This window comes from Leptopilina heterotoma, unplaced genomic scaffold (genome assembly GCF_015476425.1).
Source record: "Leptopilina heterotoma isolate Lh14 unplaced genomic scaffold, ASM1547642v1 Lhet_405, whole genome shotgun sequence".
Taxonomy (NCBI): Eukaryota; Metazoa; Arthropoda; class Insecta; order Hymenoptera; family Figitidae; genus Leptopilina; species Leptopilina heterotoma.
The window spans coordinates 120985-265163 of record NW_025111068.1 but is presented as its reverse complement, the minus strand read 5'-3'; the positions used below and the strand labels follow the sequence as shown (position 1 = coordinate 265163).

At 27.9% G+C, this 144179-nt stretch overlaps 4 protein-coding genes across 7 annotated transcripts; 1 reads left to right on the top strand and 3 right to left on the bottom strand.

Annotated features, from left to right (window-relative positions):
- Window positions 1-31812: 31812 nt before the first annotated feature.
- Window positions 31813-35246, bottom strand: LOC122506296. Its single transcript, XM_043618394.1, has 2 exons — window positions 35027-35246; window positions 31813-32281 (listed from the first exon to the last, which is right to left on the bottom strand). Exons 1-2 carry the CDS (start codon window positions 35141-35143, stop codon window positions 31859-31861), a joined length of 540 nt encoding a protein of 179 aa, XP_043474329.1. The 5' UTR covers window positions 35144-35246; the 3' UTR covers window positions 31813-31858.
- A 5769-nt stretch (window positions 35247-41015) lies between these two features.
- LOC122506297 (SLIT-ROBO Rho GTPase-activating protein 1-like) lies at window positions 41016-107383 on the bottom strand. Of its 2 annotated transcripts, none has more exons than XM_043618395.1 (13): window positions 106843-107383; window positions 69334-69517; window positions 64687-64852; window positions 64282-64506; window positions 60899-61027; window positions 52244-52465; window positions 51489-51764; window positions 50819-51414; window positions 50529-50750; window positions 50384-50454; window positions 50092-50272; window positions 47475-47748; window positions 41016-42707 (listed from the first exon to the last, which is right to left on the bottom strand). In XM_043618395.1, exons 1-13 carry the CDS (start codon window positions 106919-106921, stop codon window positions 41691-41693), a joined length of 3642 nt encoding a protein of 1213 aa, XP_043474330.1. In that variant the 5' UTR covers window positions 106922-107383; the 3' UTR covers window positions 41016-41690. The 2 variants fall into 2 exon arrangements, with proteins under 2 accessions (XP_043474330.1, XP_043474331.1); XM_043618396.1 differs by lacking the exon at window positions 106843-107383 and adding an exon at window positions 85671-86562.
- A 14592-nt stretch (window positions 107384-121975) lies between these two features.
- LOC122506300 lies at window positions 121976-124741 on the top strand. Of its 3 annotated transcripts, none has more exons than XM_043618401.1 (3): window positions 121976-122433; window positions 123606-123817; window positions 124119-124741. In XM_043618401.1, exons 2-3 carry the CDS (start codon window positions 123758-123760, stop codon window positions 124719-124721), a joined length of 663 nt encoding a protein of 220 aa, XP_043474336.1. In that variant the 5' UTR covers window positions 121976-122433; window positions 123606-123757; the 3' UTR covers window positions 124722-124741. The 3 variants fall into 3 exon arrangements, with proteins under 3 accessions (XP_043474336.1, XP_043474335.1, XP_043474337.1); XM_043618400.1 differs by having other exon boundaries at window positions 121976-122451; XM_043618402.1 differs by having other exon boundaries at window positions 121976-122485.
- An 851-nt stretch (window positions 124742-125592) lies between these two features.
- On the bottom strand, window positions 125593-126828 carry LOC122506305. The gene is made up of 2 exons (XM_043618418.1): window positions 126200-126828; window positions 125593-126118 (listed from the first exon to the last, which is right to left on the bottom strand). The coding sequence occupies exons 1-2, from the start codon at window positions 126826-126828 to the stop codon at window positions 125593-125595; spliced, it is 1155 nt and encodes a 384-aa protein (XP_043474353.1).
- Between the last annotated feature and the right edge of the window lie 17351 nt (window positions 126829-144179).

Here is a 144179-nt window from a genome sequence, read left to right as displayed (position 1 = left end):
TTTAATACAAAATTGGAAATTCAGAAAATGTTCAATACATATTTTTGATACTTGAGATATCGATATTGAATAGTCTAAATCCAATAAAATAAATAAAACGAAAATTTACTGATTTTCTATGACATTTTTAGCATTCGAATTCTTTTAACTAATCTTGCCCCGGTGCTGGGGCAAGGATAGTTAAAAATGTTTGTTTACTTTTTCATTCGTATCTCTTAGGGATTTGAGTCTACAGTAAAATAATGTATAGGAAAATTATAGCCAAATAACCAGGCTTTCTAAAAATACTTTTCGTTTGCAGATACATATTCAAGTTTGGTCGCTAGATCCGAAAAGGTCTTACCTAACTATCCTTGCCCCATCCTCCCCTAGATATTGAAAATCATTGAATTAAAGAAATTTTTTGAAAATAATTGTAATTTTGCCAAGAATCTTGTAAAAAATTTGGAAAATAATTGAATTTCAGAGAACGATTTTATTATTTATAAAAATAATTGAAATTTTGATGGGAATTTAAAAAATTTTTTGAACATAATTGAATTTACGTAGATCGATAACGAAACTAGACAAAGAATTAATAAAGAAATCCAGCTGATCCGCATGGTAGTTAGTAGAGGTGTGCAAAAAGCTCGAATAGCATGGTCGAGCTCGAGCCGGGCTCGATACTCGAGCATTATAAATTTTTTAGTTACTCAAAAATATTTGAGTGCTCCAAAAATTCAAGTGCTCAAAATTATTTTAGCTTTTGTACTGCACGTGTCGGATGGAATTTGGTTCAAGTTCGGATTGATTCTGCTCAGCTCTGCTAGAAAAACGAAAAACTCGAAAATACTCGATCGAGCTTTTTGCACACCTCTAGTAGTTAGCTAATTTACATATTCGTATCGTAGATGAGTTATCTCGATAACATGTTCTCGAATAAGGTATCGCAAACGGCCGAACATGCCGTGATGGTCTTACAGGAGCAGAAAAGTTGACTGATGCTAAGATCTGGGAGCAATCGATTATATTATTTATAATTTTAAATAAGAAAAGCAAGTCATTATATAGAAATCTGGATGATATTAAAGAAATTTTGAAATGAAATCGAAGGTTGTCATAATCATGTGAATAAGGATCATATCTAACACCCATCTGTTTTGCTGCGAATCTCAAAAATCTATTTTGTACTCTCTCGAGCTTGATCAAATATACCTGGTTATACGGTGACCAAACAATTGATAAGAATTCAATAGTAGATCTTACCAAGCAAAAGTATAATGTTTTTAGGGCTGTTATGTTATGAAAACAAGACGCGTTTCTTGTTAGGTCATTTCCAGAATGGATAGACGCAAAGCTAATGCAGACGCGTCGCATTCCCATTTGGTTAGCATTGAGAAGCGTCGCGTCTGCGTTTGCGTCAGCTTTGCGTCTATCTATTCTGGAAACAGCCTTATAAAACCAAGCATACGCAATGCTTTGTTTACCGTCTCAATCACATTCCGTGAAAAAGAAAAAGACTAGCATAATAGGATTCCAAGGTCTCGAATCTTAGATACTAGCAATTTCATTATCATCAATCGCGTAACAATGTCTCAAGATGATAGTACGTTTACTGAAAGAGATAACATAACATTTATTTAAATTTAATAAAAAATTGTTATTGGTAGGCCAATCGTGTAGATTTATTAAGTCAGATTGGAGACAAAGAAAATCATCAGGTGAGGTAATTGATTTATACATCTTGAGATCATCGGCAAACAAAAGAAAGCAAGAAAATTTAAATGGGTGATTAAAATTAAAATGTCATTTTTGATCCTACTAACTTTGATTTTTCGATGTTGGATTTTGAACTTAACGATACTCTATTTTGGTTGACTAGAATGTATGATGAACAAAAATAATAGTGGTCGAGCAGGTGGAAGCAAATTTTAATTTTACCAGGTGAAAAACGATAGGCAGAAGTGATAAGAAATTTTCTGTTTTCGTTTATTCTTTTCTCAAATAAATTCTTACAACTTTAAAAAGTGAAAATATTCTAAATTACAATAATGAATGTTTCAACATGACTTAAAAAATATTTGTAATGAGTTCTGCAATAAATTATATACTTTTGAAGATTAAAAAAACATATGAACATTGAGGGACACCACTGACATTTTTAAAAGATTTCACTGATAATTTTTTTTGAATAGTGAGAATAAAATCAGCTTATAAATTACAATCCAGTATCAAATCTTCATTAACTGCATATAAGGAGTAAATTTAACACAAATTTATTAAAAGTAAAATAACAAGCTGCAAGAAACAGAATTTTGAGGGGACACCACTGACAAGGGACACCACTGACATTTTGCTTCATTTCTCAATTTCGAAAAAAAACACTATTTTTAAGTTAAAGTCGTTGCGATTTTTAAAGTACGTGTAATAACTGAAAATGAGATACAATAATATTTAAAAAATATTAATATTATGAACAATTTTTTGATGGGGACACCACTGACATGGTGTGCTCGACAAAGTGATACTTGCTTTCTGCCACCAACCGTACAAGTTATAGATGTGATAGAATGTTGTAATGTTTTTTCTTTAAGAAGCTATACTATTAACGCTTAATAAGGCAATTGTCTGCACTAGGTTATTTAAATATCAGGTATGATATTCAAAATTTGCGATAATTACTTAAAAATATGAAACTTACGGAGAGGCGATTTTAATTTTTTTTCTAGCACTGGATCAAAATTATTCTGTTAGCACAATTACTATATAAAAATATAGACTCTTATCTGTGCAACATAATTTTTCTGGTACTAAAAATATGAGAATCAACAATTTTTATTATTAGGTAAATTTCTGATTTCTTACGTGCGGACAACGGACACCACTGATATTTTGCTTCTAATTCTTCTGCAAAATTTTTTCAGAGAATTTCTAGCGACTAAGAATTATTAATTTAAGTAGATGGAGTGATTAAGAAAATTAATTGACTTACAAAACTTTTATATATGAACTAGTATTCCAAATTTTCGGGCAGGACATGGAAATGACATTTTAATTTTAATCACCCAAATACTGTATTAATGTCATTCATAAATAAAAGAAACAAGAGAGGACCAAGATTCGAGCCCTGAGGAACACCAGATATTGCTAGAAACGTGTTAGAATAATCATAATGGACCCTGACAGACTGGTATCTATCAGCAAGGTAACTCCCCATCCACGAAAGAAACTGATTCGAAAATCCCATTGCACGCAACTTGTCAAGTTGAATATCGTGATCAATCCTGTCGAATGCTTTGAAAAAGTCAGCGTAAACGACGTCAACCTGAGTTTTACTTTCAAGATAGTTAAGAATGTTATTAATAATTAATCAAATACAATATGTTAAAAAATTTATCTAATTTCAGGAGAATTTGAATTATTAGACCTTTTTCAAAAATCTAAGTTCTTTAAAAATGATCCGCGTTAATCTAACATCAATCCGAGTGAAAGTGTGAATCTTAGATCAGTCTGGAGTAATCTCAAATGTCTATGAATTAAGTCCCTAATTATTTAGCAAAAATCCGAAATTATGTCCATTAAAAACTCATCTAAAATAAATACGGAATAATCCAAAATCTATATCCCAAGCAAAAATTGACAACTGGCGCAGTACTGCTCTAGTACTGGCGGAGTACTGGCCGCCATGGTTGAACCAGTACTGGCATTTGACCAAAATGATAACGCTTTTCAGTACTGGTTTGATGTTACTGGCGCAGTACTGGCTCAGTACTGGTTTAGTACCCGTGTAGAAAAATCTTCTGGCGCTGGCCTGAATCAGACCAGACCGTCTATTTTCCAAACTTTTAACTTTTAATCAAGTTAATGTTTACAACACAGAATAAACGCACACCTATAACGAAATAAAATTTGACACTGCGAGGAATCGAACCCACGACCTACGGACTTCTAGCCTAACACTCTAAAACCACTACCCTATCGAAGCTACAGGAGAATAAATTTTAATTTTCGACACCTTTTACACTTACAATTAATAAAGAGCGTTTAACTGTGTAATTTAGTTAAATTATTATTTAATTGAACTAAATTCAAAAAAATCAAATTAGTAAATTACCTAATAAATTTCCATAAATTACCTCTAAAATATCCATAAATTACCATAAATTACCGATGGTAATTTTTTTAGTTCTCGTTTGTGTTTTACATAGTTTTATAAACAATCGTCAAAATGTTTATAGATTACAGCATAAATTTCCAGAAATGACACAAATCCAAAATTTTAATGATAATTTTTGCTTTATATATATTTAAGAATTATTGGGAAAATTTCTATAAATTTCCATAAATTACAGCAAAAATTTTTAATTGTAACTTATGTGGGACATATTTTTATGAATTATTGCAAAAATTTCTATAAATTACTGCATAAATTTCCATTAATTAGTTCCTAACTGACTATTGTCAGTTTACCGTGTTAGCAATACTGGCACAGTACTGGCATAGTACTGGCCTACCAGTCTTAAAGGGCAGTACTGGCGTAGTACAGAAATTTTATTGAAGCCAGTACTGGTGCAATACTGCGCCTGTTGTGAATACTGGCATTTGACAGAAATTTTTGCTTGGGATGTAAAGAATATGAAATCAGACCGCAATAATCCGAATTTAATCCAGTTAAAAGATTTAATCCGAAACAAGTATGGAACAATCCAAAATCTGTATGCAAAGAATCCGGCAATAGTCAGCGGCAATCCGAATAATATCCGATCAAAACACCCCAGTCCGAAAATAAGTCTTATAATAATATGGAATTTGTAAATATATAAAATCCACAGATAGCCCAAAACAATCCACATTCAATCCAATTCAATGACTTAATTCGGAATGATTTTAGTTTAATATTGAATTTGTATATTAAAAACAATTTGTATTAAATGCAGATAAATTCAAACTATAATTGTTATTTCGTATGACAAAAACCTGTCCAAAACCAGATTAATTCCGTATTTAATCGGAATAATTTCACATTAGCAAGTTGCGTATTATCAGACTAACTTCGGACTAGATCGGACTAATTCCGGATTCACTGGTTATACACAAACCGCATTGAGTTTGGATTTATCCGGACTAATTTCTAGTGACAAAAACTTGACCATAAGCAGACTGTTTCGGATTTGCTGCGGATTCACTGGTTAAACCAACCGGATTACTTCTGCATTTACTAGTTGCATATAACCGACAGATTAGCTCAGTCGGATAGATGCCTCCCTTGGCGGTCGTTTAAAGACCAAGGGTATAAGTACCGTTGGTTCGCGCCCATTTGGCTTGGTATTTTTCCGGCACGTGAGATAATCTGAGCGGGAGGTTTGACCGTTTGACGTCGAGGTATAATGATGTGCACTGTCGATTATTGTCCGGTACACACCATTAGAACTCGACTGTCGATAAACCGGTTGTACTCAGGAGAGATTTTCTACAGTTTCCCTCTTCACTGGCGAGAAAACCCATCAGACGGGTGGTCCAGGCAAATGCGAGTACTCCTAATTTTCAAGTCGTTCTGTAGGCGCAAAAATTTAGAATATGTTTATAGTATGTAAGAAAAAATTTCCTTGGGGACACTTGTAAACGCTAGTATTAAGGCAAAAAGACGAGTGTATAAATAAAATAAATAAAATGCTAGTTGCATATGATCTGACTAACTTCGGACTAAACCGGACTAGTTACGGATTCAATAGTTATAAAAAACGGTATTGATTTCAAATTTAATTCAGGGTGAAAAAACTCCACAATAAACCGTACTGTTTCGGACAAATTCCGGATTAGTCCGAAATCGGTCCGACTTTTTATTCAGGGTATTTACTTATGGTAAATAAAATATTTAATTCTGCAGTCAATTTGTTTTTACAAATTTAATATTATTATTAGTTATCTTGTTTCAATATTATAATTAACACTAATGCGTTAGTTTTTTATAATTTCTTTTAGTGGCACTTCATAAATAAATTCTATTATGAATTTGAACTCCCATGCGAGCGTGGTATAGTGGTTAGTGTATTCGATTTCGGTGCGTTATAATGTTAGATAGGTGTAGGTTCGAATCCCCAAGCGTTAGAAATTTTAAGTTAATGTAAATAAAATTTCGATAAGTAAATCAAAAAATATGTTGAATGTACCATAAAGTAATAATAATTAATATGTGTAACTTTTATAATTTTTTTCTATTAAAATTCACTAAATTCTCCGGACTAATTTTTGACTATTTCGGACTAATTCCGGATTCACTAGTTGTATACAAACCGTATTGATTTAAGATTTATTCGGACTAATTTCGGATGACAAGAACCTGACCGCATTGTTTCTGACAAATTTCGGATTAGTCCGAAATCTGTTCGGTTTTTTAACCAGGGTGCTAAATACAATGTTTTATTAAAATCCATTAAAGTTTTTATTCCGATATCTGCCATATTAGAGCCGCCATTTTGAATTCTTTAGGTCTGACTTCTGATTCGTAATCAGCGACCCCGAAAACCCCCGAGTAACAAGCTTTATTAAAACTTATCGAAGCAATTTTCAGAAAATAGTTTTGTCCACCTAGAATCGGGTTTCAGACCACTGTGTACCTCCTGAGAGATTACAAATGGTTCTACCTATTTTGAATTCGGGGTAAAGATAATACGCTAAATCATTATTTATTTTAAATTATAATATGATTTATTCTATGCCTTCGCTCGTAGACTAAGAAAAAAATGCTGTTGAATCAATGACATATGGGTTTGATTCTATTCCCAAGCGTTTACTCATCCAAGTAGTAACCGCGACCAACAGTGCTTAACTTCCGTGATAAACGAGAACCTCCGCGGTGCAATGTAATAGATTCGCTTCTTAACATTGAGCGCTTACTCTGTAGTTAAATACCGTACTCGAGATTTTTCTCTTATATTAAATATATATATCTATCCCTATTAATATAAAATCATATCGCCGCCGCCGCTGTTTCAGAAAGTTTTAAGGGACCCTTATAGTAGGGGGAACATAGTCAAGGTTGGCCCACTGTCAAGGTAGGTCCATCGTCAGAAACAAGTTATATTTGACCTAAATTCAGGTCAATTTAAGGGCAGTTTTAACCTACAGGCCAAAATTACTCAAAATTTAGGTCAATTTTAAGGGCAGATTCAACCTACAGGTAAAAAACTAACAAACTAACCCCTCTGCCCTCAAAATTTAAGTCAATTTTAAGAGTAGTTATGACTTAAAGTTAAAAATTGACAAACTTATCGCTCTGCTTTCAAAATTTAGTTCAATTTTAAGGGCAGTTTTGACCTAAGCGTTAAAAATTGCGTTTTACTCTACCCGTAAAATTTATGTCAATTTTAAGGGCAGATTTAACCTACAGGTAAAAAATTCACAAATAATTCCCTCTGACCTCAAAAAGTAGGTCAATTTTAAGGGCAGTTTTGACCTTAACGGAAAAAATTGACGAACAATTCCCTTTGCCCTCAAAAATTAGGTCAATTTTAAGGTCAGTTTTCATCTACACCGCAAAAATTGTCGAAAAAACTTCCTCTGACCTGACCTTTCCTTAAAATTTAGGTCAAATTTGACATATTTTTTAGCCTATACATGAAAAAAGCAAATTAATTAGGATTTTTTAAAAAGTTGTACCCTTATATTAAAGTTTGACGGAATTTTCGACCTATTGGTTAAAAGAAGTTTGACCTAAATTTCAATATTAAGTTTCAATCAATAAAAGATGTTATAAATTGACATATTTTTTTTAAAATTCTATTAAAATTATTTTTCTGTCCTCAAAATGTACTTTAATTTTAATGGCAGTTTTTTCCTACAAGTTAAAATTTGACCAGAAATCTCCCTCTGATCTGATATTTTCTTAAAATTTAGGTCAATTTTAAGGTCAGTTTTGACCTACACGTCAAAAATTGACAAGAAAATTCCTTCTGACCTACTGTTTCCTCAAAATTTAGGTCAATTTTAAGGTCAGTTTTGACCTACGGGTAAAAATGAAGCCCACAAACGTCTATTATTTTACGTCGAAATCTTTAGTCCGTCCATAAATTACATAAGACATTTAGGGGGGAAGGGGGTCAACAAGATCTTGCGAACAATAGGAAAAATGGCGCTAATGTATGTAAAATATCTTACGAGGGAGGAAGGGGGTCAAATTTACCCAAAAAATGACTTACGTAATTTATGGACAGCCCCTAATGGCCCTTACATTACGTCAACATTTATGTCAACTGCAGGTAAAAAGGGGCCAATAATACTTTTGACACTGAGAAAAAAGAATTATCAAATTTACTATGAGGAGTGTCAAACTTGAAAAAGTTGACACTATAATCACTTCCGTAAAGTAGAATTCTCTATTAGTTATCTTTTTTAATATCTCCTGTTATAATTTACTCTAACTCATTACTATGCCATCATATTAAGATAACATGATTTTAAAAATTAAAATAAATATTAAAAATAGTTAGGGGGTTGGCGCGCGAAGCGCGCAGGGGGGCGAAGCCCCCCTAGTATATATATATATATATATATATATATATATATATATAAAAGAATTTATATTTCAGGGAATTCTTATTTAGTTAGTAATCAATAAATTAATAGTACATTGTACAACTAGTGGCGAAAGTGTGATTTTTCAAGAGTGAAGTTTGCGGCTCGAGCGTAGCGAGAGCAGCAATCACTCGAGAAAAATCATTCTTTCACCACGAGTTGTGCACTACGTTTTCTCCAACGCCTTGCGAGAAAAGGTTTCTTCGTGAGTTTTGTATAATTTTAATTTAAAATGTTCTTATGTTTAATATAATAAAAGACGAATGTTTTGAGTGGGGAAGAAGTTAGATACAAAATAAATCTCGGTCAAAGAACAAGAAAAAAGAATAAATTCATGATTTACTTTTGCCACGCCAAATTTACTTTCGCCACGCTAAAAATTACTTTCGCCACGCCAAATTTTACTTTCGCCACGCTCTTCAGAGCAGTTGAGAAAAGTTCTACTTTCGCCACACTTTTCTACCAAGAAAAGTACTCCTTTCAGAGCAAGTGTTGGAGAAAATAATTTAAATACATACTTTTTATATTGACATCTCAAAAGCGTCAGGTTTAATAAACATATAAATTATATGTATGGGTAAGTATTTCAATAAGTTTAGTACCTGTCAATGTCTCAAATACATAGTGTTTTTATTTTATAGCATCTTCTATAAAATAGTATGGAGCTATTTGATTCAACAGCACTTTTTTTCAGTGTATTACTAATTAAGAAAATGTTGAATTAAACGATCACTCCGAGACAATGTACTTAAGGACTTGAGTTTGCCTACACTGAAAGAAATAATTCGCTGGTACAGCTAGAATTATGTCTATTTTTCTTACAAGGAATTGGTAATAAGCTGATACTGACTACTGCCATAAATTATAGGTAGTTCAGCTATTCTGATCCGACAAGTAACAGAATTCTCACCTGACAGAACTGCAATGCGAAAGAATTGATAAACATCAGAATTGTTTTGCGTCAGAACCGAAATGTAACAGAACTGTTATATTTGAACAAATTGACACATAAAACAATTGTCTTTTGACAGACCTGTCATGTAACATAATAGTTACTTGACAGAACCGACATTTACCCGAACTGTTCGAATTTTTTCGCCTAGTTCGAATGTCGAATTTTCGACATTCGAGTTAGCTTAGTTTGAATGTCGAAAAACCGACATTCGAGTTAGCCTAGTTCGAATGTAGAATATTCGACATTCGAACTAGCCCAGTTCGGATGTCGAATATTCGACATTCGACATTTCGTCGCCCCAAAACAGAACAAAACTCGGTTCGGTTCGAATTTTGCACAGCTCTACCGATATGTCATGTAACAGACCCGTCATTCAACCGAGCATTCAACAGAATTGTCTTTTGACAAAACAGACATGTAACAGAATTGTCATTTGACAGACTCGATATATAACAGAATGAATGAATGAATGAATGCAATGAAAAGAGTCGTTACAAAACAATTCTGTCACATGACGGGTCGGTCAAATGACAATTCTATTGCATATCAAATCTGTTACATGCATTTTGGTTAAATGACAGTTCGGTTACTTGTCATTTGGGAAATATTCATGCGTCTCATTTCCATTTTTTATATCTGGAAAAAGTAGGGGAGATTGGGGTATTGTGGGCCATACTTTTTCTTAGCTCAATATCTTACACAAAATTTGTTCAATTTTTTGTGTCAGTAGGAGATATAACCTAACATATGTCATAGTCAGTTTCTTAAAATTATTATTTACCTAAAAGAAATTTGAGTTTTATCAAAGAGTGCACTTTTATGATTTTTAAAAATGTTGGGGAATTGTGGGCCACTTTCTGAATTAAGTTCTGAATCAAAAATAGCAATGAAATATATTTATTAAATAGTTAGAAACATTAAAAATGTTATAAATGTTTAATTATTAGTTTAAAATTAGAAAAGAAAATTAATCAGAATCACAATTTGGACAAGTAAAATAGGCCCACAATTCCCCAAATTATGCTTTATTTTACAAAAAGCTTTGTATTATTTATTCATTTAAATTTGATGCAAAATTTCTTTTTGAAGTCGAAGTACCAATGCCGCACAATAAGAATATCCTTGAAGAAACAATAAAAACATGAACGCCCATAATAAATATTTGAATTCATTTCTTCAAGTGGTTGTTGTTTATGGTTTATAGGTAATATTGTAAAGCGTTGTAAAATCATGATATGCTTATGAAAAATTTACTTTGGACGAACAAAAGAAAGTTTTTAAAAAATGGATAATCGAACTTTTAAATATTGTTGAATAATAGAGGTGGCCCACAATTCCCTAATATCCCCTACTGTTTAATAGGTGAACCGATGATATAGCTCAGGCAATAAGGGCATTGGCATCGTTTAGTGCAGTGTGTATACTTACATGGGTGACCCAGTTTTCCTCGCCCCTGGTCAAATGTCCAGGTAAATGCGAGTAATCCAAATTAAAAAATAAGTACAAATTGAGGTTGCCGTTTCACGATGAATTCCCTTATACAAGTAATGAAGATTCAATCTAGAGTACAAAACTAACATTTATTGAATAATAAGATATAGTAAACAATGTAGTGCAGAATGTCGTAAACTGCATTAAACAACAGTTAAGTTTTTCGAATTTCGCGAAAATTAATAATTAAAGCTTTTTATGCCTTCCAACTTTTTATATTACAGGCATTCTATTTGAAAACCCCCCTTGTTATAGATTCCCTTTGTAAACAATTTACATTGTAAATTACTTTTCAAATCATTATTTTATCTTATTTAATAAAATCAAACTACATATATTATTTTCAGTTTTGGTAGATAAATTGGTGGTTTCGTAGAATAATTCTCATTTAAAAAGAATATTCTGGGTTAGGATTTTGTGGAAACAATAAAGGGAAGTACATTGTCTTGGTCTCTTCTGAATATGTTGCACAATTTTTTCAATAATATTATTGAAAAAATTTTTTAAACATGCCTTTTTTACCGAAAAACCCCCTTTTCAGTATCGGTAACCTTTTTGTATATATTTTTCTCATATAATCTGATTAAAATAATGCTGTAAATATCTCGAAAACTAGGATGACTTGCTATTCTTCTAAGATTTTAACATCGTGTTTAAAGCAGTTTACGATATCCAATATTACGTTTACAGTCTCAAATTTTTCTTTATAGAAATGTAAATATTTCATGGAAAGACTTTTGTTTTTTAAAATTGTATATTAATATATAAATTATTAATATACAGGAAATAAAGTCTTAAGTTCTTTTTACTAAATTTAAATTCGCTATGAAATGTCAGAGCACGAGACTTTCAGTTTTTGATGAATGAGAAGCTTTTAAGGGGTAAACTACTCTAGAGGCAGAAAAAGGGACCTATTTTTTATGATTTGTTTTGAGAAAATCAAAAATCCCTTACGTATACTTCCAAAGTTTATATTATATAGATCAGGAAATACTGTTGTTTTTTGTTCCAGGACTTAAACTTTTCAAAAAACTTGTCGGGCCGTTTTGGTCACAAAAAATAATAGTCAATTTTTACTATAAAATTTGTCGCCGCCATTTTATTATAAAATTTTAAATAAAAAAAAGAAATCCTATTCCTTCTTTCATCTTCCCAAAACAAATTATCAACAATAGAGGTCTCTTTTCTGCCTCTAGAGTGGTGTTACCCCTTAAAAAAGACGAATATAAAAAAAATGTTTAGTCTCCTTCTACCTGTCCTGTCTATTATAAAAATAATAGAAAGTTAGAGACTAACAAAAGATCTGAATAAAGCAGTTTTGATAGTTAATTATGCAGTATTATAAATGGTTCAAATGATTCGGTTGTATTGTTAATAGAAGAACATTTACTTAAATTTCTTTATAGAAAATAGACAAATTATTGATGAACTGTGTCTCTGTTGCTTTATACATACACATGCGAGATATTAACGCTTAATATCCAGATATTTACTTTTAATATCTAGATAGCTATTTATAAAGAATGAAAATATTAAACTTTAACATCTAGATACTTACCTTAAATATCCATTTTTCTCCGTGCACTAAAAAAATTCTTGCTATCCTCAATGTGATAAGGCAGCACGCTCTGTCATAAGGGTTAGCAGTTAACCTTCGTCATTTTTCTTTTAAAAAGGATAGCAGCAACTCCTTAAAAGAGCAACAATTCGCTCTTATCTATGTACCAGCGTTCATTCTTACAGAGTGCTTACTTTTTTATATTTTTCTTTGTTGTTATTCTTGAGACCTTTTTACCTGTTGTTTGTGAGGAAGATAGAATGGTTTCTTCCTTCTTTTGTATCTTTGATATGACAAAACTGCTTTATTAAGATCTTAAAATTTTATCTACTTTAGAGAAATAAAAATCATCTTTTATTTTTCATATATGAAATTAAGATTTTTCTACTCTTATAAAAAGAGATAGGTTTCAATCGTTACATTAGTGTATACTATTAAATTAAAATAATTTTTAGTGTGGATTTACTTTGAATTACTTCAATGGTCTGCAGAAGAAGAAGCAACTTTTATCATGGAAATCAGCCAAGTTTAATATTCAATAAAAACTGTATTTGAAAAAAAGAGTGTATATATTTTAGAAATGGATACTATAACTATTTTTGCATTCGTTGGACTTGCTCACTGTCTCCTATATTTTATCCATACGATTCTAATGTTATATTCCATATTCTATGTTAATAAGTTGAAACATCTTCAACTGGAAATTGAATTTTTGCGTGTGAAATGGTTCACATCTTTACTTAACGAGCCTATAAAAATTTGTGCGAAAGTGAAGAAACAGTTTTGGCGCACCTGGTTTAATGTAGGAGTTTGGGTAACCATTCTGTTTCTTCCAGTTTCAGTTTATATTTTAATGCAAATGACACTAAACATTTTTAAAAACCAACAAACAGCAAATGTTGAAAGTGAATCTCTCTCATTGCAACTTATGGTTCCTGGCTTTAATATTCCCATTAGCGACTTGGGATATTACATTTTAACATTACTTCTATGCAGTACATTTCATGAACTAGGCCATGCGGTTGCCGCAGCCTGTGAAGATGTGAGACTCTATGGAGTTGGATTTTTTTTAGCCTTTGTGGTGCCTATCGCATATGTTGAATTATGTAATGATAAATTGTTATTGTCATCAAAGCGCACTCAATTACGAGTCATGTGTGCTGGAATTTGGCATAATTGTGTTCTATCCCTAGTGGCTCTGATTCTACTCAGCTGTGGAACATTTTTGTATGAACCTTTTTATTCTACGCAAACAGGTGTTTCAGTGCGATTTATAACGATTAATTCGCCGTTGATTGGTCCAACGGGTTTAACAGTTCCTGATGCAATTTACAAAATTAATGATTGTTCTGTAAGAAATGAGGATGAATGGCGAAATTGTTTGTTGCATTCAATTCGAAATCCCAATCCTCAGTTTTGTGCTTCCGAAAATATTATTCAAAAATATAAGAATCCTAAGGAATCATCAGATTGCTGTGATGACCAATCGAAGCAACTTAATCATCTATGTTTCAATTTTTTAAAACACCTAAAAAATGGCAATGTAACTGTATTTGCATGCCTTCCTGCGCGTACTGTTATCACTAAATCAAGTAATTTTTGCTTATCAAACGAAGACTGTGCGAGTAATGAAAATTGTCTCCAGCCGTTTGTAGAGAATAATACAAAAATTGTACAAATAAAACGACGGAGCAAGCTAGATGTTCTATTTATCGGTCATCCAATTGATATTTCTCAAACAGTACTGGTGTCCAATTGGATATCGAAATTTACACTACTATCGTCAGAAATTCCAGAATCATTAACTCTAATTTATAAATATATTGTAATGTTTTCTTCAGGATTAGTTGTTATTAATGTGATTCCGTGTTTTTACTTTGATGGTCAGTTTATTATAGATGTTCTTGTTTTCTTTATTTTTAAATATACTGCAGGAAACCAAAAATATTATAAAACTACATGTTTAACGATAAAATTTTTTGGAACTTTCTTACTATTAATTAATATTTTTCATATGCTGTTCAAAAATTATTTACTATGAATAAATATTTTTACAGGATCCTACTTTTTTTCATTATCTACACGGAAAAGTATAAATTGTACCCAATTATTTTTTTACCGGGTGTGCTTAAAAACAGACAAATTTAATTATTTTCTTTAAAAATAACATCTATGAATGATTCTCAGCTTAGCGCACAATTTGGATTTTACCATTATTGAAAAACTTTTTTCAAATTAAGTAAAAGTCGATATAGAATTTTAAAGTTTAACATTCAAGAACGAAATATTGGTGGTGGTCCAGACAATAAAATTATAATTTTCCTTTTTACAATAAACAAACATGTGAAATTAATTACACCATAACGCTCTGATTTGACTATAAGGCGCAAAGAAAATTAATTTTTTAAATAAATTATTAGCAATATTTTAGTTTTTTTATTTTTTCACGTCATTTGTTTTTACTAATCTTATACTACGAAACTTTTTTGACGTAAAATATAAATAATTGAGGGACTGGATTCTATAAGTTGTTACGTGTGTTACGTGTTTACTTTAAGTAAGTGGCGCGTAACACCTTATACACTGTAAAAAAATGGAGTTAAATCTTAGCTCCCCAGGGGATTCTATAAAAGTTGCACCCATTTGGGAGTTAAAGCGAAGGGTGTTAAAATCTACACAGTAAAAATAAGAATCAACTCCAAAAGGGAGTTAATTTAATAATTAACTCCCTTTTGGAGTTAATTTTTAACTCGAAAAATGTCAATCCCAACTCCAGTGACCGTTAACTCCCTAAATTTTTTACAGTGTAACATCCAGGCCCTCAATTATTCATTTTATTAAAAATATATGAGAAATCCCTGCCTCAGACAACAAAATCGGGATCGGAACCGTTCTCAGCAGTCCAAGGGCAGCTCTGTAAGCTGAAAAAGTGCACTATCTATGCCTTTTAAATGAGTATCACTAACCTTCCACACAAACAATGATCCCCACTTAGAAATAGCCTCCATAAGACCTTTACAAACATGTAATAATGATGAAGGTGAAGGTCCCCAATTTACCCGAGAAATTGTACGAATTACATTGTTGGCCCTTGCCACTTTCTGTATTAAATAATCTATATGAGGATGCCAGGATAACTTCTGATCAAGAATAACCCCCAAATATTTGACCGACTTTGAATTATTTAAAATCTGAGGCAGAGCTTGATTCGGCCCAATTAGACTGATAGAGTGATTTGAATTTATTATATTTCTTTCTTTAGAAAGTACCATGAATTGGGTTTTAGGAATTGAAATGAATGATATCGGATCTCTCTGTAGCTCAATTGGTTAGAGCATCCTACCGGCAATAGGAAGGTTCTGGGATCATACCCCAGCGGTGAGAGACGATTCATTTTTTTCAGGAACCATGCACAAAAATAAAAATAAATTATTAATTTCTGCTTTATCGATATGATAAGTAAAATAAATGTCCGTTAGATGACACTTGATTACCATCTTACAAGAAATAATAATATTATTATAACCTTAATACTGCACGGGAAAAATTTTTGTGTATTAGCTGCCCACTAGTGGCCACGCGCTGCTGTCTATGCATTGTGTGTAGCTGGTATCCAACTTCAGAACAGAAGATGCTGTCTGTAACATATGGGTAGCTGATGCCCATAATCTGAGCCGCTGCCATACGTAGTCTGTAGAAACGCCGCTGCACAATATAAATACAATATAAATACAGCGCTTACCCAAAATAAAGTATAAAGAGACTTCAATAGAAAATAAAGTAGAAAAAATGAATCTAACTTTCATGAATATTGGATATTGAAATATTTCGTTTTTTTAGTAATTTTTTTACTGACACTAAATATTTAAGTTTATCGGACTTTAGTTTCGAGTTGACATGAAACTAAATTAAAATGAACGTTTCAGAATCGGTCCCTGATAATAATAAAAAAAAATTAACTTGGAGCAACTACAATTTTCATTATATTAGTGAATTTTTTACTCATTTCAGTTAAAACTTTCGCTATTCTAGAGAAATTAATCGCTGTTCCAAATAAAATTTTCTTAACTAAGAATGTAACAATTTTCCAAATTCCAAAATCACTAATTTCTAAAAAAATTAACTTTTATCATTAAATATTTTTTATTAATCAATTTAGATGTGTATAAACACAGCAACTTGCGTTTATTATCTAAGATAGTCAAATTTTAAACTCTTTGGAAGCAATGGTTATGATTCTGGCAGGATTATCCACTTAAAATACAGATAAAGTAAAATACTAATTTAGTAAACATAAAATATTATACTTTTCATTACTAACCCTGTAAAAAAAAGTATTGGGAGGTACGGGATTCCGTATTGCAAGTATGCCAACCTGCCAATGCGGTATTCGCGAATTACCGCATTGGGTGTCCTGGTGAATACGGAAATCAAGGGGTCCCAATGCGGTGCAAGTTTTAAGCTTTAAAAAAAACGAAAATACGTGACAGGAGGAAATAATTAGTGTCAGTGGAGAAATATGCGAGTTAGAGGAATGAGAAAATAATAATAGTGAGTGAAGAAATGAAACTTTAAGAAAAAAAGGTAAGTTGAACTGTCAAATATGAGTCCAATGCGGCGTAGGCTGCTTTCAATGCGGTACACAATCGGTACATAGTGCAAGTCGCCAGTAGAGGGCAGAAGCAAGCAGAGCGAATCGAGCGAACACAGTGGCCCAGCTGACATATGATTTGCATTACATTACTTTCCAATTTTTTATTTTATAACCATGTTTCTGCATGAATCTAAACAATATTTTCTATTATTGTAATTTAGAAGATGCTTACCAATTGTACGTTGGCAGATTTAGTGAAAAGTGTCTGTGTACGGAGACAAATGTGTTAGAAAATGTTTGTTCACCTATTTTACGCCATTCAAACCAGTCAAAGATGCTTTTGCTGTAGCGCATTTAAATCAGCCTATGTCGCATTGGGCCCATATTTGACAGTTCAACTTACCTTTTTTTCTTAAAATTTCATTTTCACACTCACTATTATTATTTTCTCATTCCTTTAACTCGCATATTTCTCCACTGACACCCAATGCGGTAATTCGCGAATACCGCATTGGCAGGTTGGCACTTGCAATACGGAATCCCGTACCTCCCAATACTTTTTTTTACAGGGTTAGTAATGAAAAGTATAATATTTTATGTTTACTAAATTAGTATTTTACTTTATCTGTATTTTAAGTGGATAATCCTGCCAGAATCATAACCATTGCTTCCAAAGAGTTTAAAATTTTGGATGAGAAGTAATATATAAAAAGGAAAAAAATTTAAATTAAAATATAATTTGGCTGCTTCTCTAAGATCGATCGTAATTTTATTCTCATTAAAGTAATAGTTAAAGGTAAATTTACTCCTACCCATATTTAGAACTAATATAAGACTGGCTGCTCCACTTAGATCGACCATTAAATTTGTCTTTATTTAGTGAGAAATTCAAAGAAACTAGTATGTAAAATTAAATGAAGGAGGTTTTACGATAGCTCACTAGGCAATCCAATAAATCCTTCCTTCTTATAATATTTTAATTGGCTGCTTCCCTATGATCGACCATGTTTGATTCCTTTAAATTTTAGAAAAATATTGACGCAATTTTTAATGTTTTCTATATACACGGAAAAAATTTTGGGTGACGAGCCGTTCCAAGTAGACCGAAAATTTACGAATGCGATACGACTTTAGTTTGGAGGAGCTGCATTTCCAACTCGGGCGTGCTGAGCGCCCAAGATGCATCTGTTGCAGTCTCAAGGTTTTGAGTCTCAAATCTTGGGTGTTCAGCGCCACCGACATGGGAACGTAGATTTCCCGAATTGAGAACGCAGCACATCCAAACTATAGTTCCTCCACTTTCCGACGATTGGGATTGCACGGTACTCAACATTTTTTCAGTGTATAAGTTAAATTCAAATAAAATAAAATCTAAATTCCGTTCTTCGATTCTGAAATTGGCTCCACACACAAGAGCCAACCCAGAGATAGAGGGAATTAATCAATATATATACATTTTTTCAGGGTCTGAAACCACCCTGCTCATATGGCGAATCATATGAGGGGGTGGAGCGACCCTGAAGAATAGAGAATTTAAATGCAATTTAATCAAACTCAAACTATTCTTATTATAAATTATAAAAGTATAAATAAAAAAAGAAGGAAGACCTTTTAAGAAATACTTCCTTGAATTTAAATTTATATGCTAGGTGACTTAGTTTTAAATCTCTTTATTGCGTTTTTGACCTCTTCCGGAGAGCTCGAGGCAGAACACTGCAAAAATAGGTGGCTTTTTTGATATCTTAAAATAAGATGTAAGATGGAAAAATGGTATCTTACATCTAAAAATAAGATGTTTTCTAAATCATCTTACTGATATTTAAGATGCTTTATACGTTTTAGCAGTGATGAAGATATTTCTTCCATCTTAGAAAAGTAAGATACTTTTGTAAGTTCTTGAAAGTATCTTAAATTAAGATGTTTCTGTTGCAATAAGATGTTTAGCGATAAGTTACTTGCGAATCGTAAGATGCGCCATAAGTGTAAGTTACTAAAAACTAAGATACATAAAGTGTTTTCCATAAGAGCCCATAATTAACCTTAAAACTTTTTGCCCCAAAAATACCACAGAAAATGTGTACGAAGATACTTTTAACATCTTAAATTAAGATGTTTCAAGTAACTAAAAAGTGTCTACCAAAACATCTTAGAAATGACTACCAAAACGTCTTAAAATAAGATACTTCTTTTTGCAGTGAAGGCACTCTGTAGAAAACAGTTTCTTTTGTAGCTTTGAAATTCATGGGCAAAAGAGAAAGAGTTGAAAGAATTATTTTCTGATTTTTATTCGAGGACTCCAGATTTGAAGCATAGTCTGATAACGCTGATGATGGAGCTTGTGTTCCTTTCTGTGATTCGTTTTCAGGACTCATACTAAAGTTTTGTGAAGTGTCCATTGGGAAACTTGTTTCTGTTGTTTGTGTGTTTTGATTATTTCGTGGGTTAAAAATAATAGTTAGATCATCTAGTGTTTCCGATTCACTGTTAAGTAAACTAAGTTTAGAGTTGTGATCTGAGGTGCTTTGATTATTTTCGGTAGGATAATTTTTAGGTTTATTTTTTTCAATGGATTGTCAGATCTCTTCAGCTTCTTGATAACCTGTACCATAATCTGCCCTGATTTTCTGAATTTCGAATTCCCTAATATATGTAGGGCAAGTAGAAGATGAAGCGGGGGGTCTACCTTGACAGTTGCAGAAAACTGCTTTCCTCAAGCCGTTCCACAGTGGTGCAAACCTGCAAATTGAGTTTCAAAAAGGTCTACAGGCCTTATTTTTTAACCGATTTTATTAATTTTTTTTTTAAATGAAAGCTTACAAAATTGCAAAGAGCTTTGTCGAGCCTGATTTTGAAATTTTTATTTGTTTATATTAATATGTTTATTGCAAAGTTAACCAAAAGGAAGAATTTTTCAAATAATTTGTTCTCCCATTTATAAAATCAAATATTTATTATTCAAAACTAGTAAAAATTAATGTTAGTGTACTCCTTGAATAAAACAAAAATTAAACAGGTGAAATTTTTAAAATTTTATAAACAAAATAAGTTAACAAACATTGACAGCTATAACAAATTGTAAAAAAGACAAAATCTTTAATGGATTTTGATAAAATTCGTTACTCGGGGGTTTTTGGGGTCGCTGATTACGAATCCGATGTTAGTTTTTTAAAATTCAAAATGGCGGATCCAATATGGCGGACGTCAAAGTTAAAAATTCTTCTGATTTACTTGAAATTCGTTACTCGGGGGTTTTAGGGGTCGCTGATTACGAATCAGATGTTAGTTTTTAAAAATTCAAAATGGCGGATCCAATATGGCGGACGTCAAAGTTAAAAATTCATTTGATTTACTTGAAATTCGTTACTCGGGGGTTTTTGGGGTCGCTGATTACGAATGTGAAGTCAGATTTTCAAAATTCAAAATGGTGGATCCAATATCGCGGACGTCAAAGTTAAAAATTCATCTGATTTACTTGAAATTCGTTACTCGGGGGCTTTTGGGATAACTGATTACGAATTAGATGTTAGTTTTCAAAATTCAAAATGTCGGATCCAATATGCAAAAACATTTCATCTACAATTTCTGAGAAATTATTTTTTCATGAATTGATTGTGTAGAAGTACAAACTCCCTTAATGTTGAAAATATGTAATTCGAAGTTTTTATAAACTGTGTTTATTAAACAAAGAAAAACAAATTTAATTGGTTTTAAATTTTTCATTTCTTTTTTCTGTCTTCACAGTGTGATTGTGTGTATTACTACGAGTTCTCTATTTAATATGAATTTAATCTAAAATATTTGGATAAAACTTTAGTAGGCAAATAATGCATTATAAAATATCTATAATAAAACTTTAATATATTCTAATTTATAATTTATTTTAGTGAAAGATTCAGAAAATGTGCATTTTAATATACCTAAATTAATTTTGAAAATCCCTAATTTAGATGAGAGCACAAAAATTTGTATTAGTGAGCTATAATTAGAAATTATATAATAATTATAATTATATGAATAATATTTATGTGTTTTGTGAACGAATATTTATTATAAAGTTGTTTGAAATGAAGCAATAACAATAGGTTTTACTTTAAATAAAATTTTATGTTTCATATGTAAGGTGTATATATGATATACATATATGTAAATATGATATATTCAGCCACAAGTCGAAACTAAAAACTACATCTAATTAAAATTTTATGTTTTTATTATTTAATTTCAAGCGTAGAATTGGACACAGGAATTTTCGCATATGCGTGTATCACTACGCTATGCTATACCATGAAAACAAAAGAACATAACCCGAAATAGTATTTGACAGATCGTGTTAGTGTTATAAAGTAATAAGTAGTAGTACTTTAGTACTTTAACTTAATTTCCTTCCTTCAGCGCATGTGACAATTATTTACGTTGACTCTATTTGCATAAGAATTTAAGTTTCCCAATTTTTCTTTTTCTTTAGCACTTGTGTTTTTTGCTATAATTATTTGTTACTGTAGCATGTAGTGTGTTTTTCGTTTTAATTGTTTTCATGAGAATTACAGTTCTATAAAATTTGATTATTTTATACTTTACCATGTAATGTGTTTTTTGTTTAAGTCGTTTGCGTAAAACTTTATTTCCAATGTGAGTATTTGCTTTAAATTTTTTTATCGTATAATGTGTTTTGTGTTTGTATTATATGCATGAAAAGTTACTTTTAATAACATTTTTGTATTTATAAGGAGTGTGCTTTGGGACTGAACTGTTTATGTGAAAGTTAATTTATTTTAAAAAAATTCTACAAATTTATGTTTTTTGTTTACTTAATTGACAAATTTGGTACAAAATAAGAATTTGAAAATGGATAGTTTTAAAGTAACAAAAAGGTTCTTGTCCGATTTTCTTACAGTAGAAAAGAATAAATCAGTTGACGACTTATTAAACTATATAAAATGTCAACATAGTTTACATCCCGAACAATGTGATAAAATTAAAACAAATTTATCTTCTTACTTTATTCCGCACTTTGAAACGAAATGGAAAAATGCAATTTATAATAAATCTGTTTTTGATAAAAAATTTGATAAATGGCTAAACACTGAATTCATTGTTGAATTTCAGGCAGAAACAATTAAAAAATTAGGAAGACCTAATTCAAGTGATTTCGAATTAAGTTCTTATGCGACAAAAAGGCGAAAATTGATTGACATTAAAGAAAATTATTCTTTGGAAGAAATTCAAGAGGCATTTTTGTACACCCTGCGAACTTGCGGAAAAATAAAATTAGCAAATCAGATTAATGACCTTCTGTCTAGTGTCGAAGAGTTAAGTAAAAATAATGATATCGATGATTTAAACACTACTGGTGTATTACCATACACACCAAATGAAGCTTTAGCGTTAATGGAGGAATCTAAACTTTCAAAATTCCAATATGAGTGCATTCAAAGTCAAGCCAAGTTGAGAAATGCTAATATTTATCCAGCCTACAGAAGGATTATAGAGGCGAAAGAAAAATGCTATCCTAATGTAATTTGCGTAACAGAAAAAGGAGCTCGAATTAATCTTCAATCATTATTTGATAAAACTGTATCACGATTAATCGAGTCATGCTCTGAATCTCTCCCAGTACCTGATGTACGGCGTATTCATCAATTGGAATTATTAGTAAAATGGGGTTGCGATGGAACATCTGCAGAAGGCCAGTATAAGCAAAAATTTGAAGATCCGGATATATCTGATGCAAGTATTTTTACTGCGTCAATGGTACCATTGCGTCTTCGGGATATTACGAATAATTCTGATGTCTGGGTTAATTCTCATCCTTCATCTCCAACCAGCTGTATACCTATTCTCTTTGAATTTTCCAAGGAAACAAAAGAAAAAACTATAAGTATAGTACAATCTGTTAAAGACGAAATAAAAAATTTAAAAAGGATTGAAATTACAACAGATTCAGGTATTTATAGTGTAAGAGTAGATTTGAAAATGACTATGGTAGATGGTAAAGTTTGTCAAGCTTTGTCGCAGACACCATCTTCACAAACGTGTTATTTATGCGGGGCTAAGCCTTCAGAAATGAACCATCTAGAAAAAGTAAGACTCAAGGAAGTAATCAGTGACCATTATGAATATGGTCTATCTACTCTTCACGCTAAACTAAACTTGATGGTGAATATTTTGAACATAAGTTATCGTCTTAATATCAAAAAATGGGCAGTTTCTAAGGCAGAAGATAAAATAAAACTGCAAGATGCAAAGGAACGAATTTACAATGATTTTAAAAGAGAAACAGGGTTAATAATCGATCGTCCAAAACAAGGCACAGGGAATACTAATGATGGTAACACAGCCAGAAGATTCTTTGAGGACCCTGAATTAACATCTAGAATTACCCGTGTCGATAAACGATTAATCGAAAGCTACAGTAAAATCTTGCAAGTTTTGTCAAGTTATAGAGAAATAAATGTGGATGTATTCGAGGACTTTTTAGATTCTACTGCTGATTTGTACGTTTCTTTATATCCGTGGTATCCTATGTCAGTTACTTTGCATAAAGTACTTGTTCATGGAGCAAAAGTCGTCAAATTTTTTCATTTACCTATAGGACAATTTTCTGAAGAGGCGGCAGAAGCACGAAACAAAGATTTAAAAAGATTCCGTCAGTTTAACACTCGTAAAATTTCGCGAGAAGAAACGAACAGAGATTTGATTCACAAATTAATAGTATCATCTGATCCTTATATTGGAAGCTTTCGAAAAAGATTGACCAAAATCAAGTCAACTATCGATCCTGAATGTGAAGTATTTTTTTTAAACTAAGATCACTGCAGTAGAAAAGTCTGTATTCTGAACATTTCTAGTAAATGAAACCAATTTGTAACTTTGACGCACGCCATATTAATAGATGATCTGTCTATAATTTAATATTAAATTCTCAAAATCATTTAAATATAATCATTTTCAATCGGCCCTTTTCAGGGCCAATACATGACTTCAAACTCTAAAAAAGCAATCAGCATTCAATCTGCCCTTTTTCAGAGCTAATACATTGTTTCAAACACCAAAAAATTAATCATCATCAGCCTTGGCAAGTAGGAACTCCGCAGTAATGATTTTAAAATTAATCAGATAAATTTGTATTTTTCACGTCCTCTATTTAAAATGTTAAAAAACTAACATCTAATTCGTAATCAGCGCCCCCAAAAACCCACGAGTAACGAATTTCCAGTAAATCAGATGAATTTTTAGCTTTGACGTCCGCCATATTGGATCCGCCATTTTGAATTTTTAAAAACTAACATCTGATTCGTAATCAGCGACCCCTAAAACCCCCGAGTAACGAATTTCAAGTAAATCAGAAGAATTTTTAACTTTGACGTCCGCCATATTGGATCCGCCATTTTTAATTTTGAAAATCTGACTTCACATTCGTAATCAGCGACCCCAAAAACCCCCGAGTAACGAATTTCAAGTAAATCAAATGAATTTTTAACTTTGACGTCCGCCATATTGGATCCGCCATTTTGAATTTTTAAAAACTAACATCTGATTCGTAATCAGCGACCCCTAAAACCCCCGAGTAACGAATTTCAAGTAAATCAGAAGAATTTTTAACTTTGACGTCCGCCATATTGGATCCGCCATTTTGAATTTTAAAAAACTAACATCGGATTCGTAATCAGCGACCCCAAAAACCCCCGAGTAACGAATTTTATCAAAATCCATTAAAGATTTTGTCTTTTTTACAATTTGTTATAGCTGTCAATGTTTGTTAACTTATTTTGTTTATAAAATTTTAAAAATTTCACCTGTTTAATTTTTGTTTTATTCAAGGAGTACACTAACATTAATTTTTACTAGTTTTGAATAATAAATATTTGATTTTATAAATGGGAGAACAAATTATTTGAAAAATTCTTCCTTTTGGTTAACTTTGCAATAAACAAATTAATATAAACAAATAAAAATTTCAAAATCAGGCTCGACAAAGCTCTTTGCAATTTTGTAAGCTTTCATTTAAAAAAAAAATTAATAAAATCGGTTAAAAAATAAGGCCTGTAGACCTTTTTGAAACTCAATTTGCAGGTTTGCACCACTGTGCGTTCTCACACTTGGTAGGATCATCATGAGAGTTCAGAATATAGACATCTCGGATACCCAGATCTACATTGGGACTCGACGTGGCGGAATCACTGATAAAAAAACACCTAATAGGTTTGTTAGTAATAAGGGTTAATGGAAACTCAAAGGTTGGTTCCAGAATGGATTCGACGCAAATGCAGACGCGACGCGTCCCCATTTGATTAGCATTGGGACGCGTCGCGTCTTCGTTGCGTTTTGGCTCATTGTGGAACGATCCAAAGGATGAGACTAAAATACTAGATGGTGAGTCTAATCTAATCTCTAGTGATTCGAGCATATGTTTGTTAAAGGTAATCCTACGTCTAACTGATTCGATTTCCTGGACTACATTTGGAGACAATCTAGTGATAAATTCCGCGACAGATAGAGAACAGTCCAGATCCTTGATGACACACTTTGAATATAGAAGAGTATTTGGTATATATACCTTGGAGGCAAGTTTGGTTGAATTAATCAAACAGTTCGCGTCCTAACGAGATTCACAAGTAATTTTGACCCTATTTATACCGCTGTGTTGGATTTTTCTTTTACCCTTGATGATGGTCTCTATCAGATTCGCGATTGCTATTGGGTTAAATTTCCCGATTAGAGATTAAAGAAAGAGAATCAATGTTAGATTCTAGAGATGATGACGTAGAACCGATTGAATGTTTGGAAGTTTTATGATCGTGTATTTTAATGACATATGGGACAGAAGACTGTTATCTTAAATTTGGATTTTATAGTAATGAATGGGAGAAATTGAGTTGACCATCGATAATCCCCTTTTAAAAAAAAATCTTTTTTAATTTTTAATTACACCGGCACACAAAAAAAATTTGGATTGCCAGGACTGCCATGTGGTAGGTTTTCTTCCTTAAGGTGTATCTAAAGAGAAAAACATTGTCCGACCTAAAAGTTAGTTCCTGTTCTCTTTTTACAGGCTTGGTGGGGGGGTGAAGTTTGAGTAACTTTAAACTTGTTACTCGGGGGTTTTTGAGGTCGCTGATTACGAATCTGACATCAGATCTGACACAGATTTTCAAAATTCAAAATGGCATATCCAATATGGCGGACGAAATTTTCAAAAATTCCTCGTATTTACTTAAAACTCGTTACTCGGGGGGTTTTCGGGATCGCTGATTACGAATATGATGTTAGTTTATAAAAATTCAATATGGCGGATCCAATATGGCGGACAAAAAAGAACAGATTTCTTAATTTCTATGTCTTGAGTACCTTACCCTTTTGGTTTCAAATGATCTCCGGAGAGGAGCTCTTTTTCTCTTCTTTGAAGTTTTAGTCTCTGGTATAACTCTTTTAAGCGTCCAACAATAGTCCGCTAACATATTGTTACTCCATTTCCCTTGTTAGCGTTTCTGCATACCCTTTAAATCTTGGTGAAATCTCTCGCCTTGTTCCTCGCTGAAATCACCAAGATTTTCAGGAAATTCATCTAAATATGAATCCAAAAAATGAATTTTATAACTCATCAAACATCCCAGCTTTTTAAAATTCTCTACCATTTTTCCTACAATTTCTCTATGTCTGTGGCTTTCTTTATTTCCTAGAAATTCCAAGCAAACTTCTTAAAAGAGCAGTCCAGGATATAACAGTCCATATAATAACTTACGTATCTACTGAGGCCCATTTAAGGTACTACTACACTTTAGAATTTAAAAAAATTTTATTTTTTTTATTGTATTTTTGAACTTCTTATAACTTCAGAAAACACCTCCTAAAGTATTTATAACCAATTGTAAAAAGTAAAAGTAAGTTTTTCAAAAAATATTCAATTAATGTAAAAAGTCATTGACAAATTAAATAAGTCTTTAAGGGGATGGTGGGGTCCAGCTTTTTGTTACGACCACTAGAAACATTGGTGCTAATGTATGTAACGGTCTCTGAAATAAAAAAAATGGTGGGGTTTCAATTTGCAAAAGAATTTTAGGTAATTTATGGATGGCCTCTAACGATACATATAAGTTTAAACGCGTTTTTCTCAAAAGAACGTTTTCTCAAATTGCGGACAGTTTATCTCTGAATCTACTGAACCGATTTTAATAAATAATAAGTCGTTTTGTTTGTTAGCATGTCCTGTGTGTGAATTCACCAGAAAATAGTCAAGAAATTAAAAAAAACATTTTTGCAGATTAGAAAAATTCTGAAAAACATAGTGTATTTTGACAAACATTATTAAAACATCTGCTATTTTTTTATTTTAGTCGATTTTCCATTATTAGTGGTAGATTTCTATGCAAGACATCTTCCTTTTTAAAAAGCAATTTGGATTTTTTGTTTCCGATTTGTCAATCTTGAGATAAACTGTCCGCAATTGGACAACTAATTTTTTGGAGTTTCGATCTGAATGCTGTCTGCAGATTATGGTATTAAATAAAAATTAAAAACAAACCATTATTTTTATTCTTCAAATATGTACTAATATAGGCAAAAAAGTTTTTTAAATATTTATAATAAAAGACCTAAAAAATTTTTTTTTTAAATTTGGTCTTTTAAGAGCCTTCTAAAGTGTAGTAGTACCTTAACACGCCTTCTTTGATTTTAGCGTCAGACAGTTTCGGAAACTTCTCCGCCAAATACTCAAAACATTTACCATTTTTGTCCAAGGCTTTTACAAAACGCCGATACTGAGGTATCCCTCCTCTGCATCGTAAACTTCTTTCCTACTTTTGCCATGAAGGCATAATTTTAACCTAGAAACTTAGCCGAGAACCCCTTGCCCGCCTTCACCACGGGGAGGTGTCCTAGTCGCAAAAATTGAAAAAAAATAAAATAAATAAACACGGAAACTAATTTTACATAGGTCAGCCACTTTTTGAGATTGTAGTATCACAGAAATGCGATTAAATTTTAGTAAAACATTTACAGTAAACCATTTCTAGATTATAAAAAATTCAGATTTAAAATTAGCGACTAGAGGAAACACCTGAGAACCAAGAACCAAGAAAATCTGAGAACAATTTCATCGTAAGTCGTATTGGATACACCATTTGGAATTTTTTTAAACCCAACATCAGATTCGTATTCGGCGACCTTGAAAATTCCCACGGATTTGCAAGTTTCAATCGATTTCATTAATTTAAATATATTTTGTCCGCCATATTGGATCCGCCATATTGAATTTTTATAAACTGACATCAGATTCGTAATCAGCGACCCCGAAAACCCCCGAGTAACGAGATTTAAGTAAATACGAGGAATTTTTGAAAATTTCGTCCGCCACATTGGATCCGACATTTTGAATTTTGAAAATCTGATGTCAGATTCGTAATCAGCGACCCCAAAAACCCCCGAGTTACAAGTTTCAAGGAAATCTGAACAATTTTTTTTAAATCTACCATTTTAGATCCGCCATTTTTTTTATATATATATTTAATTCTTATGTTATTAAAGTCACTGAATTAAAAAAAACATTCAGAAGAAGCAAAAATTCAGCTTTATTTATAGAAATTAAGTAAATTCCCATAAAAATCAGTTACTCAAACTTCACCCCCCCACCAAGCCTGTAAAAAGAGAACACTTTTAGGTCGGACAATGTTTTTCTCTTTAGATACACTTTAAGGAAGAAAACCTACCACATGGCAGTCCTGGCAATCCAAATTTTTGTTTTGTGTGCCGGTGTTATCCAACAACACTCGTACTGCTTATTCAAAAAAAAACCGAACCTTCGTAGAGAACTTTGCTAATCATATATGAAAAATAAAATATAAACCAAAACTTAAACTTCTCTTGGTGGTTGCAAACTCAATTGCGGTTTTCGAGATACATTACAGTTTTCTTAAGGCACTTTTCCTATGTGACGGCCGAAATTTCAGGCTTTTTTCAGGAATTTGTTTTTCACAGAAAATAAAATATAATTCTATAATTTATTTTACATGTTGTAATTGGTGTCTAAAAATATACAAAAAAAATTTTTTTAGTGATTTTTCAAATCATTTAATAATTATTTTTATGAGTCAAAGGTGACTCCTTTGAAAATGCACGGGTGAACGGTCGCAACGATAACTTTCTTTAGTATTGTCTGAAATAAAAAAATCAAACGTAGTTTCATTCAGTAGGCTTACTGTTATCGTGTGAACCTCAATAAACAATTTATCTTAATAAATAACAAAATGTCGGACTGTTAAAAAAAAAAATTTCAAAAATCGCTTGTTTTTTCGTAAGTAATTGTTTAAAAAAAATAGGAAAATGTTTATGTAAAATCATGATCGAGGTTCACACGATAGCCACTCATGTGTAGAATAATGCCTCCAAATTTCAGACCGATCGGTTAAATAGATTTTGAGTAATCCTTGTCACCAGTTAGAAAAATGTGGTTTTGAGAAAAACGCGTTTAAAGTTTTGGTATAGCTGTAGCTCGTGCCCGTGCACTGTTTAATTCTACGCTCTGTAACTTTGTTAGTTTTTCAAATATCTGTCTAAAACTTTTACACGATATTTCTACGATATTGTACTTTCGAAACATGCAAAAAAAAATTCGATTTTTTCAAACCGTCACATAGGAAAAGTGCCTTGAAAAATGTTTTTTATGATAAATTTTAGATATTTGTAATCGTGGAGATTTTTAGATTCTGAATTTATATTCATTTCACTTGAAATGTTAAAATTGCAAAACTTTTGAGCAATAAAAATCAGGTTGGAGACCCGAAGCTCGTAAAATTACAAAAATTAAAATGCTCATAGCCAAAAATGATTTCACTGGAAACTTTGGCACACCAATTTACCATTTTCGTAAAGAAAGTGTAAAAATTGGAATGAGTGACACATTTGTCGTTTATGTCTAGAGATACTGCTAGGACCGATTCGTTTTTTTTAAATCCTAGGCAAATATCTGTGTGAGCTATACAGCTGCACAATCTGAAGATGATCTTGCCCTGCGAGATCCGAATTGGAGAAATGGAACCCAGAATATATATATTCTAGTCTATGGTGTACAAGTCTTTCAAATAGTTTGGAAATGTTGGAGGATAGGAATATGGGTCTGAAACCTTTTCCCTCCGGTTTCGGGATGAAAAGGACCATGTTATCTCTCCAAGATTCAGAAAATATGCTGTGTTTTTAAAAGATTTAAACATTCTATGTGTGGTCCTTTTTTATTTTATTTAATAGGATTTATCAATAGATATGATTGTTTTAATATTGATTGAAACTTGAATGCTGAGAACAAAATTTGCAGACGGGGTGAGCAGAACGTCATTGATCGGCAGTATGTCGGAATCTCAGACAATAGTGTCATCTTGGAGAAGATATCATAGTAGTAACTGTGAAGAGATGATTGTAGGTAGTGATTATTCTAAAAATACTTGGGGAATTGAATGTGATTTCAACGATGTCTGTAAGGTCTTTATCGGGCTTAACACATCTTTTCAAAGAAGGAATGAGAGGTTTGGAAAAGGAATCCATGTTTTCGTAAATTTCTGAGAGTTTAAGTTTTGTATCTATATTTTTGATGAAACCTTTTTTGTAAAATAGAGATATTGGAGGAAATGCAGAGTGTGGAGAGTCGTTATTGTTGTAGTGATCGAGGAATTTATTCGCGTCAGAGAAGACTACGCATGTTATTTTAGTACCTACTGTTTTGTCCGTTTGCAGAAATTGTTAGAGGGCCGGGAGTAATAGTTCTATTTTTTTTGTCAAGTGCGATTAGATTGTAATGACCGATATTGACCGATGGATCTTGGGCAGAATCGTATTAAAGAATTACAAAACATGAGTAAGTCATGGACTGATTATATCTTAGATTTGATTGGGAAAGGATCGGAAAAGGTTGCCATATTAAATAATTGTCATTGTCTGTTAAAATTGTTGAAGATGATTGGCATGAGGAACTTTTGTTTAATTGGGAGTTTCTTGAATTGTGCTCGTTGGAGTTTGACTCATCCTTAGAACTCAGTTGTGACTCCGATTCGCAAATGCGTTTGCGAGAATTTTGAAAAGTTGAGACGTTCCTCGATTTTTCAGACCAGCTAGTGCACCGGACGCTCCTCTTTTTATATTATTAAGTCTGAATTTGTTGTGCCTCGGAAATGGGAACACCAAGATTATAGAGAGTTGTTGTCTTTAAATTTGAAAACTCCGAGGTAGGTGTGGAAGCAGACTCGAGTCGAACGTCCCCAGTTTCCGATGAAGAATGAATCGAAGATAAATTAGGACTGTTTGCCTTTTTTATTATAAATATATATTCTCTCTTTTTAGTTACTAATGTTTTTTTTAATTTTGGTTAGAATTTGAGACAATATAACAAGGATTAATTTAATTTTAATTAGTTTAGTTTAAATTCCTCTCCGGTATGCTGTGTTAGAATGAATGATTTAGATTGTGTTTAAACTAAGTTGTTATTGATTAAGAAATGATTTAAAATATTAAACATTTATAAGAATACGTACCACAAATTTCAAAGTTCGCTATCCAATTTCATAAATAATTAATTAGAATTTGTTTTACCTTATATGAATTAGAGAAGGGATTTAAGGTCAAATTTTGAAAATTCAAATACAAATTAAAAAGAAGTTAAAAAAAACTTGAAAAAAATATTTTTTCACATGTACATTTATTAAACCTCATACATAGGATATCTTTACCAAACGTGCTTACAGCTTCCTAAAGTAATTCTTCGACTTCCAGGAGGACACATTTTCGGAGGTGCCTTAATAATATTAAAAATTCTACTGAAAATACACCCAAGTTGAAAATTTTCAGCAACTACTAAGAATCCTCTACGGAAACAAGCCTTGGATTGTTGACCTAAAGTAGCGCATACATCATTGTAAGGAACAAGACCATCCTCTTTGCATGGATTCTTTTGACATTTTGCTAGTTTTTCACCAGGAACGAGGACCAGATAGTGCGCCGGAGGACAAGGCCCTTGAGAATAAGCCTGATAGCAGGAATCCTTCTCGGCGTAATATAAATATTGATCGAAAGTGCAGTCGCAAATCCAGTTAGTTGAATTTTCACTTTCTTGGAAAAGTGCCATGTTTTCTCGACATGTCTCCAAAGGCTTTTTCAAAAAAATACCTTTTTTAAATTGTATGCTCAATTGTGAATAATTAACCCTTTAATGGACAGTGGTCTAAAACCCAAATCTTGAGGGACAAAAAAGTGATAAAGTTAAATGTGACAAACTTGTTAGATGTTACGACTGGATTAAGCGTGGTAGCAGTTGCATTGATACTAATAGAAATATCTAATATTTATTTTCTTTCAATGATATTTCAGCTGTTCTCTTAAACAGTAAACACATATAACCCTGATGCTTTACAAACAAAATAAAGTTGGATTGTTTTGTTAAAAACTACAATTTTATTACTATTTTGGCCCTGTTTTTTCTTAACAAATATCAAAGAAAGCCCAAGCATTAAGTTTTCGTAACGTATTTACAGTGAATTAAGATACTATCATAAAAATTGCTATAATTTTTTTCTTTTGCATATTTCTTAAAAAATGGTTTGAGTCTATATTTTATGAATTTATGATACTACACGGAAAAAATTCCGGGACATTAGATGCGCCGAGGACAGTGTCAACAGCAGTACATTTCATTTTGCACGTCTGAGGTGCCATTTCGAGATATCAGACGTACATAATGCACGTCAGATACTCCAAAGTGGCACAGATGGCGTGCAAAATAAATGTAGAAGAAAATTTGACACAACCTGTATATCTGACGTGCTGGAACTTTTTCCATGTATACATTATAGTATATTTATGATACTAGGAAGCATTTTAAAACAAAAAAAGAAAAATCGATTTTTTTGAAATCCTCGACCAGAAAGTCTCCTTAAAAACGATTATCACTAATACTTTAAAAAAATCAAATATACTTGAATCTTGCTACTTGGGCATTATTAGGAGTCGCTGGAAACGATTGTAATGTTAGTTTTTAAGAATCCAAAATGGCGGATGCAATATGCAGATCGAAAATTTTAAATATACACTCGAATCTCGCTATAACGAGAAGTTCGGGAGTCAAGTCTCCCTCTATTACGAACGCAAGAGGAGAAATGAAAAATCCCCACTTTTAAGATTCTTCATTCATTTTTTTAGTGTTTACAATTTACATAATGTCAAAATTACAAACGTAACCTAGTTTAATTTGAACTTTAACATACAGAAAATTAATATAAGCTAAAATTTTGAAGATGTTCGACTCATTGATATAATTTCAAATAAGAAGTGACTTTTTATGCTAATTATGATATAAATAAAATTGCTTTTAACCTTTAAACCAACAAAATGTGCATTTGTTTATAAATAGTGGGGGTAATCGGAAGGAAATTTTTTTCGCTATACCGAGAGACAGAGCCCTCGTTATAGAGAGCGTTTATTATAGAAAAGGTCGTTATAGCGAGATTTAAGTGTATAAGGGTAGTTCTACAAACGAAGGACGAAAATGAAGAAAATTTTGGCACAATATTTTTTTTACGTTCAGGTTTTAAAAAGTAGGTTAAATTCAAGTTAAAAATATTATCAAAGTTACCTAAAAGTGGCCAGTCAAAAAAATAAAAATTGTGAATTTTACATCTTAAGCACATGTGAATTCTGTCAGAAAGTGCCAGGAAACTGAGAATTTGGTCATTTTTCGTCTAAAAAATTTAAAAATAACGCTTAATAACAAAATAAAGCATACTGGTCAACAGGGAATAAGGTTCTACGACACCTCGAGCAACAAAAGTATAAAAACATAAAATATTTTTTTTAAAAATACGTGCCAGGAAACTGAGAATTTGTCTGACCAAATGGCCATTTCGGTCACAAAGTACACAATTTTAGTTAATTGAACTGCAAGTTAAATAAGATGCAAGCGATATCATATTTAGTTAACCTTTACTAAGCACTGTGAAAAATGGTGAATTAATCGGAATGAAAATTCTTAATATTTTTAACGTTTTTTATGATGCCAGGAAACTGAGAATTAATTCGATGGACAAAATTCAAGATAATATCTTTTAAATAAAATATCCAGTAATGTAACAATTATTTTAATCTTTGTAAAGTACAACTATTTGAAATTATTATCCGCAAGTGTAAATTTTCATTTAATCGCTTAAAAATAATATTTATATAATTTATTAACTTTCATTTTCACATTGGGACATGCCAGGAAACTGAGAATTTAGCACTTGAATGCTTATTTTTTGCAAAAAATATTTTTTGAAACCGGGTAACATTTTGTGGCATAATAGTAATCATTAAGCACTACAGTTTCCATTGAAAATAATTTTATTTTTTTCAACATTAATGTAAAAAACAACCTTGGACATAATATATTCCCTCATTTGTAGAACTACCCATAATTAGATTTTTCTAAAACTTGTTTCTTGGGGGTATTTGGGATTGCTGAGTGTAAAAATGGTGCCAGTTTTTAAAAATTCAAAATAGAGGATCCTGTATTGTAATTTTTAGTATTATTGTACTTATAAATATTTATGAAGTAGCTAGGAGTTATAATATATTTAATTGTTCACTTAGACTTGGTATTAGTTTTTCAGGGTAATGATATTTATCTTAAGGGTGGTTTTAAGGGGTCAAGCATGTTAAAAAAATGTTATTGTCATATTTATTATTGGATTGATTAATTCTACTATACATTATATCTTTCAAATAATGACAAGAAACTCGTCCATTAAAGAGTTAATTTATACTTTTACCAATTTCATTAAAATATATAAATTTCTTCTTCCTTTTCTTTGCATTAAAATAATCAAGAAAATCTTAATTGTACTCAAAAATATTCATAACTCACCATACTTGAATTGCTTATGCTTTTAAAAACTTGTACATTTTCCGTGTTCAAAATTTTTGCGTTAATGTTACACAAATTAATTAACGAAAATATTTGCATAAAATATAACGATTTCATTGTTTTTGTATGAAAAATGATATTGTACTCAAGCTTTTGTTCGATCTTAACTGTTTGAACTACGATAATGCATTCTCTCTGAGAAAATTTTAAACATATATATGTATATGTATATATACATATATAGATCCCAAGGCAAACCGGTTCAAAATAAAAAGAAATCAGTGATATATATTAAAAATATTAAAAATAGGTACATCAAGTATTTATTTTTAGATATACTGTTCTTCATTTGCATAATTCATTTCAAATATTAATATCTTTCATTGGATAACAATGAATTGAGTATTTACCCTAGATTATGAAATGTCTATTAGAATTCTAATGTTTTATATTGCTTTTAAATAAATGTTTTATCTAGACGGATTATACTAGTAACTCATTTTTATGAACTTTTTATATCGATCTTTTCTATAGACATTATTTTTTACAAATATTTCCAAGCTAATTACTATACTTTCTTGTACCCCTGGAAGACAAGTGAGGTTCAGATGAAATCTTTGAGAAAGCATTTATATACATTTATATTCCTACCCTACTAAAATAGAAATTTTTTTTTTAATTTTACAATAACATTAAAAGAAATTTTTTTAAAAATTTTTTTTATTAATAAATGATTTTAAGTAAATATTAAAGAATTCTTACAAACAAATTATTATTCGAAAGACATTGAAATACACATATATTTTAATGTACATATATTCATTTAAGTTTTTAAGTTTTTTATCTCAAATTTCATAAGGGCTGTGTGCTAAGGGCCTCTTCTGGTAACTCCTGCCCACTGCTTAGGGCCCCCGAAGGTGTAAATCCAGTTCTGCTAATGTTTAAGAAATAACACGGTATTAGTTGAGTAGTTGTTCAAATGTAACACTGTTACTTCTGTAAAAGCTGAGAGTCTACAGCAAGGAAGAAGTGTTGAAAATTATCGAACTTTTTTTTATGATAACTCAGTGGGCAAAAAATACATTCACGTTTAAGAAAGGTTCCTAAAACGTTTCTAGAATATTATTAACGTTTTTAAAATGTTTATTTGGCAGACATGAAACCTTTTAGAAATGTTCCTTGTACCTACGTAAATTTTTTTTGACAACTGGGAAATTGCAATACTAATACAATTTATTATTTAAATATTTGATATAACTATACTAAATTTCACATATAAGCTTTTTTTAAAGTTTAGTATTTTTTATATCAAAATAATATCAAATGCAGATTCCCTTAAAAATTATTATATACTCCAAATCGTGTCCCAAATTCACATATAGGATCCCATGTGTAAATTTTTAGTGGACAGTGCAGGATTTCTCCAGTAGAAGTTATCTTGGCTAATGGTTTTTCATTAGTAAAAAATAAAATAAATTTGTATAAATATTCTTAAATTCAAATAAATGAAATGAAACTACAAGTTTTATTAACATGTATGTTTATTGTAATCGCTAAATACTGTAAGCCTTTGAGAGTCTTCTGCTCTGGGCTTTTTTAGATTATAAAAAATTGTCGATGAAGGCCTATAGATACATGTTAAATTACAATAAAATTATAGTTATATGTATATGTAAATATATATGTTTATATAATGGGATTATCTATTGTTTAATTCCTGTTGTGAAAGTAGAAAATTATGTACTCTTAAAAAAATAAAATAATGATAAAAATGAAGGAAATGAAAAAATATTTTAAGAAGCACTTTAAAAGTTATTTGCATAATTATATCTTACATTTGGAAGAATAATTGTCTGTAGCTTTGGTATTTCAAATTACAATGGATGTAATGCCTTCAATTATTTTCATTGATTATGGACTAATAAAATATTACAGAGTTGTCACTGAGATTACGACAAGCTCATTTAACAATGGGTTTCAATACATCTGCAATATTCAAGTCTTGAGTGAAATCAAGAAGCGTTTTTTAAGAACACTCAACTCTTCTCAATTTTATGTCAAAATCAGCACAGAAGCACGTCTGTGTTCGCCCGCAACAGAAATCATGCCCTCTCCTTTTTCTGTGAATGTAAGTACTCACACAGAGGCTATTCACAAACTTTGTAAGACTTTAAGGGGGTGATTTCCAAAAAATTTCTTACACAGTTTGTGGATGACCCCTTAATTACTGTAAACTTGGAGAAAGACATTTTTTAAAATCTTTGATGTTTAAAATTAAATCAAAGAATAAATACAATTAAACGTGTCGTTTAGAATCGTTTCTTAATTGCAATGGATAGTTCTGATTTATGTTAAAAAAAAATATGCAGATTTTTTAGAGAAACAATGGAAAAATATTTATACTTCGTATTCCCTCTGAACGCCACAAAGTTATGCTTTATCATGAGTTTTTGATAAAAATTGTATCATTGTATCAATGGTTACTAGGACAAGGCATGAGCATACGTGCTCAAGCTATTATGCTTATTGCTGAATCCATTACCTGAATTTATTTTAATACAAACATTAAATTAAAAGAGAAAAACCACTCGCATTATTATTGTACGTTCATCCTTTCTGAAACTTTCCAGTGGATCACGAAAATGGATAAACTTTTTTTAAGTCATTCCTCGCGAGCAAATTTAATTTCTAAAACTTGTCAATTTATTTAGCCATACTGCACGCAATATTACTTTCATATTACTGTGATATTCTTAATATTACAGTGATATCAAGGTGCTGCTTGGGTAAATATATAAATCAAATTATTTAGTGTGGATAACAAATAATTATTTTTATTTCTTCAATATAATAATGAATATTTTTTTAAAATTATTCTTTAATTTTTTTTTAAGAAATGTCAAATTTAATAAAGTTTGACCTTATAACATAAAAATATTATTTATAATATTTTCATTCGAGTAGATAAATTGAACTGTTTAAAACTATTTCCTATTTATAACACGACAGTGGATTTTTGAGATATGCTTGATTCCAAAAGTAAGTTTTCAGAATGGATTACTGTGTGATTATATCGAACATCGCTCCTATTATGCACTTATTTTTATATCGTATACACTCAATCTAACATTCCTTAAATTCCCAAATTTTTCATTCCTCCACAGCACTCGCAGACTTTCATTAAAAGAAGTCAATTTCTCGCAAAATAATCCATAACATTTATGACTTTCATAAAAGATCGAACCACAATTCAATTTTCATAATGCATGCAGCAATTTATATGACCTATTTCATGTGAAGTGATCAAGGTGAAAAAATATTTATAATCTATAGCTTAAACTTGGTGAATTTGGAGAATTATTAGATGTCATTTCTTGGTACAAATATTTTTCCTCTTACACCTATAATTTTTAGAAAGAAGTAATGAAATTCAAGATTTATTAAATTGAAAAATTTAATAACATTACCTTCGACATATTTTTTATGCAGGGTTGCCACAAAAATTTTATTTTATTTTTCCCTGATTTCTAGACAAAATTTTGACTTTTTCCCTGACCCTGAAGAATACTCTGATTCACTTAAAAAATTATTAGATACTCAAAAAAATGGTCTATTACATCTATTTACGAATTTCTGTAATTATAAAATTATTCGAAAACATCAATAACTTCTTTTTTACATAAATATTTAATCATTATTATTTTTCTATGGAAATTAAGATTTTCAAATTCAAACCTTCTAAAATCCAATAATAACTTATCAGAACATTATTATAAAACATGAAGAAATCAATCATTCCGAGTCTTCGACTCGAAGTAATCAATTTCTTCATGTTTTATAATAAATTTAAGATGACAGAGTGATAAAATCATTATTTTATATCATAAGAAGAATATTGTAACTATAAATTCTAATTTACAAAGATTTTAAATTTGAACCTTTTTCAAAATTCAATTATTTCTAGAAATTCACACTATACCTAATGCTTTTAATATTCAATTATAATTTAAAATTTTAAGTGAAATTAATTTTTTAATCAATTTTTATTAGAAAATTTATCGAGAATTCAATTATTTAAATAGAAAAATAATCAATTTATTAAATAATTGTATATTTTTTAAAATTGAATTTTTATGAAGAATTTTATCAAAGTTTTTAAAAATAATTGATAAATTTAAAAAAAAAGCAATTTTCTATCATTTTATTTAAAATTGTATAAATAATAATTGAAATTCTACAGAAGAATTTAAAAAAAAAATTTTTTTAAATAAATGAATTCCTGTGAAAATGTTTACTTTTGAAAAGAATTGAATTCTTGGCAAGAATTTTATTAAAATTTCTTTAATAATTGAATTGCTTCGAAGAATTTTATTTTTTACGAAAATAATTGAATTGTTTTGAAGATTTTTACAAACATTTTTGACAATAATAATTGCATTCCTAGGAAGAATGTTATATTTTACGAAAATAAAAGGTATTCTATGATTACTTTTATTATAATTTTTCAAATTTATAAAGCATTTTATCAAATTTTTTTAAAATGATTGAATTCTCGAGAAAAATTTTATTATTTATGAAAATAATAAATTGATTTCTTGCGAAGAATTTTATTCCAATTTCTTTAAATATTTGAATTCTTAAAAAGAATTCTATTGAAAATAATTGAATTGTATAGGAAAATTTTATTAAAATTGCAATTTTATTAATTAAATCTTGTAAAGAATTTTTTCAAAATTTTTTTTTAAATAATAGAATTTTTAAAAGAATTTTATTTAAATTTTTCGAAATAATTGAATTTCTCAGAACTATTTTTTCCAATTCTCTAAATATATTTGAATTCTATCGAGAAACTTTATTAAAAAATTAAAAATAATTGAATTGGTGTAAAGAAATTTATAAAGAATTAGTAAGTAATTGAATTCCTGTGAAATTTATATTATGTTTAAATAATTGAATTTTTTTGGAAAATTTTATTAAAATAGTATATATTAAAAATAATTGAAATGAGGAAATTTTTGAAACTAATTGAAATTTTGCCAAGAATTTTATTAAATTTTTTGAAAATAATTGAATTTCGGAGCAGAATTTTATTATTTATAAAGTTGTTGTTTTTAATATTTCTATTTAAATTCAGAAAAAATTGATATTTTCTGAAATTTCAAATTGAAACCTTTGAAGTTTATCTATTTATGAAGATTGTAAACGCAACTCTTTTGAAATCCAATTAATTTGGAATTTTTAAGTAAAATTATTAATTAAATAATTTATGAATAATAATTTTATGATAGTTCTTCAAGAATTAAGTTATTTAAAAAGAAATTATTGTCAGAAATAGAAAAAATTGAAGGGTTTCTATTAGAATTTGTATTAGAATTTTCTTATAAATTCTAAAAATTTAATTTTTTCCAGTACTTTTAACAAAAATCCCTGACTTTTCTCTGACTTCCCTGACCTGTGGCAACCCTGTTATGCTTTTTCGATTGGTAATGCGTATTTTTAAAAAAATTTTAACCCTGAAAAATGAACCTAAGAATTCAATTTTTTAGGGGGAAATACATACCTACATGTTTTTTGTTTGAATGAATTCTGAGATTTTTTCATACTTATAAGAACATAATTGTGTATGTTTAAACATTCTAGGCCGATTTCTAAATCTAAATCGAAAAATATTTCTACCAAAATCAGCCCTATTATAAAAGAGAAAAAGAGACACCATTGTCATCGGTTACTTTTGCTCTTCTGCTTTTGGCGACGGCGCACTAAAAAGTAATTGAAATAAAAAAGTCCTTTCTTCACCTTGATAATTTCACACGGAATTGCTCATATATTTGTATTATATATATATATTGATTATATGTATATGCAATCAGAGTAAAATTCAAATTGGCGCATACTTGCAATAAAAAATAAATTACATCTCTGTCACAAATCCGTTTCACTAAAATCTACGTCATGTATTGTTTTCGTCTCTTTCTCTCTCTCCCTTTTCTTCTTTTTCGTTTACGTAATTACTTCTTTTCTATGACTAGAAATATCTTTTCGCGGTTCATTGCCTTGAAAAATAAAGAAAATAAAATGTTAATTAAAAATAATGGGAGTATATGTTTAGAAAAATAATGTATAACCGCACGCTACACGATTGCTTTTTTAAAAAAAGAAAAAATTAGCGCAGTTTACATGAGGGAACTTTCGGTCAATTCTATAGAGGTGATTTCACGCACGGGAGGCTTTATTTTCAATTAAAATTCTAGTGATGGCCGGAGTTCTTTAAAGTGATGTGTATTTTCAAAGTTGATACCAACTGTTTTCAGATCTTCCTTTTTGAGAATTTTTCACTGAAATTCTTTTAAAAGCTCAATTTAAAAAAAAAAAAAGAAATCAACCACAAAATAAAATCGATATTTTGTTTAAAAAGATTGAAATTCTAATAAAATTAATATAGGTATTAGTGCACTTTTTAAACATTTTTATTGTTTAATTAACACAATAAATTAATGTGCGTAAAAAAATAAAAATGAATAAAAATTTTAAGAAATACATTAAACAAATGAGATAAGAAGACTGTAACGCAAGCTTTTTCAGCAGTAATTCTCAGTTTTGGAAATGTGAAATAAACTCGAATTGCCACGAAGTGGAATTGAATATTCTTTGAATAGATGCTTTCCTAATTAGTGTGTTCAACATTTTGAGCCTGTTTCTCAATTTTTCTGGCTAGCTCTGGACTCATGTGCGGGTGTGGAAAAGGCAGAACTGGTTTTCGCAGAATCGCAGGTTTCACCTTTACTTGGGGCTTGAAACTGGAAACTTGACTTCCCCCAGTGAGATGCATGTCGGCAAATTTTGCTGCTATTTTTGGTGTTGATCTCTGAGGAAGAGGGGAACGGAGTGAAATTGTTTCTGAAATTTGGTTCGAACTATTGGATCTGTCGATCAGATTGGAGTTAACTTCAAGTTCAGCTTCCGCTTCCTGTTCAGTGTTCTCCACTTGTTTAAACTTGGAATCCTCCGGAGTGGACTTGGTATTTTTTTTCAAGGTGCACTGATTTTGTTTTGCGAATCGCTCGGCTGCTGTACTCATGTCAGGGGATTCTGGCCCTCCAGTTGGCGAGGTCGCCGCTTCCGCTCTCGCTGGCTGCATCGGAGTTTCCTCGTCGGAACTGCTGAGACTGCTGGACGACGCAGACTTTTTACCGGAGTCCTGCGCTGACAAAGGCAAATCCATCACAAGATCTGGCGTGTGCTTTTGCCTCATTTCCCGGAACTCTTGTGATGTTCGGAAAGACTTTGGCGTTATGGGAGGATTCAGTTGGACATGTGAAGTGGCTCTTCTCTGCCAGAGTTCGCGATTCGCGGAGAAAGTCGTGTGCTCCTGAAGGTCCTGCTCGTGCGAGGAGGAGACGTGAAGGGGATTCATCTGCTGCGGCACTGATTCGCCAACGCTTTGTGATTTCCAATGTTGCTTTCTTGCAGCGCCTCTCTTTGAATCACCGACTGCTATTCTTTCCGCCTCATCGTCACTCTCGTCATTTTGCTTCTGATCGTCGACTAATAGAGAATTTAGAAATGTTCTGTCTTCGTTTTCTATATCGTCTGTAAGTTCATCGTTTTGCTCTCGACGGAGCTTAGATTTTTCACGTTCTGGACTCGTTGACTTGGATATTCTTGTAGGCGTGGCTGACTCCTGAAAATAGGAGAACTTATTACTCTTGAGAAATACTTTAAACTGTCAAAATAAAAATTTCAAAAATGAATTAAGCATTTTTCTCTACTTTATTAAGGTAGTCAACTCAACTGGAATGCAATGCAAAAATTCTAGTTCTTGGAAACTTGCATTATCTTTTAACTCAACTTTTGTTACTTCTCCTCGGTTGGACTTTTAAATTCGTTTAAATTGTGAAACTAAATATTTTCAAAGTCAATAAAAAAATACAAATAAAATAAATAGCCCAATGAAAAATTACCATTACGTATTTACAAATTGACTAATTATTGGTCGCGATAAATTATTTTTCAAACGAAAGATTTCACGTAATCATATGACACCAATTTCTTAATTCAAATAGTTACTTAAAAATTATTTAAATCTTTTTTATTATTTACTTATTAATGTCTGCCAATAATTAGCCAATAATTTTTTTAGTTGTCCCCCATTGGGCAAGTAAATGAATAGTTATAGTAATTATTGTCAGTTCACCCCTCACTTGATAATCAGAAAGCAATCTTCTTGTTTAACGTTCTGAGACTTATTTTTATTGCAATTTCTAATCAAATTTATATTGTTTATACAAGTAATTTAAAAAAACTTGGAAATCTATGTGCCTTCTATAATAAAAGACCAAAAGAGACTGTGCAAAATTATGCAATCTTTTGATAGTTTTGATAATTAATAATAAATAAATAAATTATTTTTGTTGCTAAAGTGTCAGGATTTTTAAAGTTTTCTGGAAAGTAAAAGAAAAAAAAATTTGTTGTACATTTTTCAAATTAAAACTTGTTTTCTAATTATAAAAAAGTGATAAACTGATAAAAATTAGTGACGGTACTGCATGTTTAAGAAATAAAATTTATTGAAAAAAATTAAAGCATTAAGTAAGAAATGAACAATATAATTTAAATACTACTAATATATATTTACATGGATTTTGTTTCTTAAGTAAACAGTGTGTTAAGAGATGTGCAAAATGATTGCTGAGAATAATCTTTTCAATTGAAAGATTGTTTTTTTATAAATTTAGATGCAATATATAATTGAAAATGATGAGCTGAAAAAGAATTAACTAACATTTTAGTTTTCAAATGTTAATTTTGAATACACAATGCTAATAATATTGCATTAAAATATTTTTAGCTTGTTTTTCAATTGCGTCGTTTATTATACACAAATTGTTCACTATTCTGTTAGTAAATAAGTTTTTAAAACAAATTTCTTACATACTATTCATTTTATGTATAATCTTCGCTACAATGACGGGATTAGATAATTTAAGTGTCTTCAAACTTTTTTTTAATATTTTGACAATTAAAATGAATAATTTACTACTTATATTAAAGTCAGAGAAATCAGGGAATTTAGGGAAAAGTAAGGAAAAATGGAATTGGTCAGGAAAATGTCTGGTAATTTTATCAAAAGTACTGTAAAAATATTAAATTTTCAGAAATACCACAAAAATTTTGGATTTTAATGACCAAAAACATTTTTTAAAAATTTGAAAACTTAAAACTCTCCTTGAATTTTTTTTACCTTCAAAACTTTTCATAATCACGATGAAATTTAAAACAATACTTTAATTTTTTTAGTATTTTTGTAAATAATTAAGTGACTAATTCTAGTTCTAGTTTAAAGTTACATCAAGTTAAATTTTGATATGAAAAGTCTCAGTAGTTTATGCAACGTTTACGGAAATAGTACTTAGAAGATGTGACGTAAGCAGTCGTCATTGTCAAAGGAAGAAGAGTTAAAAATTTTAGAGCGATCTCTCATTTAGGAGGATTGTCTGTAATAAAATTTTACTACTTTCACAAGATTAAGGAAGAATAGAACAAACAGTAAAATCAGAACTTTATGCAACTCCATATTTTCATATTTGTAAATTAGAAATTATTAATTTACAATTAAAAAGTGCTTTAGGGGAAGTAGGTACAATTTCATTTTTGATACTTTGGACGATTAAAGTTGCGTAAAGATTTTAAATTTTAGAGATTAAAAAACTTAAAAACTTTTTGAATATGAAATCGCTTAATAATAATAATTTATATATTTTTAATCTTTATTAAATGTCAAGTTCTTAATGCTTTAAAAATATGAAAATATGGGAATGGACTGACTATTAAAAGTCAGTATGATCGACCGTATGTTCGATTCTTTTTTTCGAGAAAACCAAACTGTTTGGTTTTTTTAATTGAAAAATGACTTTAAGAATAAAAAATGTAAGTAAATTATTTTTTTGAAATTGCTAAGTTCGGTGAGAAATTGAGCTATTGACATGCAATGAGAAAGAGTGCGAACGAATTCATGGTAGTGGAAAACGAAAGAAAGATATAAAAAGCGGGCGAAGACATTGAGGCAGAATATTAGTGATAAGAGAGAAACGCAGCTAATGTTTTTGTGGGAATAATGCGAAAGGGTGAGGCGTTTCTTTACTCACCTAAGCCAAAAGAGGATCCGCCGTTAAGTAGGTTCCCTTATGGATTTTCCTTCGGTTTTGTCTATGAACTGATATTGTTCTACGGGAGTCTAGGATTTGCAAACCAATCGAACTGTCAAATATCGACATTCCTTGAACGAAATTAAAAAAATACACACATTCACACACAAACACACAAAAAGGAGCACGAAGAGTTCTTTTTAGTCCGTCGAATTGCAGCCGATTATCAAAAATCGGTTAAGAGTGATGACTAAACGTAAATCTGGAAACACAGCAACCAACCCAAACAATTAAAATTGCAAATATTAACGAAAGACTAAAAGGCAGCACAAGGCAAATTACTTGAAGACACATGCATCAACAGACACGAATAGTTCTATTTATTTACAGAATTATCGTACAAAAAAGTCATAATTACAATCTTTCATGTATCATTATTTTTTTATGAATATCGTTGACAATCGCTCCGCTCGTGCGATTACAGCTAATTTTTAAGCTTTTTTTCTTTAGCTTCCCAGGAGAATATCCTTCTGAAAAAGTGACCATTGTCATTGAAATTTGCTTAATAAAGAGAAAGAGAATTCGAAGTCTAAAGCGCCAGCGCCTTGATTTAAGTAAAGATGTTTCTGAATTTTGCTACAATAATTTTTCACTTTTCAAGTGAGGTAAAAGAATCCCGAAAAATTTGTTACTTTTAAATAAATATTTAAAATTATTCAAATTAGAAACATTAAAAAGAGAAGTATTAGAAATTAAAGAAAGTTATTATTTAAATTTACATTAAATTCGCAACATTTCGTTTAAATTTCATTTTTATATTTGAAAATATTATCTAAGCATTTTTTCTGAAGGATATAAAACTCCATAGCAATATAAAATTTAACGATGCCTCATGTCAGAAACTAATTTCTGTAAAATCGTAAATTTCGCGTTCTTTAATTTGGCATGCCGGTTTTTTTTTCTTGTTTTGAGCAATTAAATCAATAATGTTTATTTTTAATTTCAGTCTTTTCAGCCAAAACGCGGCCAGGGAGTGCAAACTCCGACAAAAACATGCTTTCTTTGCACCGTCGAAGAAAGCATTATAATTAATATGTATTTAAAAAATCTAAGCTGTGCGTGGCAATAAAAGTGCAAGGTGTGCAAAACTATAAAACTCCTATGAATTTTCCTTTGGAATTCATAATTATAAACTTTAATCTCTCTTGCCAAAATTTAGAAAAAAGAGATTTAATGTAAATTTTGCTATGAAATGTCATTAAATATTAAAACGTTTTCTTAATAAAACAAGATGTATACTTTCGTTTAACGGACAAAGTGAAAACAAAACTTTTATATGTTATAAATTAAGAGGTTTTCTTAAATGTTTTTCTTTTAGGTAGTGAAATTAGAAACCTTTGTGACTAACCATAAATCCTTCTTGTTATTGATTAGAAAAAAATATGTTGTGAAATAGAAGAGATTTGTTTAAAGTCTATGTTTAAGAGATTCTACACGCAGTGTACATTTAATCGTAAAAAAACATCAAAAATCAGATTTAATTTACAAGAAGGATTTTGCATTAAATAACTCATATTTATTGCTGTTAAATTTTAAAATTATTATTTTACGTACTGTGTACCAAAATTTAGTCGATCTAAATTAATCAAACTTTTTTCTCAAAGTTTTAAGTACTGAATAAATTTGCAAAAGTTAAATTAAATTTTCTATGCAAATTATCAATATCGAAGATGACAATGGTTGCACTTTCTATTAGAACGCTTCGTAATAATCCTTTTGGTGAATTATTACCAAAATAGAAAATGGATATTTTCATGAAAAAACAATTATTTCAAATGCATAAATACATGTATTTTTTGCACATCGTTGTTTGATCCTTGATAGTCAATAAATGATGTTTTAACAATTTAAAAATAAATGAACAGTACTAAAAACGTCTCTATAAAAATGAAAAAATAACGTATGAAAAATTTGTTCAGCACAAATAAATAACAGTAATAAAAAATGGCCATAGTTACGGTGATTTGTACACTTAGTGTAGAACCACCCATGTCCGTAAAAGTAAAGATCTCTTATTCTAAATTACCTAAATCGTTAAATCTTTCCAACGGCTTCGTGTTTAAGAGAAAAGAAAAACGAAGAAAAAACAGTCAACCAGCCATGCACCTATGCCTAGACTATATTAATAATGAAAAACCAATACTCTCGGTAATTCATAGCAGAGAACATAGAAGGCAGTGAACGTGGAAGTAAAATAATAATAATAATCATAAACGGCTAAGTTAAACGGTTGTTTCCAATACCTCTCGGCTGATGATTGGTTGCGACGACGTGAAGCACGGCACATTGGATATCACTGTTGGTATAATGCCACTGGCATTCGTACTGTCCGAATGCATTGCACTTGAGGCCATGGATGCGTCGGAAGCATCGATTGAATGCCACATGTTTGAATTATTGGTTGGACCCATCAATGGCGAATTGTGACTTGAAACAACATTTTCTCCGGAACTAGACGCCCTTCTCATCGACTCCTCACTTGATGACTTAAACAATTCCTTTTCTCGCTCTTCGTCTCTGAAAAAGATTCAAACTTAATAAATTCGTTGCTGCTATTAATTTCAAAACAATTTATTCGATAATTATTGGTAACAATATCTCTTCAATAAATTTTTGACAAATATTTGTGGACGTCTGTATGAAAAGAGCTCATTGTGGCACTATTTACTTTAAGTGTAAAATCACTTAGTTACAGAATTTCAAAGTTCGGAATGCCAAGAACTTCATTTCGAGATAACGAAATCAAAGATTGAATTACGAGTATTTCTGGTTCTTGAGGCAAGTTATTCAGATGAGAACTCAATAATGTTTTAAGTTTTTTCCCTCCTTCAGTTTGAAAATACAAGAGATTCGACAAAATGGACTCTTCTAAATATGCGATTTTTAATTAATAAACCGGAGTTTTTTACGAAGTTTAAATTAACAATAAATTAATGAAAACTGCATAAGGTAAATAATATTGTGTTTCTACAATAGCTTCAAATGTATATTTGTTATACCGCGGTATAAATGCACACTTATTCGACGTGTAAAACCTTGTAGATTAATAAAAAAATCAAGATTTTTCACAATTTATAAATTGTAATTATTTTAAACACCTTGAAGTTTGAGTATTAAATTAATCGAAAAAAGATTATTTTGAACACGTGTGAAATTAATAAGCCGTCTTTGAAGTCATTTCGTTAACTATTTTTTGAGTTGTAGAGTAAGAAAGAAATAACAAAAATTATCAAATTTTCTCATTTTGGTCTGTTGACTTAGACTTTTTCAAAAATCTAGAAAACTTTAGATAACATTTTTTTAAAAACACAGATATCTTCGTCAGAATTTTATCTTTAAAATAAGTCTTCGAAAATTAAAAAGGTTAATCCGTCTTCGATTTATCATTAAAAATATGAAGCCGTATTGTGGCCGATCGGTGCATTGAAATTCAACTGCGAATGGGAGAAAAACAGGAATGGATTTATGATAGGAAATAATAAATAATGATGTTTCACGAATAATATAAAGAAACTCGAAAGTTCATTGTTCCCCCGCATAAATTCGTCCCTGCTTTCTCTCTCATTCGCTGCCGCGCGAAGCCAGAATCGAGTCGTCACAGTTGAATTTCAATGCAACAAACGGTCGAAACACGGCTTCACATTATTAATGATATATCGAAGACGGATTAACCTTTTTAATGTGTGTGTGTGTTTTTAGAAAAATTTTATCTAAATTTTTCTAGATTTTTGAAAAAGTTGAAGTCAAGGGACAAAAATGAGAAAATTTGATACTTTTTTTTATTTCTTTCTCACTCTACAACTTAAAAAATAATTAACGAAACGACTTCAAAGACGGCTTATTTTACGCAAAATTTAATCAGCTTTCTAACCGTATTTAATTTTTTTTGTATCTCCTTTTATTTCCGAGATATGATTGAAAAAGTCATGGCATGTTTTTTGATAGAGTCGCGTGTAATCGTCCTGATACTCGTGGACGGTAGTGTACATTGTTAAAAATGAAATTTTATTTTAAAATTTTTTAAATCTTATCGTAAATTATTTAAAAACTTTTTAATATTTTTTTAAAACTGCATGTAAAAACAAAAATTTTCATTATAAAAACGTCCAATTTGATCAATTTTTGACCGAGTTATAAGCATTTAAAAAAAATTACGTAAAAACGTTATTTTTCAAAAATCCAGGGATGGCAACCAAAATTTTATCGGTTTCGGTGTCCAGTTTTCTGTATTCTTCTAAAAAAATTCGGTTTCTGTATTTCTGTTACGGTTTTTTTCCAAAGAATTAGTGTTCTTGTATTTGGGTTTCGGTTTTTAATGTGAATATTTACGGTTACGGTTTCTTAAAAATTTCGGTTTTTTGGGTTAAAGGTTTTGGTTTTCGGTTGTTTTCCTCGGACAATGTATAAATGAAAATATTTGTGAGCATTTTAATTATTTATAATAAAATATGTGTACCTATTAATTAATTTTTTTGTGCCAAAAGATTTTAATATTGGTGTACGGAACCCGTCTCAGTTTTACTTTTATATTAAAAACCGAAAAAACGAAATTTTGATTTTGAAATAAAGGGTTTTAAATTTTTATAATACGGGTTTCGGTTTACGGTTTTCTGTTTCAGATAATTTTTTTTCGGTTTTTTAAAAATTTCTGTTTTTTCGGTTATCGGTTTTGGTTGCCATCCCTGCAAAAATCTGTTTCTCCTGAAAGGCTTTATGAAAAAAATTTAAAAAATGAAGGTAGCTCATTTCAAAAATACAATTTAAAATCAATTTCGTAAAAAAGTGTAATTAGTGAAAAAAGCAATTTGGTTATTTAAAACTTACTTTAAAGAAGTTATATAAATTACAACTATGACTTACTTTATTTTGAGCATAATATACTTGTCAGGAATCAGTCCTTCTCTTCCCGCAAGAGCACCTCTCCACCAATCATTGCTCACTTGTGTGAACAAAATTAACGTATCACCTTTCTTAAAACTGAGTTCTCGTTCCGACCTTGCATTAAAGTCAAATTGAGCCACAGCCTCCAAGTTTTCCGACTCTACACCAAAATACAGTTTCCTCTTTAATCTCAATGTGTATAGTAAAAAAAGAATAAGGTTTGTTAAAAAGTTCAGAAAGTAATATGTATTTGATTAGAAAAGCTGCTTACCATCTTCTGAGGGATAAACCTCTGAATCCATATCTTCTTGCACCTGGTCAGTGGGAGAATCTCCAACGTCCCTGTTTTTGATTTATTAAATTAAACATTTTTCAAAATATTATATAATAAATTTAAATAAGTAACAAAAACTTACACGTCATCAGGCTCCCTACTGATATATTTTTCATACTGAATTCCTCCAATATCGTCTGGAAATATTTCTTCGCAAAAAGTTATAATATTCTTGATTAATTCGTTGACTTGATTTTGATATTGAACCTGGTCTTTATCTTCGGGGACAGGAACTAAAGTTGGACCAAAACATATAGCCAAATTGTACGGATCCATCATGTTCTCATCCGAAAATTCGGAAAGACTGCAAGAAAAGAATTAATTTTACAGAAATTTTCGCAACTGCTTTAAAAATAAGTTGAAAATACTCACTGATTCAAAAAAGCAAACAGATATCTCATCACGATAACCACGGGCCTCGGAAGACTGGAGATTAATTCTTTCATCTTGAGCACAAATTCCTGCTTCGATTCGAGTTGCGCTAATTCCATAAGATGCTCAAAGTAGATAATGGGAAATAAAGGTTCTCTGAGTTCTCTGAGGTAAAGCTTTAAAACACCCGCAACGCTGTTGATGTCTGAGGCGTCAGTCACGTCTGCAAGAGGATCGTCTCCTCTTTCAAACCATTCTCTAAAATTGTTAATCTCAATCTGCGACCCAGAGACCCTGAAGATTCCCTGATGATGAAGTCCATAGAGATTTATTACTCTGATGCAGCTTTTCATAATTAGTGGAATTTCTTGATTTGTACTTTCCAAATATTCTTCCAGTGAGCCCCCAAACAACTTTGGCTGTCCATTCATCTGTAAGCGTCCAATTCGTTTCCTACGCGCCTGCTTTTGCTTCGTCGTTCCGATTGAAGGATTCGGACTGGCATTCGAACCTTCCACCAAACTTTGTCGTATGTATTCTTGCTTTGCATCCAGCCTTGCAATTCTCGATGTTCCTAGAAGATATTCTCGAAATTTCTGCAAAGAACAATTATAGTTTTAAATGTATTTAAGAATTAGAAATTCACTATGATGTAAGTATGTATTTTTACCGCGAGATAGAATTCTTCCGTCTCCTGTCTGTCAGCTCTCAACTTTATTTGAAGCGTTTCCGGAGGTTTCCACGTTGGTACTGCGTTTTCACCAAAGTACCTGGAGCAGTCATAGTCTTTGGCAGTCAACATTTCTAACAGACTAGCTTCAGCTGTTTCCAGAGTTTTCCACACTTCCTCAGACTCGGTTCGAAGTGTTGTTACTCTTTGCTGAAGCTGTGACAGGCGTTGTTCCATTTCTGTATGTAGCACCTTTTGTAGTTCCGGTTCAGGTGTCTGCAAATATTTTCCGATAAATTATTATTTAAAATCTTTTAATAAAGTCAATTATTTTTTTAGAATAATTGTTTATTAAATATTTCTTTTTAAGAAAGATTTATCGCTTGCAGCATAGTGTACGATTTTGTCATTTTCTTTGTGAAAACCTAATTTAATGATCCTTAGGTCAAACTAAAGTTAAATAAAATACAGAATAGAAGAAAATAAGGATTTTATGTCGGTAAATGCAAAAATAATGTTAATTCAAAATTGAATTAAATTAGTAGAATATTGCATTCGGAGGAAATTTAGCCTTTACAGGAAGTTTACAAAAAAAATTTCAAGCCAGACAGAAAAATCTAATGAATTTCAAAAATTCTTATGCCTTTAAAAAACACAGATTTTTGAATGAAAATTATTAAAATTGAACAGGTTTATTATAATATTCTGTGGAAGAATGAAAAATTGTTGCAAAATTAACATCAATCTCTAATTACCTCATCACCCCGTTGTCCCTGGAATTCAAACTTCTTTGGAATCATAAAAGCAGCGTGATGAGACTCCAAAAACCTTTGTTTATCAGCTCTAGAGTCCAAAACTCCAACGCAAGCTGCTAATTGCTCGGCTCCAGATTGTAATGAACGTTGCCTCCCTTCCTCTGCACTACAATGCATCAATAATGCTCTCGCGATACAGTTGTGGAAACCAAAATCCATACACTATAAAAAAAAGTCTTTACATGAGAAAATAAGTAAAAAATATATGATACCTAATGATTATTAGGGATTTATTTTAAAATAGAAAATCTTTTTCATTTAGACTTAAAAAGACACAAAGCTTTACATTCCGAAAATGTTTATTGAAATATCAATGCATAAGATAATATTTATGAATTAAAATGTTCTCCACATTAAATTTGTTTGAATTCCAAAGGCTCGAACCAGTGAAAGTATTTAAAAATACGGACTTTATGGACCAAAAATGAAAAATTACTGACAAAAATGTAACCACTCCGAGTCAACTATAACTATAAAGATAACCAAGAGATAAAATCATTATCAATTCAATTATTATTTTCAAGAATTTTTAACTAAAATTCTTTTTTAAATCAATTATTTTAAATAATTTTCGAAAAAGTTCTTTGACAATTTCCAAATACATTTTTTTACAATATTCAATTTTACGAAATGTCAATTATTCGTAAATTCTTCAATTAATATTGTAGGGTCAATTGGGGTAAATGTAAACGGAATATGTATCTTTCACCAAAAACATTAGTTTTTTTGTTAAAAGGTAAAACGGACTGATTTCTTTTGCATGAACTTGTTGCTAGTGTTCCCTAGAAAAATTTTATGAGGTACAAAAAATTATTGAAGCACCTGAATCGCCTAAAACTGACTGGTTTACATTTACCCCGAGATTTTGAAATTTTCCTAAAATTCGGGGTAAATGTAAACACCACTGTAGTTAAGCGAGGTTTAAGAAACAAGTTATTTCAAGTATACTACTGTTTTAAGGGATGGAAAAACTGAAAAAAAATTCTTCGTAGATGTGTAGTAAATCAACCAGTTGACTGATAATTTATCATATAAAATAAACAATTAACCATTACAAAATTAGTAATGTAAAAACTTGAATAACTCGAATAAATTTTAATAGATTTTCATTCAACTTGTTAAAAAGAAGTTTTTAAGGTTGATGAATAAGAATCTAAAATCGAATTTTTAAATTTCAAAATGGTGGATCCAATATGGCGGATGAACCTAAAAATAATATTTTTAAAAATTGATCAAATTTGCTTGAATCTGGCTACTAGGGGGTTTTTGAGGTCGCTGAATACGAATTTGAAGTCAAATTTTAAATTTTCAAAATGGCGGATGAACCTAAAAATATTTTTAAAAATTGATCAAATTTCAAAATTTTTTTTTTTATCAAATTTTTTTTTTTCAAAGAGGACCTAATTTCCTTTTATATATGTAATTTTACATTGCCAAATTAATGAAATTGTGAAATAGAAGCAAATTTATTCAATTACTTTCTTTTAAAATGTAGTTCAAGTTCTGTTTACATTTACCCCGAGTATTCGAATTCTCAGGGTAAATGTAAACACTTAATTATCTATTAACTAAATTGACGAAAATCAAAAATCAAAGTCAATTTTTGTTAGGGCATTAATAAGGAAGAATTACATATTTTTGTTTGATTTTTTAATTTATTTTTATGCAAATGCGAGACAAAATACTATGAAACAGTAAAACTTCGATTTTCAATCTTTTTTGCATTAAAAGATAACTTACACTATGGCATTGCCAATTGTCAAAATAAAATATTGGCAATACTCAGAACATCTTGTAGGTGAGCTGAGGTAAAAATATTGACGTCGTACTTATTTTTAAATTTGTAAATTTAGCTGAAACATCTACTGTTTACATTTACCCCTTGTTTACATTTACCCCAAATGACCCTATATTACAAAATAAAAACATCAAATAATATAAAAAAACCGCAATTAAATTTTCTCACAAAAATCAATTTCAAAATTCAATTATTTCTAAAAATTCACGCTATATTGTTATTAATATTCAATTATTATCTAAAATTTCCCATAAAGAATCGTTATCAACAAATTTTCAAATAATTGAATTCTATCAACAAATTTTAATAAAATTTTTAAAAATAATTATATTTTTCGAGAAATTGGATTAAAATTGTATTAAAAATAATTGAAATTCTGCAATGAGGTTTATTATTCGTGAATATAATTGAATCCCTAAAAAAATGTTATTACTTTTGAACAATATTTCATTTTTGCGAAGAATATTATTTCTCTTGAAAATAATTGTATTTTTGCAATAGTTTGTAACTTACAAAATTGAATTTTTTTTCATGTTTTTAACTACACTGGAGCTTCACTTATTTTCAGTCTCACTTATTTTCAGTCTCACTTATTTTCACCATTTCCAGTCTCACTTATTTTCAGTTAAATGGTTCTCCGTGCGTTCTCATTGGTTGATGTTAAAGAATCCACCAATCAAATCAACTCGAATGTTACGTTTCAGAGTGAAAATAAGTGCGACTTTGCCTTTCAGTTTGTTTGGACTTAGTGAAAATAAGTGAAGCTCCAGTGTATAAACATCTTTTATAAATCCATTATTTTTAATAATTTTTGAAAAAGTTCTTTAAGAATTTTTAAATTCATTTCTTTACAATTCAATTTTATAAAATTTCAATTATTCGTAAATTCTCCAATTAAATATATATTAGAAAATAAAAACTTTAAATAATTTCAAAAAAAAATCTGCAATTAAAGTTTCTCAAAAAAAATTAATTCCACAGAATTGCTAGTTAAAAATATGAAAAATTCAAAATTTCAAAGATTTTAATCTAAAACCTTTTCAAAATTGAATTATTATTTCTAAAAATTAACGCTCTAATGATTCTAAAATTCAATTATAATCTAAAATTTTAACTGACATCCATTTTTAAATCAATGTTTATGAGAAAATTCTACTAGAATTCAATTATTTTAATACAAAAATAACAATTTATAAATAATTGAATCGCCGTAAAAATTTTATTATTTATGAAAATAATTGAATAATTGCGAAGAAATTTATAAAAAAATTTGTAAATAATGAAATTCGTGTGAAATTTTTATTATTTTTTTAAAATAATTAAAAGTTTGTGCAGAATTTTATTAAATTGTTTTTTAAGGGGTTATACTACCCAGGCGCACTGAAAATGAACGTTTCTTTGGAAATTTTTTTCTTGGAAACTATTCTATAGATCAAAATAAAATTCTGAGGCTTTATTATACACGTTTTGAGGTATAGAAAAAAATTTTTATTTATAACTTTTGATACAAAATAGGGCCTTGACTAGCATAAACGGAAAATGAGTTTTTTTAGAAGCGAATCTGCGTACAACATAACATTCTCCGAACAACACCAGGAGCAAAATACAAAATTTGTCGTTAATCTACATTACTTTTGCTAGGAAAGTACACACGATTATTTATTTTTATGAAAAATTTACAAATTGGCAACAGTTTTAACATTTTTAAAAAAATTTTTAACTAAAAATCGACTTTAAATTGTTTATAACAATCTTATTTATTTATGAATTTTAAAAAGCGTGTGTACTTCCTTAGATAATTTATCTAAAAAGTTACAGTTAAAATTTCAAATGAATCCGTCAAAAATTGAGCGAGTTACAGTGTACGCAGTTTTGAAAAATGTAGTTTTGAGAGAAATGCATTTGCAGGATGCATTTACTAAGTATATGACATATTGAAAATAGCGACTTAACAATTTTTTTACTTTTACTTTGATATTCCAGCACCATATAACCACTGCTTTATATTTTGTATTATAATTAAAATGATTTGTATACTCCCAAAGATTATCAACAAACTATAAAATATTTAAAATTTTAAATTATCATGTAAAAAGTAGTTTAATGAATTTTTGTCGACAAAATAGTATTTACATGTCATTCTTGGATAGTCTATGTACCATTTAATACAATAAAAAAATTGAAAAAAAAGTAAAATAAAAAAAAATAAATAAAAAAAAAATAAATAATTAAAAAAAAAAATAATTCTTATTAATTAATAATAAATAATATTAATATAATAAATATATATATTAATATTATTTTTATTCTTATTAATTCTTATTCTTATTCTTCTTAATTATTCTTTTGGAAATTTTTTTGGAAATAGTAGATATTGAAAATTATTGAATTGAGGAAAATAATTGAATTTCGGAGAAGAATTTAATTATTTCTAAAAATAATTGAAATTTTGATGAGAATTTAAAAAAATTTTTTAACATAATGGAATTTCTGCAATCATTTGTAATTTCAATAAAATTATCCAAATTATATCGTACAATTTACGAACTATTCATCCTTTTCGAATCAAATTGCAGACTTTACGGACTTTTTTTCAAAAAAACGGACTTTTACGGACTTCAAGCAAAGTTACGGACTTTTACGAGATTTACGGACCTAGTTCAAGCCCTGGAATTCCTATGGCTTCGGAATTAATAAGGTTGAATTTCTGTTTTGCTGTATCCTACAAAGTAGAATTTTCATTTTTTAAATTCTTGAAATCTTATTCAGGTAACTCATCTCATTTAATTTAGCTCATATTTGAATTCTAAAGAAAATTTTAAAAAATCATAAAGAAATTAAAATGTAAATCAAAATTATAATTATTTATTTTCTTGAAGCCGAAAACAGTCTATAAATAAAATAACTATAACAAACCTAAATTGACTTTGGCGATGGTCTGACAAAATGGATATTCTTCTCTTTAAAAAAAAAATAATGAAATTGAACATTTAAATTAACAATAAATTAAATGAAAACTTCATAATTCAATATTTCTTAATATTAAGATTGTTCACCGAAATTACTAAAAAATTGCGATTGTCTCGAAAACTAGAAGCAACGAAATAGAAACCTTTTTATACGGACACCACGAATACGTATATTTGGTTTTAAAAGAATCATTTTATATAAAACATTTAAAAGGATTATAATGTTGTCTATTTTATGTTTATAATGAAGAAAATTTAAGTTATATTTTTTATAACAAATTTTTTCATTTCAAAGAAAACTTAAAAGTCAATTTTTTGAAATTAAACAGTGACTAATATCTTTGTAAACAGTAGCTTATCAAACTATTTAACCACTTTGCGATATGCGTTAAAGAATTTCTCAAAATACTTGAATTTTTAAATAAATTCTTAAAAAAAATAATTGTCTTTAAAAGTGAAATTTATTTTTAAACATAACATTAATATGCAAACTAACTTAAAGTGAAAACTTTAATAAAGAAATAAAATTATTTTAAAAAATTAAGTTAAATAAGTATAAAAAACTTAATTCACGTTTGGGAATCATCAAGTAGTACTTGGTAACTGTTATGTACATTGTCGTAAATCCTAATCTGAAGCTAATTACAGAAATACGACTTTTCTTTGTAATACTAGCTTATTTTTCAACTGACCTCAATCAAACTTTGTAGATGACTGACAAACCATGAAAAACTTGTTTAAGTATCATTTAGCGTTCATATTTTTCAAGTTGAAAATATAGCCAACGCAAAAGAGATAATAATAATAAATAATAATATTTTTTTAGCGAAAATAACAATTTTTTTAGAGAAATTACTCCTACTAACTGCTAGTGATAAATTATAAAAAAACTAGTATAATTTTTTAACGATTATGTTAAAATGCTTTGTTTTTGTCAATATTTTTGTTAGGTTACACAAGAATTTCAAAGAGTAAACATTTTTCATAAAAATTTATAAAATTTTAATTTTTAAATACTTTTACAGCTCCACAATTGCAAGTGAAAGTGGATTGAAAATTTATTTTTATAAATTATAATATATAGGTATTTTTGATACGTTTTAGAAAAATTAGACAATAAATTAACTTTTTTTCGCCAAAAATAATTACAGACTTTGCACTCGATAATTAATTTTAAAAAAGTATCTTTCAAACTAAAAAAAGTAGCTATCGAAAAATTAAACTTGACGACCAAAAAAACTCTTTTTAGACTTTTCACAAAACTGACAAGAATTCCATTCCATATTTTTTATTTTCCTGACTTTTTCCTAATTGTCATCAAAAATATTTACTTCTTTCTTATCCTGCTAATAAATTAAATTCCTGCAACGAATTTTATTATTCATGAAAAAATCTAAATATTTATAAACACAATTTAATTCTTGCAAAGAATTATATAAAAAATTTTAAATTATTTATTTATTTCGACTAATTTTATGCAAATTCCAATTTAAATAATTGAATTCCTGAGAAATTTTTATTATTCAGGAAAAGAATTGAATTCTAAAGAAGATTTTTACAAAAAAATTTTTAAATAAATGAATTCTGTTTGGAAATTTTATAAAAATAGTAGATAATAAAAATCATTGAATTGCGAAAAGTATTTAAAAATAATTAAATTTTACAAAGAATTCTATTAAAATTTTTGAGAATATAATTGAATGTCTGTGTGTCATTTTATTAAATTTTTTTGAAAATAATTGAATTTCCAAGACGAAAATTTATTACTTTTAAAAATAATTGAATTCTTGTCATGAATGCTGTTATTTATGAAAATAATTGAATTATTGCGAAATATGTTATTAAAATGTTTAAAAAGAATTGTATTTTTGTGACAAATTTTGTTATTCATTAAAATAATTGCATTCTTCATCAGAATTTTATTTGAGAAAATAATTGAATTTTTCGAATAATTAATTAGAAATAGTATTTAAAAATAATTTATATTCTTCCATGAGTTTTATTATTATTAATGAAAATAATATTGAATATTTCAAAGAATTTTATTATAATGCCTGAAAATAATTGAATTTTCGGGAATAATTTTGTTATTTATCTACATAATTAAATTCCTTCCAAGAATTATTTATGTAAATAATTGAATTCTTTGGAAGAGTTTTATTAAAATCTTAAAGAACAATTATTGAATTATTTCAAAAAAATTTAATTAAAATTGTATTAAAAATAATTGATTTCTTTCGAACAATTTTATTAAAATATTTGAAAATAATTAAACTCCTGTGAAAAATTCTAATATTTTTGTAAATAATTGAATTCTTCCAAAGAATTTTGAAAAAAATATTTTTTTACATAATTGATTTTTTCGAGGAATTGAAATTAAATTTTTAAGTTACATTTTTTGAGCAATTCCTGTAAAACTGTATTAAAAAATAATTAAAATCCCGTGATGAATTTTATTATATATAAAAATAATTGAATAGTTGATAACAATTTTAATAAAATTTTCAAAAATAATTGAATTCCTGAGAAGAACTTCATTATTAATGAAAATAATTGAATTATTGCGATAAATTTTATTAAAATGTTAAAAAAGAATTTAATTTCTGTGAAAATTTTCGTTATTTTCGAAAATAACTGAATTCTTTATAAGAATTTTATAAACATTGTTTTAAATAATTAATTTTTTCGAAATATAATAAATATTATGAAAATTTTATTTGAAATAATTGAATTCTTGTGGAAAACTTTATTTGTGAAAATAATTGAATTTTTTTATTAATTAATTTTAAATATAGTATTAAAAATAATTGAAATTCTTCGATGAGTTTTATTATTTATGAAAATAATTGAATTCTTGCTTAGAATTTGCTCAAAAATTTTTCTAAAAAATTGAATTTCTATAAAAAATGTTTTTATTAGAGAAAATAATTGAATTATTGTGAAGAATTGTATACAAATTTTGTTAAATAATTGATTTTTTCGAAATTTTTTAGAAAATGCTATTTTAAATTACTTGAATTCCTGTGGAAATTTTATTATTTATGAAAATAATTTAATTTCGGATGAATTTTATCAATTTTTTTTAAATAATTGAATTATTTTGCGAAATTTTATGAAAATACTAGATATTGAAAATAAATGAATTTTGAATATTTTTTGAAAATAATTGAATCGTTTTAAAGAATTTGATTATAATTTTTGAGAATTGTTTTTTTATTTCTAGTATTAGCGAATTTATAGTATAGTGGAAATTTGAAAAAATAACAGATATAGTAGCTTTTAGTGGCTAAAATCTAAAAAAGCACCCAAATAGTAGCATAACTAAAAAAAGTATAGTAAATAGTAGGTTTTAGTAGATGAGTGCGAAGCCTGTAATTATTATATTTGAAATTGCGTAGTTTGTCGCGGATGTATTTTATTACGGAGAGTAATGAAATTATTCTCGTTTCGTGCGCTCTGTGTTTTCTCACGGTATACCAAATAAATTCTTCTTTGTAAAGCAAGCGTGGATTATTAGAACTTAAGATAACGGCTTTTAGAAATAGCGATACGCGAATTGATTCTTTATAACGTTTAGTTAAAAAATTATTTTCTTTTTCAATTAAATGAAAAGAAATGAAACTCTACAGTTTTTTTTATATTAAAACTTAATGCATTCGAGAATGTTGATAGGATATCGAAATGTCAATATTTTAAAAATACTTCCTTTATTAATATAGGATAGAAAATTTATTTTTTAGATAAAATTAGTTTGTCAGGATGCTTATTCTAGATTGGAAATCGGGAATGTTGGCTGTGAAGAAGGAAAAGTATAAAGAAAGCACTTACATCGATGAGGTCGGACAGATCGTCGACAAAGTACTTGTGTATCGTCGTATTGGAAGCTTCAAGACAGAGAATGTACTCGTTTCTGGCCTTCAGTGCCTTCAACTTTGCTTCAGTGTACTTGCTCTTTCTCTGAAAAAAGATCAAACGATTCAAATATCTTGTAATTTTAAAGCCATTAATCAAACATTTCATTTATGTTTATATATATGTATTCTGTTGATTCAGTTAAAATGTCTTTTTTAATGATCATATGAAGCAAAACTCTGACCAGATTGTAAATTTTAATCGTGCACAGATCATTCTTAATATTAAACTTTTTTTCTAAATTAAAATTTAAATTAACATTTTATTTTTAAATATAAACAGAATAATGTAAAAAAATTTAATTTTAATTTCGTGCTTCAGCTCGAAAGTGATAAATCTAGTCATATTATAGTGGATTATAATTTTCTTTTTATTTGATAAATAATAAAGTAACATTTTTTTAAAGTACCTAATTTTTATTTAAGTTTTACGGACTTTGGATCGATAATAAATTCCAAGTTTTTATAAAATTCAATTGTTTTGAAATAATTGTTCCATATTTTTTTGCAACTAAAATACTTCTCTCAATCAATTATTTTGTATTATTTATTATTATTTATTATTTTAGAAAAATTTTGATAATTCGAAAATTTTCAATATTTTTTAAACATCCAATTAATTTCATAACAATTTGAATTAAAATTTCTCAAAAACCTGATTTTCCTTTTTTGGAATTTTAAATTAAAATTATTCAAAAGGTTTTAAAAATTTCAATTTTGATAAGGTATCTTTTGATTTTCAATTATTTCTAGTAATTTCTTTTTTAATTCTTTTAATATATTAATATTTTATAGAATTCTATTTTTAACTAAAATTCTTCTCTAAATCAATTAATTATTTTTAATAATTTTGAAAAAGTTATTTCGCAATTCGAAAATTTCTCATTTAAATATAGGATAAGTGCGGGTATAGTCGGACAGTACTAGTAGTCGGACACTTTCGTGTTTTTTGTCAAATAAATACCTAATAATGCATTGTGATAATTACTTTAAAGTATATACTATTTTCATAGTGTTATTTTGCAAAATAATTAAACAAATATTTTATTTAATATTTTAAAAATCATGGTGTCCGACTATAGATGTAACCATTTTCGAGTAGCGCAATGACTAGCACAAAGTTTTGTTGACAATTAATAATAAATATTAAAACTTATAGGATTGTTTTGACAAGTCAAATCATGCGGTTTTCGTTAATTTATCGATAATTTAATTGTTTGATTTCATTGGTTCTTTAGAAAAATGAAAAGGGCCCATTTTGTCGGTCATTTGCAAAAGTAATCCGTATTTTAAAAATGGAGGTGTGGAAAAATTTAAAACCTCTTGATTTTTCATCTTTAAGGTGTCCTGGACTGTAAACAATTCTTATCTGAATAACTTTCCAGAAGAACCAGAGATATTGATGTTAGAGTCTTTTTTTTCGTAATTGTCGAAATGAAAATTTGGATATTGCGTCAATTTTTTCATAATAGAGACTGTCAAAAAATTTTAAATAAGTTTAATATCTATTCTTTTTTTTGCAAATGACACAATAAAATTGTACCTTATAAAAAAATGGTTTTTTAATAGAAAAACTGTCCTTTTTAGAAAAGGGCCCATATTGTAGGTTTTTCGTATTTTCAAAATTAAGAGGGGGGGGGGGATGTTTTTAAAAATTTAAAACCTGTTGGTTTTTTATCTTCAAGGTGCCCTGAACTGGAAACAATTCTTATCTGAATAACTTCCAAGAAGAACCAGAGATACAACAATTAGTTGGTTTTGCAATCTTTAATTCCGTTTTTCTCGAAATGAGGTTTGTGGCGTTCTAAACTTTGAAATTCCGTAACTCAGCGAATTTTTAACCAAAAAAGTTCTAAGACCACTCAAAATTTTCCAAATTTTGCCAGGATTACGCCCATATAGATAACTCCAATAGTGCCAAAATGGGCCCTTTTCATGTGGACGTCCACATATTATTAGCTTCTAATAAGCTTTAATTCAATTTTCCATCAGGAAGCTATTAAAAAATTATCTTTTTTATACTTCATAAATCCAAAATATGTGACAGATGTCCGACTATAGAAAAAAGGGAAAAAAGTGTCCGACTACTAAAGCTTTCGTTATTTTTCATTAAAATGCTTGTATTTTATTAAATACTTGAGTATTTGTAACAAATTTATATGGTTTTTAATCTTGAAAAACTCCTTTAATCGATAATGCGGTTAAAAAACAAGTAGCTACTTGTTATTTCAAGAAAAAAAGCATAATATAAGATCGTATTCTTAAGTGTCCGACTACTAGTGCAATTGTACGTAAAGAAACACATTTAAACTATTATTAATTTAATTATTTAAGAACAAAAATTGCTTAGCGCTGTGAATTTACTTCTTTCATTATAATTGTCGAATTTTCTATTTCAAAGGCTAGGCGGCTAAACCTGAATCGCACCGTAACTGGTACTTTATCCTACATTAAAAAATTCTACTATTTTAAAAAAAATTTGATTTTTAATTTTTTTAAAAAAATATTAAAAACTAATTTGTTTAAATTGATATAATTTCACTTTTTATAGCCTGTTTTTGCTCTAAAACACTTGCAAAAAACGTGATAGCCACTTTGCAGTTAAAGATTTTACTATAATTGTTTTACTCACTATGAAAATCGAAATAAGTTGCATTTTACATTTATATACCAAAGAAGTTGTTTTTTCTTGTAATATGTGGAAGAAAAGTCGATTATTTTTATTAAACTTGATATATATTTATTTTATTAAATTTTATTATTTCATTTTATTAAAATAAATCGAAAAATATGAATTTTTAATTCATATTTTTTGATTCGAGTCTCTATTACTGAAATAAAATACGGATATCGGATTCGTTGTCACACATAAATTTGATTTTAAAACACAATTTTTAATCTCTATGAAATCGTGAATTATTGTAATCGTAATATTATCAAGAGGAAAAATCATGTTTGGAGTTGATGACTCAGAACCCCAAAAAATATAGAGTGAAACAAGTGGTGAGGGTACATGCATAAAACGTCTCTAATTTCATTAATTGACGGCAAATCGATTGCAAAGGGTGCGCAGGATCAGTTGACGCATCAAAACTTGTAATTTATTTATAATGCATTTCAATACCTTAAAATATCAACTCTATTTAAGAGCTTAAAAATATGAATTTATAAATAATCTAATAAATATTCACTTTTAAAGAAGAGGAAAAAAAATGAAGCACAAAATAGTTAAACAAAATTAAACTGAAAATGTTAGTAGTGAAATATGTTTTCCTGTTGGTAAATGTAGACTTGACGTACCTTGTTGACTTCCTTCTCAATAAGTTTGTACTTTTTGCTACGAACGAGTTTTTCAGGGGGCGCATTTGCCACTTCTAATTTATTTCTTTGCTGTTCTGCAACACGCAGCTTGGTTTCTGCTTGCCTCGATTCTGCCTGATAAGCTTGGTATGTCTTCATAGTCGTATGCAGCTCATGCAAAACTCGCAAAATTTCTTCATGTGTTTCATAACCAATCTCTCGACACTGAAGTAAAGAAAGGTCAAGAAACTTTTAATATTTCTTTGCATTTTAAAGTAACAATTGTTTACGATAGATTATTTAAATATTTTTTGCTTAAGGTATGAGAGAATTCAAATAGAAAATGTCAGTTGAATTTCATAAAACTGTTTGCCACGAATATTTTGCCATGATCAGGATGCTTACTCGCTTGTAAATGCGCTGAACGTCCTCCATTACTTGATTTAATCTTCCCACTAGATGCGTACTGTACACTTCGGAGAGGGCAGCGTGATCTCTACTCAGAGATTTGGTTTCGTTGACAAGTTGTTGCCAGCACGCGTAACTAGAAAAAAGGGGCCACTGCTCGCGCCTGAAACAATAATGTGTTGTTCAGAAACCGTCAACATTTTAATAATTATCATTTTTTTATACTTGTATAGAATATATTAATTTGTCAATATTTCATCTTTTAAAAACAAATTAAATTTTTTATAAGTGTAAAACATGAAGAAATCGATAACTCCGAGTCTTCGACTCGGAGTGATCGATTTCTTCATGTTTTATAATAATTAAAAATAACCAAGAGATAAAATCATTATCAAACAGTTATTATTTTTAACAATTTTTAACTAAAATTCTTCTTCAAATCAATTTTACGACATTTCAATTATTCGTAAATTCTTCAATTAAATATATATTAGAAAATAAAAACTTCAAATAATATAAAAACATTCAATTAACATATTTCAAAAAAAAAAAATTAATTTCAAAATTCAATTAGGATTTATCAAAATTCCAGCTATATTGCTTTAAGTACTCAATTATTATCTAAAATTTTAACTGAAATTAACTTTTAAATACATTTTTATTAGAATTCAATTATTTAAATACAAAAATAAATAATGTATTGAATTATTGAATGTTTCTTAAATTCTCATAAAGAATTTTACCAACAAATTTTTAAGAATAATTACATTTTTCGAGGAATTCGATTTAAATTAATTTTTACCACTTAAATAAATAAAAATTGTATTAAAAATAATTGAAACTCTTTTATTATTCTTATTATTTATGAAAATAATTGAATTCCTAAAAAGAAATTTATTATATACGAAAATGTTATAAGTAAATGGCGCGTATTCCCTTATAGTATGCAGCCCCTCAATTGAAACCCAGTAAAAATTTTATTATTTATGAAAATAAAAAAAAACTGAATTATTGCGAAGAAATTTATAAAAAATTTGTAAATAATTGAATTCCTGTAAAATGTTTATTATTTTATGAAAATAATTAAAAAAATTTTAAATAATTAGATTCTTTTGGAAAAATTTTATTAAAATAGTAGATATTGAAAAACATTGAAATGAGGAACATTTTTGAAAATAATTAAAATTTTTGAAAATAATAGAATTTTGGAGAAGAATTTTATTATTTATAAAGATTTGAATATAATTGAATTTCTGTGAAGAATTTTATTATACTTTTGAAAATAATTGATACTTTATATACTTTATACTTTCAATATTTTTAATTACATATTTCCGAAAATTCAAATACATACAAAAAATAATAACATTTTAGAATTATTTTTAACATTTTGGAGAAAGAAATCATATTCAAAATTTTTAATTAAAATTCATCAAAAAATTAATTAGTTTATTTAAATTATGAAAAAATTCTTTTAAGAAATTTAATTATTTTCGAAACATTACATATTTTTCAAATTTAATTCTTAGAATTGTTTTATCATAATCTTTTAAGATTCAGTTATCTTAGAACAAAGTGAATAAAAATTTATAAAAATTTACTTTTTCAGACTTATTAACATTTCGGAGAAATCATGGTCATATTTATAATTAAAATTCTTTTAACATTTGTTGATTTTTATTTATATTTTTCAAAAATTCATTTATTTTCAAAATTAATAAAATTCTTTGAAATTCAATTATTTTCAAAAAATCTATAAAAAATTGTCAACATTTCAATTATCTTTATTAAATAAATATCAAAATTCTTCGAGAAAATTCAATTATTTCCAGAAATTTTAATAAAATTCATTGTAAAATTCAATTATTTTCAAAAAATCTATAAAAAATTGTCAACATTTCAATTATCTTTATTAAATAAATATCAAAATTCTTCGAGAAAATTCAATTATTTCCAGAAATTTTAATAAAATTCATTGTAAAATTCAATTATTTTCAAAAAATCTATAAAAAATTGTCAACATTTCAATTATCTTTATTAAATAAATATCAAAATTCTTCGAGAAAATTCAATTATTTCCAGAAATTTTAATAAAATTCATTGTAAAATTCAATTATTTTCATAAATAATAGTATTCATCAAAAGAATTCAATTATTTTCAAAAATTTTTTTTAATTCAATGATTTTCAATATTCTACTTTTTTATTGAAATTTCCCAAAACAATTAAATTATTAGGGGAGAGTGGGGCAAACCGGACCGGTGGGTAAACCGGACCCCCCTCAATATTTCCGAAATGGCGAAATTGGAAAAAGTGTTGTTTACAAATTTAAAACAACCATGTTTAGTATACCTTATTTTTTCAATCTGACAGTTTTAGCTTGCGTTTGTGCGACGAAGGGAGCAAAAGTTTTTTTTTAGTTTTTTTCTACACTTTTACGAATTTTTTCTTAAGGAAATTCTGAGGAAATCGTGTAATGTTTCCAAATATTAGGTCTTAGGTTTTGAAGGTACACACCTCAGGAATATTTACCACCAAAAACTTTGATGAATTTGCAAAGCGTTTCTTTTTGACAAACATTTATTCTCAAAATGGGCCTGTGGGGCAAACCGGACCGTTTTCGGTGGGGCAAACCGGCCATAGGATATTTCCATTAAATTAAAGTTTCATAAAAATTATTTTTAAATAAAATGTTTCTTTCATTAAAATATTTACTTACAATGAAAAATAATTGTCTTCCAATGAGAATTGGACCCTTTAATATTGTTTCTCTGATAATGACAAACATTTTTATTTTTTTATTAAAAAAAATATTTATTTAATTAAAATTCAATCCCGTATTATTATTTTCATTACTACAACCATTGTTTACATGATTCTTTATGTTTTTTATTATTGTAGATTATGTAAATGCAATATTATAAATAAAAAACCAAACGGTCCGGTTTGCCCATGGGGGGTCCGGTTTACCCCAGGGGGTGGGGCAAACCGGACCGTTTGCAAAATTTTTTAAAGTTAACACAGCAACTAAACAATAAAAGATAAAGTATAGGTGTCTCTGGAAAAAAGTTGCGCAATTAAATGATCTTTCAAACAAGCCATCGAAAAATGAAATCGGTTGATTCGTTTAGTCACAAGAGTCAAAAAACCGTTAGGGGGTCCGGTTTGCCCCACTCTCCCCTAAACAAAAATTTTCATAAAATTCTACACGAAGATTCAATAATTGAGCCTCCCAATTCAAGAACTCGCACGACGCGCGGATAAACGCGCTGATGCTAGTCAAACCTTCAAAAAAGTCAAAAAATTAAAATTCGATTTTTCAAAAAAATCAAATGTTTTAAAATTTTGCATAAAATTCTTCGCAAGTAATTCAATTATTTTCCTAAATAATAAATTTAATTATTCAAAAATTTGTTGAAAAAATTCTCTATAATATTTCAATTTTAAAAAACATTCAATTATTCAATAAATTATCTATATGTTTATATTTAAATAATTTAATTCCCGAAGAATTTTCTAATAAAAATTGATTTAAAAAATTAATTTCAGTTAACGTTTTAGATAATAGTTGAATTTTTGAGAAGTTAGGTACTACTAATAATTGCAATTTTTAGAAATAATTGAATTTTGTAAAGGTTTCAAATTAAAATCTTTGAAAATCTTAATTTTTCATACAGTTAAATTAAAAATTCTATGGAACTAATTTTCTTCAAAAAGCTTAATCGAAATTTTTTAAAATTATTTCAAATTTTTATTTTCCAATGTGTATTTAATTGAATAATTTCAGAATAATCGAAATTTCACGTAAAATTGAATTGTAAACAAATGGATTTGAAAATTCTTAAAAAGAACTTTTTCAAAAATTATTAAAAATAATAATTGATTTAAAGAAGAATTTTATTTCAACATTGTAGAAAATAATTATTGAATTAAATGATGAAAATAATTTTCAAGTATAGTTACAGTAATAATATTCTTATAATAAATTTAATTTAATAAAAAAAAAATTTTTATTTAATAATAAATTAAAATAATGCTTTAATCACTTGGTTATCTTTAATTATTATAAAACATGAATGAAATGATTAATTTCTTCATGTTTTACAATAATATTTTTATCAGTTATTGAATTTCAAAAATTTTGAATTTTGAATTTTTGAAAATCATACTTCGTATGGAAAAATTATAATGATTAAATATTTATTTAAAAATGAAGTTATTGCAGTTCTTGAATAATTTTACAATTAATACAATCCTAATACAGAAACCTGCTCTTTCTGAAAAATATTCTCGAAATTAATTAATAATTTCAAAATTATCAAATTAATTAATTATTAATTAATTTCGAGAATATTTTTCAGAAAGAGCAGGTTTCTGTATTGGGACACCTGTGTTGTCGATACACGGAAAAAAGTACGTGAATCCTTCCTTGACAGTGCTTGACTTTTGGATAGGACACAAAATACAAGGCTGTTGCATATACTTTTTATTAGAAAATATAAGAAAGTCCTAGAATTATTCTAGTACTAGTATGGGCCATACTGTAATCATAAAAACACTTTAAGAAAACGTTTTATAAATCATTCAATATTAATTTTGAAAGTTATTTTCTTTAAAATTCTTTGCTCATGTTTCGTAAACCTACTTCTGTTTTTGTTCCTTATGCCTCAGCTGTATACTCCTGGCCATTTTTTCTAACGATTTACTATAATCAAGTTCCAACTCAGCCCTTCTCCTAAAGAAGTCCTGCAGTTCCGCCACCAATGCAACCTGTGCCTCCATTCGAACGTCCAAACATTTCAACTGCTCGTTCAACTGCAACCTTATGTCTGCAAAAGAAATAAAATTTATATGCGTAAATATTTTTGTAAGAGATTCAGTTTTTATTACAGTTTTAAAAAATAATTTAATAATAATTACAAAAAAAAGTATCAGTACTGGGATAATAAGAGAGTTAGCAATAAATTTTTTCTAGATCAAATTCATTTAATATTTTGCAAAGGACAGAGACTCAGTTTTCAACTTAATTTTTTGTAAATCTTTGATTTTTTAGTCTAATGAAAGAAAAACATTTATCATTATTTTACAAGAGGCATTCATGGCTCAAGGATTTGACTCAAAAGCTTTGAATAACTTTTCTGTTCCTGTCATATAAGTTGAAGTTAGTTGAATTGCAGAGAGTTAAAAGGTTGTAATTGAATTCAGTGATGTACACAAATAAATAATTCCAACAGAGAGTAACATAACATGAAGAAGACAGAGAAAACAGAAGATAGATGCAAATTGATATGCAGCGCCACTGCTGTAGTAACTTCCTTCCTGTTCAAATTAAAATAATCACTATTCCCTCATCATTACAACGATTTATTTTTGTTCATACCAATAGAGCAGCCATGTGGATAAAACACAGTCATAAAAAACTTTATCAACAATAAAATACTTTTAGGTTCAATGGAACATGTATAAATAGGAGGAAATTCAATGTGTTAGTGACTTTTTCCTGTAATATTAAGTAAAGGGGATTTTTCAAATTAAAAGAAAAAACCGCGGCCAAATGGTACTACCTTATTAACGTTTATTTTAAGTGCTTCCTTATAAGGATCTTATTGAACAGAGTTATATCATATATCTTTAAGGAAATGTTGTCAACATTGATGCAAGTTTCGGTGCTGTTTAATAATTGGTTGTGTAGTGATGTATGTTGTTCTAATAGGTGTCATTTGTTTTATCGTTTCCTTTCATAAAAGAAGAGAGAATATATACATACAAGAGAATTGACCATCTCAACATTAAACATATTTATGTTTAATATTCAGATGGTCAATTCTCTTATATGTCAGATTTGTTAAATAACAATTCTGTTACATGTCAGGTTGTCGATAAGGGCTGTTTTCGACACTCACCCAGGGTTAGCCCCGAGTTAACGATTATCCAATCATCCATAACATTCTGTTGGATCTAACCAGTCACCACTAACCCGGAGTTAATTTCGGGGTGAATGCCGAAAACAGCCATATTGTCCTGTTAAAGGACATTTTGGTTGTTTGTCAGTTAGAAAATATTAATGCGACCCCATCCACTCGCCTTTTGACAATCCCTCTCATTATTAATTTCATAACTTCATTTTTACTTCCCATTTTTTATTATTTAATTTATCAGATGTTCAGAAGAACTAATTATTCAATTAATTCAAATAATAATTGAGTCATGCAAATTATTATTAATAATAATTCAATTGTCATACACATCGTACATTCAGCGACCTTTCTCCACTACTAAATCTCTAAAAACTCGTCGACTTTTTCTTGGAAAAATTTCTACCAAAATCGTAAAATATTTCTAAAACTCCATAAAATATTTATTCAAATATAAAACTAAAAATTTTTACTTCAATGTACATGAATGTTATGTGAATTTTGTGTTTATAATGAAGCAAACAGACCGTGTTTTGAGAGAAAATCTCGCATAGCTGTATTTTTTAATTCTAGTCTATTTTTGAATCAACTTGAAGCCCTTTTCTGAATTGATTAGAGCACAATCCTGATGCAACACACATTCATTTGATTAGCATTCAGATGTCTTGCTTATGGGTTACGTTGTAGTCTATTTTGGAAAGAGCAAGGCAAAATCCACAATTCAATTTAAAAAGTGATGCTAGACTATTAAGAATGAACATTTTTGTATTTACCAATTGTATTTATCAAAAGTCTTAAAATAATGGTTGAAAATTCATGAATATGTACATGAGTCTTTTACTGAATATAATTGTATTTAATCAAATATACTAAAATAAAATTTTACACTATTTCGTATCAAATAATTTATGGGGTCGCTTATTACAAATATGAAGTAAATCTATATAACAATTCAAAACGACGCAACCAATATGGAGGATACAAAAATTGAAAATTTATCGTACTTTAATGAACTACGTTATTTAATTAAATCTATTTGGGTTCGATGTTGAAGTAGTGTTCGATTTGACTTCGGATTTATAATATTGTCTGTTTCCCGTATCGTTTTAATGTCGGAAGAGTGTCGAATTGTGGTAAACTCAGACATACTATCGATGTTGGAAGAACATTAAAAATCTGTAGGGTGTAATTTTACATTTCGTCCTGCTTCCGACACCAAATTGGTACTGAATGCCAACGTCGATTCGACATCAGTATGTTGGCATCTAACGTCGATCGACATTATTTCGACAACGGGACCCAACCTGGGAATCTATAATCTAATCTAAAACTATTAATTATAAGAAGTGGTATAAAATTCCATACAAGAGAATTTGTTTAAATGATTATGTTTAATTACATTTAAGTTTTATACTATATTGTATGTTATGAATTCTATTTTATCCGAATCAATACATAGCATCATGACTACACTTTTGATTTTTGTTTCATTCCGCAAAAAACCAAAAGGACTTAAATTGGACGTTTATTATATTCATATGAATCAAACGCAGATATTACTTCCATTTTTTTTCTGGCTCAGAATGATCATATTCACGTTTTTCTCATGTAGATTCATGTTTGATTCTCAATCAGAATTAAATTAAATTCGTGGTCTAATTCTAAAAAACGATACCAAAATTTGAAATGAAAAGAAAATTGGACTTTTGTAAGAGTCCCTATTTCTTTTTCTTTGTGTAAAAAAGTGTCATCATTTATAAGGGAAAAATATTGTTGATTTAATAACATATATTTTTCTCAGTATTCACATAACGAAGTTACACTAAGTCCCTTAAGTTTATAGTTCGACGTTTTATGATGTTTTTTTATAGAAAAAGGGTGGAGTCACATGTTTTTCTGATGGTAACGTAAAATATAAAAAAGCAAAATTTTATTTCTTATTTTCCTTGCCATGCTCTACTAAACTTCATTTCCTTTGTAGTCTCTGAAAGCAGGCTTGTTTAATATACAATATGTATACTTACAGGAAAATATGAACCTATATTTATAAATTCAACCAAGAAATTTCTCTTTAAAATATTTTAACTAATCAACTGTTTAAGCACTTTTGTATTCTTTTTACACAGAATAATTCTTCATGTATTTTAAAATATTTGTGTCCAACTTAACGTGGCAATGGTTGCAACTAGCAAAATGATAATGGTTCGCCAACCATTGGCGACGATGGTTGACCCGACAATTACTTATCTCAAAAGTCAGCCCAACTTTATATAAATAGTAATGCCAACCAAAAACTCAAAAACTCTTGCAGCCAACCTACATTTTTAAGGCCTTTGCCTGGTCTAGTGTCTGGTCCACATTAGCTCTGATAACCGAGGTTCAACTGTATTAAAATTATTTTCAATTTCGAACACAATTTTTTTCATGTGGTTATTATAAAGGCAAAAATGAGTATATACACTTCGGAATCATATTAATGTTTTTGTTGTGTTATATATCTATTTATTAAAATAGATATTTGAACATTATGTCTTTGGTTTCATAAAAATCAGAAAAGTGGTTTACTCATGGAGCGGGTCTACCTATATGGAGACATTCCTCTAGTAATAAAATTTTTAATACAAAAAAAATTTTTCGTAAAAAGCTAATTTTTTAGCTAACAAACAAGTAAGTGCGCTTCTTAAAAATATGAATGCGATATTTTTGGGCGAGAGTGTAATTCGAATCTCTGCGAAGAGCGTCATTGTAACCGTGTGTTTTTCTTCACGTTGCTGTAGACAAAAAAGTTGAGCTCTCTAAGACCAAATGTCTGTCTGTTCCTGCTTTATATATATATTTTAATAACAGCTCAGTCGCTCCCTAATTTTAAAAACTGTGAAAATACGTTTGTAGAGCTGAATATTACATGTGGCTTATTAAAAGTAGTTCGTAAAATTTCAGTAATAATTACATTCTTCGTGAATTATATTATGTATGAAAATTCCTTTCTGAAATATTATGCAATATGAATTTATTAGTGTAAAATTTATATTAAATTTATATTATGTTAAATATGTGAACTGCGAAAATAATTTTTCAGTGAAAGGTTGTGAATTTTATATTGACAATAATACACGTAAAAATATGCTTACTTATATATCTCACGATACATATTTGGTTTTCGAGCAATGAAGGAGCTCGACCTCACAGCAATTTTTGCTGATATGGAACATGTAAATATTTTCAGACATTCTCTGCAGACGGCGCCGACGATCCGCGTTTAACGGAAGCAGCACAAAACTATTTCTTTTTTCTCTAAAATGCGACTTCATTGAAAAAAACTTTATAGATATAGTAAGTAAAAAAAATATTTTGTTGTACGTATTATATTATAAATTAATTTATAACAAAGTAGGTATATTTTATCTATCATCATTTAGTTACACTAAAAACAATAACTATTTCAAAACCACAATCACTTCATAACTAAAAGTTAAAAAAAATTGTATAAATTTTTCCAATCGATACAAATGTAGTAATAATAATTCTCATAATGCACATGATATATTCACGATACCGACACTTGTAATTGTAATTCTGTTTTCTCAATTTGCATTATACTAAATTTTAAATTAGCTCATGAATTTTTTGAGACGAGAAAATAATTTTTTGAATTCAAATAAATTATTTTTTAGTATGAAACAAATTCATGCTTTGTGTTGATCAAATTATATTTATTAACTATAATATCATATTCTCAATTCAAAACGTTATTGGGGATTTAAAATTGCAATGCGATACATAGTGACCATAACGTGAACTAAAAAAAATGGCTACTGTGGGTGTACAAGGTTGCAAAAAATGTTAATATTTAAAGTATTCTAATGTTTAAGAAATATTTGTTAAGATTGTTGGTCATTATTTATCTTTTTATTGAAAAACTACTTAAAATTAAAACAGAAAAGTCACAATATAAGTTTATATTTTTTTAAATTTGTACACCCATTTCGTCCATTTTTGGTGTAAAACACTAGCGACACCGAGCCCGCGGTGGTAATTTTCATTGCCACTTTGTTTAATTATTAAAATGAACCAAATTTTCATTTGAATGAACACCATTGTTTTATCGTTGCAAATAAAGTGGGTTAATTCAACAGTTTGGTTAAGTGAAATAAGCTTTTTCCCAGATAATAATAAAAACAAGTTATAATTTAAAAAATATAAATTATTTTATATATTGTTCGAATTTTTTCATTCTTCGAAACTAATATTTTGAAAGAAATAAAATAAATATATTTTAAAGCGGTATGAAGTTTATTATTATTGTATATAAAAATAACGCAAAATTTATTAAAAAAAGAAAAATGGAAATATTTTATATAGAACTTTATGATGAAAATATTTCTCACATAAGTAACTTTGAACAAATTAAATTCACCTTGACTTCATAATTAAAGTATGCCTAACTATTTATAGCACAGCAGCATCAAATCATGGGAAATAAACTCAATTCTAGTTTCTAATAAGTGGGAGGACCAAGCACAAAGAAACATTTTACTGTTGCAAATAACTTTATGTATTAAAAAAAATCAAATTCAATGGGAACTTATTCACATCAAATATATAAATACACTAAAAAAAAAATTATTTTAAACAACATTTTTGTTGAATCAACCGAATAAATGCATTGCTATACATAGTTATAACCAAACGTTTCTTTACTTCAACCAAATTTTTCAATTAAATATTTCTATTTAAATGAACCAAGCACTTTCCCAAACAGAAATGAATGCCTCGATCCATCCCTGGCCCATTCCACTCGTGGAAGCCATCCACAGTCCATCTGAGTTTTGAAACCTTGCGCTGCACTTTTTGCTGACGATTACAAATTTAATAATTATTCATCTAGACATTGCTCGATATCATTATTCGCCACCCTGGTTGTCTTACTGTAGATAAATATAACCGAAAACATAAATAATGCAATTACCAATATTCATGAAGTAAAATATTTATTTCATGAAATTAGCTATCAGAATTAAAAAGTTTATACCTAACCGTTAGGATATATTCTAACGCCTTCTTGAGGTAATTTTGTTACTGGAAAGTTGTTATCTCCATATGGGTTTTAATAAATAAATAATAATTTTTTTACAAAAACACATTAAAAATGCCATCAATCTAACTTTTTCATATTGTGTTCTATATAGGTATGAAAACAACGTCACCTTAGAGGAAATGTTTGTAAATTAAGAGAATTTTACCCTTTCAAGTTCAAATGGACGTTCTTCGTCATCCTGACCGTTTCCTATTGTGCTCTAGGTTAGAAAACAACGTCATGTTCGAGGAGGTTTAGAAAAAGTTTTAAATTTATAATCTTTTGAGCGCAAATTTTCGGTTATCTTTATGTCAACCTCAAGTCACTTTAGCACCTATTAAAAAATTGCTATACTTAAAAGGATAAAATTAGTAAAAATAAAATAATAATAATAATAAAATTAGTCTACTTTATTAAAACTTCCTCGAAGATTACGTTGTTTTATAACTTAGAGTATAGAATAGAAAATGTCCAGAATGACGGTGATCGTTGATTTATAATTATTGGAGAAGCAAAATTCTTATAATTTGACAAAATTTCCCCGAAAATGTTTTCACAATTGAAGCACAAAATGAGAAGGTCAGGACGGCGGCAGCCTTATATTCTGTATTTGCAAAGAGTAAAAATTATTTACTTTAATAAAACCCACGCGGAGATTTTTAAGTGACCAAATTATGGCAAGAAGGGGCTAGAATTTTTCTCAAATGTTAGGAATTATATAAGCATCTTAATTCTGATAAATAATTTCATGAAAAAAATATTATTTTACTTGATAAATACAAATTGGTAATGGCGTTATTTATGTTTTCGGTTACGTTTCCTAACAGCCATAGACAACCAGGGGAACCAAATAAATCACGGTGGTCTTAAAACATTTCAAAAACTTTTGACACATGCCCTTTCCAATTATTGCATAAAACGATTCTCCACCACCTATATAGAATTGATTTTAACCTAATTCTAAATCGCGTATTGGGACGATTTTTTTTAAACTTCCTTAAGGAGTTATGGAGGGGGGAATAAAAGTAAAAAAACTTATTTTTTGGGAAAGTACTTAACCTATTTGAATGGAACTTATATATGTCCCGAAGCTCATGAAACTTGAAATAAATCTTTAAATGTCCGCAGTTTTTCAATGTTAGGAGCAAAAGTTGACTAAATATTGCATAAAATTTTAATTTTTTAAATGTTTAAAATATAACTGTCTTTTTAGAACTTCTTTTAATTTTCTTTAAACTTCCTCTTTTTGTTAAAATAATTCATTGGAATTTTAAAAAAGTTCTAAACTTTCATGCAATGTTCAGTCTCCCTTTAAATTCTGTTCTTGTATTGATTGTACCTTATTGCTTACTCAAGAAAAGATAAAAACAAGTACTATTCTATATAGGATGTGTTTAAGCTTATACGTTTATGTGTGTCACTACATTGAATAGAATTAAAGTACTACGAGGAACATGGCTTCCATTATACATATATATAGGGAAATAATTGTAAATATCTTTTTTTTAAATAATAATACAACATTTTTTTACTGAGTGAGAAAATCATTAGATATATGTATATTTATTTCTGAAATTAAAAAATTAAAAAACTGTTCCTGTGGAGGTCAAAAATCAGTGAAAACAAAGAAAAAATTTAAATTGAAAATTTTCACTAAAACAAAACTTCCTGTGAGGAAGCAATTTAAAACATTAAGAAGGTTCTTAATTCTGTACGAGATGATTTTAAAAATCAAGATTTTGATTATCTTACATCAAAAAGAAAAAGTTTCTTAAAAAGTAACTTGTATTCTATGTTTACGAATTTTAAATTGAGTAAAAAATAGTTTATTAAAAACTGCAATAGCTGCCAAATTATTTTACTGCATAGTTGCCAAGGGACTCCGCGTCAAATAGAGGAAAATGGTTTTCTGTCCAAATTAGCTGAATCTCTGACATCACTACTGCTTAGTTCTGATAATAAACTCTATATGCAATGCATTTTTAAACATAGTATGTACGCAATAAGTGTGTTATCTAAGAAAATATAATCTAATTTTTTGTTAAAATAGCCGTTAATTAAAATTTGGTATAATGATCTATTTTTAAAGTGTGAAAAAAGATAGCAAACATAAATTGAGTTCAATAATTAAGATATATTTTGTTTCTCTCTTTCAAAAGTTTTAAGAAAACTTAACTTTCGTCTTAAGAAAAAATTGTTCATTAAAATGTCGAAATCTGTAAAACAAATTATATATATAAGTAGATTAAGCACAGGGTGGTCGCAAAATTTCATTTTCAAAATTAACTGACTTTTTCCTGACTGATTTTTCTTTTTCCTTGACTTATAAATTTTTGAATGATTTAAAATTCTGCATAACTGATTAAAAATTATATAATATTGTTTTTAAGTAACAATTTTATATATATATATAATTTAAAATATAAAATAAAGTCTGAAAACAGACTAAAGCCCTAACCATACTCGTATGTCAGAATGAACAATATCATTTTATCCAATGAACATAAAAACATTTAAAATATAAATCTTTTTAAAAATATGGATCAATTAAAACTGAAATGAAATATGGTTAGCACATGGCACAACAGGTCTAGAACGGAAAACGAGGGTTACAAAAAATGCCATATTGACGAGTACAGCACATGCGCATTACAGCACTCAATGCTTTTCGCAACCTTTGCGTTCGTGAACATTAGTGTTATAAAATTCTCGGTAAAATAGAAACCGGAGAGCTTTTTTTATTTAAATATGTTTTTTATAATATATAGGTTAAAAATAATTCGCAGAAGTATTATATATGAAAATTCATTATTTAATATTCATTATATAATTAGAGCAGTGAATATAATCGACTATAATTTTTCCTATGTCCTGACAAGATTATATGTATCACATCACATTGTTTCTAACGGTCTAGATAACAATTATAAGATTAAGTAAAATATTTTACCTTATCTTTGATTGCAAAATTATTTAATTTAAATATTTTGTTAAAAATTAAATTTTCATTCACATAGCGGTTCGGAATTTCTAATCTATAGTTTAAACGGTCTTTTCAAGAATTATTTTTTCGGTGTAACGTGTATTAAATTTTACTTCTAATCTATATTTTATATATCACATTTTTAACAATCTTAATTATTTAAATTGTAATTTTACGCTTAGTATTAAAACTTATAAATTTGAACAGATTTCTTGAACAGTCTTAATAATGTTTTAAAATAGTAATATTTTAATTAAAACACTTTAAAACATATAATTAAAACAATGCTCATAAATTCTCAAAGAAAAAACGAGAGCCGGTAATTTACCGCAATCTTCTTTCTCTTTTTGGCGTAAATTACCGTCTTTAGAACAGTAGTGCTTGAAAGCTACATTTAAACGCTACTTTCTTTTCTGTTATGCCAACCAAATATTTGTAATATCATCTAAAAGTGCCTATTTAAATTATTTTGTTATCATTACAATATTATTTTTCTGAGTGTAAAAAATTTTAATTCAATTGTTTAAAGATAATTTAATTTTAGAAAGTCACAATCAAATGCATTTATACACTGAGAGAAAAATATGTTACGGGGTAACATAATTATTGTACAGGGTACCATCTTTTACATAAACATCTTAATTGTATCAGATACAATCAGGTTGTACGGAGTAACATCTTTGATTGTAGTGCGTAGCATGACAAAACTTTTGTAACATCTTTGATGGTACCGGATAACATCATCTTTTTGCCATCCATTTCTCTCAGTGTATGCGTTTGTTGGTTTAAAAAACAGCATTAAAGAGTCAAAATTGCAACTAAAATAGTTTAATTTCGAAAGAGTTACAATTTATTAAACTTTATATTTGTTAGTTAATTTTAAAAACATTTACATTCACTATTTTTATTTATTTAAAAAGGAGCCGGGAAGAAGAACTCGGCAAGCGCGGCAACGCACGCGCAAATACCAGTCGGGGAGTAGTGAGCGCCTCTCTGGGCCTTTCACTTCTATTTGGCCGGTATTTGCGCGCGCTCGTCGAGTTCTTCTTTCCAGCTCAACTAAAATACTCCAGTTTTTTTTTTAAAGACAATGGGTCAATCCATTATATTTTACCTAATCTATAGAATTCATTTTTGAGAATTACAGGCTTCACACTCCATTATGAGTTTAAAAAAAGTAGAAAAAAGTACCCTCGACGACAAAAAAAAGTAGAAAATAGTAGCCTCGATGACAAAAAAAAGTAGGAAATAGTAGCCTCGGTGACAAAAAAAAGAATTAAAGAATTTCATTAAAAACTTTTTAAAAAATCGAATTTTCAAAGTATTTTAATTTAATAAATGATAAATAATTAAATTTTACAAGGAGTCACATTCTAATGTATTCATGTTTCTAAATTCCAAGATTAATAATTAAAATTTTTATTAGTTAATTTAAAAAAAGATACAAACTTCAAATTTTTTAATAAAATTGAATTTTCGCAGTTTTTTTTTGAAAATTTTGATTTTTTAATTCTGTTATTTCAGGATAATTGAATTTTTATAAACAAATAATTGAAAATTTTTGATGTAATTGAAATTTCTTTATATTCTATTACAAATAATTTACTTCTTTTAAAGAATTATTTTATTTAAATTTTTCGAAAATAATCCAGGGAAGTTAGTCACCGTATAATTATAATTTTATTTTTAAAAATTCTTTGACAAAACTAAATTACTTTCAGGAATTTTAATAAAATTCATTGTAAAAGTTCAATTATTTCTATAAATAACAAGAATGCATTTATATTCACCAAAAGAATTCAATTATTTCAATTATTTTCATAAATAGCATAATTTTTCAGATTTACTAAATTCTTTTGAATATTATTTTTGAAAAATATTCTTCACAAGAATTCAATTATTTTCATAAATTTCCATAAAATTCGAAAATAACAATTCAATGATTTTCAAAAGTAATAAAATTCTCCGCAGGAATTCAATTATGTTTAAAAACTTTTTGAAATTCTCCTCGAAATTTCAATTATCTTTATAAATAATTAAATTGTTCTCTACAATTGAATTATTTTCAAAAATTTTAATAAAATTGAATTAATCAAATTTCCAATTATAATTATGAAGAGACAAGATTTTTTTTTTGAAAAATTGAAAAAATTCTTTGTTTAACCTTTAAACTGATACGTGCTGAAAAATCACGCTCAGTGCTAACCCCGGTCTGTCAGACCGCCATTCTATCCCTTTTTTACGATTTTTTAGTAATTTATAATTAATAATTTTTTAAAGACAACTATTGTAAATATTTTTTACTTTTTAACATAAAAAAGTCATTTTTATATTATTTTGATTCAATTTTTTTTATTTTTACATATGTTACAATACAAAATTTAACGATTTTGAAAAAAAAAATTTTTTTGAAAAAGTTGTCAACTAACAGATTTTTATAAAATATGAACCCCAGTAGCACGTAATATTACAGCGATATTGGGAACATTGCCTTAACATTACCAATATTGCCTCAATGTTGTGGCATATTGCTGGAATGTTCCCAATATTACGTGCTACTTGGGAAGCTACTAAAAAACTCAAGTTGTTATTATACTTTAAAAAAAATTATAAGGAAAGAAAATTTTTATAGCGGTCTGTCAGACCGGCATATCAGTTTAAAGGTTAATTCAATTATTTTTCAAATTTTTAATTAAAATTATTTTAAAAAAAACATTATTTGCAAAAAATTTAAAGAAACTCGTCAAAACAATTTAACTATTCATAAAAAATCTAATACAAATTTTTGAAACCAATTGTAGATAAATAAATTTAAATTTGATGAGAAAATAAAACCGGGAAAAATTAGGACAAAGCCGGGAAAAACAGGGAATTTAAAGGTTATCATTTGCAAGAAAATCTAAACACAATTTATAATTAGTCACTATTGATAGAGTAAATGCCGGTAAAATTATTTCCTAATATCTTATTGACTGTCGTTTTTCATTAACGATTTTAGATTTTAACACTGTTTTTAAATGGAAATGTGAAAACTAAAAATCTAAATTTGACTATTTGTTCAGAAAAGTAGCTTTTAGTATAGCATTAGGCTCAAAAAAGTAGCAAATAGTAGCTTTTAATAGAAGAGTGTGAAGCCTGGAATTATTTTCAAAAATTTTTTGAATTTAACTTAGAATATTAATTGTTAAGTTGAGTTGCACAGAGAAAAGGTTAGTTTGATAGCTATAAAAATTTAATAAAAAAGCATGGAAATAATTTAGATAATACAAATTTTTTGATTGATATTTGTTAAAAATGAGCTAATTTAATTGTATAAATAGATTATTATATAAACATACCCAAAATAATAAATAAAAATTAATTTTAAAACTTACCTATGAAATGTCAAAAGTCACCACATTTCAATTACATTTGTCTAAAAAGTTTGTAAATATTAAAACATTTATTACTACTTAATATTAAGTACTTTCAATGTACTTCCATATTTTGTGTTGACTTTTTAGTTTTATAATATAGAAATAAGAAAAATTTTACCTTTAATATTGAGTCTTTCATTTTGATGATTTTAATCATCTCCTCAGGCGCAAAACAGAAAAATCCGAATTTGATCATAATGTTTAAGTTTGTCTTTCTTATCCATTCCATTAAATTCTGGTGATGGAGAGCGAGCTACTATTTAGTTTTATGTTTGTTTAAAAAACATGCTTAAAAACACGAGTTTGTTGGTTAAAATGCAAGTATAGATTTTTGCAAGACTATTGAGATGGACAACTTCAGTGTTATATAAAACTACTTGCATTTTAACCAACGAATTCGATTTTGGAAGCAGATTTTTTTAAATATGAATAAAACTACAAAGCAGTTCGTTCTCCATCGCTAAAATTTGTAAGAGAAGGTCAAACTTAAATGTTAAGACCAAAATTATAATTTTCCGTTTTGGACCTGAAAAGATATATATAAATGATTAAAATCACCGAAAATCATGAAAGACTCAACATTAAAGGTAAAATTTTCCATATTTTTATATTATAAAACTAAAAAGTCAGCACATATAATATGAAAGTACATAATATTAAGTATATATGTATACATTTTTTAATATTTACAAATTTTTAGAAAAATGTAATTAAAATTAAATGTGGTGACATTTGACATTTCATAGGTAAGTTTCAAAATTTGTTCAATTTTTATGTATTATTTTGGGTATGTTTACAAAATAATCTATTAATACAAGTAAATTAGCTCATTTCGAACATAAATATTAATCAAAAAATTTGTATTATCTAAATTACTTCCATTCTTTTTCATTAAATTTTCACAGCTTTTGTTCCGAAATTTTTGCCTGTGTCAAAATGTTTGTTATATCGCATCTATAGAATTTTTTAAAAATGATTCGATTTTAATGTGATGTCACAGTTCAGATTTCTAAATATGCTTATTTATTTTAAAAAAGTCAAAATTTTCTTTTAAACAAATAAGCATTAAAGGAAATAAACATTTAAATGAAGTTCTTCTCAAATTTTTAAAGGTAAAAAATTTATCATGATGTGGATTGTAGCAGCAGCACACGACAAGAAACGTCACGTCACAAAGAAGAGCCTGGAAACTCACACCACATGCGCTAACCAAATTGTTGCTATTCGATTATTTAGGCAAAATTATTTTGTTATTTCTCTATTGTTCATCTTCAATGGTAAAAAATCAAAAGAAGGTTTTATTGATTATTATTTTGGATCAATGAAGACTTAAACATTAGTGGTTTTTATTAACAAGATTTTATACACGATCCTGTACAAGATCTTGTTCAAGAATTTCCACTAGATCTTATACAAGTTCAGATATACAGGAAAAAGTACACAGAATTGAAACAAGTTATTGTATCTAAACATGTACAAAAAATAAACTGGTACAAGAAAATGGACTTGACCTTGTACAATTTCGTATGTAAAATCTTTTTCATTGGAAAATTTTAAAGTTTTAATAACTTGTAATTTATAAGACTCTTTACTATTGTGATAGTTAGAAACTACTGCGTAGCTGTAAAGGTTTAAGAAAACTACTGCGCAGCCTATAAAGTTTTTATTTTTGGCTACACATAGGCATAAGTGAACTTGTAAGAGAACATGTACAAGAAATTGTTATAATTTTGGATACAAACAATTTTTAAAAATTTGAAAAATGTGTACAAGATTATGTGCAATTTCCTGTATCAGCTTATTTTCTTGTACAAGATCTTGTACAAGTTCAGATAAAAGAACTTGTTTCAATTCTGTGTACATTTTCCTGTATCTAAACTTGTATACGATCTTGTACAAGAATTTTTAGTACGGATACAACATAAAATTTTTCCACTCTAAGGTTTCTTTTGAGTGGAGGCTCCTTGTCGAGCATTACATTTGATTACCAATAAATAAATTTCAAACTTTAGAAATAACTTTCTTAATAGTCAAGAAGAAACTTTTTCGAGAAAAGTTTTTACCATGATGGATGATGGCCGCAACTTTATAAAAAGTTTACGTCAAGTTTTCACAGAAAACTTCAAAAGTTTGCGGCAACAACTTTATATATATGATTTTAAAACCTTATTATATAGACTTTTTTTAATGACAACGCTACTAGATTCACCACATTATTGTGTAGACATGTAGATCTAATTAAGTCAGCCTGCTTTTTTACATATATTATTTATTAAAATGAATATATGTAGATATTTATAATATATTGAATATTAATAATTTCGTAATTTTTAATTAATAGTTTTTTTATTTAGTTAGTAAATATTGTAATAGAACTGAATCAAAAATTTCTTCAACCCTTGTTTACCACACCTTTATGGAATAGTGTATAGTTCTTGCCACACTGATGTCTATTGGATTCTAGTTTCAAAAATTATTGATTACTTTTACTTGACAATTTTTAAAATATTTAAAAGGATCATGTAGGAAATGTATGTGGAAAAATATAAAAGTGTAATAAAAAAATGCAAAACTTAATTAATAAAAAAGTGAAAAAATTATTTCTACCGAAAACAAAAAGATTGTGAATATTCTTATATTCACAATCTTTTTGGTTTTTTAGTAGGTATAAAAAGTTGATATTTTATTTGAGTCTTCCTCTTATATATTGCTAATCATCGACAAGTTTTTAATATTAAAAATTTAAATTTTACAATTAAGAACTTTATAATTACTGGTTTTGAGAGTGACACAAAATTATTATAATACAAATTTAATTTGAAGAAGAAATAAAGAAATTTTGTCTACTTGAATGTTCACAACTTTAGGTTCATTATTGTTGCAAGAAAAATATTGTTGTAAAGGATAAATTTAAGTAAAAAAAATCGTATACCTATAAATGATAAAATATAAATTAATAATGATAAACTGTGTAGTAATAGGTTAACACGATGAAGAATAATAATTTTACAAAATAATAAATTACTCCCACTGTCCCACTATTTAGTTATTAGAGAATTACTAATAATTATCACTAATTGAAGTCAGTAAAAATATTTAAATACTAAATAAAATAATATTTTCCTGAATGTTTACTACTTTGAATTAATCAATTACTTTTTACTAATTCAGATTTAGAGAAATTTTAAACAAAATCCTCTAAAATTGATTCTTTAGTAATCCACTAGAGAAATTGGTTTTAAAAGAGTAAAGCTAGAGCATAAGTTTTTAAGTGAAACTAATCGCAAAGGTTAAAGTTCCCTTCTAAACTACTTCCAATAGTGTATTTTTAAAAATATAGCGTGTTGCCTCCATTGTGGTGAATGAAAGCAATACATAAAAATACTCATAGAATGATTAAAGTTTATCTTGAAGATACATTTGTTATTTCTAATTGAAGAACTATCTGTAAAATGTTATCTTCCCGAGTTGGCTATGTAATTTATTACTTTCTCCATGCTTCAAAGTTAACTTTCGGAGACAAAACCGTGAATAATAAAATTTGAAGCGGTTCAGGTATTAACATCTACAATCATGGTTGATAAGTTGTACCTGGAAAGACGTCCTTGGTATCAGGACTAGCCGGATGAATCCAGCCATTCCTTTGCTGGATAATGCACTGAAACATGATTTCGTTTTAATCCCTCTGAGGAGCACAACAAAGAGAACACATTTAACAAGCGGATGTTGCCAGAGAAACCGGATTTCTGAGGCTTCTGTACTTTGCGAATATGTGAAAATTTTGCGCGCGCGTTACATATCAACAGGCCAGGAAAATGGGTGCATCCGATGATCTGGAGCATTCATCGAGCAGCGACATTTTCAGCTCACTAGAATTGCTCCGATTGCATTATTCAAGTTTCGAATGTAGTGTCTCTAAATTCTTATCTCTACTTTATCATTTTAATCCCTCTCATCGAAATCACTGTCAAGGTCTTCCCGCATTCATAAATTCACTAGTTTCATAAGAAGAGCATTACAGTACACTTGAACTATTAAAATCCGAGTGAGGCTCTGTCAAATCTGCGAATGCAAGAATTTTAAAACTGTTACTTTCGAAATGGAATATAAATTGCTATTTCCGAATTGAGGAAGAAGATAATATAACCACTCTTCTGACAGTTCTAACGACAACTGTTTCTGCTCCTTGCGAAGGGTGGCTGCTCGGTTGCCTGGGATCGAACTAGATGGCTGGCTGGTCGCCAGGCAACCAAATTTTCTATCCCGTTCTCGCAAAGTGCTCTCGCTTTTCTGCCTTCTTTAAGCATCTCCACCCACAGGATTTACTCTCGCGCTCTCTCCTAATGCCAGTGCGTTGTTCTCTCTCTTTCTCTTCCTTACGAGAAACGTAAACGAAAACTACAGTACACAAAGTAAAGCAGAACGCTTCGAACGCACCAAACTGACCGATGACCGTGGCATGCAACACTGTTAGTCCTCTCGTAGAGCGTACTGTACAGAGTAGATTGTGGATAGAGAAGAGGAAATACCGTTCCACTGAGGAAGAAAGAAAAGGGGGAGGAAGCGCAGACAGGAACGTACACACTGGGGGAACTGTTGCTCTCTGATTCCAATTTATGCTTATTCGGCTTATTCAGTCTTTTAATGAACCCTGTGTTGTTCTCTCTATTGTGCCTTGAAAAATTTATGCTTTAAGGAAGTCACGTTTCCACTATTTTCGACGACTTTCCGCTTTTCAATGAATTCGCCAAGTTTGTTATTGGGTGATTGTTATACGAGTCAGGTCACGAACGTGCCGTAACGCAGGATTCTCCTCGATTCGGTACTTAATGGGTCTACCTTCAGAAGTAAGATGAGACCGGGGTTAAATGTCCTGCAATAAATCTTCCTTTGACTTTAATCCCTTGCTCTTTTCTTCACAGGGAGATGTGTACTTTATGAGTTAGTAACTGGCAGCTTGAAAAAATTGAAAACCCTTCCTGTTAGTTGCACACTTGTTCCATTAACACTTGACAAAATTGGTGGACCCTCTCTAATGTAACGAATTGGATAATTTCGTTACTTACACACCAAACCACATGCTCCTGTATATAATCGAAGCTGAACGCAACCCCCGCACTCGTTTCAAATTTGTTTAGTGTTTGAAAGGAAAGTTAAAAATATCGCTTTAACATCTTTATCATGAGAAACCAATAAGGGAATAAGAATAGACGGAACTTTTTCTAATCCAAAAATATGGTTTCTTTACTTTTTCATTTTCTATTTTAAATAAAATGATTATATATTTTAAAGGAAAATTTATTTATTTTTAGAAAACTATTGTCTGAAAGTGTTTACTTTATTACTTATATTTTTCTCTGTTTTTGCATTTTATTTTCCGTTTTTTAAAGTTAGAAAGTAAATGTTCGTGTTATTTGCGGCACAATTTTATATAAACATATTTATCCAATAATAATAACCCCTGCTGAAAGTAGAAGAATTAAAATATTATCCATATTGGCAATTCCACGTGAGATTTTAGTCGACCTCTTAAAATCAGCCAAAATTTTTTTTTTCTATTCTGTATCGAAAAAAACAGATACGTATTTTTTTATTTTTGTTTAATTGTCCAAATTTTCGATTTGTGAATTTTCGAAATTTTGGACTTGTAATTGTAGACCTATATTCAGTAACTTATAAGTCCGAAAATATTGAGTTCAGGAAAAAGTTGTCAAAAAATGAAAGTTTTAGTTTTTTAAAAAAAATTTTTTTATAAACCAATTAATTTTTTTTTAACTTTGGGCCGGATTTTTTATGATTTTTTAAAAATTTATTTATACCTTATAATATAGAGAAGTTATTCCAAAAAGTCCCAAAATGGGCCTGATGTTAAATGAGTGTTAAATGAGTTTTAAAACATTTTCAAAAATCACTTGCAAGCATCACAGTGGGATTTTTTTACAATTAACTTTTTAAAACTGTCTACAGCGTAGACCCTTTAATTTAAAACAAAGAACACTCAAATAGATTAAAAATTATACGCTGTAGACAGTTTTAAAAAGTTAATTGTAAAAAAATCCCACTGTGATGCTTGCAAGTGATTTTTGAAAATGTTTTAAAACTCATTTAACACTCATTTAACATCAGGCCCATTTTGGGACTTTTTAGAAAATCTTCTCTATATTATAAGGTATAAATAAATTTTAAAAAAATCAAAAAAATCCGGCCCAAAGTTAAAACAAATTAATTGGTTTATAAAAAAAAAAATTTTTTTTAAATTTTTTTGATTACATTTCTTAAAAGTCGAAAAAAACTAAAACTTTCATTCTTTGACAACTTTTTCCTATAAACTCAATATTTTCGGAATTATAAGCTACTGAAAATAGGTCAACAATTACATAAGTCCAAAATTTCGAAAATTTGGACAATTAAACAAAAATAAAAAAAATACGTATCTGTTTTTTTCGATACAGAATAAAAAAAAATGTTTGGCCGATTTTAAGAGGTCGACTAAAATCTCACGTGGAATTGCCCATATATGCATCTGAGTTTAGTTACTAACAATAAAGTGACAATTATTCATCTCCATAAATTTGCTAATTTTCATTTATCCATCCATTTGAATGCATTTTTACCAGTCAATATTTTAATGGAATTCAATTCTTTATTAGGCAAAAATGATGAAAAATTATTATGTATATATGTGATTAAATTGTACACTGATAAACTGCATACGAAAAAAGTGCACACGATTAAAATTCATAAAATTTTCATAAAAATAATTTTAACTGCATACAGTTTTTAATTTCAATTAAGCAAAATTAATCCTAAAAATTAACTTGAGTGCAGTTTTACCGTATACAGTTTAACAGTATGCAATTAATTATCAACATTTTTTTAATTACATTTTTTATAAAATTTGTTCGTGTGGAGTTTTGCCATATGCAGTTCCAGTTTTAATGGTATACTTTTTGAACGTATGCAGTTTTTAATTTAAATGTAACAAATTTATTTTAAAAAACATCTTGTATACACCCAGTAAGAAGAGAGGAATTAAAAAGAATTAGAAATTTTTAATTCTTTTGAATTCCGTTTCTAAACAATTCTTTTCGTTTCCATTAGGAGAAGTCGAAAAGAATCTAAGTTTGATTATTTTAAATACCGTTTTAATATTTCACGCGGAAAAAAAACTTTGTTGGTCCGAAGATTTGAACCCTCAACTTTCATTGTCGGAGACAAACAGCCTGTCCGCTCAGCTATTTAAACTGTACCTATAAATACTAAACTTTTAGAAATACTTATTTCAAAGTGTTGCAAATTTTAACGGAATTAAAAAATTACAAGAAGGTTAAAACGGAAAAGACAGGAATTGCACTTACCACATTGTATTTCGGAATTTAAAAAAAAATCGAAAATTAAAGAAATATTATAAAGGAATTGATTGGAATTCACTTTCAACAAATCTTTGCCTAAAAAAAGAATACATCGACGCCCCCCGTCAATATAGTTTTTATTCGAACGCCATCAGTGCAATAAAGTGTTAATTCAGAAAATTGTGCTATATGGTGTCTATTCATTATTTTGTTTGTGTAATATAATCTCAATTCACATTGAGTTCATTAAAGGGTAAATTTAATTTTTAATTCAAAATTACAAATCTGCAATATTTTTCATTTTTCGATAATATTTTGTAAAAAAAATTACAATTAATTGATAAAATTATATTGCACAATTGTTTGAATATAAGCATCATATGGACTTTTAAAAATTAAATTAACCCTTTTTTGAAAGCAACGTAAATTAAGACTATGTTGGACAAACAATTAAATAGACACCATATATATAGCACAATATATATGGTATCTATTTACATTTTCTTTGGCAATGTTGTAGCCGTGGACAATCGAGCATATCGAATTTTTCGCTAAATTTTGTTTGTTAAAAATTATAACTGAAAAACAGAACATATCTCAACGTGCGTACCTCTCCCCGAATTAAAATGTGATGATTTTTGACATTTAATAGGTAAGTTTTGAAATCAAATTATATCTATTATTTAGGGTATGTTTACATAATAATTTATTAATACAAGTAAATTAAATAAATATCAATCAAAAAATTTGTATTATCAAAATTATTTTCAAGATTTTTTTATAAAATTTTTACAGCAGTCAAACTAACCCAAACTGACCCCAGTATGAAAGTCTCATTGGTTTTTTAATAGTACGTTTACATTTTCTTAAATTTTAAAACTTTAATCTCATCGAAAAAACGAAGAAATTTATTGATTTCAAAATCTCTTTGTGTTTTTTATTTATGTTTAGAGTAGAGTGGGGTAAAATAAGTCATTTGGGCTATTTATATTACATATAACTATTGCATTTGAAAATTACAGTTTTTATTGGAATATTTATGCACCATGTTAAATTTTTTTAATTGACCTAATTTTGAAATTTATTATAACGTTTTGTAAAAGCAGATTTTGGGATTAAAATGCTACTTTATATTATGTGATATTCATTTGTTTTAATAAAAGATGCTTAAATTCTTTTATTTGTCCATTCAAATTTTAATAAAAAAATGAAATTAATTTAAACTGTATACAGTTAAACTGACCTCAGGAAAACTGCACAAAAGCTTATTTTTAATAAATTTAATAGAAAATAAGCTTTTGTGCAGTTTTCCTGAGGTCAGTTTAACTGTATACAGCGAGTTTAAATTAATTTCATTTTTTTATTAAAATTTGCAATTTTTAGTATTGTGCAGTTTTCCTATGGTCAGTTTACCGGTATGCAGTTTAAATTTGTACAGTTTTTAAATTTAATTTAATGATTTTATTTTTTAAATTTGCTTGTATACAGTTTTCCCGTGTGCACTTGAATGTGTGCAGTTTTCCTGTATACAGTTGGATTTTGGGCAATCAATACCGCCCGTCGTGTTTAAGTATAAGGAAATTAACTAAACATAACGAAAATATGTAGTTCAAAGTTTACTGGAATCAAATAAAAAAAGAATAAAGGATTAATACGATTTGTTATGAAATACGGTATCTTTCGTGTTTTCCGAGAAATTATATTCAAATTATATTCAAATATTTTTAAAATAAGATTATTTGTCATATAAATAAAGGAAAATATAAAAAAAACAAAAACGTGGAATTTAGAAAAATGCTTATAACTTTAGTCCTTTATGGGATACAAAAAATTCCCAACATAGATTTTGAAGCTTATAATAGTCATAGCTATTCAGAACCAGTTGGAAATTTGAAAAAATGTAATTCTGATTTTGTAGCGTAAAAGAGACGTTTTCACCCCACTCTACTCTAATAAAAACAACTTTTTCGATTAATTTGTTGATCGTAAGACAATATTTTTTATATTTACCTGTAAACATAAATGCTTTCAACCATAGAAATTATGCATATAGTTTCAAAGAGACTTTAACAAGCTGTGTAGTTGTTTTTAACTAGTAAATGTAAATGTCATAATAATTAAGCGAACTTGTTTTCCAAAAGCATTTGTCAAATAGCAATAAAAATATTAATATTCATGTAGTAATAAAATTGTTGTAGAGGTTATTTAAAAAACACTTATTCGCTAAAAGAGTAATCGTAACGAAGGGAGAGGAGCTATTTCCGGCGTGGAATTTCCGGACAAACTTTTGGCTGAAGCTCTTTCACACATGAAATCTCATTAGTTGGGAGTATATTGAAGCCAAAAAGCGCACTGCTGAAGCGGAAATGCGTACTTTTAACAGAAGTTATCATACTATGTGCGTGGAACCTTATGCATAAAGTAATATGAGACTTTATGAAGGGACGGACTCCCAGGGGACAAAGTTGGAGTTTTGTCAATAAAAAACGACTGTCCTTGCTGAAATCTACTCTTTTACACAAGTAAAATCCTAACAAACCTTTAAGTTCAATAAGAAAACTAAAAGTAATTAAGTCGGAAAACAGAAATCTTAATACACCTTACTGCAAGTAAACTGCAAAATAAAGTTTTATTTGATACAAATTAACAAATTAACTTATTGTTTCAGAAGAATCATGATTACAAATTTCTGTTAAGATATTTTCAATTACCAAGATAGCACAATATTTTGCATAAAGTTCTCAGGAAACTGTTGTCATTAAGAGTTTTTAATGCAAAATTTGGAAGTGCACACAGCAAATTCGCAGCGAACTTCTGGCAAATAGCTGACAAGTTCGCATATTGCACAAGTACATATGGAGAATTTATAGCTTGTAGAAAGCTTCCATAGCGAGCCTGCAAAAACTTTGCAGCAAACTTTATACAAAACTTTTTGAAATTTTGTAGGTGAAAATGTGTGTATTTCAGAGTACAAAGTGTACTTAATGCAAAGTACGAAAGTTAGCAAGGCAAGTTTGTAGCAAATTAGCAAATGACAAAATGTCTTCCAGATAGCAAGTTCGCCGTATGTATAAACCTGATGAAAATTGTTACAGTAACGCTTTCCTGGCGGATTATATTAACTGTAAGTTAACCGATTTCATTTAAGTTTCAGTAAAAGTGAAAAATCTCGTTAATTCGCAATAAAATTTATTGAGAAGAGCTATTTTAATGAATGAATGAATATACTTTTCAATAGTTTATTTTAATAATTCTTGTTGTAAATAAATATAAAAAATTTTTTTTTTTTATTATTTTTTTTAATTTTTTTTTTTTTTTTATCTTTTTAAAATTTTTAATTTATTTTAATAATTGTTTCTCTTAATTAAATAAAATATTTTAGTATTCTCAGTTTCTACTGATTTTTTATATAATAAAATGCCATAGAAATCTAATAGAATTCTGACGAATTCATAGTGTTACGATGATAGTCTGGACTAGGACTTGCTTAGAGCCACAAATTTTTCCCACCAGGCGAATACTATGACCAACAGGTTCGCGCATGGAAGTTGGTCATTACCCTCCTTGGACCTCAACCTTTATGATTAACCACTTTGGAAATATTCCATTTGTATCAAAGGTCCCCAGACTCTTTTCTAAAATGAAATCTTGTTTTTTTAAATTTATCTAAATATTAACCCTTTAACACCCGAGAAAAACATAGAAAATATATAAACTAATGAGATGCCATTCCTATAAGGTTTTCGGGGGCGCTGATTACGAATTTGATGTCAAATTGACTTTTTGACAGTTGACATCTGTCAAAACAACTGTCAACTTTTGTAAAACTGATTTATTTTTTATAAAAAAGACTCTAAAAGGGTTTTCGGGGTCGCTGATTACGAATTTGATGTGAAATTGACAATTTTACAGTTGACAGCTGTCAAACGAACTGTCAACTGTTTTTGGGGTCGCTGATTACGAATTTGATGTCAAATTGACAGTTGACAGCTGTCAAAACAACTGTCAACTTTTGTAAATCTGATTTATTTTTTTTTAAGAAGACTCCATAAAGGGTTTTTGTGGTCGCTGATTACGAATTTGATGTAAAATTGACAGTTGACAGCTGTCAAACTAACTGTCAACCAGAAAAGTTAACTATTTCAAATAAATATATTTCAAATGCTAAATAGAAAATGCAAAATGCCTATTTTCATTTTGCATTTTAAATGCATTTGCCGAAAACCATTTTGCATTTTGATTTGAAATGGTTTTTTTCATTATTTTGTATTTGAAAATGCAAAATACAAGAAAATTTTTTTTATATTGTAGCAATTTTTTCTGTTAAGCAGATTCTTCGGCTAATTCATTTTCTTTTAAATTTTACCAAACTTAATGGGAAAATATTCATTTTTACATATACTAAAAACGGAAATTTTCAGGTTCAAAGTTTCAATATTTACATAGGATTTCACATCAAGCATTAGAAATTGAGATATTTTATTTAATTGCTGACAAAGTTTTCTTACAATTTCTTCAAAAAAGTAGTTTATTGTATAAAGTCAAATTAATAGAATAATATATAAAACAGTTTCATAAGGGATACAATCTTATTTTATGGAAAAGTCAAAAAGTTACGTAAAAATAAAGTTCATTTACAAAAAGCATTTTATTTTGTTAAAACCATTTTGAAAATGCGTATTTTCTATTTTGCATTTGAAATAACTTTTTGAAAACTATTTTATATTTTATATTTGAAATACTTTTCGTGATACCATTTAGTATTTAGCATTTTAAATAGGTTTTGAGACCCATTTTTAACATCTCTGCTGTCAACTTTTGTAAAACTGGTTTACTTTTTATAAAAAAGACTCCAAAATAGTTTTCGAGGTCGCTGATTACAAATTTGACGTCCAATTAACAATTTGACAGTTGAAAGCTGTCAAACCAACTGTCAATTTTTAAAAGAAGTAATTTTTTTTATGCAAAAGTGTCTATAAAATCAGCAAAAATTATACGAGTTATAATTATTACAAGAGTTGTGTTAAAATAGGGCTGCAGGCGAAGATTCACAAAAAAAATCTATCGCATCTTTATCGGAACCTCGAAGGTGATGTGGATTACTGTTCACAAACGAAATTATTATTTTTTTCTTTGTTATTATGCCAGCATTGTCTGCGTATTGTCAATTGGATATCAAACTCGTAATCAGCAATGTAAAAACCCTTTTACGGACATTTTTGAATAAACCAAATTACTTCTTATAAAATTGACAATTATATCAAATGTCAACTGTTAAATCATTAATTTGAGTTCAAATTCGAAATCTGCGACCCTAAAAACATTTTTCCGTCACTTTTATTAAAGAGAAATCAGTCTTATAAAAGCTGACAGTTGGTTTAACAGCTGTCAACTGTCAAATTGTCAATCTGACATCAAATTCGTAATCTGCGACCCCGAAAACTCTTTTGGAATCTATTTTATACAAAATAAATCTGTTTTACAAAAGTTGACAGTTGTTTTGACAGCTGTCAACTGTCAAAATGTAAATTTGACATCAAATTCGTAATCAGCGACCCCGAAAAACCTTTACGGAGTCTTTTTTATAAAAAATATATCAGTAATACAAATTGACAGTTCTTCTGACAGCTGTCAACTGTCAAAATGTCAATTTGACATCAAATTCGTAATCAGCGACCCCGAAAACCTTAAGGAACTTTTTCTTTCTTTTTATTAATTTTTTAATGTTGGGATAATGTAAGACAATTTTGCTTCGAAGTGTGCGTTATCTTAAATACGACATTTTTAAATTTTTGCGAATTTTTCAAAATGGCGACGATATTTGAATTCAGTGGTTCAAAACACTTCACATAGTGAGCTTCAAAAAATTTTTTTGACTTCAGCGTCTGTACATGAGCTAACTGACTTTTTTAAACAATTTTTCCGATTTGCATATAAACATTTTATTACTTTATTTTTCTGAGGAAATCAAGTCCAACCCGGTTAAAAAATATTAATATTTAAAAAAGTTACAGTGGTTTTTGTAAGTGGGACATTTATGTCCCGCAGGCGATAAAGGGTTTAGGCCAACAATCAAGACAATAATTACATAATTATTTTTTAAATGGGTTAATAACAATGTTTAAGAAATTAACTGTTTAGCGGGATAACTTTTTCCATTCATTACAGTAAATTTATTTTATTTATTTTTAAAGAATAAAGAAATTTTTATTTTATTAATTTCTTAAATTACTGAATTATCACTTGGTTAACACTTTTTCAAATTCCAGTTAAAATTCTTATATATGGAATGCAAAGTACTTTATTGATAAATACTCTTAATTCTATAATATTTCAGTATAATCTTTGTTAAATGAAATTTAAAGTTTAGATAATAAATTGCGATATGCTAGACTAACTAAATTCATTTACACTGCAAGTTTGCTAAATTTTGTCTAATTTTGCATTTTAATTTTTTTTTATAAAATATAATGACGCAGTTTTTCAAGTTTCTGAAAAAAATGTTTCGCGAATAATCAATAAGAATGTCAATGCAAAGATTATAATAAGAATTTGAACATATTTCATTTACGCTGTATATGACAAGTGATGTTCTAAGCATGGAAACAAAATCTGTATATCTAACATGAAGAGAATCGATCGGTTTCCCGTTTCAGATAGACCTACAGATTTAGCCTTTCAAACTTATACACATATCTTATATAGCTACTAACAATAGCCTGCTCGAATCCAAAGGGTCACGTACAAGAACGTGGATGAAATTGTAATGAGAAATTATCGAAGTCTTAGCCATGTCGATCAGCATAACATCTATGACATCAAATGTAGATAATACAAATAAAATTTATTTTATTTTATAAAAAATTTACAATTAGAAAAGGAATTTTTGTCTAAGAGTCAAAGCATTTTATTTCACCTAATGTATTTTTGACCTTTTTAAAAAGTTTTAATACTTTAGAAGAATATTTTTTCATGTTTTTAGATGATAAAGTATACAATGATTTTAAAAAAAAATATCTTTTCATGTACAAAAAAAAATTGACAGACAACAAAAAATACTATTAAGGGGTTAAATACCTTTTTGACAGCAAAAAAAGAGTAATTTTCATAATTATTTTTAGACTTTTAATTCAAACTTAAATAAAATAATAGACATTGCATTGCATCAGATAGTACATGGTTTTATCAACTTTTGGCAACTTTGAAACTTAAAAAATATTATAATATTTGTGTAAACTGTAGCTGATGACACAAAAAAATTATGTACTATATCTGAAAGAATGAACATTATTTTAATAAAGTTTTAATGAAAAGTCTAAAAATAATTATGAAAATCACTTATTTTTTGCGGTCAAACAGGTATGGAACCTCTTAAAGAACCAGTAATTACTTTTAAAAATATAATAAATCGGTTAATATTTATTTTTAAATAAATACTAAAAGTAAGTAAAATTTCACTAATTAAAATAAGGGAAAGTCTATATGAAAATGATTAACAAATCACAAAAAATTTTGTAACAACAACAAACGAAATTTGTTAGTTCTATGTTAAAAATTCTTTTTATCCTACCCGTGTAGAAATTGCCATGTTATGGCTTACACAATGATCAAAAGATCTGGCCCCTATTTGGGCCATGGTTTAATTTCTACACGGGCACATGCACAAAAATGGCGCTTTCTGATAGCGGACGACAGGGAGGAAAGTCATTCATTTCTTCGACCGTATGAAAATGGCGGCCGTGTTCTCCCAAGGGCAAGAAAATTAGCTGTTCACATGCATTTTTCTTGCCCATGGGGCCATGGGAGAAAACGGCCACCATTTTCATACAAGTCGAACAAGTGAATGACTTTTACTCCCTGTCGTCTGCTATCTGAAATCGCCACTTTTGTGCATTAGGAATAAAAAATATCGTAAGTTTCACGGGACTTAAAGGCTGCCAATTTATTTACGATGATTTTTGTGACATGAGTGGAGGTCTTAAAATAAAAATGACAGACTTTATTAAAATTAAATAAATAAAACATTTCAGTTTAACTCATACATTGTAACACTTATTCGTTGTATATTCATTAATTAAATTAATTTGAAAACACAATATTAATTCATAAACCTTTATAAGCGAGAGAAATCGCTCTTATAGACTTCTGTAAGTGAGAAACCTCTATAAGCGAGAGAAAATTGCCGCTCCCTTGAACTCTCGCTTATCCAGGTTCGACTGTATTATTCTAAATGACAATGTACATTAAATTTCAATTCTTTCATATATAATTTTTATTAAATTTAATACAGATTTTTTTAACAGTATTTTTATAATATTGTTTCACTTTTGAAACTACGGTTAGTCCGGGGGAGATGCCCATATTGGAGCATTGGCCAATTCCAATATTTTACAGAATTTGGGTAAGACTCCGTCAGAAAAATTACAATTTGCATGGGGTCTTCGGATTATTCTGTAATTTAGTGAAGTTGTTATATTTGATAACAAAAATAAGTGTACCAAAGGATTTTTAAAAATTTTCAAAATTGTAAAAGTTACGCCATTTTGAATTTTTTTATAAGATTTTTTTTGAATGTGAATATTTCCAAAACAATTTAACGGATTTTATTGAAATTTAAATATTTTATACTTAAAATCATTTCCTTTCAGAATTTTTCAAAAGAAAAAAAAATTTTTGTTTTTTTCAAAAAAAAAGTAAAAAAAAAATTTTTGAATCGATTTATTAAGCACGGGACCGATTTTTGAGTATTTTCCGACATATAATAAAATATTCCTTATAATTTCACCTTTCATTTACAAAAAAGAAAACGATGGAGACTTTAATAGTTTTCGAGATATTGCAATTTTTGTGGAAGCGCGACCACGTTTCAGTGCCAGCGCAGTATCTTTTGCCCGGGACGCCTCACAGTGGGATTTTTTACACTTTACTCTTCAAAATTGTCTAGAGCCTACAAATTTTATTGGATTTTGATGTTCTTGCTCTTAAATGAAAGGGGATAAAATTTCTAAGAGATCCCTTTAAACCGAGTTTTGAATTTTTAATTGTTTATTTTTTTTGTTACTCAAAGTTAACAATTTACAATATTTTTGTAAAAAATACTGTTTATTTTTTCATTGCACAAGATCGAAATCAATTTAAATTAGTCTAGTCTGACCACCTGACAAATAATAATGCATAATACAGTTTATTTCAATTGTTAAAAAAACAATTTAAATTAACAAATAGATAACTTTAGTCTTTTTTTTTTAAAATTGTTTTTTTTAGACAAATTTATGTTTATTTAAGTAATGCATGTCTATTTTGTAAAAAAATGATTTTAAAGTTAACAATTATCATTGTTATTAATAATTATATAACCAATAATCTATTTTCTTTTGCATTTATAAACATTTTCATAATTTTTTAAACTTTAAATATTTATATTATGTACATTCTTTCAAAAACTTAAAAAGTTTATTAGCTTAAACAATTACATTTGTTATAAAGAAATTATTAACTTTATAAACAAATTGTTGAAATAATAATTTATGTTTATATTCACCACGGGTCTTTTGCTTTAAGGGGTAACACTACCCTATAGAGACAGAAAAAGAGACCTATATCTTTGATGATTTGTTTTGAGAAAATGGAAACTAGAATAGGATTTCTTTTTGGAGGGTTTATTAAATACATATTGAAGAGTAGAAAAAAAAATTTTATTAAAAATTTTATAACAAAATGGCGGCGGTAAATTGCATAGGAAAAATCGACTATTTTTTTCTTTACCAAAACGTCCGGAAAAGTTTCTTAAAAAGTTTAAGTCCTGGATCAGAAAACAAAGAAATTTTATAATCTATATAATATAAACTTGAAAAGTACATAGGAGTTTTTTTTATATCAATTTTTGTAGAAATGGTGCTCTTTTTTAGTAAAATAATCAATTTTTCGACAAAAAATAAAAAGTAAATTGTTTATAAAAATTAAAGTTTACATCCAATTAAAAAAATCCTATGTACTTTTCAAGTTTATATTATATAGATTATAAAATTTCTTTGTTTTCTTTTCCAGGACTTAAACTTTTCAAGAAACCTTTCCGGCCGTTTTGGTAAAGAAAAAAATAGTCGATTTTTCCTATGCAATTTACCGCCGCCTATTGTTATAAAATTTTTAATAAAATGTTTCTTTCTACTCTTCAATATGTATTTAATAAACCCTCCAAAAAGAAATCCTATTCTAGTTTCCATTTTCTCAAAACAAATCATCAAAGATATAGGTCTCTTTTTCTGACTCTAGGGTAGTGTTACCCCTTAAACATCATATTTTCGCGCCTTATTAAGTACACGGAGAAACTTTTAATACCACTAATTCTTAAAACTAGTGAGACAGTTTAGTATGTTAGGTTAGATTCAAGGGAAAAACGACATAGGTTATAGAAATTGCTATTGAGACTATCAAAAACACTCATTCAGTATATATTTTACAGTTCTTCATAAGGAAACTAACGAAAATTAGTATGTTGTTTTAGAAAGAAAATAATAATTTTTGCAAAGTTGGGAAAGCCATGAATTAAAAAGAAACACAACAAATTAATTGTCTATAGATACTCATAGAGACGATAGTGATACTTGGATCTGATGGTAGATGGCATTAGTGTATGTCACTGTAACTGTAGGTAAATATATTTAACACGACGTAAGAACCTAACCTATATTATTAACGCACACACGCACACGCAAGTAAAGACACGACGATTGGTCACGGAAACCGAAAGATCGCACGATTCGTTAGAAGTACACAGCTGAATCGTCCTTATATATTAAACGAGTGGAAAAATATGTGCCTTCGAGAGAGAGCATTTTTTAAAATAACTTACTAATCAAATTATGTAAATAAGTAAAAGTCGTGAAAAAATTATGTTATATTGAGGAACAGTTCTTGAATTTAATTTGGCATGAGGAGACATTCACGTTTATTAATAAAAGGTTTTTTTCTTTCATACACGTGTGAATTTCAACTTCGAAAACATTAGGGTTAGTTCGCGACGTCAGGTGATGGACTCGGTGATGCTCGGGCGAAATCGGTTAAGTCCGCCCGCAGTCCTTCCAAAATTGGTATGTTACGTTAGAATGTCTGTTATATATTCTATCTATATGTGGAAAAAAGGTTATGAGGGTCATTCTCACAATCGGGACACATGACACGTACATTAGATTTTTAAAAATAAATAATAATAATTTTTCAAAATCTTTACGTCCTAATAATAGCATTCATCATGATTTAATCGGATCCTATGAAAAATAAATCGAAAATTTGAAATATTTAAAGATACACGTGTTTATATAGCATAAAAACTCCCCTCCGTTACCGTTCATGAAGTAAGTTTCATTTATAGAAAAGGTATTATATTAATTCTGTAATACAAAAAAATCTTTTGCCCGGTAATATCTACTTATTTTTCTATTTCTAATTCAATCATGAAAAATAAAGTAAAATATTTGTTAGTTATTTTTACCTAGAATTAAATTAGTTTTGTGCAGAAATAAAACTCCCCTCCGTTACCGCTCACAAATATAATTATAAAATATAAACAAAAACGATAAAATAGAAATAAATACATCAAAACTCTTTGTAGTGTCAGTATAGTTATGGTTATTGCATAAAATGATGAAACAAAATGAAAACAATTAGTTTTAAAAGAATCTTTAGTTTGTCAGTGTTTATCGACACAATAAAAACTCCCCTCCGTTACCGCAGTAAATTTAGTTTTTAGGACGTAAATAATAATAATTTTTAATAATCTTTAAAACATTGTTTTATTTAAAAACAAAGAAAACAAATGCTGTCATTAATTTATTTATAATATTTATTTTTTTTATATTAGAATCATAACATTTTGAAGCTGTATAATGGAAGAAAACTCCCCTCCGTTACCCATATGGTATATTTCCATTACACAGCACGTAAATTACAGACTTTATTAATCATCGGATTCGCCTGAAAATCGTTACTCGGGGGTTTTTAGAGTTGCTGATTACAAATATGATAATAATTTTTGAAAATTCAAAATGGCGGATCCAACATGGCGGACAATTTTTTAAAACATTCATCGGATTTGCTTGAAACTCGTTACTCGGGGGTTTTCGGGGTTGCTGATTACGAATCTCATGTCAGTTTTTGAAAATTCAAAATGGCGGATCCAATATGGCCGACATTTTTTTTCAAAACTGCTCAGATTTGCATAAAATTTGTTACTTGGTGGTTTTCGGGGTCGCTGATTACGAATCTGTTATTAGTTTTTAAAAATTCAAAATGGCGGATCCATCATGGCGGACACTTTTTGAAAAATTCATCGGATTTGCTTGAAACTTGTTATTAGGGGGTTTTCGGGGTCGCTGATTACGAATTTTGAGTCAGTTTTAAAAAATTTTAAATGGCGGATCCAATATGGCGGATAATTTGAAGATTGATGCTATTCGATAGAAATTCGTTCCTCAGGGGTTTTTGGGGTCGCTGAATTCGAATTTGATGTTTGTTTTTGAAAATTGCAAATGGCTGATATAGTATGCATAATTAATTAGATTGGCTTAAAACTTGTCGCTCTGGGGATTTCGGGATTTTGAATTTTCAAAAACTGACATCGGATTCGTAATCAGCAACCCCGAAAACTCCCGAATAACGAGTTTCAAGCATACCCGATGAATTTTTGAAAAAAGTGTCCACCATATTGGATCCGCCATTTTCAATTTTCAAAAACTATCTTGAAATTCATAATCAGCGACCCCGAAAACCCCCGAGTAACGAGTTTCAAGCAAATCCGTTAAATTTTTGAAGAAAGTGTCTGCCATATTAGATCCACCATTTTGGATTTTGAGAAACTGACATCGGATTCGTAATCGGCGACCCCTAAAACCCCTGAGTAACGAGTTTTAATTAATTTTCATCAATTTTGAAACCCATTTAGCTGCGAGAAATTTTCAACAAAAATTCTGATTAAAAACATTAATTTTTAATAATAATGTTGATAAAGATTGTAACCACGTATTTTATAGGCTTATTAGGATCCCCCTTTTGCCAAAGAACTAATAATAAAAGTGAATTTTCAACTTTTTTTAAAATGAAATTTCAATTCTGAATTTGTTCCTTTCTAGAGATTGACCCTAGAATTACCGTATTATTTCACAAACAAAAACTAGCATTTTATTCTTTTCTAAAGAAAAATAAGACTATTTCTAATGCAGATACACTGAGAGAAGTCCGGGAACTAATACGTCCCGTGCGAGGCTTGAGTGATAATTTTGAATGTTCTTATGTGAACCCTCGATCGGGACGTCTCAAGCCCCGATAAAAAACGTGGAACGTCCCTAAGCGGGATTACTTACAACTTTTAGTTTCGGTCACGAGTTGTTCTCTCACATGCGGGAACAATGTTTGACAGACTCGGGGCGTCTGAGCCCTAGATTCGAAACATCTCAAACGCAACAAGAACAGTAGCTTATAGCGACGTCTAGCGGTAACTATTACGCCCTGGACTTCTCTCAGTGTAGTAATTTTTGTACACCGAAGGTTGCTTAATATATAACGAACTTATCATATTTTCGTATTAATGTTGAAATTATTAGCACAACGCACGAAAAATCCTCACATTCTAACGTACTTTTAGAATAAAGATAACCAAATATATTTAATATTAGAAGAAAAAGTTTCTCCGTGTAGCGACACCTATTCTTGTGTTTTACTAACTAACCAGTCTTTGCGTACTTAGCGTATATTGCACTCTCTCTGTAAATTATCTCCATTCACTTTATACAAATAAATGTATTAAATAAAGTTCCAGACTGCTTATTATTTATTAAAGGTTCAACACAAATAAATGGCTTATTTCTGACAAAAAATAGAACCTTTTTGAACGAGTTTAACATTTTAAAGCTCTACTTAAATATCGATAACTTGAGTATTGTTAATATCAATGATAATTATTAACTTTAAAATCATTTTTTTTACAATAACATAGACATGAATTACTTAAATAAACATAAATTTGTCTAAAAAAATAATTTTTTTTAAAAAGACCAATGTCGTCTATTTGTTAATTAAAATTGTTTTAAAATCAATAAGTAAATTTTTTAAGTTATTGAAAGAATGTACATATGATATAAATATTTAAAGTTTAAAAAATTACGAAAATGTTTATAAATGCAAAAGAAAATAGATTATTGGTTATATAATTATTAATAACAATGATAATTATTAACTTTAAAATCATTTTTTTACAAAATAGACATACATTACTTAAATAAACATAAATTTGTCTAAAAAAAAGACCAAAGTTATCTATTTGTTAATTTAAATTGATTTCGATCTTGTGCAATGAAAAAATAAAAAATAAACAGTATTTTTTTACAAAAATATTGTAAATTGTTAACTTTGAATAACAAAAAAATAAATAAACCATTAATAATTCAAAAATCGGTTTAAAGGGATCTCTTAGAAATTTTATCCCCTTTCATTTTCATCTTTTGAAAAATTCTGAAAGGACATGATTTTAAGTATAACATATTTAAATTTCATTAAAATCCGTTAAATTGTTTCGGAAATATTCACATTAAAAAAAAATCTTATAAAAAAATTCAAAATGGCGTAACTTTTACAATTTTGAAAATTTTTAAAAATCCTTTGGTACACTTATTTTTGTTATCAAATATAACAACTTCACCAAATTACAGAATAATCCGAAGACCCCATGCAAATTGTAATTTTTCTGACGGAGTCTTACCCATTTGTAAAAAAAATATCATATATTATGGGTTATTCTTCAACCTTCTGTGATTAATAATAAATGTAAAAAAACAAATTATTGAAAAATAATGAAAATGTGCGTGTAATCCTTTTTCATTTATTTTTGCATGGGTCTAAAATATTTTGAGAAATTCAGATTCTTTATTGTTGTATTTTGTTATTTTTTAACATAATTATGAATTTTATGTTTTATTGAGTAGTACATAACCCACGCTTCGATATAAACAAAAATAAAAATGAAAAAGTGAGATGGCCATTAATGACTTTTATTTAAATTTTTTAAAGTAAATTTTAGATATGCTTAAAAAATATTAAAGAAAACTAAATTAAAAATGTCTGATAACAAAATAATTGATCTAATTGACTTATCCTATAGATTTAAAAAATTCACAACCTTTTTTATTATTAAATACAATAGAACAATATGAATTTCATTGTTTTTTTTACCTTAAAATTTAAATTAGTAGTATTTTTTTAGCCAAAGGAAGAAATATGACATTTAAATTTTTTATCCTAAAAGTTTATTAATGATTTTCAATTCAGATCAATTACAAAATTTCTTAATAAACGCTAATATTCCCATTATTATTTAATAAATTGCATATATAGTATTACAGTGTTACAATGTATTTTTATAATTTAGTTCCATATTACCGGTCGTATTAATTGTGTACTTCTTAAAAACAGTCAAAAACTACTGAATTCTAAAGAGCAAAGAATTAAATACAATTTTTACATTTATTTTAGTCCAGCTTCCCAGATAGCACGTAATTTTGCAGCAAGTTTGCGGCAAGATTGACGCAATATTTCTTCAAACGTCCCACTCATATGAAGCTTTCCGTGTATAAGCTTGCAGCAATATTGCCGCCTATGCTTGCTGTATAACTCGCACACTTTGTGAACTTCATTCATAATGTCATTATATCCTCAAAGTTTGAAAACAATCGATGTATTATTTTTTTCTTAAAAAATAACTCAGAGTTGCCTTTTTTGAGCAATCACGCTGATTAAGACTCTTAAGTTTAAAAAAAACATATATTAGGAATGGGACTCAGCAGTATATAAACTTAATTTAGACTCCTTCCTAGAGCGCCTATTGATATGTTCTGTTGCTTGGTTTCGCCAATATAAATGTGCACATGAATCATAACATATTAAATTTATTGACGTGTTTTAGTCCTGTTACCGCATTATTTTTTCATTTTTCATCCAGGAATCGCAAAGGTAGACTATTACGGAAATTATATTTAAATTACTAATACTATTTAAAAAATTACTTTAAAGTTTCAAGAGGTTTGCAACTATAGATTCTAAAGGTTGCAGGCAAGTTAATTTCAACTTTCAGGAAACTTTGGTAAATAAATATTTATTAAACTTAAATTAATAATTTTTAGTTAATTGAAAGTAAAAAACAACACAGGCATGGATATTAAAAAATGTTTATATGTTTACACGCCTTCTGTAAGAATGGCATTTTATTAAAAACACACAATTTTTATCAATTTCTATGAGCCAAATTTTTATATATTAGGATCTATAGAAAATATGTACATTGAAACATTATATTGTATGAACACCTTTTTAAGTAAAGCACATATCTAATAATAAATAACACGCGCATAAATGTCGCATATATACATATTTGTTAACTTGTTTACTTTTCTTCTCTGACAGTTATTTCATTTGTTTATTAAATCAATGTATTCCGGGTATTGTTTTCCATATACAATACCGTGAAAGTTTTTATATTGTGCTAATGTAGTAATTTTTTTATATATGTTGTTAATCATTACTTTGAAGGTTTTGTGTTTAAATAAAGTTCTAAAATAAAAATTCTCATATATTTTGGAATTTTACGATAAACCGAAAATTTATTAATATACGAAGACACACATATATAATATAATGATGTACGATTTTTATTGCTTTAGAATTAGACACTAATCCTACTTAGATGTTTATGTACAATTATGTGTCTCTTAAAAAATAATTTTCGGAGGTTCGTGAGAGTCTGACCGGCCAAAACTGATGTTTACGAATTATATAAACGTGAAATGTAATGAATTGTTTCCTGCTCTAAATTACAGGAAATAAATTTAATTTTAATGGTTTTGATATATCGTTTTGTGCAGAAACATTACAACAAAATACTTTAAGTAACCAATCCTAATATTTAATAAGTGTTTTGTAGTAGCTATGTATATTTTCTTTTCTTTTGCTGCTTTGTATGTGTAAATAAGTAATTTTTCAATAATTATAAATTACGTCAACAAGTGGCGATACTTACGTAAATTTTTATAAATAAACAATTTATACTGGAAGTAAATTTATTATTAATTCTTATCATACTCAACAATACTTTTAAACAGTTGTACTACTATTCTAAATATGCAATTTTTAAAATATTTTTTTGAAATTCAAAATTAATTTTTGTCAGTAAGGACTAAATTTGATGATGATATCTTTGCAATTTAAGAAGTGCATATTACATACTCTTGTTTTTGTGTCTTCATTAAATGTATGCATAAAATTAAAGAACAAAAAATTTTGGTGGTAAAATTTTCCATTTTTTATACAGATTGTTTGGTTTTTTCTAAAAAAATATAGGGAAAAGTTTCGAAAGAATAAAAACTTACTGTTGAAGACAAGAAGCTTTCGTGTTGAACCCAGTCTCTTGATAGGAGACTTGATTCCGTCGATTTCTTCTTCGTCCATGTTGAACCGATTGGCAATCGGTGAGATTATCCGAGATAGTTACCGCATTCGAAACATGCACGGACAATTTTCACGGTTCAAGGATTTTGATACATGGCGGAATGGAAAAGCAAAGAATCACAAAACACCAACCTAACCGGTCTGCTCTATCAGACCTTGATACTTTTCGCCAAGTATAAACATTTGAAGAAAGAAGGTCGAAAGACTCTCGAATCTATATACATAAATATATATTACTAAGAAGTAATAGGTAAGTAAGAAGAACAATTATTGAGGGTCACAATTCGAATATGCACACGCTATAGATTTCAAAGTGCACCGCGCGAAAGAGCGACAGTTACTCAAGCTGATCACATATGAAACTGAAAGCGTTTTGTGTATGCCGCATAGCATGCTTTGAAGGTCGAGAGTGGTTAACTTGCTTGAGTGACTTCTCGGTTTATACTAGCGGGATTGAATCGACCCAACTACATACTTAGACGCTCGACGTGTGTGTTGCTTGACAGAGCCAACACACTAGAACATATCTGTAGGGGAGGATATTCTTGGACAAGCCGTTGTATATTAATTCTACTTCGGGCGTCAGGCTGTGCGTTATGTTCAGTTGCTTAGCATGCTGCTCATAAAATTCACGAGTGTATGTTATGTATGTGTATGTTGCTAAGCAACAGTGGCTACGATGTGACGAGTGAGACTCCTAGTGTCAGTCCTAGCTACAGTTGCCTGCAGGCGTTTATTGAATTGCTGCTACCATCTCTCGGGAAACCTTCTCACTAAGGTCACTTGACCATTTATCAGACCGCATGGTATAAACTGCACCATGGTAATTTGCTTATTTTTTGTTACCAATTGTCACAGACTTTTCTTCGTTACGAATATTTACAGTATGTAATGTACCAGCGGTCACTACTTAAAGATAATATCTAAATTACCTGAAAAGGACATAAGAGAATGTAACATAAGCTACGATATTCAAGTATGTTCTTTGCGAAATCTCTTTCGATTTTTTAATTAAAACCACTGCCTTGAAGCATCGAGTACTCGTATATTGAATAATTAGAAAATTTCGAAATTTATTCTGTAGAACGAGCCTTAGTCCAGCCGGTCCAGCCGAGCCTCAACAGAGCTCCCGGATCAAAAAACTCGATTTGCGTTCGAACAGGGAATTTTCACGTCAGTTAGGCCCCCATGAAAAAATAAAGGCAATTAAAATAAAAAAATTTTCAAATACGTATTCATGTAGATAATAAAAATGCGCAACTCTTTTTCTTTAAAAGAATTTTTTTTAATCTGAATATTTTAGATAATTCAAGCCTTCCAAGCGGCAAATCGAGTTTTTTGATCCGGGAGCTCAATATTAATAATGGCGGAGTACAGAATTTTTGTTTTTTATAAACATTTAGGTATAGACTTTTTTATTTTTGCTACGGTCAGGAAAAATCAGAAATTTTCAGGGAATTTTTTTTCAGTCAGAAAAGACTTTTAAATGTCAAAGGAATTTTGTAGAACACTTTTTCAAAAATTAATTTGCCGTATATTCGAATGACGAAAATTTCAAGTTATCAGGTTGAAATACTAATAAGTGTTCAATATTTGCTCTAGTGTAAGTATAATATATTCTTGTTATTTTATTATTAAAGTTGAACTGTCTCACTATAGACTTTCCAGATAAAAATGATTCTTACGAATTTCGTTCAGAAATCCGACCAAATTCGTACAGAAATCCTATCGAATTTGTATGAAATTACTAGTAAAATTCGTTTGGAGTTTTGAAACCTTTTTTCGCACCAATATTCGTGCGAATAATACCCGAATATTTAATATGGATTTTCAAAAAAATTTTGCTCGGAAACTCGTATAGAAATTCGCACGGAAATTTTTTGACAATTTGTTTACAAAATTTTCGGACAATTTTCCAAACGAATTCCCAACAGATTTCTTTTGGAAAATTTTCGAAAAATTCTGTTCGGAAATTCGTATGGAATTCCGCATGAAATGTCAGCTAAAAATTTTCGGCTAAATTTCTATACGAAATTCGTACAAAATTCAAGCGAATTACAAACGGATTTCTTTTGGAAAATATTTTAAAATTTGTGCTCTGAAATTCATATAAAATTACGTATAAAATGTCAGCTAAAAATTTTTTAAAAAAATTTTCGGATAAATTTCCATACGAAATTTGTACGAAATTTGAGCGAACTGCTAACGAATTAATTTTGGAACATTTTTAGAATTTTATTCGCACGAATATTCATGCTAAAAAACGTTGCAAAACGTCACACGAATTTTACTAGTAATCTCATACGAATTCGCGATAGAATTTCTGTACGAATTTGGTCGGATTTCTGAACGAAATTCGTGACAGTTGCAGATTAAATTAACACAAAACAAGTTGTAAATCCAGATGTTCATTACATGAACATTTTGCTTCCTCTTTACGATCAACAAAAAAAATTTGCTTCCTCGTGGAGGAAGCATTAACGATAAATATATTTCATTTTTAAATCATTTTTAATACAATTTAACATTTATAAAATAAAGTGCATTCGTCTTAATAGAAAGAATAAAATTTTCTTATACAGTAATATGAATCTAAATAAACAAAAAAAATTTTTAGTAAAAAAGTGAATTTTTCAAATTTGATTGTAATTAATTCTATAATTTTCAATAGAATATATATTTTATATACATCAATCGATTCGTCTTGATGCAAAGAATAAGACTTTTGATTTATTTTTCCATAAATAATAACATTTTATTGTACAGCAACATGATTTTTAAGAAAAAATGAATTTTTATTAAAAGTGCAAATTTTTTGTCTATAATTGGCTTTAATTCTATAAATTTAAATACAATATATACTTTATATATACCAATCGATCCGTCTTGGTGCAAAGAATAAGATTTTAGAAATAAATGAGTAAGATTTTCTTATACGGCAACATAATTTTGCGGAAAGAACTCATTTTTTGATAAAAATGCGAATTTTTCAGCTTTAATTGTGATTAACTCTATAAATTCTCATAAAATTTATACTTTGTATATACCAATCGATTCGTCTTGATGCAAAGAATAAGATTTTATTATATATTAATTTCAATAACCAAATTAAAAAAATTTTTTTGAAAAAAAAAATTTTTTAGAAAAAAGTCAAAAAAATACATCCGGACAATTGTTCAGGGTCTTATATAACATAGTCCTATATAGAAGAAAATTTGTTAAAAGGATTTTTAAAATTTTTGTAAATTAAACGACTACAAAGCTTCCTCACGAGGAAGCAAAAAGATTAAAATAACCCTTTTTGGTGTTTTTTTTACTATGTATGAAATTTTACTTCAAATCAAAACCAAGTCAACGATTTGTCAGAATTCACCGATTTTAGCTTTACGAGGAACAATAGTTCCTGATCTGAGTGAGTTAGTAAGCAAAATAAGCAAGGAAGCAAAAAGGAAATATGCAAGTAAGCAAGAAGGAAATAAGTCAGAAAGTAAGCAAGTAAGAAGCAAGGAAGTAAGTAAACAAGGAAGCAAAAACGAAATAAGATAATAATCAAGTAAGTAAGCCAGTAAGGAAGTAAGAAAGTTATTTTCTATTTGCTTACTTGCTTTCTTACTTGCTTACTTATTAGCTTACTTACTTGCTTATGACTGAATCCATTTCAAATCAGGCAAGTCGAGACTAACTTCAAGTTATAGATTTACCTGTCGTTAAAATATATTATTCTACATAAAAAATAAAGAGACACGTATTTTTTTATTTTTCAAAAAAGCTTAATTTAACGAAGTTAAGCACATTTGAACTTTGAGTGGTAAAACTCGAATAAACAGTGAAGAAAAATTGTTTTGCTTGTCATTTTTCTTCTTTTGAGTATAATTTAATTTTCTGTCTTGGGTCTTGTAAATGATCTTGTCCTTTTCCAAATTCCGTTTGAAATTTGTAAAACTATTAAAAATTATCAAAATGGGGGATAATTTTCTGAAAATAAATAAGATCAATTTTCTCAAAAACACCACCTTTTTTATTATCAAATTTTTACCACAAATTTTTAAAATAATGATAAACAATTCCTATGAATTTCAAGCGGGCTAAACCATTTTGGCATTCAGGAGAATTTTTTTTAAATAAGTATTTATTTTCACAAATTTTCCAATTTTTGACGTGCATTTTTAAAAACAAATGAACTGTTATAACATTTCATTTATTCTCGGAAGTTCACGCCAATAATGTTATAATTTATTAATTTATTTATTTACTAGCAAATGAATTTTAATAATAAATTTAATAGGAAAATCGTTAAGTACAATTAATAATGAACACGGTTATTTTAAAAACTTAAAAGAAATTCTTCATAAAATTAAATTTCTTTTTAAAATTTTCAGTAAAAGTTATTAAGAAAAACTTTATTACTTCCAAAAAAATTTAAAATAAATTCTTCAAAACTTTTCAATTATTTAAAAAAATTTTAATAAAAATAATCTTGTCAAGAATTAAATTATTTTCAATACAATTTTAATTAGGTACATTTTCTCGAAAGAATTCAATTATTGAAAAAAATGTTAATAAAATTCTTGAAATGACCCAGGTAGAAATTTCAACTCTGTTATGACCAGTCACTGTGAAGTTTTCCTAGATTCTGGCCAGTTATTGACCAGAAAATCTGGCAAGTGATTGATTAGAAATGTAACGCGCTGCTTGTAGCAGTCACTAGTTAGATTATCTGGCCAGTGACTGACCAGTAACTGGGTGTCGATTACGTAATTTCACTTTTACTTTCAATTTCACTTTCACATTCAGATTTTCACTTTTACTTTCACTTTCACAGATTTTCACTTTTACTTTCACATTAATAGATTTTCACTTTTACTTTCACTTTCACATGTTTTACTTTTACTTTCACATTAATAGATTTTCACTTTCACTTTCACAGATTTTCACTTTTACTTTCACAATCACAGATTTTTACTTATACTTTCACATTCACAGATTTTCGCTTTCAATTTCACTTTTACTTTCACATTCACAAATTTTCACTTTACTTTCACTTTTACATTCACTTTCACTGTCATAGATTTTCACTATCACTTTCACTTTCATAGATTTTTACTTTTACTTTCACTTGAACTTTTAAGGGAGCGTTCACAGATGATGTCACGTTTTTGGGCGTAGGGGGGACCTCTACTATACGAGACACAATGCATTTTTACATGTGAAATTGCGTGACATCATTTGTGAACGCTCCCCAACAAATATTTTCACTTTCACAGATTTTCATTTTCACTTTTACTTTGATATATTTTTATTGTCACTTGAACTCTCACTGTGACAGATTTTTATTGTACATTTTACTTTGACATTTATATTTTCTCCTTCATTGTCACATTCACTCTGACACATTTCTATTTTTAGTTTTATTTTGATAAACTTTTATTTTAATTTTATTGTCATATTAAAGGGTTATATTACCCAGGCGCATTGAAAAATGAACTTTTTTAGGGATTTTTTTTGAAGCTATTCTATGAATCAAAATAAAATTCTGCGGCTTTATTATTATACGTTTTGAGGTATAGAAAAAAAATTTTATTTATAACTTTTGATACAAAATAGGGTCTTGACTAATGATAAACTCTGCTTTTTATTCATGCTTTATATTCAGTATTATAATTAAACTGATTTGTACCACCAAAAATTATCAACAAACTGTAATATGTTTAAAATTTTTAATTATCATGTAAAATGTAGTTTAATTAATTTTTGTCGACAAAAAAGTATTTACATATCATTCTGGGATCGTCTATGTACCATTTAATACAATAAAAATAAATTGAAAAAAAAATTTACTGAGTACCCCATAATTAAAAATGTGACCAAACTAAACTTAGATTTTTTATAAAAAGTTATATAAATTTTATAACTTTTAAATAAAAACCTACTTTGGAGATAAAAATTAGTAATTAGATAGTCACTACTAAATTGTAAGAACGGAAACCCTGGCTTTTGGGTCAAGAAGGACCTTTGTGAATTAAAAACTATAGTGAATAATTTAAAATAATTAATTATAATTAGGATTTATAATTAAAAAAACTTTCAAACGAATAGAAATAAAATTTATGACGATCGAAACATTACAATCATCACAGTTTGCAGTTGTTCTTGCAGGTTTGATAGAATAATTATTCTATGAGAATGTACGCAGATTCACTTCTCGAAAAAAACTCATTTACCGTTTATCATTAGTCAAGACCCTATTTTGTATCAAAAGTTATAAATAAAAAATTTTTTTTATACCTCAAAACGTATAATAATAAAGCCGCCGAATTTAATTTTGATTTATAGAATAGCTTCAAAAAAAAAATTTACCAAAAAAGTTCATTTTTTTGCGCGCCTGGGTAATATGACCCCTTAATATTACAATAAAATCTTATCTTATCCTTTTCCTTTATTTTTATTATAATATTAACATATTCGTCGTCGTTTTGTCGTCCGTCGTTCGTGTATTTCCGTACTTCATCGTTCAGTCGTTCGACTTTTATCATTTATTCATCGTATAATATACATATATAATAATACTCATGGTATACATACATATGGGCAATTCCACGTGAGATTTTAGTCGACCTCTTAAAATTCGCCAAAAATATTTTTTTTCTATTCTGTATCGAAAAAAAACAGATACGTATTTTTTATTTTTGTTTAATTGTCCAAATTTTCGAGTTATGAATTTTCGAAATTTTGGACTTTTAATTGTAGACCTATATTCAGTAGCTTATAAGTCCGAAAATATTGAGTTTAGAAAAAAGTTGTCAAAGAATGAAAGTTGTAGTTTTCTTTCGACTTTTAAGAAATGTAAACAAAAAATTTTTTTTTTAATTTTTTATTAAAAAAAATTTTTTTTTTATAAGCAAATTAATTTTTTTTAACTTTGGGCCGGATTTTTTTTAATTTTTTTAATATCTATTTACACCTTATAATATAGAGAAGATTTTCCAAAAAGTCCCGAAATGGGCCTGATGTGTTAAATGAGTTTTAAAACATTTTTAAAAATCACTTGCAAGCTTTACAGTGGGATTTTTTTATAATTAACTTTTTAAAACTGTCTACAGCGTATAATTTTTAATCTATTTGAGTGTTCTTTGTTTTAAATTAAAGGGTCTACGCTGTAGACAGTTTTAAAAAGTTAATTGTAAAAAAAATCCCACTGTGATGCTTGCAAGTGATTTTTGAAAATGTTTTAAAACTCATTTAACACATCAGGCCCATTTCGGGACTTTTTGGAAAATCTTCTCTATATTACAAGGTATAAATAAATTTAAAAAAAACAAAAAAAAATCTGGCCCAAAGTTAAAAAAAATTAATTTGTTTATAAAAAAAATTTTTTTTTTAATAAACAATTAAAAAAAAAATTTTTTGTTTACATTTCTTAAAAGTCGAAAGAAAACTACAACTTTCATTCTTTGACAACTTTTTTTTAAACTCAATATTTTCGGACTTATAAGCTACAGAATATAGGTCTACAATTAAAAGTCCAAAATTTCGAAAATTCATAACTCGAAAATTTGGACAATTAAACAAAAATAAAAAAATACGTATCTGTTTTTTTTCGATGCAGAATAGAAAAAAAATATTTTTGGCGAATTTTAAGAGGTCGACTAAAATCTCACGTGGAATTGCCCATATACATATGCATGCGCAGTAGTGTTCTGTCAATGTCAGGCATGCGCAGTAGTGTTCTATTAGTATCAAGCATGCACAGTAGTGTTCTATTAGTATCAGGCATGTGCAGTAGTGTTCTATAACGCATACGCAGTAGTGTTCTATCACTATAACGCATGCGCAGTAGTGGTCTATAACTATAACGCATGCGCAGTAGTGTTCTATCACTATAACGCATACGCAGTAGTGTTCTATCATTATTACGCAGGAGCAGTAGTGTTCTATTACTATAACGCATGCGCAGTTGTGATTTATCACTATAAAGCATGCGAAGAACATTCAGAACTTCAAAATTGAATTTTTTAATCCATACACAATCTAAAAATTATTTTTCTTCAATACAAAATTTCCAAAGCCCAAAATGTTCAGAATATGAAATTTCCAAAATAAGAAGTGTTAAAATGTAATGTAAGTGAAAAGAATTAGATTATTGAGTATTCAGATTTAACAATTCTATGTCTGTGTAAGATACTTTTAAAAAATTATTATTGTCAATGTTTTACAAAAATTTAATTAACTTCTAAAAACATGATAATTTTAAGCTTATAAGCTTAAGATCATTAAAAGTGTTCATGTTTCTAGAAGTTATTTAAATTTTTGTAAAACATTGAAAATAATGATTTTTTAAAAATATCTTACACAGAAATAGAATTGTTAAATCTCAATACTCAATAATTTTTTCTACAGAATGGGAATTACTTGTAGACATTAACGTGTAATTTTTTCTTAGAAATTGCAGGTCGGCAAAGTTATACACAAAAATTTCAATTTGAAATAATTTTTTGTACAAAAAACTATCCTTCAAAAAATATAAAACATGATTTGATGTAGATTTTTTAAGAAAATTTAGTAAAAAAATATGTTTGAACTTTAAAAATTATTTTTCTGTTAACCCGTTGCCTGCTAACGACCGTTGGATAGTAAACTTCTTAGCGCAAAATAAATGCAATTTCTTATGTAAATTATAAAATAAATTGTTTTATATCATTATTAACACACTATTAATTGCAATGCTCCTAAATTAAGTAATAAATAAATGATTATTTATTATTTTTAAATAATATAACAATTTAAAAACAAGTAAAATTTATTAAAATTTATTTTTAATTTAAGTCACATAGTGTATAAGGGTTTTTGGAGTCGGTGAATTTAATTAATTTTAAAAAATTCAAAATGGCGGACATCATTTTTGAAATTCATTTGGATTTCTATCAATTTCAGTACCTAATGGTTTTTCAGGTCGCTGAATTTAAGTTTGACAATCATTTTTAAAACTTCAAAATGCAGGATCCAAATTGGCGGACATACTTTTTGAAAATTTTTAAAATTCATTTGGATTTTTATCAATTTTAGTATTAAGGGATATTTTGGGTCGCTGAATTTAAATTTGTCTTTAAAAATAAAAAATTATGAATTCAAAATGAGGGACGTAAGTTTTTTAATTCATCCCGATTTTTATCAAATTTTGTACTCTATTCTATATCCTTTGCATAAGCTGATAAAGGGACGCATGATTATTCCCCAAATGTCATTTTTCCGAAATGTCATTTTACCGAACTGCACTTTTGCGAATAGTCATTTTTGCGAAAAGCCATTTTTGCAAAATGAGTAGATAGGCAGGGAGGTTTCTAGATATAGATTCCTGTTACCGACATGTTACCGACCGGAAAGCTAGGTAAGAAGGAGTCTATATTTAGATTCCTGTTACAGAGACGTTACCGACCTGAAAAAAATCGAGAAGATGTGTACTGAAGAAGAGTACGGACTTTGTACTCGGAAGTGACCTTGAGACCTTTAAAAATTCGATCGATATTTTTTTCGCATAATTTATTCCTTCCGTTTTGGAGGAATGCGGAAGTCGGAGACAAAAGAAATGGAAATGCAAAAAATGATTCTTTTAATTTCAGTTAATTTATTCTCTCTCTTTCTCAGAAAAAAAATGTTCTGTAAATGTTAATTTTATGATTTATGTTCCTTTTTTCTGAGAAGAGAGTTTAGTTAGTGTATATTTTTTGATATTTTGTTCTCTATATTTATGTACCAATTATTGGCCATTGTTTTGATAAAGTATATATAGTACTATTTAACTTTGTAGTCCACTTTAAAGAATGTGGAAGTTTTGAAAGTCATTAAATGAAATATAATCCATGAAAGACTTTCTTGTTTTGTTCGTTCAATTATTTCGGCTAACACATTTCTCAGAAATAAAGCTTGAGAGAAAATGCGTTTTGTAATTTTTCGGATGCTTAGATGCTTGAGTTGCAGTGATAAGGTGAAATAAAACATTTTAATTTATTCCGACATTCACATTCTTTCTGTCAAACTGTTTTGAATAATGTGATGGATATAAAATATGCAATATGAAGGTAAGTATTTAATTTTATTATTTAATTTTATTATTTAATTTTTTCAGGAATGTAGGAATTTCTCTTAGGATCACTATAAAAGCTCATGATTTTTTTTCGGATATCGCATTAATTCACAAAAACTTGTATGATAGTGGTCGTTAAATTCTTTTTGTTTTAAAGAAAAATTATCTATTTTATTAAGTGATTTAATCTCTTGCAAAAATGGATTCCAACGAGATTAAGAGTTTTGTTAAAATTATGGAAAGTGCTTATAATACTTTAACACAATCTCGAAGAAATAAAAATTTTGTTATTAAAGTGGAAAAGTGGATAAAATTAAGTAAACAAAACATTCGCCTTTCAAATAAAGTTTTAAAAGTTAAAAAAGATGTTTTAACGGTAAGCGAGAAAAGTAAAATCACAGCAATATTAGGAATTTTGAAAGCAATACATCAGAAATTTAAACAATTATATAGGGAAGGTCAGGGTTATACAAATGAAAGCAATAAAAAATCGAATAGAATAAAATGGGAAGAAATACAATCAGCTTTTCAAAGTAGAATAAGAACAGGGTCAATTATTAATTTAAGTCACAAGGATACATTTCAGTTTTTAGAGAATTCAAAAACCTTAATAAAAACTCGATTGAAAAATGCTTTAAAACAGAATAATGCTTTGAAAGTCAATTTAATACTTACATTAAAATTCGAAACCATAGATAATGGAAATATTATTGAGGAAAATAAATTTTTTAATACAAAAAATAAAATTATTCTTCCTTCAACAGACCTTAATATAATTTTTAATGAAGTAATTGAATATCTTTTACAAAAAAGTGAAGATTTTAGTCATGAAAAATCAGGATGGTCTTTAAAAGAAATAGTAAATTTGATGGTTAATATAAATCGATATGCACCAATACAAGTTGGCTTGCCTACATACATACGATTACCAAAGCAAAGTAATTACTAAAAGATTTTGTAATAACTTAATTGAATTTAATTTATTAACAAGAAAAGGGGTTTTTCCGTATGAATATATAAATTCTTGGGAAAAATTGGAGGAACTACAATTACCATCTAAAGATTCTTTTTATTCAAAATTAAATGATGCAAATATCTCTCAAGAAGATTATCAACATGCTTGTCAAGTATGGGAATCGTTTAAATTAAAAACTCTTGGTGAATATTCAGATTTATATTTAAAAAATGATGTATTGCTTTTAGCTGATATATTTGAAAATTTTAGATTTACTTGTTTATCAGCTTACAATTTAGACCCATTGCATTATTTCACAGCACCTGGACTTTCATTCGATGCAATGTTAAAATTGACAAATGTTAAATTAGAATTATTAACAGACATAGACATGATTTTATTTATTGAAAGAGGAATCCGAGGTGGTATTTCACAATGTTCCAATAGATATGCAAAAGCAAATAATAAATACATGTAACATGAATTTAATGAAAATAAAGAAGAATCGTACATTATGTACTTGGGTCAGTCCATTATATTTCACCTGAAGCCGTTGTGGCCTATTTTAAAAAAAATCTCATAATTTGTAAAAATGATGTTTAATATCCATAGAATTCATTTTTGAGAATTCTTTTATAAAATTTTTTGAATTAAACTTAGAATTTTAATTTTTAAGTTGAGTTGCACAGTAAAAAGGTTAGATTGACAGTTATGAAAATTTAATAAAAAAGCATGGAAATAATTTAGATAATACAAATTTCTTGATTAATATTTGTTAAAAATGAGCTAATTTACTTGTATAAATAGATTATTATGTAAACATACCTAAAATAATAGATAAAAATTGATTTTAAAATTTACCTATGAAATGCCAAAAGTCACTACATTTTATTTACACTTTTCTAAAAAGTTTATAAATATTAATAAATTTATTACTATTTAATGTAAAGTATTTTTAATGTACTTTCATAATATGTGCTAACTTTTTAATTTTATAATATAGAAATATAAAAAATTTTACGTTTAATATTTGAGTGTTTCATGATTTTCAGTGATTTTAATCACTTATTTCTTCTCAGGTGCAAGACCAAAAAATCCCATTTTTGTCTTAATATTAAAGTTTGATCTTCTTTTCCATTCTATTAAATTTTGGTGATGGAGAACAAATTACTTTTCAGCTTAAAAAATCTGCTGAAAAAACGAATTTGTTGGTTAAAATGCAAGTAGATTTTTGCAAAACTATTGAGATAGCCAACTTCAGTGTTATAAAATTACCTGCATTTTAACCAACAAACTCGCTTTTGGAAGCAGATTTTTTAAACATGAATAAAACTACAAAGTAGCTCGTTCTCCATCACCAAAATTTAATAGAATGGAAAAGAAGGTCAAACTTAAATATTAAGACAAAAATGGGATTTTTTGGTCTTGCACCTGAGAAGAAATAAGTGATTAAAATCACTGAAAATCATGAAACATTCAATATTAAAGGTGAAATTTTTCATATTTCTTTATTATAAAATTAAAAAGTTAGCACATAATATGAAAGTATATTGAAAGTACTTTACATTATGTAGTAATAAATTTTTTAATCTTTATAAACTTTTTAGAAAAGTGACAATTAAGGTAAATAAAAAGATAAAGGAAAACACAAAATAAAAGTAAATATAATGTAAAAGAATATTTTATTAAAAATTACGAAAAATGAAAATTTATGTAAATATATGTGTATTAGAGTGGTCGTTAATTTGCGAAATTTTGAATTTCTTTCATTCCACCCCCTAATTCGCTTCCAAATGTGATAAAAATGAGCTACGCGAAAGAAGAGCTCATTTAATTAATATTAACCCGTGCCTGTAGAGGGTTAAAGTTTAAATGGGGTTTAACATAGGTTTAGTGCATTTATTCAGACTTTATATTCTAACTTTTGTTTTTATTGATTTTTTTGTTTACAACTCTGCATATTTACAGTTTAGGATGTGCTAAAACCGAATATGTAGTCAAAAATAAGTTTTGACAGGTGACAGCTGTCAAAAATGCTGTCAAACTTTTTACAAGGAGTATTTAAGTATTTTATTTAATTATTTTACATTCATTTAAATAAGTTTAAGTATTTTCTAGACAATTGAGATCAACCTAAGTGGCAACATGTCTTTTTGACAGTTGACAGCTGTCAGAAAATGTCAAACTTACAAAATTTTAGTTTTTTTAGAAATTTTACCTTTCTTTTTTCAAATAAAATTATTCTTTAGACTACTGAGATCAAACCGAATAATGGAATATCATTTCAACAGATGACAGCCGTCAAATATGCTGCCAAACTTTTGAAAATGAGATTTTTTGAAGTATTATGCAATATTTTACTCAATTTTAATTTTTTTTAAACACTAAGATTTATTTAAATGGCAACATGTTATTTTGACAGATGACAGCTGTCAAAAATGCTAACAAAGTTTTAAAAACGAGATTTTTAAAAGATCCTTAGGTCAAATAGACAGTAATTATATTTTGCTATTTATTTATACTTGGGTATATGTTGACAGTGGAAAATAAATGAAACGTAAGTTAAATATGATTTATAGTTTATTAGAAAACTTTACTAAAATAATAGAATTACATGGTATTGGGCTGCGCTATTTATGGTTAGTATTAATAGACCTAGCTATCAACAGTTGAGCCTTTTTTTTCTTTTAAAAATCTCGTTTTTAAAACTTTGTTAGCATTTTTGACAGCTGTCATCTGTCAAAATAACATGTTGCCATTTAAATAAATCTTAGTGTTTAAAAAAAATTAAAATTGAGTAAAATATTGCATAATACTTCAAAAAATCTCATTTTCAAAAGTTTGGCAGCATATTTGACAGCTGTCATCTGTTGAAATGATATTCCATTATTCGGTTTGATCTCAGTAGTCTAAAGAATAATTTTATTTGAAAAAAGAAAGGTAAAATTTCTAAAAAAACTAAAATTTTGTAAGTTTGACATTTTCTGACAGCTGTCAACTGTCAAAAAGACATGTTGCCACTTAGGTTGATCTCAATTGTCTAGAAAATACTTAAACTTATTTAAATGAATGTAAAATAATTAAATAAAATACTTAAATACTCCTTGTAAAAAGTTTGACAGCATTTTTGACAGCTGTCACCTGTCAAAACTTATTTTTGACTACATATTCGGTTTTAGCACATCCTAAACTGTAAATATGCAGAGTTGTAAACAAAAAAATCAATAAAAACAAAAGTTAGAATATAAAGTCTGAATAAATGCACTAAACCTATGTTAAACCCCATTTAAACTTTAACCCTCTACAGGCACGGGTTAATATTAATTAAATGAGCTCTTCTTTCGCGTAACTCATTTTTATCACATTTGGAAGCGAATTAGGGGGTGGAATGAAAGAAATTCAAAATTTCGCAAATTAACGACCAGTCTAATGTGTATAAAAAATATAATAATATGTAAATTAATTAAGTAAATATAAAAAAAATTAAATAAATAAATAAAGAAAGAAATGAAAATAAATAAATAATTAAAAGATAAATGAATAAAAATTTTAATAGAAATTGGTCAAACAGTTTTAGAAATAATATAGTGTTATGTGCAATTCATATATTGAACGGTAAACAAAGTATTGAATATTGTAGATAATAGTTGTATTAAAAGAAAACTGTCGACAGAAAAATATATACGAAATTTGATTACTAAATGAATCGCATTGTATATCACTACGGGGCATTATGAGTCAATATTGTAAATTCGATGAGAAAGATGGCCTAATTTTTCAAAGGATTCGATAGTGACAATATAGGTTTTGAAAAATGAGTGATGAATAGAATGGGATGTAAGAAAATTATTTTGTATAGTATGACCGAACATATTTCACAAAATTATTTTTGAAAATAATAGCATAGATGGTTTAAAAAAAAAATGTATATATGTAAAAAGGAAAAATTGTAAACTCATGTATTAATAGAAGATTTCAAGTATCCGGAAAGGAGGCTGCGGTGTCTTCGGGGCTGCATCTTGATCTCCGGTTGCACCTGTCAATCAAGTTTGGGGGATTCTGTAATGGGTCAATTCCCTAATATTGGCAAGGAGAGAGAGTAATTAGAGATTGGGGGGAGAGAGTTCCATGAAATAAGAAATTAGGCAGTTGAGTTCCCGACGAGCTTAAAGTCGGACTCACAAATTTTGACTAGTCGTTATAAACGGGAATTGATCACTCCCTATTATCAATTGAATTTGTTTATTGTGCCGTTATTCCGGAGTGAATCCGAATAATACTCTCTTCTCTGCCTTATCTCGGATACATAATCCAAATTCTGTGGAGATTCGTGGTGCTTCCATCCAGTGCTGGACCAGTTGGAATATATATCCTGTTGGATTGATATTTCCTGTCCAGTTTAACCAAAGTTCCATCTGTGTTGCACAGCTTATATTGACCTCCTGTGGAATCAACTTCTGGGTCTAAGTATCAACGGTGGCCACTAATACATGAGTATTCTTTCATTCGAATTTGTATTTGATTGCGTGTACGTATTGTATGTGTATGACGTGTGGAAAGGTGTGAGTGTCGCGTATTAATCTTTAACTTATCGCAGTTTTAATATTATTCTAATGTGCGTATCGAAATAAAAATATTGACTGATTTAAATATATATCTTTTAAACTTTAAATAATAAAAATAAAATTTTTATTGTAAAATATTGTATAAGGATTACTATGCCTTTAGAACATTCTCCAAACCATTCCAAAGCGTCACAAACTTCTTGTAATATGTTAGTGCTTTCTTCTTTAATTGTTTATTGTTTTTATTATTATTATTTTAATTCGATTTATTATTTATTTTTCAAAGTGATGTGTTTTATAAAATGATTTCGTTTATAGAATTTTCTAAATTTTAAATAATTTGAATTTTTTATTTCATTTTAAAAATATTATTTTTAAGTGCTTTCTTCTTTTAATTTATTATTATTTGTATTTGATTTCTTTTTATTTGATTTTTCTTATTTTTTAATAATTTTTTAAAGTTGTACTTAAAAATTTTATGATGTTTCTTTATTTGTATTTGATTTCTTTTAATTTTTTTAATTCGATTTTTCATTTTTTAATAATTATTTTCATTTGAACTTAAAATTGTGGTGCTTTTCATTATTATTATTTATTTATTTTGTTTTAAAAATATTCTTTAAGTGCTTTCTTCTTTAATTTATTATTATTAGGTATTTGTATTTGATTTCATTTTATTCAATTTTTTATTTTTTAATAATTTTTTAAGTTGTACTTAAAAAAAATTTGGTGCTTATTATTATTTATAAATTGATTTCATTTATTAAATTTTAAATAATTTGAATTTTTTATATTGTTTTAAAAATATTTTTGTTTAGATTTGATTTTCTTTTTAATAATTGTTTTTAGTTGTACTAAGGCAAAAACTTTTGTGCTTTTATTATTATTTATTTTTCAAAATTATGAGTGTGTTTTTTTTCATTTTATGTACTATTTGTAGTTTATTTTTGTTTATTTAATTTTCGTTTTAATAGTTTTTATCTCTATATCTTAGAAGTTAAAAGAGTTTTTTCTAAATTAAATTCCTTTGTTGATTTTTTAAGTAATTTAATTTTTTATTAAATTTTAAAAATAATTTTTTAGAAAATGGAATGGTCACCGGTATTTAGCAGGGAGCAGTTGATGAGAATGACATTCATTGGGTTGTCAACAGTCTTAAAGGATAAAATGATGGGGCGCCTATTACCATATGTACCTTGTTTCACTTGGAATTTCAAGGGGTATCGGCCACAATAATGGAGACGGTGTGCGGTTACTGGTTGCGGAGAAGCGGGTACATCGTGGACAACATAATGGTGTGTTTTAATTTTTTACATTTATATATAAATAAGCGTATACGCTTATATTATTATATTATTATAATATAATAGTTAAGCGTATACGCTTAACTTTTTATTTCAAAAAATTAATTAAATACATTTTTTTTTAAATTTATCTATTTTTTTATTAAATTAATTAATTAATAATTTTAATTTAATTTTTTAAAATTGAGTTGATTAATTTCTAAATTTTAACAAAAATAATTGATTAAATTTTAACAAAAATATAATTGATTAATTTTTAAATTTTAACAAGAATTTGTATTGTATGTTCCAGACAAGAGAAGATTACGTCAATATGAACATTTTTTGCTCAATCCCGGAAGAATGTATTGATCCCCAAATTGGGCAGTTCTTGAAAGACATATTAATTACGGCGATTGGCTACAAATTCAAAAAATCGGAAGAACCACAACATTATATTAAATACAAGGGAACCATCACAGAAATTGTGCGCAGCAGCTTCAATACTTTCTTATTCCAAAGGGTGGTTGGCGAATCTGAAAAGCGGAATAACACTCCTCCTGCACCCAGGAATGTTAACGATGATGGTAGCATTGTTGTCACCCAAAATGCAGGTGACGACAACATTTTTGTTGTTCCACAAAATGCAGTTCAAAATAATGTTTTGGCTAATAAAGAGACTGTACAGGAAGAGGAATTAATGGAAGTTCCGCAAGTTAAAGCAAATTTAGAAGAAGAAGATCCATTAGCAGACGTAGATACGAAAGTAATAATTGAAAAAGAAATTAAATCAAACCTGGAAACAATTAAAGAAGAAAAAGACGAAGATGAGATTGAAATTTATGAAGAGCCGATTTATATAAAAACGGATATTGCGGACGAACCATTGGACCTGTCATTAAAGAAAAAAGAATAATAATAATAATCAAACGATTAATATACAAAAAAATCACTTAAATTTTAAATAATAATATTCTGAAATAAAATTAGTATTGAATATTATTATCATTTAAACTCTTTTTCTATTTGTAACAAATTTAATGATAATTAAAAAAATTTCCTTTTAAATTTTGGTTATTTATTTATTTTATTCCCTTACTATTATTATTATTATTATTATTATTATTATTATTATTATTATTATATTTTTTACTAAATTAAAAATTTCAATTTTTTAAAAAAACCTAATTATTAATTGTTTAAATTTGTAGAAAAAATAGTAATTATTTATTTGATTTTCTAATAAACTAGTAAGCAGACTAAATAATATTGAATTTTTTTTAATTTTTCAAAAGAAAATACTTTCTAATAAAGTAAAAGAAACGTGCTTACTAGATCAACAACGTTCAAGGCTTTATGCGTATACGTTTATTCTTTGCTTCAATTCATTCATTCTCTTGTGTCGAGGAATGCTGATAATGAAAGAGGACCATTTCATTATATAACTCTTTTTTCTTAATAAGAAACAAATAATTTGTAATATTTTATACAACTTTGTTTCTCTACTTGACTTTTTTCTAATGCTTAAAATTAAATTGTCTATGTTTCAGAAAAAAAAGATTAATAGAATAATTTTTTAAAATATTTTATTTATTTGAAATATAAGAAAAATATACATATTCATATAGAAGCACATAGAATAGAAAACTTTTTAACCAAAAAACAAGATTAAAAGACTTATTCCATATATAGAATAAAAAAAGCTTCATATCATTTACAGGTAAGTATGTGTTTTGTTTAAGTCTGTCTCACTCCCACTCATATAGCTTTTCTCACAGTATATTATCTTAAACAATTTTTTTCACAATTCCACTTATTGGCTTATATTCCACTATACGATCATGTAAAATTAAACAATAAGCTGAAGTATGTGCAGGAAAATTATCTTTTGCTTCAAATTCTAATCGTATATCTACTGGACCATTTTCTAATGATTCGTTTTGCTTCGAGCAGTCTATGACAATTAAAGGTGCATATTGTAAAAATTCCTTTTTTGTTAATAAAGGTTGTGTTTCTTTACCATAATAAGAAGCTTGGAAATTAGTGAACATTTCATAAAGAGTAGAGTATTGATTTTGATCAATATTTAAATTCATATTACCATATGGATAACATTGTGCATTTAAATATAACTTGACATCTGATATTGTACAATGATCAAAATGACTTGAATTCAAGGCTGTATTATTTTTCCGATTTCTTTGAAAACCTAATATAACAAATCTAGGTTTTTCTAATTGAGTTGAAGTTTTTACACTCCAAATATGCTTTGGAGTAGCTGGTAATAAAGTATATTCGTATAATTCCCAAGTTCTGAAACTTATTGGAATTGATTTTTTTCAATATATTTTTTTTTCAATATATTTCAATAATTTAAATTTTCTAGAATCTGACAATTTTATGTAAGGCAATAGCCATTCAATTTTTTCAATAACAATTTTAAATTCTTCTAGAGGTGCTGTTTGAACGACTGCATTGTTATCATTCCTCGCTCTCGTAAGAATGAGTTCATGTTTAGCATTAACAATAACTTTTTGGTAATCTTCAGCAAAACCAAATAGCATGCTTAAAGGTACACTAATGTCAAAGTATCCATGTGCATTTGTTAATGTTGATTCATCATTATTCACTTCTAACCAACCAACATTTTCAAGTAATTTATTTTGAGTAGCATTAAGAGAAACATAACTTTTCATTAGACTTGTAAGGCCTACATTTTTATTTTTGTCAATTTCCACTCCATTAAGTTCATACTTAAGTTCTTCAAATAAATTGCACACACCATTGCAAATCAAATTTGTGTTTGCTACAGCTGTTCCATCAAGTTTAACAAGTTTTCCGCTTATATGAATTGAACTTTTGCTCGGAAGAAGACAATGGTCTTGATTTTGCACAGTAATTCGGATTTCGTCACTGTTATTGTATGTTGATGAAGTATATAGCTGTTGCGCATGCACTTCACAATGTGCAATGGATTCATCAAAGATTATTGGTAAATTAATGTCTAAAATTGATTCTTCCATAGCAGATCAAAATTCTTCTGTACACAAATACACATATGCATGTAAACAAAACTTTAATTCTTTTTATCTTCTTTCTATTGCGACCTTGAGACCCAGACTTTTCAGCAGTTGCCGATTGAGAGGTGTTAATCGCTTCAAAATTTGACGTTGACTGATTTGTTTCTGGCATGGTTTTTCGATTTTATAACCGAAACCAATCTTGTGTCTAGGGTAGAAAACAATTCCCATTATTAAACAGATTTAATGTGCAATCTAATTGTTATAGTTTCTCCACGAAAGTTAACTAAATTTCCATCTTGATCAACTATTCGCAACTGAGTATTATCTACTGTCTTGACTGCGACTGGTAGATAAATGATTTGATTTGGAACTTCGACTATTTTATATCCTGGTGGCACAGTTGGAAAAAATTCATGAATAGTATGTACTTTTTTACCATTAATGTAGGCCCCTGTAGTTATGTTGCACTCCACTCTTAGAGAATTTATTTTAATTATCGATACTGGTTGGTCTGATTCATGGAATTCATTGGCTACTAATTTGCGTTGTGAAACTCCTAAGAAACTGCCAATCGAGTCTTTAGGTTCAAAATTAATTTCCTTGTCACAGAAAATCGTACATTTTAAAGTATTATTATTAGGTTTTATTCTACAATAAATTCATTTATTTTTTAAATTTAAATGCAACGATTGATCAATATCACTTATTTCATAACTACCTGTTGATAGAATAATTTCTTCATCACCAACATAAAATTTATTTTTACCATGATCTATATTTGGAATAGAATTAAAACTCAAAAATTCAACAAGGCCAAGAACATAATTTTTATAAGAGGATAACTCAATTGGTGGAAAATATTGAGATTCTAACGTGGAAGAATTTCCTGATAGCGTTAATATAAATGAATCGTTCATGGTAAATTCCAATGATTAACTGACTTGAAAATTGACAATTATTTGCTTTTTATATGTATAACAAAATTATCACGAACATTTAACTGATTACATAAAAATTTTAAACATAAGTGCCCGCAAATATAAGAGTTATAGTTTTGAAATTTTTCATAATTATATTTTATGCTACCAACACCGAAATATCGAACAAGTTCTGAAGGTGGTCGAAGATTACCGAAACTATCGAAGTAGATAATTTCATCTTTATTTTTTTTATAAGCACACCAATGCGTTCCAGGATTATTTTTATCATCCAGATTTATTATTGCTGATTCATATTTCCGAGGACCATTTAATGGTAATTCATTTCTCATGAAAACTCCTCGAAAGTATGGAATTTTTAAACGTTTAGAAAATTTAAATAAATCAGCATCAGTTAATGCACGATGAGGTAGCTTCACTTTACGTTTTTTGACTTATCTTTATTTCCTAATCCTTGTTTAAACGGTTTTAAATAAAGTCCCAGTCCCTGCTTATACGGTTTAAAATAAAGCCCATTCCCTAAAGCAATGGCTTCCATTGTTTTATTATGCCGTTTACTTTCTTCAAGTTCGTGTTTAGCAGATTTTGCACCATTTATAGCTTTTGCTATACCTGACACTCCTCACGCTAGTGCACCTGCAGCACTCAACCCAGCAAAAATGGGGATAAGAAAAGGTAAAACTCCACCTATTTTCCTTGATACTAGGAAAATACGAGGTTTCTTAACTTTTCTTTTTCCACCTGCCTTTTTTACAGCTATGCGTGCTCCACGAAGAGCAGATTTAATTACTGTATTTACATTTAAATCTGGACTCATGGAATTTTTATCTGCAGAAACAATCATTCTTAGATTTGCAGATTTTTTCTTTCTTTTGAGACCCATACCAAATTTTGATTTCACTTTCATGGCGTTAGTTATTGCGTAAGCAGCTGCCTTCTCACCAATATTTGCATCTGAAGCAATAACACGTTTCCAAGCTTTTTCAGCGAGAACCTTATCAGCAGCGTTTCGTGCCTCAATATTTTCTCTATTTTTCGAATAAGATATGTCATGTTCTTTACATGCAGCGTCAAGAGGATTAATTCCTGGGTCACCCCGCGCAATTCGTTTTGCTAACTTTGTACCCGGACCACAGTATTGATAGCCAGGAATATGCAATTCTACTGGTAGCTTATTTATTAATTTATTTAGGATACCTTTTCCTCGTTTCAATTTTTTTGATCCTTTTTTACAATCGCTTTTCCTTTTTTTTACTTGTACCATTATGTATGGTATGTAAATCTACACTAAAATGAATTTTTAAAAACATGTAATTTATAATTTTTTAAGTCAGTTCTCATTAAGATGGAGTTCGAAGCACAGTCAATTAAATTACCTGTTGGGAATTTTGACACGCTTGTTGAAAACTGTAACGATAAACAGGTTAATCGACATGGCAATTTACTGCCAAATAGTGTACGTGCAATATTTTGTGGACCATCCAATTGTGGAAAAACAAACGCTTTATTATCTTTACTAACACATCCAAATGAATTAAGATTTGAAAATATTTATGTTTACTCAAAATCCTTAAATCAGCCAAAATATAAATTTTTGGAAAATATTTTGCAACCAATAGATGGTGTAGAATACTTTCCATTCAACGAACATGCGGATGTTGTTACACCAAATGAAGCATATCCAAACTCAATATTCATATTTGATGACGTAGCTTGTGAAAAGCAAGATAATATTAAAGCTTTCTTTGCTATGGGACGGCACAAGGCCGTCGATTGCTTTTATTTATGTCAAACATATGCACGTATTCCGAAACATTTAATTCGGGATAATGTTAATTTGTTAGTACTATTTAGACAAGATGAAATGAATCTGAAACACATTTATGATGACCATGTAAATACTGACATGACATTTACCTTTCTAGAGGTAAAATATTCATCAATTTTTAGTAAAAATTTTTCAACTTAAACCAAAATTAAAATGTAGATTATTCAACCATATTATTATAAAGTATTTAAAAAATTATAATAAATACTTGCAAGTATAGTTCAATCGTGCACGGTAAATACGTGACAAAAATGCTATGCACAAAAAGTATTAACAAACAAAATTTTTAATACGTTTGCCACGTATACACTGTTTTTATAAAATCTTATTTACTTGTATATATTATTTTTCACATGTCCAGAAATTGAACAAATATTTGTTTTTTCTAAAATTTCTAAAAAATAATTTAACAAATTCACATTTCGTGAAACCGTGCACGTAAAGTCTGTAATATTATTACTTGCAACAAGATCAAGCACTTTTGCATTACGGCCACATTAGGATCCGTGAATTACGACTTTTCTATCACTGTGATATAAAATAACAACTACTTTATTGTAGTTTATACTTGGATTTTTACCAACAATCAGTGTAGATAATTCAACCACATAATTATAACAAAATTAAAATAAATGCATGCAAGTAAGGTTGAATCGTGCACGGCAAATACGTGACAAAAATGCTATGTACAAAAAGTATTAACAAACAAAATTTTTAATACGTTTGCCACGTATGCACTGTTTTTATAAAATCTTATTTACTTGTATAGGGTAAGTGCGGGTATAGTCGGACAGTACTAGTAGTCGGACACTTTCGTGTTTTTTGGCAAATAAATAATAATGCATTGTGATAATTACTTTAAAAAGTATACTAGACGAATGTGTGAAGTTTATATTTTATTAAAATAGTGTTATTTTCGAAAATAATTAAACAAGAAATATTTTATTTAATGTTTTAAAAATCATGGTGTCCGACTATAGATACAACCATTTTCGAGTAGCGCTATGAGTGGCACAAAGTTTTGTTGATAATTAATCATAAATATTAAAACGTATAGGGTCTAAATATTATATTAATAACTTCTAATATGCTTTAATTCCATTTTCCAGCAGATAGCAATTAAAAAATTATCTTTTTCACTTTATAAATTCAACATATCTAAAAGATGTCCGACTATAGAAACAAGGGGAAAAAGTGTCCGACTACTAAAGCATTCGTAATTTTTTATTAAAATGTTTATATTTTATTAAATACTCAACTATTTGTAACAAATTTATATGATTTTTAATCCTGAAGAACTCCTTTAATTAATAATGTGCTTATAAACACAGTAGATATTTGCTATTTCAAGAAAAAAAGCATAATTTAAGATTGTATCCTTAAGTGTCCGACTACTAGTGCATTTACCCTATATTATTTTTCACATTTCCAAAAATGGAACAAATATTTGTTTTTTCTAAAATTTCTAAAAAATAATTTAATTCAATTTAATAAAGCTTATTACATAAAACGTTTTATTATTAACAACAGTGTAAATAATTTAAAAAATTCACATTTCGTGAAACCGTGCACGTACAGTCTGTAATATTATTACTTGCAACAAGATCATGCACTTTTGCATTACGGCCACATCAGGATCCGTGAATTACGACTTTTCTATCACTGTGATATAAAATAACAACTGCTTTATTGTAGTTTATAATTGGATTTTTACCAATAATCAGTGTAGATAATTCAACCACATAATTATAACAAAATTAAAATAAATGCATGCAAGTAAGGTTGAATCGTGCACGGCAAACGTGACAAAAATGCTATGTACAAAAAATATTAACAAACAAAATTTTTAATACGTTTGCCACGTATGCACTGTTTTTATAAAATCTTATTTACTTGTATATATTATTTTTCACATGTCCAAAAATGGAACAAATATTTGTTTTTTCTAAAATTTCTAAAAAATAATTTAATTCAATTTAATAATATTTAAGTTATCAAAAATTGCACAATTGAGAAAAACGAACACTGAGAAAAAAGAATAATCAAATTTACTATGAGGAGTGTAAAACTTGAAAAAGTTGACACTCTTCTGTTTATATCTTAACCTGAGGAGTGTTAAATTTACATTCCTCATAATAAGTTTAATTATCATTAATTTTCCATTTTTCTCCGTGAAGAATTTATAATTTTAACTATAGTAAATTTAAAAATTGACAAAATAAATTGTTTTAAAATGTTTAAATAATTAATTTTTAGCTGTTCTTTTATACTTGAATATTTTAATTATGTAAAATTGCATAATTCAGAAAAAATAGAAAATTCTAACCCTAAGTACAGTTTATAGCAAAAATAATAACTTCTTATTGTATAATAATGTTTAACTACATAATTTTTAATTTTTTATCAATCAAACATTATTTTAATAGGTTTTTTGATGAATTTTCTTAATCAATAAAAGTAAAAAAAATATTTTTTGCAACACTAACCTGTAAAATTGAATTTTACACACAGAAAACTGTGTGTAAAGTACTTCTTTTTATAGCGGTGTGTAAAGTGTTACTTTACACACCGCTAGCAGTGTGTAAAGTGAATTCCAGTGTGTAAAGTGATTTTCAGTGAGTAAAAAGGTTACTTTACGCATTCTTGTGACTGTTTGATGAGAAACAATGAAATAATGCTTTTAATTAACAATTTACAATCACATTTTTTATTTTAGCTTCTAGAATACTTCATTTAACAGTTCCCCACTACACCTAAAGTTACAGTAATATTAGCAATATTGCTGCAAGTATAGTTGTTTTAGTGTTGCAAAAAATTTTGTATGGCACTCGTGCGTAAATCAGATTATACTTGTGTGCCTTGCAGCACTCGCCTTCGGCTCGAGCTGCAAACGTCACACTCGTATAATCAACGATTTTACGCACTTGTATCATAAATAACTATTTTACGATTTCAAAATTTTTTTAATACTTATTGTTATCTAAAAAATGTTTAAAAACAAAAATTCAAAAATAGGGTATTCTTTACTTTATTGACAATATTTACCAAACAAAATTAATCAAGTTAATACATGTGTTTTTTTAAAACTGAAGTTAGTTTTATTCGCATAGTTGTATATTGCACAATTTACAAACTTTTTGACCTTTTTTTAATCAAATTACGAACATTATGAACCTTTTTTCAAAAAAGTGACTTTTACGGACTTGAATATTTTAGGAAATTAAATTAATTAAACATTTTTTTAAACTAAAAATTCTAAATTAAAACGTTTTTAAATGAATAAATAAATACGTACAAGGATGCGATGTATTCATCGCACATCGCCAAATCGAAATCTTCACTAATACTGATTTTCCTCTAAATCCACAAACTCCATGAGAACGGAGTGAATTGCGGCGTAAACCAAGAACTTCGGTCCTCAAAACTGAACCTGAAAAACACTATTTTTTAATTTATTAATAAAATTATTAAAATAAAATAATTTTAATGTTTGTCAACAATTCTTTTGTTTGAAGGAAAATGAAGTAAATTTTCAATGTAAATTAGTTTTTTAAACTGTTTTCGTATTTATTATTAAATAATTATCATTAAATTGCATTAAAATTTTGGTAAACAGTATTTCAGTTTCAGAATAAATAATTTTAATTTTAATAATTAAATTTTTAAAGAACTTTTCCAAAGTGAATCAAAATAATTAACATTACCAAAAATTTTAGGAAAAAAATTTAAGTGATTGGATTTTAAAGAAGTTTCAATTAAAATAGTTAATAATATATTAATTAAAAGGATTCGAAACTAAATTTCTTTTTACAAATTTCATTTAATAACTGTAATTTAGAGACTTTTTAATTGAAAAATGTTTTAAACAATTGAATTATCATCGAATTTTATTTACCCAAGAAATTTAGACAAAATTTTAGCTGGTAATTAAATTTTATCAGAGCTTCAGTTAAAAAAAATTAATTATTAGGACATAATCATTAAAATTTTGATTAATTTTAATTGCTTTAGATTTTTTTACAGATTAATATGACGTTTAAAATAAATTAATTTAAAAGACACAACTTCAATAAAATTATTCGAAATAATAAATTAGACCAAGAATTTTGCATAAATTTCTTTAAAAAACTAAATTTTGGAAAATTTGAAATCAAAAATTAAAAAAATGAATGTTAGAAAACTTATAATTGATTGATATTTTAAATGATGGGATTTTAAAGAATTGATTTTGTATTCTGAAAATTTGTTTTCCAAAAATTGAAATTAGTTTTGAAAGAACTTGTATTTTTAGACATTTAATCAAAAGAACTTAAAATTGCAAAACGTTCATAAAATTTATCTTTGAAAAAAATATGAAAAAAGGGATTAAGGGGTTACACCACCCTGAACGCCTGAAAATAGGAAGGTATTTCAAAAATAAATTTTGACAAAACTACTAAAAATACAACTATTTACTAATTACAGTATAAAAATACATATATTCAACTGTTAAAAAAATTTTGAGAAATGAAAAAATATTTAAAAATGGCGAAGATATGGCGTTTTTTCGAAACTACATTTTTCGGAACGGTGTACATGATTTCTCAAAAACTACTCAACCGATTCTCTTTAAATTTTGTACACAACTGCTCAATAACATTCTCTATGACATGACGTAGGATTTTTTTGATATGAGTTTTTTAAAAAAGTTATACATTTTTAAAGAAAATTTTTTGTACCCAAAATTTTAGACTTTTTTTAAGTGCTCCCATTTGCTCAAAAAATTTTTTCTTTAAAAACGGCTACGTCATGTCATAGAGAATGTTATTGAGCAGTTGTGTACAAAATTTAAAGAGAATCGGTTGAGTAGTTTTTGAGAAATCATGTACACCGTTCCGAAAAATGTAGTTTCGAAAAAGCGCCATATCTTTGGCATTTTTGAATATTTTTTAATTTTTCAAAATTTTTTTTACAGTTAAATGTATTTTTATACTATAATTAGTATAGAATTGTATTTTTAATAGTTTTGTCAAAATTTATTTTTGAAATACCTTCCAATTTTCAGGCGTTCAGGGTGGTGTAACCCCTTAAATTTAAAACTTGGGTTATTATTTTTTTATTTTTAAAGTTATTGTATGGACACGGAGAGAAAAATCAAGCGTTTGTAGTATGGGCATGGTCCATACTTAAAAGGCACGGCGCTATTTATACTCGATTTGCAGAAATCTATGCTAAAAGAGTATAGGTCTCTACTCTATTATTGTATTGGACGCTTATTAGCCGTTCACCATTAAATTTCGATTTTGAGACACTGTTAACAGTAACTTTTCCTCGTGTCTGTTTCCATATTTTATCAGCAAACTAGAAACCTAGAAAAAATAATTTTAATTAAACTATTTTTATTACAAATTATGTACTTTTTTACACAAAAATATACTTTTTTATTGGATATTTTAAACAATAACGATTTTCTAAATATAAATAATAAATAAAATTAATAATAAATCTAACCATTTTAATTTTCTTTTTAACTAAAAAAAATTTAAACTACTTTTGAAACAATAAAATTAAAAGTAATAAATATAAAACAAATTGTTAAAAATACATTAAAAAATTAAATTGGAAAATAACAAATTATTAAAAATATTTTTAAAAAATTTTGTTAACAAAATATAACAATTGTCGGTAGAGATAATGTTTTTTCTTATATGTTAAAAAGAATTTAAATTACCTTTGGATTTTTATATTGACTTCAACCTAAGATCCTTTCCTATGCCGATATCCATCTAATCTGTGTTGAGATTCCTCAACAACTCAGGTGCTTTCTAAAACAAATCTGTAATTATTAAGTCACAAATTTTAATTAAAACTACCTTTAAAAATTTACTGTACTCATCAGTTTAATTCTATTGTCCTTGCTAGTCATATTTCTATAATTTCTTATTACTAATTATGTAAATTAAAATTAATTAATTAAAATTAAATTAATTAAATTAATTAAATTAATTAAAAAATTAAAATTAAAATTAAATTAATTAAATTAATTAAATTAATTAAATTAATTAAATTAAATTAAAATTAATTAATTTCTGACATTCCAATCTCTGTCTTGTAAAAAAAGAAATAATAAAAAATTAGAGTACAAAAAGTTATTAAATTAAAGTAAATTAAATAAATATAAATATGTTGAAAAAAGTTGATTTTACTACGTGTAGTACGATAAATAAGTTTTAACGTTGTCTAATTTTTACACTTTTTAATTTGTATATATTTAATTTACATAAAATCCTTAGTAAAATAATGACACCGAAATTAATTAACTTATGCATTTTTTACTAGCACACATTGTTGAAACATACGTGTATTGGTTAACAGACCGAGGGAAGTGTATATCTATATATTTTTCCTTTATTTTTGATTTAAAAGCCCACTGCACGGTGATATTCTGTAAACCCACGTGTTTCAAAACATGAAAACTATCTCACACATACGTATTCGATAATTCTCATTCTTATATCATGTGAATGATATAATAGAAAGAATGTTATTGTTTAATTTAAAAGGACATTGTTTCCCAAATTTAAAGATCCTCTAACAATGAAGTACGCGTCAAAGTATATCAACTGATAAGATCTTGTTTTGACAACATATAGTAATATATTTTATGAATGAAATTATGTAATCTGTATTTTTCTTTAATTTAATATTATATTTTATTTTTGAGAAAATTTGTCGCTTTGTAACCAAATTAAAGGAATCTGCTCCAATAATTATTCGGTAATTTAGCTTTTATTCTTTCTAATTTATCCACTACTAAATAAGACAATTTTTTATCTTCTGTTCGTAGGATAAATATATTAAATAATAAATTAATAAATTAAAGTTGAATTATAATAATTAACACAATTTTTAAACTATAAAGAAATCTTTTCTTATGATATAGTTTTTATATATAAATAATTTTGTGAGTTCATTTGCAATAACCTATACGAACCGACCCAGTAATAAACAAAACAAAAATAAATAATAATGTTCATTCACCTTTGTAAGTATTCTTCCTTCACTCAATAACCTTAACAATTACAATATGTAAATACTCCCAATTTGACAAATCTACAAACAAAAATTAAATAAAATTTAATAATAAAATTTTATGAATCCTGCCTACAAAAAGTTAAGTTTTCCCTAAACCCTTAATTAACTATTCTATTAATAAATAAATATTCTTTAAAATTATAAATTTTACTAAATTCTGATTTATTTTGGATATGATAAAATTATAATATCGAAAAATGATCAAAACTTATTTAATTTATATAATAAAATCTATTTATTTCTCTGAAAAATTAACTAACTAATTAATTTTAAGTAAATTAATTATTTCCTATTGTAAATAATATTTTTGGTGGTCTGGGATCAATATTTATTGAATCTTTCAAACTGCCACATCCATATAGCCTATTACTATATGAACACAGCTCATAAGAATATTCAATAAACTTACGATTTGCTTTTGTTACCCCTTTAGGAATTAAAACAGAGGTTGAAAGTTAAAAAGAATTCAACGCCCTGGGGGAACGGGTTGATGCTTTCTTGACGCGAAAACGTCAAGAATCCGTCAAAAGTTGACGTTAACAAAAAAAGTGTTTTAAATGCAAAAATATGATAAAGTATGTATTGGGTTTTGTATAAAAAGTGTTTATTAATCGTTTATGACCATATTTGTTACAAATTAATGTAAATTAAGTGAAATAAAAGATAAAATATGTGGAAATGTCAAGTGAATGTGTATTGATAAATTAGTGTGTATTTATTGAGAAAGTGTTATTGTCATGATTTTTTAATGTCAGATAAATAGTTAAAAAGTGTAATTTTATTATTATAATGTGTTATAATTAATAAAAGTTAATGTTTTAATAGTATGAATAATGTATATATAGCAGCTATGAAAATAGTGAAGGACGGTTACCTACAATAACTGTTGATATGTCGCCGCGCGTTTTGCACGACAGATGGCGGGAGTGGCATTTGTCCATGTGTTTTATCACATGAAAATTAAACAAAAATACTATTTTTACATTGCAAGATACTTATAACCTTTCTTTGAATTATTTAAATTCAAAGAAAATAATGATAAATAATGTATAACTACTTAAGGACGCTGCACGGTGAGAAATATTTAAAAGTACGCATAGGCGTAGCGAGCGATTTCTCCTCAACTTCCACTCTTTTCCCCTCTTTTCGTCCATCTTGGTGAAATTTTTTGACTTTGATAATTAATTAAAAAAAATCCAGATTGAAAATGAAAAAAAGGGCGATTTAGGGAAAAATAATATTTAATAGAGAATATTCAACAAGTTTTCTTATGACGATTAGATGTTTCTATGGGCGTGAATATCAATCCGCGTTTTCCAAAACATAGCAAACTGACAGCTCAATATGGGAGGTTAGCCATGGCCGACTATATCAGGTTGCACCGTTTGCGTAGTACAGTAGAAATGAACGTGAGGAACAAAAATATTAAATGTCAATTATACTCTCATTGTTTACTATTACATTTATTATTTGTTTATTTATTTATTATTGTTATTATATCTATTATTATTTATTATTTTACTTACTTTTTTAAAATATTATTATGGAAAAGTATTAAAACAATAAAGGAAAATTTTTTATGAAAAAATTATTAAACAAATAAAATTTCTAAACAAAAAAAAGTAAATAATAAAAAATTATGAAATGTATAATTTTAAAAATTTTTTATTGTTATTTTTATTATTGATATTTTTAAGTATATGAAAAATCTAATTTAAATATTCCACAAAATTAGTTTTAAAGTAATTTTTTATAAGGAATTCAACGGTCATAAAATAAAAGCGGACAGAAAATATTTTGACCCTTTTTCAATTATCATTTTTCTTAAAAATTGGTGGATTTCGAAACACACGCGTAATTTGGTAGAAAATATGTTTTTAAATCCATGAAAAGAATTCCAAATGAAATCGATGATTTTCATAATTACCTATAGAAGTATTGTTTAAAAAAAAATCTTTGTTTTTAAACTGAAAATTCTAAAAATAACATTGTTATTCAATTTTTCTATATGGAAAATTATTTGTTTACTTATTTAATTTCTGATCAAAATTTAATCTTAATTTTTCTGTATTTCTATTTTTCATCAATAAAAATTACGATATGAAATTATTTAGAAAAATAAATGTCAAAAAATGCCCTTTTTTAATAAAAAAAAAGCTGCAATGTATTGAAAAAAGACGAAAATTTAATAATCTACTTCAAAAATTGTTAGAAAAAAATTGCAAACATCAACGTCGTTTTCTCAAGACAAAAATGGTTTTCATAATTGGAAATAAATTCTGAGTACCTCCGTGTTTCAGAAAAAGGACTTTTTTTCATAAAAAAGATCCAATTTTATGACAAAAATTATGTTTAATAATATTTTCATAAAAAATTTACATTACTTTGTTTTACACTTTTCCATTATAATATTTCTAAAAAGTAAGAATAATAATAGATAAATAAACAAATAAATATAATTATTTATATCCTTTAGAAAAAAGACATGAGTGAGAAAATAATCTCGAATTTAATTTGAAAATAATTGAATGTACTCTCGCAGTTATAGCAATGAAAATGAAACATAGAAGGGCACACTCACATTTCCAAATCTAAAGAAATATTAGTACCTTAAAAACTCATACATAGTTAGAACATGGAGCTACAGTCGCTCTTTTCAATATCATTATGAAGTGTCAATTTTTATTTTATTAACTTAACTTTAGAGAAACTAAATAAAAATTTAGGTAATTTTAAATGAGTCACAATAAACAATTTAATATTAAATAAAAGGAACAATTTGAATAGAAAAAAAGAAGAAAGTAAAAAAGTCGACCGCGAAGCGGTCGACGAAGTGCTAGTAATATTAAATAATAAAAGTAATGACTTATTATTTTTGTTGATCATCTACGTCCCTACATTACCATAGCGTAAATACTTTCAACACGAAAATGGTGCAACCTGTTATGGTCGGCAAAGGCCTACATCGAGCTGTTGCTTTGTTTTGTAAAACGCGGATTCATATTTACGCTCCTAGAAACATCTAATCGTCATAAGTAAGTTTGAATTATATTCTCTATTAAATATTATTTTTCCTTAAATCGCCCTTTTTTTCATTTTCTGTCTGAATTTTTCAAAATTAATTGTCAAAGTCGAAAACTTCCCCTCTTTTGGTGTAATTTTTTACTTTGATAATTAATTTTTAAAAATTCAGACAGAAAATGAAAAAAAGGGCGATTTAGGGAAAAATAATATTTAATAGAGAATATAAAACAAGTTTTCTTATGACGATTATAGATGTTTCTATGGGCGTAAATATCAATCCGCGTTTTACGAAACATATCAAACTGATAGCTCTATATGAGAAGTTGGACATGGCCGACCATAACAGGTTGCTCCGTTTGCGTGGTACAGTAGGAATGAACGTGAGGAACAAAAATATTAAATGTCAATTACTCTTATTGTTTACTATTATATTTATTATTTGATTATTTATTTATTATTGTTATTATATCTATTATTATTTATTATTATACTTACTTTTTAAAAATATTATTATGGAAAATTATTAAAACAATAAAGGGAAATTTTGTATGAAAAAATTATTAAACAAATAAAATTTACTAAACAAAAAAAAGTAAATAATAAAAAATTATGAAATGTATAATTTTTTAAATTATATTAGTTATACAAATTTTTTTAAACAAAATTATTTCAAATACCAAGATTAACTTTTTTTATAGACAATTTAAAAATTAATACACTGGGAATAATATTGACACATTCAGAAAAAATAAATTTTAATGGATAATTTTTTTTTATTATTTATCAACTATAGTTTATTTCTAAAAAAATTATACATTTCATAATTTTTTATTATTTACTCTTTTTTGTTTAGAAATTTTATTTGTTTAATAATTTTTTCATAAAAAATTTTCCTTTTATTATTTTAATAATTTTCCATAATAATATTTTTAAAAACTAAGTATAATAATAAATAATAATAGATATAATAACAATAATAAATAAATAAAAAATAATAAATATAATAGTAAACAATAACAGGGTTCCTACAGAATCTGGAAATCATGGAAATGGTATGGAATTTTTAAAAGGCTTCTGGAAATCAGGAAAATAATGGAAAAGGCCTGGAACTTTTAAAAGTTTCTAAATTTTTTCTGTTTTCTATTTTTTCTCTTCAATAGAAATTCAAATAATAACAAAGCTAAATGGCATAAAAGAGAAGAAAAAATATTGAATTTTAAGAAATTCGATTTTTCGGATTTTTGATAATTTTATATAATTTTAGATTTTTTACCAAAGAGTCGAGACTATTAAATAAGTAAAGTATTTTCCAAGAGCCTAAAAATAATGAAGCTAAATGCCATAAAAGAGAGGAAAAAATGTTGAATTTTAAGAAATTCGGATTTTTGGATTTTTGATAATTTTCCATAATTTTAGATTTTTTACCAAAGAGTCGAGACTATTAAATAAGTAAAGTATTTTCCAAGAGCACAAAAATAATGAAGCTAAATTTTTGATAATTTTCGATTTTTTACCAAAGGGTCGAGACTATTTAATAAGTAGGGTAAAGTGCGGATAGATGCCCCCCCTATTCGAAAATTACATCTAAATTCTACAAATATTAATATTTTTAATTGACTATTCGATTTTTACACACTATTACTATTTATCATTAACATATGTAAGGACCAAATACCTACAATAAATAATAAATTAATCAGAACGAAAATTCAAAAGGTCTGTATTTGGCCATATATCCCACCTGGGTGGGTAAGACGCCCCCCGCGGTAAGTTATTATCATTTATTACAACTATTATTATAAAAAATGGAAAACGTCGATCTAATATGTTTCTCTGATTAAATTGAAACAATTAAATAATTGAAAATATTTTCTTACATGTTAAATATCCTCGATTTTTGTAATGAGGAATTTTGTCCAGCAGTTTGAAAATTTTTGGACATTTTCAGCAATCTGAAATTTTTACATTATTATAACTAATAACCCCGGGGTGCCAGCGAGCTGGTACTTTACAGTAAAATTGTTATGGCCAATAGGTATAAAAAAACTAATAATCCATAAATATAGTTTCTTTCATATTGGAGAACTGAGAAAGGGGGCATCTATCTGCACTTTTCCCTAAAGTATTTTCCAAGAGCCCAAAAATAATGAAGCTGAATCCCATAAAAGAGAGGAAAAAATGTTGAATTTTAAAAAATTCGGTTTTTTGAATTTTTGATAATTTTAGATTTTTTACCAAAGATTCAAGACTATTTAATAAGTAAAGTGTTTTCAAAGAGCCCAAAAATAATGAAGCTAAATACTATCAAAGAGAAAAAAAACTGTTGAATTTTAAAAAAATTGGTTTTTCGAATTTTTGATAAATTTTGATAATTTTAGAATTTTTACCAAAGGGTGGAGACCATTAGATAAGTAAAGTGTTTTTAAAGAGCCCAAAAATATTGAAATTAGATTTAAAATTCTATTGGAATTTCGTAAAAAATTGACCTGGAAATCATGGAAAAGGTATGGAATTTTAAATTCGGATTTCTGTAGGAATCCTGAATAAGAGTAATTGACATTTAATATTTTTGTTCCTCACGTTCATTCCTACTGTACTACGTAAACGGTGCAACCTGATATAGTCTCCACCCTTTGGTAAAAATTCTAAAATTATCAAAATTTATCATAAATTCGAAAAACCGATTTTTTTAAAATTCAACAGTATTTCTTCTCTTTGATAATATTTAGCTTCATTATTTTTTAGCTCTTGGAAAACACTTTACTTATTAAATAGTCTCGAATCTTTGGTAAAAAATCTAAAATTATCAAAAATTCAAAAATCCGAATTTCTTAAAATTCAACATTTTTTCCTCTCTTTTATGGAATTTAGCTTCATTATTTTTGGGCTCTTGGAAAATACTTTACTTATTTAATAGTCTCGACTCTTTGGTAAAAAATGTAGGGGAGAGTCTCCAGTTGTGAGACGGGTTTTATTTTTGACCCGTAAATTTTAAACGGGTAAACAAAATTGTAAATAAAATACACCGTTCGAAAGGTAACAGAAATACGCAACTTTTATTAAAAGAAAGTATAGTGTTTCGTTGAACTCAAAAAAATTTACGATACATTTTCCGAGCACATCGCTTTTTTCAAAAAAAAAAATGTCTCCAGTTGTGAGACACTCATTAAAAATTGCTAAAATTTAATAAGTTTGACATAAAACGTTATGTTTAGTAGAAATAATTAAATATATTAATAATATATATTATTATATACTAAATAATAATATTTATTTGCCAAAATATGACTATCAAATAAACTCAATTTAATAGCTTCAACAAGAGCATTAAAATTGATTTCTTCTGAATCAATTGACTTTTTTCCACTTGACATGCCCAAAAATACTAGAAAAAAAATCAAAACAACATTTAAATAGTATGCCTGCAAAGTCGTATTTTTTATGCTGCCCAGATGGGTGTTGACACCGTCTCACAACTGGTGATATGCTGTGTCTCACACCCAGAAATTGGCGCTATTTTTAAAAAGGAAAATTAAATTATTTTCAACCGTAGATTGGAACAATGCAATATTGCATCACAAAATATAAGGAAAACCCTAAAAGAAAATGCATTACATTTACCTTTTCCAATTAATGAACTTGGAAAAAAAGAACTTTGCATTGATTGAAAAAACGCTTTTTAGTCGATTATCACCCTCAGTGTTAGTATTTAACAAAAACAGTTTATATATCCGCTTCGGTGTACACGAAAAAGTTGGCTCTTATAAAAAGAAATGTTTTTATATAAACCAATCGGCTTTTTAATATTGCATGTTAAAAAAAAATTGACTGTCTCACAACTGGAGGTGTCTCACAACTGGAGACTCTCCCCTAAAATTATCAAAAATTATCAAATTTCAAAAATCCGAATTTCTAAAAAATTCAACATTTTTTCTCCTCTTTTATGGCATTAGGTTCATTATTTTTGGGCTCTTGGAAAATACTTTACTTATTTAATAGTCTCGACTCTTTGGTAAAAAATCTAAAATTATCGAAAATTATCAAAAATTCAAAAATAAACATAAAACATGAAAATATAATAGCTTTTTTGTCGATATTTTACATTCGAAAGTTTTATTTACATAATGAAATGTAATTGTTAATAATACTTAAATGAGATCTTTCATAAGAATTTGTTTTTTAATAACAGGCTCATAATTTTGAGAAGTTAAATTGACACCTTTTTTCTCCTTATTATTTTTTAAAAAACTATCAATAACTTTTTATCAGCCATCTAATTTTTAAAAATGAAACGTAAACATTTTTTAGTAATTTACTAATAACTATCAAAATGGAAAAAATGGATTGTTTTTAGTCATATAAATTTTTTTAATTTTAGAATCCACATAGCCATAATTTTGTACAATAATAAATTATGAGCAATTTAATTCCAATAAAAAAAATTATAATTTTTTTTCTAGATAGATCTTAAATCTTTATAAATGATT

Coding starts and splice junctions, on each gene's coding strand:
- LOC122506296 (XM_043618394.1), bottom strand. CDS start 35,143: ATGAAATCGTTATATTTTATGCAAATATTTTCGTTAATTAATTTGTGT. Junction 32,282..35,026: donor GCATAAGCAATTCAAGTATG/GTGAGTTATGAA, acceptor TTTTTGAAAAAG/CCTTTGGAGACATGTCGAGA.
- LOC122506297 (XM_043618395.1), bottom strand. CDS start 106,921: ATGGACGAAGAAGAAATCGACGGAATCAAGTCTCCTATCAAGAGACTG. Junction 69,518..106,842: donor AAAGCTTCTTGTCTTCAACA/GTAAGTTTTTAT, acceptor TTTCTTTTGCAG/ACATAAGGTTGCAGTTGAAC. Junction 50,273..50,383: donor GGTTTATCCCTCAGAAGATG/GTAAGCAGCTTT, acceptor ATTTTGGTGTAG/AGTCGGAAAACTTGGAGGCT.
- LOC122506300 (XM_043618401.1), top strand. CDS start 123,758: ATGGAGACGGTGTGCGGTTACTGGTTGCGGAGAAGCGGGTACATCGTG. Junction 123,818..124,118: donor ACATCGTGGACAACATAATG/GTGTGTTTTAAT, acceptor TGTATGTTCCAG/ACAAGAGAAGATTACGTCAA.
- LOC122506305 (XM_043618418.1), bottom strand. CDS start 126,828: ATGGAAGAATCAATTTTAGACATTAATTTACCAATAATCTTTGATGAA. Junction 126,119..126,199: donor CTATTGCCTTACATAAAATT/GTCAGATTCTAG, acceptor AATAAGTTTCAG/AACTTGGGAATTATACGAAT.